Source organism: Glandiceps talaboti, chromosome 18, assembly GCF_964340395.1.
Source record: "Glandiceps talaboti chromosome 18, keGlaTala1.1, whole genome shotgun sequence".
Classification (NCBI taxonomy): Eukaryota; Metazoa; Hemichordata; class Enteropneusta; family Spengelidae; genus Glandiceps; species Glandiceps talaboti.
The window spans coordinates 12,414,739-12,541,763 of NC_135566.1; the positions used below are offsets into that span (position 1 = coordinate 12,414,739).

The following is a 127,025-nucleotide window of genomic DNA, read 5'->3' on the forward strand; positions in this document are numbered from 1 at the left end:
GAACTTTATGGAAATTTCTATTACTCATTTCCCCTGACTTGTTTCACCTTGTATAGTTCATGAGATATGTGAACAAATGTATTATTTATTAATAATGTAATAATATTTATGTAATGTGAAAATATATGTCCACGACCTTTGTTTGAAAGGGTATTGATTGAAGTTATTTTCTCATGACAACATCTCTAAGTTAATTGCATTAAAAGTAAGTACAGGAACGTCGACGATATGACACAGTGACTGATATAATTCTAGAATATTACATGTGTCACGATGGGTGCACCAAGAACATAAGTCTCAGACATTGTGGTTGTGACTCGAAAGTATCTTTATTCTGAGAGTATACACGAGAAAAGTTGCACCGGTGTAAGCATACCGGCCACGTCTGCACCTCTGCCTCAACTACCTTGTCGCGCATACTTATAAGATTATGTGATGAAAGAGAAACGTAAATGATTGGATGTCAGAAATTGAACATGGATGTGATTGGACGGAGAGAAGCTAATCCAGGTGACAAAATAATGAAATGTACATAGAAATCGCGAAATGTACATTCATGAAACACACCAAAGGAACATTGCAGTACGGTATTAAGCACAAAACAAAAGTCATGGACACATTATAAACGAGACAGACACAGGACTATTTTTTATTATATATACAACTGTGACAAAGAAAACAAATCAATCCTCACCAAATGAAAGCAAAAGGAAGATTTGATGCAATATCAATCTGTTATTCTGTCTTCTGGGTGCTATAAATATGAAAATATACCCATGACAACCATCAAACTATGGTGTTTTCATGTCTGACCCATCTATTGTATAAGTTATTATTTCCTAAGGGTTAGGAAGTCAGTAATTCAAAATCCACACAAAGAATCTTTTATTTAGACCAATAAATATACGAACACGAAATGAAAGCATTTGTTTTGATTACATAAATGAGTTTGCGTGATACAGACGCTACCGTCTAAGTGAAATCAAATAAGGTGTATTGACAGCGCAATAGATCGTACTACCTCAGGGTTTTGTTTCCCTTGAAACAAGATAGGCATAACTGCCACCATGCCATTCACAGGCATTTTACAATTAATTTTGCATGTTGTGATTCGTCAGAGAAACATATAAACGCTAATACTGCTACTGTTTTAGTACATCTTAGCTGATTGCTGCGATACTTTATCCATGTTATATCTGTGGTCAAGATGGGTATCTACGAGACTGTAAATGAAACTAACACAAGTCAAAAAAAAATTGATCATGAACTACACTGTGATACAGAGTCGACCGAGGCGTATATTATAATTGCCATTATCACGTTTATCATCGTAGCAGCTATTATTTTCGGCAACATCCTGGTGATTTTATCGGTTCGCCGTTTTCCAGCACTTCAAACTGTCAACAACTATTTCATCTGTAGTCTGGCTTACGCGGATTTGATTGTCATCGTGACTGCAGTTAACAATGCTGGCTTGAGTCTACGGGGAATTCCACGGAAAGGCAGTATTTACTTTTGCCTGCTGCAATCCACAATTTTCCAAATAGGATGCCAAACATCAATAGTGCATCTACTGCTTATTGCTGCGGACCGATACATTACCATCACGTCCCCACTGCTCTACCATGTGAGAATGACACCAAGAAGGGCAAGAGTACTCTTAACGATGATGTGGGCAATACCTGTAATTTGCCTGGCATCTCAATATGTTTGTGTGATTGTAAGTGGTGTCAACGTTCACGATGTCTACTGCAACATGGACGGTATACTGCCACATGAGATTGTGATATTTTGGTTCGCCATCTTCTTTGTAGCACCATTCACTATCATGCTGATCCTTTATTCACACATATTCTGGATTGCGAGGAAACATTCAAGAAGAATAGCCGTCCAGGGTCAGTCGTTTGAAAATACAAGTTACAGAAAAAACATGAAAGCAGCAAAGACCCTTTGTGTAGTACTTAGTGCTTTTGTGCTCTGCTGGTTACCGTTAATTGCATTACTCATTGCAAATTATCTCCCCTGGCCATCATGTGGTACACCTTGGGTGTTCTTCTTTATCCAATCAGTAGCAGTGAGTAACTCTGCACTCAATCCTGCTATTTATGCATATAGGTGTAGTGAATTTAGAGAATCATTTAAGAAATTACTAACATGGAACAATGTTTTTGAAATACAAACACAGAGATCATCGAACGCCACTTCAGCAGCCAATAGAGAACTCCAAGACGTATGACTCGTGTCACGTGGTATAGACTAGTGACCAATAGCGACGTCAATTTACAAAAAGCATGCACTAGTCGTATTCTATTTTCCCTAGGGCACTATTCATTTAGCACGGGGGTCTTTCGGTCTTTGACTATCGAAAAAACAGTAAATCATGTTCTCAATGTCAAAATGAGTGGGGAATGGTTTTGCATCTAGATGAGTTATTTTCTTGGCCGCATCAGAGTTAATTCGCAATATATGAATGCACTCAATCACTTTAACAAAAAAAAGAAGTTTTGAAAGCAATGGTCACATCACTAGCATGCCAACTTGTGATGCTAACCTACGTTTAGCCCCAAAAGTCTAGGTATTGCACTAGCTACCTGCAAAGGTGTGTTTATGTGTCTATATATTTATATTTCATGTTACACTCATCCTTTGGAGCGAGAATCAAATCATTTGATGGAGTAAATGGCCATTTCTTAAAATCTTGTCGAAGTGCTATAATATAGTCAGCTATGAACTCTTCTAATTTTGTTTTCTATAAATGAAATTCTTCATAATTATGTTCAAAATTAATCTTTGTTTTTGATAAAACAATGGTAAATTGAAAAAGCATGTTATAATATACAAAGAATAATGTTACCTTATATGGATCGTATCTAAGTAATTACACAGTGCCATTGACGTCAATAGAAGAAGTTGTATGAAATTTACGAAAGGAACTTATGTCAGGTTTGTCAGAAATGATTGATTCAATCCATTAAGCTGTACCAGTTGAAGATGTCGAACTACATTATAGATTTTGATGCGGTGACGTTAGAAGCTGTTAGCAGATCAAATGATGTAGGTAAATATAGTCAAACGAGTTGATGTAGTTTTATGAGAAACACATCTACTGCTGATATACATTTTCGACTTCTGATAAGCCCAACAACTTCCATGTTTGACGGTCAGGATGAATGTGTCTGAAGCTATCCACACAACAAGCGAAGAAGGCAATAGCACGGATCAAAGGTGTGATTATGATTTCACTGCGGCATACGTTGTTGTTTTGCTTATCACATCTACCATAGTCCTAGCTATCATTGTCGGCAACGTCCTGGTTATTATGTCAGTTCATCGTTTTCCAGTGCTTCAAACTGTCAATAACTATTTCATATGTAGTCTTGCTTATGCCGATTTGCTGGTCGTGTTGGCTGCGGTCTTAAATGCAGGTTTAACACTTGACGTAATTCCAAGACGAGGAAGTATTTACTTCTGCCTTCTACAATCCACGGTGTTTGAAACTGGAACCCTTGCATCGATAATACATCTGCTGGTCATCGCAATAGACAGACACTTGGCTATTTCAACGCCATTGACGTATCACACAACAATGACACCAAGAAGGGCAAAAGGAACCATATTTATAACTTGGTTAATACCTGTAATCTATTTATTATTGCATTACTTGTCTGTTGCCGTAAATAGTGACATCAGTTTTTACGATGTCGTATGTAACAGCGTAGACACACTGCCTTCTTTGTTTGCCATATTCTATGGGGGTCCATTCATCATTATGGCATTCCTCTATCTACATGTATTCTGGATAGCAAGAAAACATTCCAAGAGAATTGCACAACAGGGCAAATTATTTGAAAATGCAACATACAAAAATGATTTGAAAGCAGTCAAGACACTTAGTATAGTGATCGGAGCTTTTGTCGTCTGCTGGTTACCGCCAATTATACTCTTTTCTTCAACTTCGGTCGACTGGCCAATATGTGGGACACCTTGGTTGTTCTTCCTGTCTATATCACTATCAGTGAGTAACTCAGCCCTTAATCCTGCCATTTATGCATGGGTGAGCAAGGAATTTAGAGGGGCGTTTAAGAAATTGCTTGGAAGGAACGAAAAGATGAAAACGCACAGGAGAATTTCATGTCGAACTCCCGTAGTTGATGTAGAACTCTAAGAGTCACAAGCGTGCATTGATATATGTTGAATGGGATGAGGAAAATGAGAACATGACTGTAAGCATTTCCATGTTATGTATTCTTACTAAATCATGATACCTAGAAGAGATAATGGTTGTCGACTTGCAACAAAAGGATATGAGCATGCCTAAGAGGAAACACCATGATTTGAAGATTTGAAGATTTTGAAAAAGAAGAAAGAAAATAACGATTACTATTATTGTATATTTATCTGTCCTTCACTCCTAAAGTCTTTCATTTCAAAATATGATTTCACTATGTCAGATTGCAAAGAAAACACATTTTTTAACAATATGTAGATTTAGTATAATGTTTTATATAAAGTAGAGTCACTCTATGTTAATTCATATATATATATATATATATATATATATATATATATATATATATCCAAATGTATGGTTCCAGATGTTCCGGTGTACAGTGCTCGATACAGTTGTAGAGCTTGTGACCAGATGGCCATACGAAACAAATTTGTAGAGTAGGATCGAATGTAACGAAGTATTCACACACACACACACACTCTGAGTTTCTGTATATAAATAATGCTGTAAACCATATATTGCAAAAGCGGGTATGAATAAAAGTCTGTCCAGTCGTTGGTCCGCTTATGTTGAGCATATTACATAAGTGGAAACAACGACAAAATAATTACACAGACCATACAATTAGAAGAAGGTCGCACACCTAAATCCTGTTTTATCTGTACACAATGCCTAACGGAATGTCCCTCATGTATTCATTTATATCAACACCACGTATTAAGGTTGTCAAATTATCAAACATCTACATGTTTTAGAACCAAGTTTGATTCACAACGTGACCGAGTAATGTGAATACTGTCGAAATATATCAATGTACTATTTAGAAAGTAAAAAATCGTGGTGCCATGATCTTACGTTGTGATCACGGATATATATTGTGATTTCAAATAAAACGAAAAAGTTAAATTTACCAGGAATGCTGCATGACTCATATGTTTAATAATACCTTTTATAATCATTGTCTGCCGCAAATGATTGTAGTTTGAATTTTATGTATACATGATATGTGCTTACAAGAAACTCTCTCGCTAGACTCGTGTAAAAGATGCCAAGTCTGAACACTTTGTGATAAAGTGCCATGTCAATAGATTCAAATTGCAAGTTGGGAAAGAGATACCTAAATAAGGAAATTTTAACTGCGATGCATGGTGAACTATACGTGTATAGCCACATCTGGCGTTTCGTACAGTAACAGACAAGATAAGATAGGAAGATATTACCTTTGAGAACAATTAGTATTTTGAGTTTATTCACAAACTTTTGGAAAATATATATCCAACGTTTGATTCATCATGTCATCAACCATTTACTTTATTGTAATTATGTACACACATTCCATACATTACAGCAGGTTACTTATATCGCTTACATACCAAAATGTCAAAACGAGCCCTTTGGAAATGTTTGAATATATTCAAAGAATTATCTTGAAGCGAGTTGTTGCGTTTTGCCATAAATGCAAGACCATTTAATGATATCGATCTCGAATGTTAATTTGTACATACCAGTTCCCCTTAAATTGAAAGCAGTTATGGATCTTACGCCTACGATTTCCGATAACGTTTTGTTGTGTTTCGTACGAATATAATCATGAAAAGATTCCCTGAGACAAACTAACATTTCGTTTTTACATGTCTTGACATCTATACCCTATTTATTTTGACACTAATTGTTGGCAAAGTTTTTGGATGGACGTCATGTAAAGAAACCATACAAATGGAACTATTTCTTAGGTCAATAAATCTAGGAAATGGAATATCACACAGTGTCGCTATTAATTGAAACCAAATATTAATTGATAATTGTCAAATACATTTCCATTAGCTCTGTGGCCAGAGGATATTGTTTCATTGAAATATGATGAACGTTACCTCCCACCACATTATTTAAGAACATTTCCAATTACGGTTCAACTATAAATTTCAAGGGAATACGAACGCCCGTACTTGTCCTCTCTCAGTGTCCCTTTCCTGATTGCTGCAGTAACCATCGTATGCTATATTTATGGTCAGGATGGACATCTATGAGTCTATTAACGATACTAATACAAACCAAACAAAGTATGATTATGAACCACGGTGTGATACAGACTGGACCGGGGAATACATCATAATTTCAGTCACAACATTTATCATCGTAGCAGCTATAATTTTTGGCAATATCCTGGTGATTCTATCGGTTCACCGTTTTCCAAAACTTCAAACTGTCAACAACTATTTCATCTGTAGTCTGGCTTACGCGGATTTGATTGTCATCGTGACTGCAATCTTCAATGCAGGTTTGAGTCTACGGGGAATTCCACGGAGAGGTAGTATTTACTTCTGTCTGCTGCAGTCCATGTTCTTTCAAATAGGATGTCAAACATCGATAGTACATATACTGCTTATTGCAGTCGATCGCTATCTTGCCATCTCGTCGCCACTGCTGTACCACGTGAGAATGACACCAAGAAGAGCAAAAGTGATCCTACTAACGACGTGGCCAATACCTGCAATTTACCTTTCATCCGAATACGTGTATCTGTTTGTGAGTGGTGTGGATATTCAAAATATCCCCTGCAACATGGAGGGTATATTGCCGTTTGGGTTTGCAATATCTTGGTTCGCCATCTTCTTTGTAGCGCCATTCACTATCATGCTGATCCTTTATTCACACATATTCTGGATTGCGAGGAAACATTCTAGAAAAATTGCCGCCCAGGGTCAGTCGTCTGAAAATACAAATTACAGAAAAAACATGAAAGCAGCAAAGACTCTCTGTGTAGTACTCGGTGCATTTCTTATTTGTTGGTTACCCTTACTCGCCGCAATTATTATAAATCATCTCCCGTGGCCTACGTGTAGCACACCTTGGCTATTCTTCTTTTTGTTATTATTAGCTGTGAGTAACTCAGCACTCAATCCTGCTATTTATGCATACAGGATTATTGAATTTAGAGAATCATTTAAGAAGTTGCTCACGAGGAACAAAAATATTGAAATTCAACATCAGAAGCCTTCGAATGCTTCAGCAGTCGAGAGAACTTCAAGATGTTTGAGAGGCATGCATTTCCCAAGACAGTTATACATATAACAGTTTCTGTATTTCGAACTTCAATACAATTATTTGAAAACAACTTCTAAATGTTTGAATGACATATTTAGTCTAACTTTCTCTCTCACAAAAGATATTAACAGCATGAATACCGAGAAAAATGTGTTGTGAACTGAAAATTACATGATTACATTGATGTTTTTAAAAATAAAAAGTTCTAATTCCTGTACACAGGTATTCTCAATTTGATTGAATTGAGAGAAAACGTCTCCAAAATTATTTCCCATTTTAATTCGATTCTAGTATTTAAAAATAGAGATGACTGTAATACTTTGGTAACTTGAATCCATTTTGTTAGATATTTAGAGAAATTGTGTTATGTATGAATATATATGAATACAAATATGAATTCAGTAACTAGTCTCAATTAGAGAAAAGGGCTTCATCCACACATCCCATAGGTCGGTGAATCCACACTTTTCTTGATACATTTTCGAACTATGAATAAGTAATATGAGTATTTTGCTTTATTAACAAATATATATTGTTATAGTAACACTTTTGAACTGGAGTTAGTCATGTTTTAGAATGTTTTGAATTTATTTCAATAAATCTCATTATGATGTTGCTTTTTAATTTTGTTAGTTTCTTGCTCGATAAATGGATTCATGAATGCTCACAGAATAAGTGATACTGAAGAATTGAAAATACTGTTGGTATTACTGTACTATACGGTAAAAAATGAAACTAATTTTGGCCTACCTCCATAATATTATCGCTTTGTATTTTATGAAGGGGTCTTATTTTCAGCACATAATTCGATTGCTGTATGTGTCTCGAGAAATTTTCAAGCAACAGTGTTGTGCCTGTTGTAGAAGGTTTCTTACATCCTGTAGAAATCTATGATAATGACAGAAATGGTTTAGTACGTTCAAAGTGACACATATATCATTAACTACTTTTTCAATGAAAACCATAGTTATGGAGGGATTTTTATAATATACAGATTAAGGTACGCAAAAATGTTCTAAATTCACTAATATCTTGCCAGAATTAAATATGACTTCTTATTCAATTCGTGTGACATTTATTGTTGATGGTCAGGATGTTGGCGAGGAAGAGCAGTAGAGAATTGAAACAAGAAAGTAAAGAATATAATTAAAGTGTACTTGAAAAGAAGTGATAATGAAAGTAAATAACGAGGAAGGAACAAACACAAAAAAACATTGAGACAGAAGTGAAAGCAAACATGAATACTTGACAAATACATTTATTCTATTAGCTTGCGTCACCCAGGAATATTACTTTACTTGAAACAGGGTTCTTATATCACTAATGACATAAAGTTAAGTGCATTTGCCATTAAGTACGTAATAGAAACCGGATGTGCTTCTTACGGGTAAGAGTACTTAGAATTACCTGATGATTTTGCAAGTGGCCGACTTCGAGCACTTTGATCACATGTGCGAGTCGCGACCTTACCCGACAGGTCAACCTTTCTTTCAAGTATTTATCATAAATGAAAGACACCACAACCTTACCATATCTTTACTGTGAAACATGGTTTTAAAATTGTAGAAGCCGTCCCAAATATGTAACTGAATCGCCTGGTTATTGTCATTCAGATTTCCTAGGTTTAAATCACCATATTGCTGGGTACTAGATTGAGTAAATGAATACTTAGTCTAGAACGTGTCGGGGGGGGGGGGGGGGTAATGGGTACAGGTGGATTCAAATTACAAGCACAAACGCAAACATATTCAAAAACTAGGGGTTAAAAACCGATATTTCAACCTGAAACTAAGGGTCAAATGTCTACATTCTACCAGAAAATAGGAATCAAAAGTCTTGGAAACATCGAGGAAAATATTGAAAATCGACAATTTGGATCGACGTTGTTCAACATGTGGGTTGAGAGGTCAAACATGCGAAGAGGGGTCAAACCTCTACATAACATTATGCTTAAAAAGCAAGAGTCTACATAAGTCGAAAAGGGGGCCCACGGACACCAGCCTTTAATATGGTGGCTGTTAAAATGTGTAATATTGAGTGTAAAATAAATTTTTATTCATTTCCTTGGAAATGGTACATAGATCGTTATATTAAATTGATTGGGGGGTAATTATAAGTAGATTCAATATTGGAGTGTCATAAATCCACAGAAAATATGTATTTTTCAATGAAATCGAATAGGGAAATGAATAAGGTAGGCAACTGGGTGTGTGATATGAATGTTAGTGCGCCACCAGGCGTCAGAAAAGAGAATAACATGATTAGAATACAAGATGGCGTCGAATGGTTAACAAAAGATCGAGAGAAATGGACAAAAGTATTAGTTTTACGAAGTTAACACCCCTTACAACTGAATCAAGTGCCAGGGTTTCACTCCCTCGTGTTTGGTGTGAGCTGTTGCAGAATTTGTCGACATCTTGTGAGCTAACAACTTCGCAGTAGAGAAATATGGGCACAACAGCCAAATTGCGAATAAGGAAATGAATAAGGGATAGGAAACGGGAGCCAACTTCACACACCCCAAAGGTTATCCTATTCACGTTGTGGTCATTACCATTGTTGAATACCATCCCTAGTTATATCGCAATGCAGATAATCCATAACAACGCCAATCAGTTCTCCTGTTATTGGGCAGAGTCCTTGCCGAAACAATATAGGATCAGTGTATTTGTTACGACTTTTATTGGTCCATTTCTTATGATGTCTCTCCTCTACATACGTACATGTATCTTCGTCATTGGCAGACATGAATACCGTAAGATCTTCAGTGGACTTCCTTCTGCTGACAAAGGGATATACAAGAGAGATGTAAAAGCAGTGAAAATGTTGGCAATAATCATCGGTGCCTTTGTCAGTTATTGGTTGCCAGGGTATATATTCTTAACTTTCTCCCCACATGATTGGCCAATATGTGGTATGTCCTGACAGACATTTGTTTTGTTTCCCTCGTGACAAGCAGCTCGCTACTAACGTTTCTCATCTTTTCAGCTGTCATTTCAACTGTCACAATTGCCAATGGTAAAAAGCAGACTGACAAGGATTCGAGTAAATGAAGGAAACTATGATCAACAAGCCGAGAATCAATATTGCTTGCCAAAATGGATAAACGTGATGTCACTGTGATTAACAAAATGACACTGCGACAAAGAAATTGATTTTACCAAAGGCATGTAAAGACATAGAATTATCATCTTACGACACTTTTATTGCAGGTTTGACGTACCTTTACAAATCAAATATCATATATACTTTAATTAGTTGAAGGTGTATGATAATTCAGTTAACATCGTTTCGCTCAAAGTGTTGAGAATCTTATTTTTGGCATTGATTCAAATTTGGCAATGAGAAAAACGGTTATTTACTGATGATAGTGGGTAAACTGATTTTATGACGTACGTCTAGTAAATAGACCAAGTTGAAATGAATACATTTTCGTCACTTTGAATACTCAACTGGTATCGTAATCCAAAGCCGCCACCATCGAAATGAACGGCTCTCAAATATCCAACCGGAGTGGAGAAGCTGGCGTTCAGATATGTGGTGTGGATATGTTACCATCCTATGTTGCTGTTGCCCTGGTAACTTCCATTTTAGTTTTTGCCATACTACTTGGTAACTTGTTGGTGATTGTATCAATATATCGCTTTAATAACCTTCAGACAGTTACAAATTACTTTGTATGCAGTCTGGCATGTGCTGATCTACTTGTTACAATCACAACAGTCACGAACGCAGGATGTGCAGTTGGTCTGATACCGATGTCAGGTAGCATTTACTACTGCATGATGTTGGGTTTGATCGCAACCTGGGGGCGCATTGTCTCACTTTTTCATCTGCTTGTAATTGCTGTGGATCGCTACCTGGCTATTACTTCACCACTGACTTACAATGCAAGGATGACTCCAAAAATAACAAAGAGTATTCTATTCACGCTGTGGTTATTACCACTGTTGAATTCCATCCTTAGTTACTTCACAATGTTGACAATCGATGGCAACGCCAATCAGTTCTCCTGTTATTGGGCAGAGTTCTTGCCGAAACAATATCTAAGGATCAGTGTATTTGTTACTACTTTTATTGGTCCATTTCTTATGATGTCTCTCCTCTACATGCGCATCTTCGTCATTGTCAGACAGCAAAAGCGTAAGATCCTGAGTGGACTTCCTTCTGATGGCAAAGGGACATACAAGAAAGATGTAAAAGCAGTGAAAATGTTGGCAATAATCATCGGTGCATTTGTCATTTGTTGGTTGCCAGTGTATACATTCATAACTTTCTCACCACATGAATGGCCAACATGTGGTATGTCCTGGCAGACATTTATTTTGTTTTCCCTCGCGACAAGCAACTCGGCATTGAATCCTGTAATTTATGCATATAAAAATATAGAGTTTAGAGAAGCGTTTCGGAAATTGTTAAAACACAGACTCTATCTCGTACATGGTATTAATCCCTAACCTAGGTTAAACGTTTACAGCTCCTATAGAGTTATGTGAGCATGCGCAAGAATCGCATAAACATATTAGGGATACAAACAAACTTCTGACAATGCAGTATTAGAGTAGTGATGAGTCACTGAACGTAACGAGAAGATTTCCAATATTCATCAGTTCAAGTTTTATAGGTCGGGTGCATGAATCAGTCAACATTCTGTCAACTTTCACCCCTGAAACTTAATAACGGATGTCGAATATCATAACATTATTGCAACGTAACGGTTAGTATAGCTTTGCAGAACTAGTAATCTTGCAAACATCGATAGTGTTAAAAGAAAAGGAAAAACACCCCTGACTATTTGCTGACTCAAAATATTCTTTTTACTATTTTTACTGCTCTTGATCTCCAATGGTAATTTGAATTGAGTCTGAAAATATTTCTTACGTCATCCATGGCACATTATGAGCAACTAATCCAGAAAGTATATGTTTGCATTATGTGTTAAAATGATAATGATAATTTACATGAATAAAATGTTAATTTCACAGTTTAATGCCTCAGTTTTCATTAATCTGACATTGCCAAATATGACACTTATGACACACATTCATATATACATGTGTAAAGCGGATGTTTACGTACCTAACCCACAGCTCCTCCACTGGTCTATGCCTAAACCTAATACTTTTTTTGCGAATCTTATCAGTTAAAGGAAGATGTATATCAAGTGCCAATTCTATTGTTGCTATTATTTTCTTTTTATACGGTGGTCATAGACACATAGACAAGCTATAGCATTACCTTTTCAGTACAGAAGGTCAAGACAGGGCTATGTCAAAGTGATTCACAGGGTTCAGGTAATTGTCACCTATGGCCCAAGGGTACTGAATTGTATATAACAACATCAAGTTCATGTGATAATGGATAATAACACTCTAATGGCACCATCCATCATCTGCCTGGATTACTATGAATTAAAGCCACCCAGTATTGCAAGTATAAGTGAGCCATTCAAGTCCTGATTGCAAACGTACAAGTGTAGACAAAAGCACTGGCTGATAAACATGAATTCCTCGAAACTTGTTTTTGCAACAAATGGAAGCAGGAACGACACAGAACAGTTGTGTGATACTGAATCGACAGCAGCGTACATGATAGTTTTCCCGATCTCATCTATCTTCATAGCAGCTATCGTTTTCGGTAACGTTTTGGTGATTTTATCTGTTCGTCGTTTTGAAGCACTTCAAACTATTAATAACTATTTCATATGTAGCCTTGCTTGTGCAGACTTATCTACTGTGCTGACTACAGTTTGCAATGCAGGTGTAGCGCTAAACTTGATCCCGAATCGAAGAAGTATTTACTTCTGCCTTTTACAAACAATGGCTTTTACTGTAGGACGTCTTGCATCTATTATCCATCTGCTCATCATTGCTATAGATAGACACATTGCAATCACATCACCATTGACTTATACGACAAGAATGACAACAGGAAAAGCAAAAGTGATGATATTCATAGCTTGGATGATACCACTCATCCCTATCGCAGTAGGTTATTTATATGTGACAGTCAATAACACCGCTAATTTTCAAAATATCTCTTGCACCGAGGATGGTCTTTTGCCTGTTCATGCTTTCAAAATATTCATCGGGGGAATACTTGTTGTGATGTTCATCCTTTATTCCCATATGTTCTGGATTGCGAGAAAACATGCTAGAAGAATTTCTGCGCAAGGCGAGCTGTTCGAAAATGCAAATTGCAAGAAAGATTTGAAGGCAGCAAAAACTGTACTTATAGTGCTTGGTGCATTTGTTGTTTGTTGGTTACCACCAATTGTTATGCTTACATTGTTTCAATGGAAATGGCCAACGTGTGGGAGGGCTTGGTTATTTTTCTTTGGAATAGCATTCTCTAATGCTAACTCTGCAGTAAATCCAGCTATCTATGGCTGCGTACAGAAGCCACGAGTTTAGAGACGCTTTTAAGAAGTTACTGAGGACGAACAGAACAATCTAAAGTTAAGGAGCGAATTGATTTCACAATCAAGCACTATATGTGTAGCTTCTAAGAAATTTCGAAGGATTTACTTAATTACAAAATTAAATGGGGGACACTTTGAAAACTTGAGACTTTCTTTGTTGGATTACAAAAGGATTGTATTTACGTTTTTTGAAAACAATGATACAAAAATTATAAATGTCTGATGAGATGATTACAAACTTGCGGCAGATCATTGTTAGGTAGCACCAAAATATATGTTTGTATTGAAGAATGTTCTATAATTCAATCTGTGGACAATCTTACTAGTATTTCATCTTTATAATGAATTATCTTATTGTTAGCATGTATGATAATATAATTACTCTAGACTATCTTCTTCCTTTAATATCTTAGAAATTTACGACTTTATGGACGAAGATGTGATAGGTTTTTACTTTTTTTTCCTTTAAGGATAAGTTAGCATAAATATATAATAGTGTGAACTTTAATAGTTAACTTTCGAAATATATATTTTCTATTCATGATATCAAGTATGATTTTTGCTTTTTGTGAAATGTGTATTGTATATCATGTTTGTATGTTAAAATTTGTAGAAGCGTAGACCCAAAGTGGGTCTATAAGGCAATAAATTCATTATTCACATGGTATTTGTAACATGCTATAAAGTATAACATTTCTTTTTCTGAGTAAATAAATAGTGTTTGGATACTCGATAATTACGACATTCGGATACTTTTTTTTCCTTTATTTCGTCAAGTTTCCAATATATTGTATTTGGATAATTTGATCATGAAGAGAAATAGAATGTTGGACTGAATTACATTTCGTTATTGCCGTGCAAATTTCCCCATTAATTCACGGCAGAAGCTGTGATTGCAATAACAAACCCAATGGCTTTGTTAGATGTGATTTGACATGTCTTCCTTTATAGTACTATAGCGTATTCTAGCCCATGGCAATCGACCGATTGCATTCGGTTTACCTTAAGAGTTATTTGATGTCTATTATCTGTTATCTGTTCCCACTTTGAAAATAACAAGTCTTTAAGTCAATACATACATTATTCACGAGGTGTTTGTATCACCTTGCAAAGTATATGATTTCTGTTTCTGAGTAAATACATTGTGTTGTGAGTTTTCCAATATATTGTATAAGCAGTAAAACATACAGAGTAATCAAATGTTCGACTGGATTAAATTCACTTCTTCCCGTGAAAATGTCCCCATTCCTACAAGATACAATGTTATGCTTGCAATAGCACACCCATGGCCTTTTAGCTGTGATTTCATATGTCTTCCTTTATAGCATTATAACGTATTCTGACCCATTGTAATCTACCTATTGAAGTCCATGTATTTTATTATACATGTCTTATCTATTATCACCTTTAAAAGGTGAAGCCATTAACAGTTTATCATGTTCATGGTACATACGACACTACTATAACACTGCCTGGGGACGTAAAAGATTATTAGAAGATATATCTTACAGTTGGCACCAATTGGATTTATAAATTTATCACTTTGTTATAAATCTTTAACAATATAAAATTGAATTATGTTTCATCACATCAATCCTGGAAAGCATATTAACAATGTTTTGTCAGCTTGTCAAACAATATCATGAAAAGTAGTGACGGGGCGGGGCGAGAAAGAGATATTTGAGGCGGTTGCAATTCCTGATTTTCCTGCTTAAAATGAAGCAAATCGGCAATTCACGTGAGTGCATATGGCTACTTGTATGATTCTGCCACTTGCAACAAACAGCTCTGCAATTCAATTAAGAATACAAAACGATTGGTACATTTTGACCAAGCTGTAATAACACCGCCGGCAAATATTGCATATCGAAGAAACTAAAAACAAATTAAAATTTACCAATTAAAGGGTGAATTCCATCTCCATTGTACACTGCTGCTTATTATAACTTTATAGACTTTGCCGAAATTGTGAAAATTATGAAATAATCAAACAATATTATGCCTTTCTCCGATGAACTCTATCGATGCATTATTAAACGTTTCCAGTCTTTTCAGTAATGCTGATAGCTCTTTCATGATCAATCTTGCTATATTTGGCAATACATGTCAAGCGATATGGCCATCCACGGGGAGTGTTAAATGAAACCTCATCTATACGAACAAATTAGAGTCTGTATAGTAGCTGTAATTAGACCGGACCCATTTATCTATGTACTTTAATAATGCATTATGTTCACTTCCTGACCTCAACTTCAATGGTTAAGATGAACGTCTCGGAAGTAACTAACATGATAGGAAGAAATGACCGTGTTGAAAATTGTGTAGTGGCTATGATTCCATACTACATAATTGTTACTGTAGTCTCACTGATTACAATGTTTTCCATACTCAGATTAGTGATTACATCAATATATGGCTTTCAGCATCTTCTGAGTCAAAAATCGTTTCATATGCAGCTTAGTATGTGCCGAGATTTACTTGTTATAATGGTCGTAATCATGTACGGAGGATATTTTATAGGTTTGATATCAGTGTACAGCAATATCTACGACTGCATGGTACAAAGTATGATTTCAAAAAATGACTGTCTGTTTTCCTTTCCCATTCGACTTGCAGTAGAGCGCTATCTTGTCATCACGCCACCGTTAACTTACCATTCAAAGATGACCCCTAAGAAAAGCAAAGATCATTAATTTTACATTCTGGTCATTTGTACCGATGCTGGTTGTTGTCTCAACATACTTTGTGCTACCTACCAACCACTCCTGCACTTGGGCACCAGGACGCTGTTCACTGGCGATCATTCAACAAATTTTAAAAGTTTGGATTAATAAAGATTACTATTCCTATTATTATTATCATTATTATTATTATACTTATTATTATTATCATTATTATTATTATTATTATTATTATTATTATTATTATTATTATAATTATTATCATCGTCATCATTATTATTATTATCATTAAAATCCCTAATCAATATAATCATTCGAACAAACGTCAAACACACAGCATGTGTCTTAAATATGCATCACAATATTTTGAAAGGCAGACACTCAATCGTTGTAGAGGAAGATGTTTCTTAAAACCTACAAAGTATTAAACACCATACACTGCCAAATCTTTTGTCTATTTAGCCCAAAGATATATTTGGAAATAATTGCCTGAAATTAAAATAATTTCCATGCATCAAGTCCAATACTGTGTAGTAATAATAATGACACAGGTTAAAAGGTTTGAACGTAATTAATATCAATGGCTGTCATCTCGAATACATTGTAAAGTAATATTGCTGTACACTAACAAACTGTCACTTGCTAATAACAACCCATATATCATTTACATGTCATAATAGTAATGACCAATGATATACACTTTATTTGTCACATTTCTGAAAATGATTATGGTCACAATTACGCACTGCCCTAATGTTTTAGTGTCAAAGCAGGAGGTAACCAGAGTATCAAGGAGAAAATTGCGTCGCGCGCTAAACACCATCAAACCGAACAACGCTCTTCCTATGTTCGGACCTGATTAATTTAATCACACTCTAGTTGTTGGTGGATAGCTAGGTTGGAACCCAGACTGTAGCTGCGGTATTATGCAAGTAAAGTAACTAATCGGACACCCACGACCAACATCGTTTCGTGTATTTTTATTTCAATACGTATCTTAGTCTGGAATGGATAAGATGAACAACTCTGAAGTAAGGAACCTGGCTGGAGGAAACGACAGGGTTGAAAACTGTGATGTGGATATGATCCCAGCCTACGTAGGTGTTGCTGTATTCTCATTGATTATAACACCGTCTATAATCGTTGGTAACTCTTTGGTCATTATATCAATATATCGCTTTAAGCATCTTCAGACAGTCACCAATTATTTCATATGCAGTTTAGCATGTGCTGATTTACTTGTTATATTGGCAGTTATCCTGAATGGAGGATGGGCTACGGGTGTTATATCAACGTCTGGTGATGTATACTACTGCGTATTACAAACTGGAATGCTAGGCAGTGGAGGTCTAGTTTCAATTTTTCATCTCCTTATTATTGCAGTGGATCGCTATATTGCCATCACATCACCATTAACTTATCATTCAAGGATGACGATAAGAAAAGCCAATATCATTATATGTACACTGTGGTCAATACCTTTGCTTGCCTGTATAATGAACTATGTTATACTACATGCACTCTACACAAATGTACAAAACATGTCATGCTATTGGGTGGATTCATTTCCACGATGGTGTTTGGTCATTTTCTTTCTTTCATTCTTTATTAGTCCATTGGTGGTCATGTCTCTCCTCTACATGCACATTTTCTGGATTGTAAGAAAGCATAACCGCACAATTACAAGCCAAGATCAACCTGCCAACACTTCCATTTACAAAAGAGATATGAAAGCAGTGAAAACGTTAACAATAATCCTCAGTGCCTTCATAATCTGCTGGTCGCCATTGTATATATCATTGATACTTGAGCAACAGCAATTGCAAACATGTGGTAATCCCTGGCTGATGTTTTCATTCCTGTCTCTTGCCATAAGTAACTCTGCGATAAATCCCGTAATTTATGCATATAAAAATCTAGAGTTCAGGAATGCCTTTAAGAAATTGTTGAATCGAAGAGATCTTAGTAGAGAACATCCCAAGCCTTAAATTGACATGGTCATTTTCAGTCAAAAACTGGACATTGATTCAGCGTGTAGAGTTACCTGTCTTTGATCCATTTGAAACTCGAAATTATGTCATCATTGTCTTTTAAATGCTTAACTCAGGCTTTTTCCACAGCCTTTAGATTGCCAAACACTTTGGAGCAGATGAGGGATTAAAGTTTGTGAGTACTTGAGAGGTAAAACTAGAAACATTGATAAATGAATTCCCCCATCATTAACCGATATCTGCCATTCAGTTGGATGGCTGTAGAAACTTACAATCTCATTAAACGAAAATTTGACAGACCGTCACGAAATGTTTGAGAACTAGTATGCAAATACCGGCTGACTTTTGTTTTCGTTAGCCGCCGCAAAGGACAACATACACCCATTTGCCAATTTGTCATATACCTTTTATAGTTTAATCCAATTTCTGAAATTGTGAATGCTGTAGGTATTTTAGGGTAAAAGCTGGGAAACAAATTCATCCGGGTAATTTGATGGTTTTGAATCCCAATGTTATGCCTGCCACGCGAAATTTTGAGATTTACCCCACAAATAGCTACTGCAATTTGCAAAAGTTTGGGGCAAAAAATTTGATGAAAATTTGAAATAATTTTTTTTTATAAAACATACCAAATAAGGTTTTCCTACCTTTGATAAACTGAGATACTGTTTGGAGGAAAGTGTCAAGGGGGATTTCAATACTGCTGCCATGTTCAATCGATTAGCCACAGTGACTTTATTTTTTGTTCTGTATTCAGTATTGCATCTAAGTTCTTTTAGAAACATTGTTTCTGTTTCAAAAACTTACCAGTGGTTTCTTTCTATTATCACTCTCTGGTGGAAAGAGACTCGCCAGCATAACAGTGGGTCTGGATAACACCGACTATGTCCAGGGCTAGTTACTAGTATATAATTGCGAATACCGCAAAATGAAAAATCATGCAAATATATTGACGTGTCTATTAGTTACCAACTACTTCTACGTAGTCTGCCGTAAATTGTTGATAAATGTAAACCTAAGAATTAATTTTATCACGTCAATGAACAAGTCTTAAACGTAGGTGTTTGGTGTTGATATATGATGTATACCCTCAGCCGTATTTGGTGTTAGAAAATTAGGCCAGTTTGTGAATCCTCTATCTTTAAGTATTTTAGAATGTCTGCCACTTTTATCAATGTGTTTTTATGACTATCGTCGATTTATTGCTGTACAGTGTTAATGGATTACATTTTATGTGAATAATAAATATTTGAAAATACATAATATGCATTTTATCTTCGAAATGTGTAATTGTACATGTATTTGTGCTGTACATTGTACTGGGTATACACCCCCCCCCCCCCAACACACAGTCTCTAATAAGGATTATATGCATGGTATCATTCTTCTGTTTTGGCCAACGTTTTTCCATAGCTGCCGTATCGCATTTTACACATTTTAATCCTAATCTGAAGTGAGTCTTGAACTATTCCATTAATAACATAAACAATCACACATGGTGTTTTCATCCCTGGAAGCCGTCAAGGTTGTGAAAAGCAAATTGCCCACAATTACACAACATATATCATTCGACAAATAAATCTTCAAAATGATATAAACTGTCGTCATTGGCAATGACATTTGACCAATTTATTCATTAAAGATAGGCCTAATCGAATAGTATTATACTACTTTACTGTAATGGGTAATAAAGATAGACAGAAAACTGATATAATCGTAATAAGTTAATGCAACCCTAAATCAGTTTGTAATATCAAAACATTCATCGTTTCAATAGGTTTTTAACACGTAAATTCACATGATTTTATTCCAACTTAATTGTATGGCCAGTGGGGATTCCACTAAATTCCTGGTTATTGTATTTGAGTGTAAATGTATTTAATAACTGGTAATTACATTTTAACACCTCGTCTATCTCATGTCAAAATGAGACATTAATGGCAAGTGTGATTTCAAATGTACATTTATAGGAACATACACCACATTATTTTGGATGGTCAAGATGAATGCCTTAACGTCTGTCCTTGCAAATAATGGAAGCATTAACGGCACATAACAGTTGTGTGATAATAAATCGACGGCAGCATACATGATAGTGTTCCTGATCTCATCTATCTTCATAGCAGCTATCATTTTCGGAAACGTTTTGGTGATTTTATCTGTTCGTCGTTTTGAAGCACTTCAAACTATTAATAACTATTTCATGTGTAGCCTTGCTTGTGCTGACTGCAGTCGTCAATGCAGGTGTAACTGTGAAAATATTTCCGATGTGAAGTAGCGGTTATGTATGCCTTTTACAGTCTACGGTCTTTGTTATAGGAAGTCTATTATCTATTGTCCATCTTGGTTGTTTTTCTTTTTTTATTACTTACTTTCTGTTAATAATTCAGCTCTAAATCCAGCTATCTACACGTACAAAAGCCACGAATTTAGACTCGCTTTCAGGAAGTCAAAGTTTGTGTTGGTCGTCCATGTTGATGAATCACGTGATATTCCTTAAGAATCACGTTGGCGATATCCCTCTCGCGGGAGATCATGAAAATTTTGTTTATATATTATTTATAAAAATATATAAAGTCATATGAATAGCTTCAGGACACTTTGCTATACCTGCTTTATTGTATTTCACATTATATACAAAAAACGTTGACGTCTTTCAATAAAAGAAAATAACAGGTAATATTGACAACTTTGGCATACTTGATATTGATTTTGGCATTGGATACAGCAAGTCTGTTATGGGCAGTTATAAATATTGAATACTTTGATTCATACAAAAGAAACATGCCAGATAGTTTAGTCAATCGCCTTTTGTGCATCAGTTATCGATTCATATACCATTCATTAATATGTTCCATCGTCATACATTTCATATCAGAATATGTACTAGTCAAGATGAAATGTCTCTGATGTACCTTACCTGTCCATATCAGGAAAGCTGGTGAATTGATTCCAATAAAAGAAATCGAATTAAACAAACACACTTTACTTCTTTTACATTCAATTTGTAGAAAATCGTGATTTCTGAAGGTATACTTTCACTTTAAATCACAAGGCGTCAGTATCTACAAATATTTGCAGTGGTGGTAGCCTGCTTTTATCATCTTTCTTCCATTATAATTAATAATGGTTAAAGCATAATGAACAATTCATGTGATATTGATTTCGCCAATGTGTAAAAATATAGTTGCTATATTGGTACATTGGATTGGTACATTTTGACCAAGCTTTAATAACGATGCCAGCAAATATTGCATATCGAAGAAACTAAAAACAAATTACAATTTACCAATTAAAGCGTAAGCAAAAACACTAGTTCCGAGAGTTGTAGACTGAGGTAGAATTCCACCTCCATTGTACATTTTACACTGCTGCTTATCATAGCTAGCTTTCTGTACTTTGCCGAAATTGTGAAAATTATGAAATGATCAAACATTATCATATACCTATGCCCATATCAATCACTCCTTGTGACGTTTAACGCAAAATATCACTTCTGATACGGGGCTTTAAACGTCATGATATTCACGTTAGACGTCATCAGAAAACACCTCTCTGATTGGACAAAACATGTCGACTCTGAAAATAAACAAACTTAAATAAAATGGCGGCCGATCATCGACGTTGAAGAAAGGGATATCACATCACGTATGTCACAACACTGTGGAATTTTCAAAACAAGGAAATTTTGACGAAAATATCCATACCCAAATAATACTATTTATTATCGTAAATTTATCACAACACTACATTTCACAACGGTAAACGGTATCGCGGGCAAGACTGTGTGTGCCATCCACTGACACTGTATATGGTCCCGGATATACAGTACGCTACCCGTAGGTCACATGTTGCGCTCGCTGTCTACCATCTAGTTTTACTAATATATCAAAGCATTTTCTGAAACTTTTAGAGACATTACTCTAATACCAATATTGTATTTCGAAATATTATTAAACTGTGTATGTGTGTGAAAGTCACCTGATAACAGGTCACGCGACACACGAAGTGCACTACATAGCAAGCCGTGCTCTTTTTATTGTTCGTAATTATCCTTTGAACTCGTGGGCATAGGCATATGATTAATCGGTCATTACCCGATATAACCTCTTCATTCGTCGTATCACCGTTACGTTCGTGATACGATGAACAAAGAGGTAATATCGGGTACTGACCTCACCATTGAATATTATGCATTTCGCCAATGACCTCTATCGATACGTTATTAAACGTTTCCAGTCTTTTAAATAATGCTGACAGCTCTTTCATGATCAATCTTTGTATTTGGCAATACATGTCAAATGATAAGGCTATCTACAGCGGGAGTGTTGAATGAGATCTCATCTATACGAACAAATTAGAGTCTGTCTAGTAGCTGTAAGTAGGCCAGACTCATTTATCTATGTACTTAATAATGCATTAAGGGACATTATGTTCACTTCCTGACCTCAACTCAATGGTTAAGATGAACGTCTCGGAAGTAACTAACATGATAGGATGAAATTACCGTGTTGAAAATTGTGTAGTGGATATGATTCTATACTGCATAATTGTTACTGTAGTCTCACTGATTACAATGTTTTCCATACTCAGATTAGTGATTACATCAATATATGGCTTTCAGCATCTTCTGATTCACAAATTACTTCATATGCAGCTTAGTATGTGCTGATTTACTTGTATGTTATAATTATATATAATCTCCCTGTATTCCGAATGAGTGCTACGTCATCGAGGATGAATGATTCAGGTGATGAGGGATACAGACATAGGGGAATCATGTGTCCGAGATGACGTAGCACAAATGAGGAATACAGGGAGATTATTTATTTATTATATACATAGACCCACTTTTTCCTATTATGATGACAATTTTAAAATAAAATATTTCGAAACTTACGCGTTGTGCATCAATTTAACAAAGTGATGGGGCTACAGTGCTCAGCTGTTCGTTCAGTTTTCAGAATATAGATGCCATTGCGACAGCTGTCGGCTCAGAGTCTTATGCTAAAAACATCAACACTGGCAAGTTATAATGTCGAAAACATTGTGAAATTTTCAAAAACACATTCTCAAAAGTCCTTCAAAAGTTCTATCAATAGTTGAATTTAACGGACAACGATTTCACTGTGTTGTGCAACTATCACAACAAGAAGTTTTTAGATGTTGATGTTAGCATGTCTACGTACGTACGTACCTTAGTGGCTATACGAAAGGCGTGGGCAAAACAGGTGTATTTGTTCACTGTTTGATGATGATGGTCGATGTTGGGCAATCTTTGATTAGCAAGAAAACTATATTTTCAAACAACAACATCGTAACTATACAGGTTGATGATGTTTACAATAATTCAAAGTACTTCCGACCATATTAATATAGTGTGACGTCAAAGTATAGAATATGAAATGTATCGATTTCATATTATTATACTTTGACGTCACACCCTGGGAATATAAGGATCTATGTATATAATAATGGTCATAATCATGCATTGGCAAGTCTTTTGTCTATTTAGCCCATTTCCATGCATCAAGTCGAATACTGTGTAGTAATAATGACACAGGTTAAAAGGTTTGAACGCAATTAATATCAATGGCTGTCACTCCGAATTATTGTAAAGCACTAACAAACTGTCACTTGCTAATAACAACCCATATATCATTTACATGTCATAATAGTAATAACCAATGATATACACTTTATTTGTCAAATTTCTGAAAATGATTATGGTCACAAATACGCACTGCCCTAATGTTTTAGTGTCAAAGCAGGAGGTTACCAGAGTATCACGGAAAAAAATGCGTCGCGTGCTAAACATCGTCAAACTAAACAATGCTCTTCCTATCTTCGGACCTGATTAATTCAATCAAACCTACTTGTTGGTGGATAGCTAGGTTGGAACCCAGACTGTAGCTGCGGTATTAAGCAAGTAAAGTAACTAATTGGACACTCACGACTAACATCGTTACGTGTATTTCTATTTCAATACGTATCTTAGTCTGGAATAGATAATATGAACAACTCTGAAGTAACGAACTTGGCTGGAAGAAACGACAGCGTTGAAAACTGTGATGTGGATATGATCCCAGCCTACGTAGTTGTTGCTGTAGTCTCATTGATTATAATACCATCTATAATCGTTGGTAACTCTTTGGTCATTATATCAATATATCGCTTTAAACATCTTCAGACAGTCACCAATTATTTCATATGCAGTTTAGCATGTGCTGATTTACTTGTTATATTGGCAGTTATCCTGAATGGAGGATGGACCACGGGTCTTATATCAACATCTGGTGATGTAAACTACTGCATTTTACTAACTGGAACGCTATTCAGCGGAAGTGTAGTTTCAATTTTTCATCTCCTTATTATTGCAGTGGATCGCTATATTGCCATCACATCACCATTAACTTATCATTCAAGGATGACGATAAGAAAAGTCAAGATCATTATATGTACGATATGGTCAATGCCTTTGTTTGGCTGTATAATGAACTATGTTATACTACATGCACTCTACACAAATGTACAAAACATGTCATGCTATTGGGTGGATTCATATCCACGGTGGAGTTTGATCATATTTTTTCTTTCATTCTTTATTAGTCCATTGGTGGTCATGTCTCTCCTCTACATGCACATATTCTGGATTGTAAGAAAACATAACCGCACAATTACAAGCCAAGATCAATCTGCCAACACTTCCACTTACAAAAGAGATATGAAAGCAGTGAAAACACTAACAATAATCCTCGGTGCCTTCATAATCTGCTGGTCGCCATTGCATATATGGATGACACTTGCGCAACAGCAATTGCAAACATGTGGTACTACCTGGCTGACATTTTCATTCCTTTCTCTTGGGATAAGTAACTCTGCAATAAATCCTGCAATTTATGCATATAGAAATCTAGAGTTCAGGAATGCCTTTAAGAAATTGATGACGCGAAGAGATCTTAGTAGTGAATGTCCCAAGCCTTAAATTGACATAATTATTTTCCGTCAAAAACTGTAAATTGATTCAGTGGAAATTATGTTCTACACTTATGATCATCAATTATGATTACTCAAGTCGTGGAAAGCATGTAGATTTACCTGTATTCGATCCATTTGAAACTCAAAATTATGTTATCATTGCCTTTTAAATGCTTAACTCAGGCTTTTTGCACAGCCTTTAGATTGCCAAACACTTCAAACAGCAGATGAGGGATTGAAGTTGGTGAGTACTCGCGAGGTAAAACTAGAAACATTGATAACTGAATTCTCACACCATTAACCGACAACTGTCGTTCAGTTGGATGGCTGGAGAAACTTACAGACAATCTCATTAAACGAAAATTTGACAGACTGTCACGAAATGTTTGAAAACTAATATGCAAATACCTGCTGACTTTTGTTTTCGTTAGCCGTCGCAAAGTACAATATACAACTATTTGCCAATTTGTCATATACCTGTAATAGTTCAATTCCAATTTCTGAATTTGTGAATGCTGTAGGTATTTTAGGGTAAAAGCTGGAAAGCAAATTCATCCGGGTAATTTGATGGTTTTGAATCCCAAAATTATACCTATCACGCGAAATTTTGAGATTTACCCCACAAAAAACTGCTGCAATTTGCAAATGTTTCGGGCAAAAATTAGATTAAAAACTTTGATTTAATACAAAATGAGGTTTTCCTACCTTTGATAATTGAGATACTGTTTGGAGGAAACTGTCAAAGGGATTTTCAATACTGCTGCCATGTTCAATCGACAGTGACTTTATGTTTTGTTCTGTATTCAGTATTGTATCTATGTTCTGTAGAACATTGTTTCTGTTTCAAAAACTCACCAGTGGTTTCTCACTATTTCAATTCTCTCTGGTGAAAAGAGACTCGCCAGCATAACTAGGGCAAGTTATATAATTGCAAATACCGCAAAATTATAAATCATGCAAATATATTGATGTGTCTATTAGTTATCAACTACTTCCAAGTAGTCTGCCGTAAATTGTTGATAAATGTAAACCTAAGAATTAATTTTATCACGTCAATGAACAAGTCTTAAACGTAGGTGTTTGGTGTTCACATATGATGTATTCTCTAAGCCGTATTTGGTGTTAGAAGATTAGGCCATTTTGTTCATGCTCTATCTTCAGGTATTTTAGAATGGCCTGCCACTTTTATCAATGTGTTTTCATGACTATCATCGATTTATTGATGTACTGTGTTAGTTGATTACGTTTTATGTGAATAAAGAAATATTTGAAAATACACAGAATGCATTTTATCTTCGATATTTGTAATTGTACACTTATTTCTGCTGTAAATTGTACTGGGTATACACCCCCCAACACAAGTCTCTAATAAGGATTATATGCATGGGATCATTCTTCTGTTTTGGCCAACGTTTTTCCATAGCTGCCGTATCGCATTTTAAACGTTTTAATCCTAATCTGAAGTGAGTCTTGAACTATTCCATTAATGACATAAACAATCACACATGGTGTTTTCATCCCTGGCAGCCGTCAAGGACAAGGTTGTGAATAGCAAATTGTCCACAATTACACAACATATATCATTCGACAAATAAATCTTCAAAATGATATAAACTTTCGTCATTGGCAATGACATTTGACCAATTTATTCATTAAAGATAGGCCTGTGAGGCCATGAGTAATAAAGATAGACAGAAAACTGATATCTGTTGTAATAAGTTAATGGAACCCTAAATCAGTTTGTAATATCAAAACATTCATCGTTTCGATAGGTTTTTAACACGTAAATTATCCTTATTTTATTCCAACTTAATTGTATGGCCAGTGGGGATTCCACTAAATTCCTGGTTATTGTATTTGAGATTTATGTATGTAATAACTGGAAATCACAATTTAACACCTCGTCCATCTCGGTATACACCAATCAGGAGCAATATAAATTGCATGTCAAAATGAGACACATTTATGGCATATAAGTGTGATTTAAAATGTACATTATAGGAACATACACCACATTATTTTGGATGGTCAAGATGAATGCCTTAACGTCTGTCGTTGCAAATAATGGAAGCATTAACGGCACATAACAGTTGTGTGATAATAAATCGACGGCAGCATACATGATAGTGTTCCTGATCTCATCTATCTTCATAGCAGCTATCATTTTCGGAAACGTTTTGGTGATTTTATCTATTCGTCGTTTTGAAGCACTTCAAACTATTAATAACTATTTCATGTGTAGCCTTGCTTGTGCTGACTTATCTACTGTGCTGACTGCAGTCGTCAATGCAGGTGTAACTGTGAAAATAATTCCGATGAGAAGTAGCGGTTATGTATGCCTTTTACAGTCTATGGCCTTTCTTATAGGAAGTATATTATCTATTGTCCATCTTGGTTGTTTTTCTTTTTTTATTTCTTACTTTCTGTTAGTAATTAAGCTCTAAATCCAGCTATCTACACGTACAAAAGCCACGAATTTAGATTCGCTTTCAGGAAGTCAAAGTTTGTGTTGGTCGTCCATGTTGATGAATCACGCGATATTCCTTAAGAATCACGTTGGTGATATCCCTCCCGCGGGAGATCATGAAAATTTTGTTTATATATTATTTTATCTAGGAACTTTAATGTTTAATCTATCAAATTTATAATGGTTCTAACTCTGTTTACAAGGTAAAAAGAAAAAGAAGAAAGGCAACAATACTAAATCAGTTCCGCTATGTAAACACAAGTTGTATATCATACTCTGTGCATATATTCTGTAAATCGGATATACACATCTGAAACTTAGTATAAATAATTTAACTAATTAAAAAAAATATATTAAGTCATATGAATAGCGTCAGGACACTTTGCCATACCTGCTTTATTGCATTTCCTATTATATATAATTAATGTTGACGTCTTTCAATGTAAGAAGATAATATTGACAACTTTAACATACTAGATATTAATTTTGGCATTGTGTAAAGCAAATCTGTTATGGGCAGTTAGAAATATTGAATACTTTCATTCATACAAAAGAAACATGCCAAACAGTTTAATCAATCGCCTTTTGTGCATCAGTTATCGATTCATATACCATTCATTCATATGTTCTAACGTCATACATTTCATGTCGGAATCTGTACTAGTCAAGATGAAATGTCTCTTATGTACCTTACAACTCCATATCAGGAAAGCTGGTGAATTGATTCCAATAAAAGAAATCGAATTAAACAAACACGCTTTACTTGTTTTACATTCAATTTGTAGAAAACCGTGATTTCTGAAGGTAAGCTTTCATTTTAAATCACAAGGTGTCAGTATCTACAAATATTTGCAGTGCTGGTAGCCTGCTTTTATCATTATTCTTCCATTATCATTAATAATGGTAAAAGCATAATGAACAATTCATGTGATATTGATTTCGCCAATGTGTAAAGTATAGTTGCTATATGATGCTGATACTGACAAAACTAGTACTGCCATTGGTTAAAGGTGTGCCTTTTGCGCCCGTTTATAAACAGATTCAACTGTCGTTTGTTTATCATTCACTTCACGTCTTCATCTGCTACAGTTAGGATGACTGTCTTAGATGTACCTAACATTACTCGAAGAAACGACAGCGACGAAAATTGTGATGCGGATATGATTCCGTCCTACATAATAGTTGCTGTAGTCTCGCTGATTATTATGCTTTCCATACTCTTCGGTAACATCTTGGTGATTATATCAATATATCGCTTTCAGCATCTTCAGACAGTCACCAATTACTTCATATGCAGTTTAGCATGTGCTGATTTACTTGTGATAATGACAGTAATCATGAATGGGGGATTGGTTACTGGTATGCTACCAAAGTCTGGTAACATCTACTATTGTTTGACTCAAAATATGATCACGAACAGTGGATGTCTGGTTTCCATATGTCATCTTCTTATCATTGCAGTGGATCGTTATATTGCCATCACATCACCACTAACCTACCATTCACGGATGACAACAAGAAAAGCAAAGATCATTATATCTATACTGTGGGCATTGCCTTTATTGTTTGCTGTGTCGAGATTTATTACGCTTCGCACGACCTATTCAAACATACAACACCTTTCATGCTATTGGGTTGAATCCATTCAACAAAGGCAAAGGATAGCTGTATTCGTTGTATCTTTTATTTGTCCGTTAGTTGTCATGTCTCTCCTCTACATGTACATTTTCTGGATTGTAAGAAAGCAAAACCGAAAGATCTCTAGTGAACACCAATCTGCAAATACACCAGCTTACAAGAGAGACATTAAAGCAGTCAAAACTTTGGCGATAATACTTTGTACGTTTATAATCTGCTGGTCTCCAGTTTATATATTTAGGACTTTCTTGCCACATAAATGGCCAACGTGTGGTACACCTTGGCTGTCGTTTTCATTACTTTCCCTAGCGATAAGTAACTCCGCAATGAATCCTGCAATTTATGCATTTAAAAACACAGAGTTTAGGGATGCATTTAGGAAATTGTTAAAGTGAAGGTAATTAAGCTGTGGTGGTGATATCAAGCTTTAAACTGACTGTTTAAATTCATTGCTTTACAAACCTACTAATTGATTCAATGCAATGTATGTTGTATACTCTTCAACTTTGCAATTCGTACTCGTGCACACTCTATTATACAAAAGATGCAGTTTCATGACGCCGAGACACTGACCTATCCAGGGAATTTATAAAAAATGTAAAGTAAAGAGGCTTTGCACAGTTACTGGACAGTTAACTTTAGAGCTCTGAGTAGATCACTTTATTTCGCATTCGAAGGCCATCGGCTCATAATACAATATTGTTTTACAACAGAAATATAAAGACAAAGCGATGCAACAAGTAAGAAATATAATACAAGAAAAGATATACTCTGCAACTGGTATAAGATCAAAGACAACATGAGTTTACAACATTCAAAACCTTTTGCCAATGTGTTTAATTTAAGTGAGATTTGAAATTATCAAGTTGTAACTGATGTAAAGAAGTTTGCACATATTTTTTCTGACACATTTAAAATGGTTTGAGTGGTTGTCAAGTTTACACATTAGATAAACTATCAACACATCGCACATTTAAAGTTTCTCTTGAGTCAGAACGACTTTTACATTCAATTAAAATACAGATACATGTGCAAATAATGCTTGCAAGATTCCATTGCTCTTAACATTGTTTACATATGTAAAGATGTACACGAATTTGTTTTGTTGTGTAAATAAAACTAAATGTCGTTGGTTCTCTAACACGAGAAAAATATATTCAACAGCACAACTTAAATCCATTTATTGATGGAATTTGAATGTGTCGACTTATTCTCTACTGCAAATATAATAATAGAGTTCTAAATGAACTGCTAGAGTGTAACATGGAATCGTTCTATTAGTTTTTAACCCTCTCTCATTGTCAGCAATTTCTTAAACGACTCCCTGAATTATTTGCATCTCCATGCATAAATAACTGGATTGAGTGCCGAATTGCTAACTACCAAGAACACTGCAACGAAGAACAACCACGGAGTTCCACATGTTGGCCAGGGAGTCCCATTAGAAGCAAACAGAATGATCGGTGGAAACAAACAAATGACAAAAGCGCCAAGCACAATACTTAAAGTCTTCACAGTTTTCAAGTCTTTCTTGTATGTTGTATTTTCGAATAATTGTTCCTGTTGTGCAATTCTCCTTGAATGTTTCCTCGCTATCAAGAATATGTGTAAGTAAAGAATTAAAGTGATCATAAATGGACCTGCAAAGAATATGGCGAACAAGTATTGAAGCAAATTCTGTGGCAGTGCATCGTCAGTCATACAGAAGTAATTATTGTAATCAACGCCACTGTTTACAACTATAATGTAATTCAATGTTACATAAATTACTGGTATTAACCAAATTACAAATATGGTGCCTTTTGGTCCTTCTTGGTGTCATTGCTGCTTGATATGTCAATGGTGATGAAATAGCAAGATGTCTGTCTATTGCAATGACGAGTAAGTGAACCATTGATCCTAAACTTCCAATTTGCAATGCCATGGACTGTAGAAGGCAGAAGTAAATACTTCCCCTGATTGGAATTTGACCGAGAGTCATACCTGCATTGAAGACCGCATTCATCACAACAAGCAAGTCCGCGTAAGCAAGACTACATATGAAATAGTTGTTGGTAGTTTGAAGCACTGGGAAACGATGAACAGACAAAATGACCAGAACATTGCCAAATATGATAGCAGCGATGACAAGAGATGTGGTAGCTACAACAGTAACGTACGCCCCGATGAAATCGTCATCACACAATAATCCAGTGTCGTTTCCTCCTCTTGTTTCTTGGCAGATTCACATGTGTTCATCCTGATCATTAGACATGAATTGTGACGCATACACTCGGTTATAGCGTTGTCGCAACTAAAGTAGAATGTGCATGCATTTGTAACTGGCATCCGAGGGAAATGAAAAATGTCATTATTTAAATGGCTTTAATGCAAACGCCTTCTCCCAACGGTAAACATCTTGATGGACAGAAATATTGGCAATACATCTTAGTTTCATTTTGAAGACATGGTCTAAAAGACATATTACCTTACATTCAATAACAATGTGTTTTTGACATGTTTGTCAGCTCAATTATGTTTTGTCCCGATGTCAATTGTATATCACACTATCTTTCTGTTGATCTAACGAAGTTCAATAGATGAAATATATTTATGACTGACATGTATCCATTGATGAGTTGATTTTTCAATAATTGCATTTGCATACGAGAATGAAAATAAGATGAAGGGAGGTTTAATTATAACCCACAGCTATATCTGGCGGCCATTTATAGTTGTGCGCTTGCAATTAGAATGGTCGAGACGGACATAAAAGAATAACGTTAACGTTGGTTGTCGTACACATGGGGATTACAAGTTGGCATATTTCTCAGCAGTTTTATTCGGGAGGCGCTGAGTCGGGTAGGGGACATCTGTTTTAGATGGAAACATTTTCTCCTCACCCTGGCCCAATAAAGTCTAAACAGGCGGCCATGTTACTGTCTGTTGTACATACATATGCCACACGCGCGTCCAACCTCTTGTGCAAACTTTTTAAAGTGACCATCTGATTGGAATTGAGTATTTAATTTGAATTTTGAATTTTGAATTTATAAAACAATTTTATCATAGCTTCCTATTTGTAACATCAATGTGAAACAATAGTGTGTGTTTGTAACTCGATACATTGGAAAAAGCTTTAAAAAACATACCTCACAATGTAAAAATCGTGTATGTACAAAAACAATTAAGTTTTTGCATTTCTCTATGTTCTTTACTTATTTATTTACCATGTATTTGTTTGTTTGTTTGTCATTTGTTTGTTTGTTTGTTTGTTTGTTTATTTGTTTGTTTGTATCACCGTTCCTGGGCTCCCTGCTAACATACAAGTAATTGATTAAAAAGTCAATGTCGCTAAAATTGTAAAAGGATGTGACGACAAGAACTTAATTAGTCACCAGTTACTGTAAACACAAACTCTACCTGCTTTCATTCAGTTAACTGGTGACAATATTGTGAGTTCAATTTACACTTACGTATCACAAAATATCAGCTTTGTCACTCGATGGAGCAATACCATGGTGCCAGCAATCTTATTTATTTATATGTTTTTGCAAGCAGCTAAATTAATATTAAAGTATTATATGGATTGATATGACAATGTGCGGAGACACACATTAAAACATCATTATCGTCGAATATAGAATGATTCAGATGCACATTCAGATTTACATTCACGTTCAGATTTTATTTGCATTGCAACACCTCCTCCCCTTTGAATATAGATATACAGACGTGTGGTCGTTTAAAGTGTATATAAGACAAATATGTTTAATGTTCAACATTATCATGTAGTCACTGATTCATACAATAGAACATAACTCTAGATCTATAGGTCAACATATAATTAAGTTATGAAGTAAAATAAAACCGTTATAATGATTTCTAGATTTAAAATACATAAAATTAAAATAGATGACGAGGGAGATGTCACTAGAGGGCGTCGATAGGAACGTGTGCTGGCTCACTGCGCTCTGAAACTTTTACACTGTAAATTTGCAGAGTGTGATAACTACAAAGTATATCTGTATCGCCTTGAGGGAAATTTAGGTCATGGGTATCTCAATTGAAGTATGGAGGACAAGAATTGGTACATTCAACCTCTCTACCAGTGCAACAGGCAAAGTGCATTGTGGACTGCATGTCAACGGTAATGGACTGAGTCTAATTCTAAGGTTAGCCCTAATTAGTATGATTTTGATGTCAGACGAGATAACTTGATATTTAAAGGTTTGGAACAAGATGAAAACGAAACCTGGGAACAAACAGAAACAAAGGTGAAATCTCTTATCACAAACAAACTTGGTGTTGATGGTGATACGATTGAATTCAATCGGGTACACCGACTGTCTAATGCTCGCACACGTCCACAACCAATAAATGCCAAGTTTACACGTTTCCAGCAATGGAGGTGTGTTTTCAACGCTGCTAAGAACTTGAAAGTTACGGACTTTAAAATTACAGAAGATTTTAAAAAGAGAGTGAGAGACGTCAGACGTCATCAGACTATATAAAGTGAGTTGATAATTGTGATCTAGTATATACAGCATACAATGAGTAAACAATCTGAAGTATATAAAAGTACAGTAATTGTTCATACATGTAAAATAGGTAATGGGTAAATATCCGTACCAATGAGCTTCAGCTACAAGATAAAATACTTGGTAACAAAAACTTTTGAAACCTTCTTGACCGGCTTTCCGTGCAGTTTATCGATATATAGTGTGTAAATGGAGAAGTACTTACTGGCAGTACTGTTCAATCGTCAGTCTCTTCCATTTAAGACTATACCATTGAATTAGCCGGTCAACTAGTTTCTTCCCAATCCATCTCTTACGAGGTACAGTACCGACTTGGACTGTGTGTCGAATAGAACTCGCAACAAAACATTCATATCTGGTTTCAACGAACGCCAAGCTAACGACTTGGTTGATTTTATTACATGTTCAATCTCCGTCTCCCTCCCTTGTAGATGGGCTAACAACCCAACTTAAATACATTTCAAGTTTACATAAATTCCTATTCTTACAGTATGACGTATACTTATGAAAGACATCACCTGCGGTTCAATATCCAATCACCTTGTCTACATTAGTGATACAAGTTCATATCTCTAAGAACATAAAATAGTTGTGATGAAGTTCTAAGATTAACAAATCACACCATATTAAACTTGCTGATGCTTCAATCGTGCCAGGTACAAATAATTCCGAAAAAGGCAATGTCGAGATGTCGAAGACTTATGTTGTTACATAACAGAATATCAATGTATTGTACAAAGTTTAAATTTATATTAGAGTTCATAATGAAAATTACCAAATATCTTGAATGGAATGAATTTAGCTCTGAGACTCGTAACACTTTCATAAGAATGTAATAGGAGGTTAATATTAAAGTATTCAAATAGTAATAAAATATCCCTTTGCGTTTAGGGCCATTGCACTGCAATAGATGAGTTCCAGTGGTAATGAGTGCAAAGAGCTTTGATAGGTATGAGGAAAGAGCAATATATATAATCAAACATTACTGTTAAACTTGCATTTCCTCAAACCCTGTAAGCAATATCTGCTAAGACTTACATATATATCTGTTACAGTTAAAGCTATATCTGTGTGCGATATTGGTTCTACACATTTCGTTGTTCATTGTCTTGTCAATAACTTAGTGAAAGACTCTCGGAATTCGCGATTTCTCCATGCATAGATAGCAGGATTTAGTGCAGAGTTGCTAACTACTAGTGATGACAGGAAGTAGAGAAACCGAATTATCCAGCACTTCGGTGAATCAATTTGAATGAAATTGGACAAAGCAATAAAAGGTAACCAACATGTGACAAATGCACCAATCACTATTGCAACAGTCTTTGTTGCTTTCAAGGATTTCTTAAATGTCGCTGTTTCCAAAGCCTGTTCTTGAACTGCAATTTGCCTTGACTGCTTCCTTGCGATCCAAAAGATATGTAAGTAAAGTACAAACATTATAATGAACGGCACACCAAAGAATAAAACCTGCCACAAGACTGAAAAATAAGGAGGTAATATTCCATCAAAATTACAAGGCATATCTTGGAGATCAGCATTACTAGTCACAAGAGCGAATACAAATAGAAATGTCATATAAATATTAGGTATTGCCCACATTATAAGGATTGTACATTTTGCTCTTTTTGGAGTCATCCTTACGTGGTATGTCAGTGGTGATGTAATAGCAAGGTGTCTATCTATTGCGATGACAAGCAGGTGAAGAACTGATACTTGGCAACTCTCTTGGAAAACGAGGGTGTGCAGCATGCAGTAGTAAATACTACCATGAAATGGCATCGTTCCAAGAGTTAAGCCTGCATTTTGTATTGCCATTCCAACAGCAATCAAATCAGCACAAGCCAAGCTGCAGATGAAATAATTGTTGACGGTTTTCAGAGCGTCGAAACGGTAAATAGATAAAATCACCAAGGTGTTGCCAAAGATAATAGCCCCTATAATGATAGATGTGGTAATTGTAACTAAAATATACGCCAATGTCAGATTGGTATCACAGATAACATAAGTTTTATCACCACTTCCATTTATCCCAGTCAGAGATTCACGGTTGTTCATCGTAATGTTCACCATCAGCTTGAAATGTAGTATACGCCAGTTAAACGAAGAAGTCACTTACAGCTTCACATCCTATGCAAGTTATTGCCTAAGTGACGAATTAATATACCCCACTGAATTGATGACATGTACATTTCATTATCTACATGTATGTTGAATACATCGATTTATGATATGACATTGATGACTTTAATGCAAACGCCTTCTCCCAGAGGTAAACATCTTGATGGATGGAAGTGTGACAGTATTGACAACAGATCTTGGTTTTACTTTGAAGACATGGTCTAAAAGACAAATTACCTTGCATTCAATAATGTTTTTAGCATCGGTCATCTCGATTATCTTTTATTCCCACTGCCATTCATCTAATGAAGTTCAATAGATGAAATATGACATGTTTAGAGTATCCATTGATGAGTTTTGATTTTTAGTCGTGCGCTTGCAATTAGAATGGTTGAGACGGACAAAAAAAAGAATAACGTTGGTTGCCGTCAACAATGGGGATTACAAGTTGGCATATCCCTAAGCTGAATCGGGCAGGGGACTGCAAATTTCTATTTTAGATGAAAACATTTTCTCCTCATCCTGGCCCCTATACAGTCTAAACATGCGGCCATGTTACTGTCTGTTGTACATACATATGCCACTCGAGTCCAACCTCTTGTGCAAACATTTTAAAGTAACCATCTGATTGGAGTATTTAATTTGAATTTTGAATATATAAAACAATTTTATCATAGCTTCTACTTGTAACATCGATGTGCAACAATATTGACTAAGTGTGTGTTTGTAACTCGATACAATGCAGAAAGCTAAAAAAAACACCCCACAATGTAAAAATCATGTATGTACAAAAAATAAGTTTTTGCAATTCAGTGTTTTTTTATTTATTTATTTACCCATGTATTTGTTTGTTTGTTTGTTTGTTTGTTTGTTTGTTTGTTTGTTTGTTTGTTTGTTTGTATCACGGTTCCTGGGCACATAACGCTATAGGTCAATGTACAATTAAGTTATAAAGTAAAAAATAACCATCATAATGATTTGATGTTATAAGTAACAACAAGTCTAGATTTTAAATTAATAGAATTAAAATATATTGACGAGTAAAACACGAGAACGAAATTTGGTATTCTTGAATATGCGGGGTTTAAGGGACTTGTATAAGAGGAAAGTAATTTTCAAGTTTTGTCACAAGCAGAAGGTAGATGTATCTTTTCTTCAAGAAACCCACAGTACAATAGATAATGAGCGTCAATGAACTTCAGAGTGGGGAGGTCATATTTTGTTTTCCCATGGAACAAATAATAGTTGTGGAACAGCTATTCTCTTACGTAAAGATTTAGATCTTGAGTTAGTAAAGACAGTGAAGGACTCTTCAGGTAGATTTGTATTTGCTGAGATTTGTCATAAAAATTATAATGCTGTACTTGCAAATTGTTATGTTCCGAACAAAGAAAATGAGCAAGTTGATTTTTTGCGCATGGTGACTTCAACCTTTCACAGTAACTTTCCACATAGTAATTTGATAGTAGGAGGTGATATCAATGTTCCGCTTGACCCAATAATTGATAAAAGAGGTGGTTCCATTGACACTCGAAGCTTGAGTAGGGCCGAAATTCATAACTTCCTAGAGAGGTTTAAGCTCATTGATATTTATATACATCTCAATCCAACAAGTTATAGGTTTACATGGAGGAGGGAAAATATTGCGTCACGTTTAGATTACATTTTTATACCTGCTCAATTCCAGAAAAAACGTTAAGTCTTGTGAAATTATTCCAATTGTGAAAACGGATCACAGTGCAATTACAGTAACATTCCAGTTTTCAGCTTCTCAGAATAGGGGTCCAGGGTTCTGGAAGTTTAACTGTAGCTTGTTACAATATATACATTATACAGAGATGATGAGAGCTCTTATTGTAGAAACTTTAGAAATGAATGCTGGTATGGAAAATAGTACACGCTTCGAGTATTTAAAGTATAAGATCAGTCTTATTCTCTAAAAGGAGGGCTAAAGAAAGAAAAGATAAAGAAAGGGATCTTTATTTGGAGTTACATAGATTCGAAGAGAAAATAGATGATACTTTAGATAATGAGGTTCTAAACAAGTACGAACTTCTGAAAAAAGAACTAGAAGTGAATACTGAGGAAAATATACGCGGCTCACCCATCAGATCAAGAGTACAATGGTATCAACAGGGTGAGAAGAGCACGAAATACTTTTTGAATTTAGAAAAAAGAAATCATTCAAAGAAAACAATTGGTGAGCTTAACGTTGATGGTCAGCTGATCACGAACGAAAATGACATTCTTAGTAAAATTGAAGAGTTTTATTTTGTATAGGTCAACACCACCAAATTTAGATTCTGAGGATATGTTTGGGTTCTTTAATTCTCCAAACATTCCAAAGGTATATACAGATAAAATTAATCTTTGTGAGGGTGCCTTGACGAAAGAGGAGATTTATTCTGCCCTTAAGAAAGCCTCCCAAAACAAATCTCCTGGTTCTGACGGCTTGCCGCCAGAATTTTATTTGTTCTTTTGGGAACAAATAGGAGATGCGTTACTGGCCTCTCCTTACTCCGGGTATAGTGGGGGAATGCTATCAAACTCACAGAGGCAAGCTGTTATAACCTTATTACCAAAAGACAACAAAAACCTAACCCACCTTCGTAATTGGAGACCAGTATCTTTATTGAATGCTGATTACAAACTTGCAAGTGGATGTATTGCGAAACGGCTTGCTGATGTTCTTCCTTCCATTATTCATCATGATCAATCAGCATTTATTCCAGGAAGGAAATTAACAGACAATATTCGTTTAATCTCTGATACAATAGAATTTTGCGAAAACAACAGTCATGCTTTAGTGGTTATGTTTATAGACTTTACCAAAGCCTTTGATTCTTTGAGTGGAGATTTCTGTATAGGGCACTTGATCTTTTTCATTTTGGTGATTCTTTCAAAAAATGGGTGTCCATATTTTACAATAATATCCAGAAATGTGTCTTAAATAACGGTCACTCAACTGGGTGGTTTCACCTTGAACGGGGTATAAGACAGGGCTGCCCCCTGTCCACAGCTTTGCTTGTCATAGTTATCGAGCTACTTGCTATAGCTATTAGGTCTTGCGAACGTATCAAGGGTATACAGCTTCCTAATGGTCAGACACAAGTCATTTCCGGATTTGCTGATGACACCACGTTAAATTTGAGAGATCAAAACTCTGTCAAAATTGCTCTTACCATGTTAAATAGTTTCTCTGAATTTTCGGGGCTTGAAGTAAATTTGGAGAAGACTAAATTACTTTTAGCGGGTGGATAGAAGCAAAAATGGGAGGATATGGAAGGGATTGTGCCAACCGATGAGCCAATTAGATATTTGGGTATTTTTGTGGGCCATGGTCACATCAATAATATTTACGTTAATTTCTACAGTAAAGTCAAGAAAATGTCTGATAAACTTGACATCTGGAAATCACGTGATCTGACTATTAAAGGAAAAGTTACCTTAGTGAAAACCTTTGGTGCTTCAAACTTATTGTATGTCATGAATTCTATTTCTGTTCCTTCCAAAGATGTAACTTATGCAAGGTCTCACCTTTTTAATTTTTTATGGAAAGGAAAAAAAACACCACTTTAAGAATATTACCCTAATACCCTGACTGATGGGGATTTACGAATGGTAGACCTCGAAATTTTGAACAAGGCATTTAAACTAGCATGGGCCATACGTATTACCAATACATCTTCTCCATGGGGGATTATACCCCAGATTTATTTTAATAGATTTGGAGGACTTGAGTTATTACTGAGGTGTAAGGACATTTATAGGACATTCTCGTATTTTGGAAAGAGATAAGCAATTACAGTGCTCCTACTGATTTGCAAGAGGCTACCTCAGAAATACTCTGGAACAATAAATATATTTTAGTAGATGGTAAATCCGTCTGCTACAAGAATTGGTTAAATGAAAGGATGCAATATGTAAAAGACTTGTTAGATGAACAGGGTAAATTTCTGACGTATGAAAATTTCATAAACAAATATGGAGTTTCCACTGATTTTGTTACTTACGTAGGTCTTATTCATAATATATCTAAGAGTTGGAAAGATCTTATTCTTGATGGTAGTTATGTATCAGAAACGAATGTTAGAGAACGAATTGCCGTCAGTGTCGGAAAAGGTAAAACAAAGGACTTCTATAAGCTTTTACTGGATAAAAAATTTAGTCGCCCTATTTCGGAGGAGACATTTAGCAGTATGGACTATGTTAAAGCAAACGACAATATTATAGACTGGAAACAAGTCTGGGCTCTACCCTACAAAATTACAAATGAAGAAAAACTTCGTGTTTTCTAATTTAAGGTCCTCCATCGTATTTTGGCCACTAATGTTTATCTCTTCCGAATTAGGATACGAAATAATCACGACTGTAATAGTTGTAATCAACAAGAAACCCTTGAACACCTTTAAAAAAACAAAAAAAAACCCCGAAATTTAATACTCGGCTAGTGTGCATGGAAAATCACACTTGAAGTCAATGAATGTCAATGAAAATCGGACTATATAAAGTGAGTTGATAATTTTGATCTATAGTATATACAGCATATAGTAAGTAGACAACCTGAAGTATATAAAAGTACAGTAATTGTTCATAGATGTAAAATAGAATAATGGGTAAATATCCGTACCAATGAGCTTCAGTGAAAAGATTAAATACTTAGTATTAAAAACTTTTGAAACCTTCTTGACCGGCTTTCCGTGCAGTTTATCGATATATAGTGTGTAAATGGAGAAGTACTTACTGGCAGTACTGCTTCAATCGTCAGTCTCTTCCATTTAAGACTATACCATTGAATTAGCCGGTCAACTAGTTTCTTCCCAATCCATCGCTTACGAGCTACAGTACCGACTTGGACTGTGTGTCGGATAGACCTCACAACAAAACATTCATATCTGGTTTCAACGAACGCCAAGCTAACGACTTGGTTGATTTTTTTACATGTTCAATCTCCGTCTCCCTCCCTTGTAGATGGGCTAACAACCCAACTTAAATACATTTCAAGTTTACATAAATCCCTATTCTTACAGTATGACGTATACTTATGAAAGACATCACCTGCGGTTCAATATCCAATCACCTTGTCTACATTAGTGATACAAGTTCATATCTCTAAGAACATAAAATAGTTGTGATGAAGTTCTAAGATTAACAAATCACACCACATTAAACTTGCTGATGCTTCAATCGTGCCAGGTACAAATAATTACGAAAAAGGCAATGTCGAGATGTCGAAGACTTATGTTGTTATTTAACAGAATATCATTGTATTGTACAAAGTTTCAATTCATATTAGAGTTCATAATGAAAATTACGAAATATCTTGAATGGAATAAATCTAGCTCTGAGACTCGTAATACTTTCATAAGAATGTAATAGGAGGTTAAGAGTATTCAAATTGTAATAGAATATCCCTTTGCGTTCAGGGCTATTGCATTGCTATAGATGAGTTCCAGTGGTGATGAGTGCAAAGAGCTTTGAGAGGTATGTGCAAAGAGAAATATATATAAACAAACATTATTGTTAAACTTGCATTACCTCAAAACCTGTAAGCAAATCTGCTAAGACTTACATATATATCTGCTACAGTTAAAGCTACATCTGTGTGCGATATTTGTTCTATACATTTCGTTGTTCATTGTCTTGTCAATAACTTGGTGAAAGACTCTCGGAATTCGCGATTTCTCCATGCATAGATAGCAGGATTTAGTGCAGAATTGCTAACTACTAGTGATGACTGGAAGTAGAGAAACCAATGTGCCCCGCACTTTGGTGAATCAATTTGAATGAAATTGGACAAAGCAATAAAAGGTAACCAACATATGACAAATGCACCAATCACTATTGCAACAGTCTTTGTTGCTTTCAAGGATTTCTTAAATGTCGTTGTTTCCAAAGCCTGTTCTTGAACTGCAATTTGCCTTGACTGCTTCCTTGCGATCCAGAAGATATGTAAGTAAAGTACAAACATTGTAATGAACCAAAGAACAAAACCTGCCTCAAGACTGGAACATAAGGAGGTAATATTCCATCAACATTACAAGGCATATCTTGGAGATCAGCGCTACTAGTCACAAGAGCAAATACAAATGTCATAAAAATATTAGGTATTGCCCACATGATAAAGATGGTACACTTTGCTCTTTTTGGAGTCATCCTTACGTGGTATGTCAGTGGCGATGTAATAGCAAGGTGTCTATCTATTGCGATGACAAGCAGGTGAAGAACTGATACTTGGCAACCCTCTTGGAAAGCGATGGCTTGCAGCATACAGTAGTAAATACTACCATGATGTGGCATCGTTCCAAGAGTGAAGCCTGCATTTTGTATTGCCATTCCAACAGCAAGGAAATCAGCACAAGCCAAGCTGCAGATGAAATAATTGTTGACGGTTTTCAGAGTGTCGAAACGGTGAATAGATAAGATCACCAAGGTGTTGCCAAAGATAATAGCCCCTATAATGATAGATGTGGTAATTGTTACTATAATATACGTCAGTGTCAGATTGGTATCACAGATAACATAAGTTTTATCACCACTTCCATTTATCCAAGTCCGAGATTCACGGTTGTTCATCGTAAGGTTCATCATCCGCTTGAAATGTATTATACGCCAGTTGAAAGTATAATATTAAACGAAGAAGTCTTTTACAGCTTACCATCCTATGCAAGTTATTGCCCAAGTGACGAATTAATGTACCCCACTCAATTGATGACATGTACACTCATTATCTATGTTGAATACATCGATTTATGATATACATGTATTCATACTATTTTATATTTTATCACATAAATACGTGCATATCTTCTACTGTGTGACGTCAAACAGGGGTGATTTCACCCCTGTTCTACCGAACTATTTTTTCTCCGTACTGTTGAAGTGTTCGTGTCAATCCCACGCTACGATCAAGTTTATCGTAATAATTATTATATGTGCTTTCAAAACGTAAATGCATACATTACGTTAGTAACGTTACATATATCCTTGGATGGCATGAGTTTGATACATAGAAGTCCTTTTATTTGTATTTGATACATTTTATTCTATTTAAAAATCACGTAGATTATCGATGTCACAGTCGGAAAGCTTCCGATTTTCCGTCGAGCTCAGATCTCCGAACTTACACAACCCGAGAAAATATTATTAAAATGACGGCACAAAAGTCGCATTCAGACAATTCTACTTACGTTTAAAACTAAATTCGATATTACATGTACATCGCAAGGTTATAACCGATAATTTTGGTTGAGAAACCACACAACAGTATGATCGATACCGTAAAATGGTAAGCTTGACCTCGCGACAGGTCACGCGATTATGTAATTTGCATAGCCGACGGGCAAATTTTTTTAATACGCGATGAAGAATATAGTGCGATGAAATGATGCAGTATTCGTAAAATACGATTTAAAATTTCAGAAAAATACGGGGAAATACTTAATTATGTGATAAATATATAATTCCATGAAATCAATGTTAGTTTTACGTCATAATGCTCCTCGTATGATTCCGCGGCCTACCGGCTCGAATTTGTATTAGTCCGCGGAATCATACTCGGAGCATTATGACGTAAAACTAACATTGATTTCATGGGATTATATATAAATATCCTCGGGATAACTTAAATAGTTATAACATTTTGTGACATGTATTGATTGATTTGTTTGTCATTGATTTGATTTTCTTAATATCTGAAACCAATCACAATGTCTTGGCATACACATAATAGCGAGTAAACCTGAATTAGAAAGTCGTGTGACTCGACAAACAAATACAAAATTGATACATCTTATATTTGATAATTGTGTTGAAATATTTGTCATAAAGCATCATTTAAATCAACAAAGCAGAAATATGTAAACACACATTGCATTCCTTTTGTTGATAGCTGGGCCAGCTCTGGAACTGTGTAGAATTTTGTTAACTTTAGCCTCAATTTCAACGCCGTATGACTCGATAAACTGTTACTAACACTCTACATTTGTTTGTATTGTACGACAAAAATCTTACCAACAGTGCCAGAGTTTGTTTCCTTGAACAACCTTTGAAGTTCTAAACCAACCGCTGGAGTTTGACATGAATCGTTCCATTAGTTTTTAACCCTCGCTCCTTGTCAGTATTTTTTTAAACGACCCTCTAAATTCCTTGCTTCTCCATGCATAAATAACAGGATTAAGTGCCGAATTACTAACTGCCAGAAATATTATGAAGAAATAGAACCACGGAGTTCCACATGTTGGCCGGGGAGTATCAATTGAAGCGAACAGAATAATGGGTGGAAACCAGCAAACGACAAAAGCGCCAAGCACTATACTTAAAGTCTTCACAGTTTTCAAGTCTTTCTTGTATGTTGTACTTTCGAATAATTGTCCCTGTTGTGCAATTCTCCTGGAATGTTTCCTCGCTATCAAGAATATGTGTAAGGAGAATTAAAGTGATCATAAATGGACCTCCACAGAATATGACGAACAACAGAGATCGCGGCTGTGTATGACCAACTGTACAGGAGACATCTTTGAAATTAATGTCACTGTTTACATAATGTAATTCAATGTTACATAAATTACTGGTATTAACCAAATTACAAATATGGTGCCTTTTGGTCCTTCTTGGTGTCATTGCTGCTTGATATGTCAATGGTGATGGAATAGCAAGATGTCTGTCTATTACAATGATGAGTAAGTGGACTATTGATCCTAAGCCTCCACTTTGCGTAGCCATGGATTGTAGAAGGCAGAAGTAAATACTTCCCCTGATTGGAATTTGACCGAGAGTTATACCTGCATTGAAGACCGCATTCATCACAACAAACAAGTCCGTGCAAGCAAGACTACATATGAAATAGTTGTTGGTAGTTTGAAGCACTAGAAAACGATGAACAGACACAATGACCAGAACATTGCGAAATATGATAACACTATGATGAGAGATGTGGTAGCTGCAAAAGTAACATACGCCCCGATGAAATCGTCATCACTCAATAGTTCGGCTATCTTTCTATTCACTCTATCTTTCTATTTATCTAATGAAGTTCAATAGATAACATATATGTATGATTGCCATGTTTAGAGTATCCATTGATGAGTTGGTTTTTTTCAATTTGTATGAGAGAATGAAAATAAAATAAAAAGAAGTTTAATTATAATCTACAACTATATCTGGTCATTTATAGTTGTGCGCTTGCAATTAGAATGGTTTAGACGGAAATCAAGAATACTGTTGGTTGTCATACACATGGGGATTTCAAGTGGGATATCTTTCAGCAGTTTTATTCGGGAGGCCATACCTTTTTGAGAGTGCTGAGTGGGGGTAGGGGGCTGCAAATTTTTATTTTAGATAAAAGCACTTTCTCCTCACCCCTTATAAACTCTCAAATGGCGGCCATGTTACTAGTACCTGTTGTACATACATATGTCACTCGAGTGTCCAACCACATACTGCTAACCTTTTAAAGTGGCCAACATTGACTAAGTATGTGTTTGTAACTCGAAAGTGGTTTCAATTTACACTTGCCTATTACAAAATATCTCACCCGATGGAGCAATACCACAATGTCAGCAACATTTTTTTATTGATATGTTTTGCGGAGACATCATTATTGTTGAATATAAATTCAAATCCAGATACATATTCAGATTCAGGTTCAGATTTTATTTCCATTTGACACCTCCGTCCCATTCAATATAGATATACAGATGTGAATTCGTTTAAAGTTTATATAAGACAAACATGTATAATGTTCAACATATCATGTAGTCATTAATTAATACAATAGAACATAACGCTATAGGTCACCACTATGAATTTAAATGTAACCATCATAATGATTTGATGTTATAAGTAACAACATGTCTAGATTTAAAATTTACAGAATTAAAATAGATTGACGAATAAAACACGACATGTATTAAGAACGAAATTTAATACTCGGCTAAAGTGCATGGAAAATCACACTTGAAGTCAATGAATGTCAATGAAAATCGGACTATATAAAGTGAGTTGATAATTTTGATCTATAGTATATACAGCATATAGTAAGTAGACAACCTGAAGTATATAAAAGTACAGTAATTGTTCATAGATGTAAAATAGAATAATGGGTAAATATCCGTACCAATAAGCTTCAGCTACAAGATAAAATACTTACTAACAAACACTTCATAAGAATGTAATAGTTAAGGAGTATTCAAATTGGAAAAAATATGCCCTTGGAAGTTTAGAGCCATTGCGCCGCTATAGCTGAGTGCAAAGAGCTTTGAGAGGTATGTGCAAGGAGAATAAACAAACATTATTGTTGAACTTGCATTACCTCAAAGCATGTAAGCAATATCTGCTAAGACTTGCATATATATCTGCTACAGTTAAAGCTACATCTGTGTGCGATATTGGTCCTATACATTTCGTTGTTCATTGTCTTCTCAATAACTTAGTGAAAGACTCTCGGAATTCGCGATTTCTCCATGCATATATAGCAGGATTTAGTGCAGAATTGCTAACTACTAGTAATGACAGGAAGTAGAGAAACCGAATTGTCCAGCACTTCGGTGAAGCAATTTCAATGAAATTTGTCCAAGTAATAAAAGGTAACCAACATATGACAAATGCACCAATCACTATTGCAACGGTCTTTGTTGCTTTCAAGGATTTCTTAAATGTCGTTGTTTCCAAAGCCTGTTCTTGAACTGCAATTTGCCTTGACTGCTTCCTTGCGATCCAGAAGATGTGTAAGTAAAGTACAAACATTATAATGAACGGCACACCAAAGAATAAAACCTGCCACAAGACTGAAAAATAAAGAGGTAATATTCCATCTAAATTACATGGCATATCTTGGAGATCAGCGTTACTATTCACAAGAGTGAATACAAATAGAAATGTCATATAAATATTAGGTATTGCCCACATTGTAAGGATTGTACATTTTGCTCTTTTTGGAGTCATCCTTACGTGGTATGCCAATGGTGATGAAATAGCAAGGTGTCTATCTATTGCGATGACAAACAGGTGAAGAACTGATACTTGGCAACCCTCTTGGAAAGCGAGGGCGTGCAGCATGCAGTAGAAAATACTACCATGAAATGGCATCGTTCCAAGAGTTAAGCCTGCATTTTGTATTGCCATTCCAACAGCAATCAAATCAGCACAAGCCAAGCTGCAGATGAAATAATTGTTGACGGTTTTCAGAGCGTCGAAACGGTGAATAGATAAAATCACCAAGGTGTTGCCAAAGATAATAGCCCCTATAATGATAGATGTGGTAATTGTAACTATAACAAACGTCAATGTCAGATTGGTATCACAGATAACATAAGTTTTATCATCGCTTCCATTTATCCAAGTCAGAGGTTCACTGTTGTTCATCGTAATGTTCATCATCAGCTTGAAATGTAGTATACGCCAGTTAACCGAGGAAGTCTCTTATAGCTTCCCACCCTATGTAAGTTATTACCTAAGTGACAAATTAATGTACGCCACTCAATTGATGACATGTACATTTCATTATCTATGTTGAATAAAGCGATATATGATATATATGTATTCATAGTTTTATATTATATCATCGGGATAACTTAAATAGTATTTCATAACATTTTGTGACAGGTATTGATTGATTTCCCTTTCATTGATTTGATTTTCTTAATATCTGAAACCAATCAAAATGTCTTGACATAGTGATTAAACCTGAATTAGAAAGTCGTGTGACTCGACAAACAAATACAAAATTGCGACATCTTATGATTGATAACTGTGTTGAAATATTTGTCATAAAGCATAGTTTAAATCAACAACAACGTGGAAATATGTTAACATATACTACTTTCCCTTTGTGGATTGCTGGGTCAGCTCTGGAACTGTATAGAATTTTGTTAACTTTAACCTGAATTTGAACGCGGTATGACTCGATAAACTCTTACTAACACTTTACTTTTGTTTGTGTTGTACGACAAAAATCTTACCAACAGTGCCAGAGTTTGTTTCGTTGAGCAACCTTTGAAGCTTTGAACCTTTGGAGTATGACGTGGAATTGATCCATTAGTTTTTAACCCTCCCTCCTTGTCAGTAATTTCTTAAACGACCCTCTAAATTCCTTGCTTCTCCATGCATAAATAACAGGATTAAGTGCCGAATTACTAACTGCCAGAAATATTATGAAGAAATAGAACCACGGAGTTCCACATGTTGGCCAGGGAGTATCAATCGAAGCAAACAGAATAATGGGTGGAAACCAACAAACGACAAAAGCGCCAAGCACAATACTTAGAGTCTTCACAGTTTTCAAGTCTTTCTTGTATGTTGTATTTTCGAATAATTGTTCCTGTTGTGCAATTCTCCTGGAATGTTTCCTCGCTATCAAGAATATGTGTAAGTAAAGAATTAAAATGATGATAAATGGACCTGTATGGAATATGGCGAACAACAGAGTTCGCGGCAGTGTATGATTAATTGAACAGGAGACATCTTTAAAATTAATGCCACTGCTTAAATCTATAGAGTAATTCAATGTTAAATAAATTACTGGTATTAACCAAATTACAAATATGGCGCCTTTGGTCCTTCTTGGTGTCATTGCTGCTTGATATGCCAATGGTGATGAAATAGCACGATGCCTATCTATTGCAATGACGAGTAAGTGAACTATTGATCCTAAACTTCCAATTTGTGTAACCAGGGATCCCATAAGACAGAAGTAAATACTTCCTCTTAGTGGAATTTGGTGGAGAGCCATTCCTGCATTGAAGACCGCAGTCATCACGACAGACAGGTCCGCACAAGCAAGACTACATATGAAATAGTTGTTGGTAGTTTGAAGCACTGGAAAACGATGAACAGACAAAATGACCAGAACATTGCCGAATATGATAGCAGCTACGATGAGAGATGTGGTAACTATAACAGTAACGTATGCTCCGATGAAATCGTCATCGCACAGTAGTTCAGTGTTGTTTCCTCTTCCTTTTTCTTGTGCAGATTCTGATGTATTCATCCTGACGAGTCGACATATGTTTGATATATATACGCTCAGTTAAAACAGTCTTATATCAACGTGTACTTATATGTATCTGATGACAGAGGAGTATGACAAATCTGTATTGCTCTATCGGATTTAATACAACACTGCTCTCCCTAAAGTACACAATTTGATGGACAGAAATGTGACAATGTTGACAATAGTTTGATTTTGTAGATATGGTCTGAAAGGAAAATTATCTTGCATTTAATAAAAACTGCAGTTAATTAACACTACCTTGTCAATGGTCCAAATAAGTTGAATCGGTGAAAATATAGTCATCCATTGACAAATTTTAATTAATTTGACACACACACACACACACACACACACACACACACACACACACACGCAGTCCTCAAGCAGGCTTCCTCATACTCAAATGTTAGCAAACGATGTCAACTATGTCTCTGAGAAAAATATGTTATTATAACCGCTGATAAATCAACCACCTTGAATAGCAGATCTGAACTAATTAGTAAATGCAGACACGCTAACAAGTTCTTACTTAATAATACGTAACCTTTGTTTACATACAAGTTTGTGTACACACAGCCGTCAATGAACACACCTAAGTACTGTACATAAACTCAGACCACGTTAGTAGTCTGAGACATAAAGCAGCATGTAAAGTCAACGACTGCAATATTACGCCTGAAGATCCTTCTGGTGAAACGGTCCGTAGCGTAAATCCATAATGTAATATCATACTCGTAATCTTTCATTTTATGTATATGACAACAAGGGTGTTTCTGTATCGAATTGTATATGGAAAATAACAAGAAGGGAAGTTTAATGATAACCTAAAGCAATATTGGCATAAATTGCTATTGATTAGTGCGATTAGAGAAAGCATTTAGAGTGATTACAGTCAAATTAAAAGGTGATCCCGGTAGTGCCGGTTGTCGTATACAGGCTTCTAATGTATATATTATCAAGTGAACATAACTTTCAGGTGATACATAGATTCTTTCTTTCAGCAACAATATCACTTTGGTTTAAGAGTGATAACGTCTTCTCAGTAAATCAAAATCAGTGAAAAGGTCAGAGCCACTGAAACATTATTTTTTTTATGAAACGTAAAGTTTACATAAGCACTGATTAGACCAATACAACTGTCATTTATGGTTCCTTTGTTCCTACAATTGATTAATATTCATACCACAACAGCTTACGTTATCTCTCATACCCCATGCGCCATGCTGTCGGGTAATAACGTAGCTGAAGCACAGATGAAATGACTCCACCTACACAAAGTACTCAGGTTCACCAACCTAGTTTCCAGATCCAAATTATATGGACTTCGAAGCTTGTATTCTCATTAATTATCAAATGGCTGATTTCAATAAAAATATACACAAGTATTAAGCTATACACGTATGTCTATATCAATGCATATACCAAACTATGTGATATTTGAAGTGTGCATTCCTAATTACTGAAAACCGCTAATTAGTCCAAGTATGTGGTTGTTTCGACTTCTAAGTGAGATATTGGTATATTAACTTTCATACTTCAATTTCTTTTCAATAACTTTATGAAAGACTCTCGAAAGTCACGGTTTCTCCATGCATAGATAGCTGGATTTACTGCAGAGTTGCTAACTGCTAGTGAGAACACGATATAATACAGCCAAGGTGTTCCACATTCAGCCGAAGGCAATTGAACAATAGGAGCCATTATAGCGAATGGTATCCAACAGATGGCAAATGCACCAATCACTATAGCAAAGGTCTTTGTTGCTTTTAAGGCTTTCTTAAACGTCGCTGTTTCGAAGGTTATATGTTGTTGTACTGCAATTTGCCTTGAATGCCTTTTTGCGATCCAGAAGATATGTAAGTATAGGATAAACATAATGATGAAGGGCGTTATGAAAAATGACATAGCCCAGAACATTGAAAATTCAGGGGGTAATATCCCTCGCATGTCGCACTGAATGTCTTGAAAATCAATGTCATTTGTAGCTTGAATACATGGATAGAGAACTGTTAGATATAAAAGAGGTATTATCCAAATTGAAAAGATGGTCCATTTTGCTCTTCTTGGTGTCATCTTTACCGGATATGTAAGTGGTGATGTAATAGCAAGGTGTCTATCTATTGCGATGACAAGCAGGTGAATAATTGATACCTGGCAACCCTCTAAAAAAGAAGCTGCTTGTAATATGCAGTAGTAAATGTTGCCATAATTTGGAATCGTTCCAAGAACCATACCTGCATTACTAACTGCACTGAGAGTCGCAAGCAAATCAGCACAAGCCAAGCTGCATATAAAATAATTGTTGATGGTTTTCAGAGCTTGGAAGCGACGAACAGATAAAATCACCAATGTGTTGCCAAAAATGATAGCCCCTATAATGAGAGATGTGGTAATTGTAACTATAATGTGTGCCACTGTCCCATTGGAATCACAGATAACATCAGTTGCATTGTCAGTTCCATTTGGTCCATTCGAGGATTCAGAAGTGTTCATCATCAGCATGATCACCGGATATAAGATTATTACATGTCCTATTAGTTGCAAGTGTGATATCTGAATGATTAAAAATAGTGGTAGGGTTTCTTTTCACTTACGAATGATTTGCATAAGTGTCAGATTAGTTCATCGAATGACATTGATGACATGTGCAAATACATTAAAATACTATTTCTTAAAGGAACGACTAACTGTAACGATATACCCTCGAGACAAACATGTCTCATATTTCAAGACAGTTGCTAATTGATTTCGCTGTCACTAACTTCCTCATTAGTATGTGTCTAGGAGACAATGACGGTTTTTATCATTTAAAAAGGTCATTTCTCCAGTAGTTTATTTTGACACAAACAAACAAACAAACAAACACGCGCGCACGCACGCACGCACGCATGCATGCGTACATACATACATACATACATACATACATACATACATACATACATACATACATACATACATACATACATACATACATATTTAGAAATGTTCGGGTTTTGACCTGGCATTTCTGTGTCTCGCCAATTTTTCCTTTGAAAAAGAATATTTATTCGAAACGTCGGATTTAACAGCTATATATACGGACTGGTTTATTAGTTCCTTATGCATTTCTTTCTACATACATACATACATACATACATACATACATACATACATACATACATACATACATACATGCATACATGCATGCATGCATGCATGCAGGCAGGCAGGCAGGCAGGCAGGCAGGCAGACAGACAGACAGACAGACAGACAGACAGACAGACAGACAGACAGACAGACAGATAATGACAAACATATCTCATAAGTATCACAACAAGTTACCCTGGTGTGTGTGTGTGTGTGTTTATAACACACTTTGTGTTAAGAAAGGATTCATAAAAGTCGTTTTGACAGATGGTATAGAAGATTCAGTCAGAGAAATGATTTCATACGTATGTTGATATTTATTTGCGCCGATTCATAACTTCTACCATAGGAGAGGTGTATATCTCGTATCAAGAAAGCGCACTGTAAACTTTCAATAACATAATAAAGGAATACGTTTGCATTATCTGGCCTTTATTCTTCCTTTATTCTATCATGTGGACTTTGTCTTTCACTTCCATGTCATTCATCAAACTGTATCAAATACACATCTATTGATCCTAACAGACAAATGGACTGGTAACACAAACAACTTTGCAAATATAATACCAATCACTGTCAAAACATGTCTAACTCTGAAACACCCTGGGGTTGTTTTACCTTTTATATTTATCGATACAATACAGCGTAAAAAGTCTTAGGGTCATGGTAAAATTGATTCCATCATAACTGTCATGTGCAATAATTAAAATGTCATAAGTTATTGATATTAAGAGAAGGGTTGTCTAAACTATACGTCTATATCAAACCCGATACGTTATTAGCTTATAAAGTGTACCATATACTCACACAATAACCTGGATAAATCGATTTGCCAGAAGATTACTTTCTTGATTTACATAGAAGCTTCCAACTAAAATGTCAAACTTTTCAAAGTGAAAGAGAAAATGACTAAATATACATACAGAGTATCACTAAAGAGTAGAAACTTTCACTAAGGTATCGCCCAGGCCAGTCAAAGTTCGGGAGAAAACACCCCTTTGAAATGACAAGGAATGTTTCGAGGATCACTAGCAGTTTTAATTTTTTCCACCCAAAGAAATATTAGACAACACCTCCTGAAATGCTAAAATAAGTTTGCAATCCACAGTGTGGACATTTGTAGAAACCATGAGGGACATTACACTGAAAATAAATCGCTGTTTGTTGTAAATCTGATGTAAGTTAAAGGGCGCATCACATGTATGGCCTGGCGGATTGATATGACTTCACTTCTGCACGTTCATATCGAGCTTTTGCAGTCACGCATACGCATCATTCAAGACGTCGCTTGAAACACACAAATAGAGCTAGCACTGCACAGAACGAAGATTTAAAAAACATGCAACATAAAATTATTGTTAACAAGGTTTGCCATTTAATAACATGGATGATAATTTGACTATGATATTTCGGGAAAAATACGCTGTACCGTGTACGGTTGAGTACCTGCCATCATGAATAGCATGCATTACACCATGGTCGATGAAACAACAAAATTATGTAATCAAAAAACATCAACATCGTGAATTCGGGCGTAAAACAGGTCTTTGTAACATTAAAGTTGTAAAAAATCACAAATTATTTCAGTCGCTTACTATCGTCCGATTCTATTTACTAACAGACGCTTCCTCCTCTTGTTTTAGGCGTTCGGAGATCTTTGAAATTATATACAGCAAGCGTACAGTTGTTCACATTCGTACGATCTAGCGGGCCTGGGTACGAATAACCCAAGTCGGAGTACTCCACACATGCACTCACGAGTCATGGGGTACTGTCATACTACACCCTCCCCCCCCCCCCCCACACACACACCTCCTTTTTATTACATTATGATAAAACTAGAGAGAGGAAAATGCATTACCAATACTCTCTCAGACTCACGGATTCGTCTTTGCCATATCCCATAAGTTAATTCTAATCGCTCAACTCTCTATAGTTTAACTAATGAAATGACTTTTCAATATACAAATAAAAGAACACACCGTTCTTTTACTATTTTTACAACATTAATGAATTACTTGCCAAAATGAAAAAAGAATTAACATAACTAAAACAGATAATTTCGTCGGTGTAATTTGAATGTCAGAATGACATCTATTTTGTGTTTGGTATATTCTTGGAAATGCCCACCATAATCCTCGCTACCTACAATGCCATGTTACCATATCCTAGGCGATAAAGAGGGAACACTGACAGCATAAAGGTATAATAATTTATGTATAGTGTGTGGAAAGGATTCCTTAGCGTCGACCAAGAATCGAATGAACAGTATTTGTCGTCTGTGGCGAGGTGGTAAAATTCTTTTTCAGGACCTTAGAATCAACGACCTTGGTCTGCTACTTAAAAAATTATTGTGCGGTACATTTAAATAGTTCTAGCATACTCTGCAGGGTTTCATATTTTGAGCTCAAATGCACCGCTAACTTCGTGTTTGGCAGTCACAATTTGTGATAGAAACTTGAGTTATATCTTACGTACATGTGAGGTATTTGGTCGTCAATTTCATAGTTCACTTTCTTGTCAATAACTTTATGAAAGACTCTCGAAATTCGCGGTTTCTCCATGCATAGATAGCTGGATTTACTGCAGAGTTGCTAACTGCTAGGGAGAACACAATATAAAACAGCCAAGGTGTTCCACATTCTGCTGAAAATTTTGGAACAAAAGAAACCATAGTAGCTAATGGTATCCAACAGATGGCAAATGCACCAATCACTATAGCAAGGGTCTTTGTTGCTTTTAAGGCTTTCTTAAATGTCGCTGTTTCGAAGGTATGTTGTTGTACTGCAATTTGCCTTGAATGTTTTTTTGCGATCCAGAAGATATGTAAGTATAGGATAAACATAATGATGAATGGCGATATGAAAAATGACACAGCCCAGAACATTGTAAATTCAGGAGGTATTATCCCCCGCATGTCACAATGAATGTTTTGACCAATGTCATTGGTAGCTTGAATACATGGATACAGAACTGTTAGATATATAACAGGTATTATCCAAATTACAAAGATGGTCCATTTTGCTCTTCTTAGTGTCATCTTTACTGGATATGTAAGTGGTGATGTAATAGCAAGGTGTCTATCTATTGCGATGACAAGCAGGTGAATAATTGATATTTGGCAACCCTCTTGGAAAGCGATAGCTTGCAGCATGCAGTAGTAAATGTTGCCGTGATATGGAATCCTTCCAAGAGCCATACCTGCATTATTAACTGCAGTGAGAATCGCAACCAAATCAGCACAAGCCAAGCTGCATATAAAGTAATTGTTGATGGTTTTCAGAGCTTGAAAGCGATAAATAGATAAAATCACCAAGGCGTTGCCAAAAATGATAGTTGATATAATGGCAGTTGTTGTAATTGTAACTATAATGTATGCCAGTGTCCTATTAGGATCATACATAACATCAGTTCCATTACCACTTCCATTTACTCCAATCAGAGATTCAGAGGTGTTCATTATCAGTTTCATCATCAGACTTTAGTGACTTAGGTTTTCATCATCAGCATGATCATCGGATATAAGATTTATTCTTCGGCAAGGTGGAGCCAAATTCTACAGAGTTACTGACAGGCGGCGATTGCAGCGCTTGACCAATCAGTAGTTGGGGAAGCCGGATATAACAGTTTATATACCCTAGTAACTGTAACTGTGATATCTGAATGATTGGAAAATAGTGGCAGGGTTTCCTGTCCCTTACGAATGATTTGCATAAGTGTCAGATTAGTTCTTCCAATAAAATTGATGAGATAGGCAAATACATTGAAACACTTTCTAAAACGAAAGTGTAATGCATTGTAATGACGTACCCTGGACACAAACATGACGTATACATCAAGACTGTTGGAAATTGACATTTATGTCATTAATTTCCTCATTCGTTTTTGTGTTGGAGACAATGGCGTTCTTTTATCGTCCGGTGTATGTATTTAAATATATGCGATAGATAATTGAGTTAAATCGTACGTACATGTGAGATATTGGTCGTACTTCACTTTCTTTTCAATAACTTTATGAAAGACTCTCGAAAGTCACGGTTTCTCCATGCATAGATAACTGGATTTACTGCAGAGTTGCTAACTGCTATTGAGAACACGATATAAAACAGCCAAGGTGTTTCACATTCTGCTGTAGGAATTGAAACGATGGAAACCATAGTAGCGAATGGTATCCAACAGATGGCAAATGCACCAATCACTATAGCAAGGGTCTTTGTTGCTTTTAAGGCTTTCTTAAATGACACTGTTTCGAAGGCATGTTGTTGTACTGCAATTTGCCTTGAATGCTTTTTTGCGATCCAGAAGATATGTAAGTATAGGATAAACATAATGATGAACGGCGCTATGAAAAATGACACAGCCCAGAACATTGTAAATTCGGGAGGTAATATCCCTTGCATGTCGCAATAAATGTCTTGAAAATCAATGTCCTTGGTAGCTTGAATACATGGATAGAGAACTGTTAGATATAGAACGGGTATTATCCAAATTACAAAGATGGTCCATTTTGCTCTTCTTGGTGTCATCTTTACTGGATATGTAAGTGGTGATGTAATAGCAAGGTGTCTATCTATTGCGATGACAAGCAGGTGAATAATTGATACTTGGCAACCCTCTAGAAAAGAAGCTGCTTGTAATATGCAGTAGTAAATGTTGCCATAATTTGGAATCGTTCCAAGAGCCATACCTGCATTACTAACTGCACTGAGAGTCGCAAGCAAATCAGCACAAGCCAAGCTACATATAAAATGATTGTTGGTGGTTTTCAGAGCTTGGAAGCGATGAACTGATAAAATCACCAAGGCGTTGCCAAAAATGATAGCCCCTATAATGAAAGATGTGGTAATTGTAACCATAATGTACGCCACTGTCCCATTGGCATCACAGATAACATCAGTTGCATTGTCAGTTCCATTTGGTCCATTCGAGGATTCAGAGGTGTTCATCATCAGATCACCGGATATAAGATTATTATATATGTCCCATTAGTTGCAAGTGTGATATCTGAATGATTGAAAAATGGTGGTAGGGTTTCCTTTCACTTACGAGTGATTTCCATAAGTGTCAAATTAGTTCATCCAATGAAATTGATGAGATATACAAACACATTAAAACACTATTTCTTGAATGAACGTGTGCGACTAAATGTAATGATATACCTTCGAGACAAACATATCTCATATTTCAAGACAGCTGCTAATTGATTTCGCTGTCACCAACTTCCTCATTCGTATGTGTGTAGGAGACACTGACGTTTCATATCATCGATAAAAGGTCATTTCTCCAGTAATATATTTTGAAACGAACAAAAAAAATATACATACATACATACATACATACATACATACATACATACATACGTACGTACGTACGTACGTACGTACGTACATACAGACAGACAGACAGACAGACAGACAGACAGACAGACAGACAGACCTTATAAACATCACAAGTTACCCTGATGTACGTGTATGTTTCTAACAACCTTTGTGTTAGGAAAGGACTCACAGATTAGAAAAATTGTTTTGACAGACGGATGAGAAGATTCAGTCAGCGAGAAATGATTTCATATGTATGTTGATAATTACCTGCGCCCATTCATAACTTCTACCATAGGAGAGGTGTATTTCTCGTATCAATAAAGTGCACTGTAAAGTTTCAATAAATAAATAAATATAAATAATAAAGGAATACGTTTGCATTATGTGACCTTTAGTCTTCCTTTCTTAATTCTATCAAACTGTATCAAATATATATATCTATTGATCCTAACAGACAAAAGGACTGGTAACACAAACAACTTTGCAAATATAATACCAATCACTGTCAAAACATGCCTAACTCTGAAACACCCTTGGGTTGTTTCACATTTTATACTTATCTATACAATACAGCGTAAAAGTCCTAGGGTCATGGTAAAATTGATTCCATCATAACTGTCATGTGCAATAATTAAAATGTCATAAGTTATTGATATTAAGAGAAGGGTTGTCTAAACTATACGTCTATATCAAACCCGATACGTTATTAGCTTATAAAGTGTACCATATACTCACACAATAACCTGAATAAAACGATTTGCCAGAGGATTAGTTTCTTGATTTACATAGAAGCCTCCAGCTAAAATATCAAACTTTATAAAGTGAAAGAGAAAATGACTAAATATACATACAGAGTTTCGCTAAAGAGTAGAAACTTCCACTGAAGTATCGGCCAGGCCAGTCAAAGTTCGGGAGAAAATGACAAGGAATGTTTCGAGGATCACTAGCAGTTTTAATTTGTTCCACCCAAAGAAATATTTGACAACACCTCCTGAAATGCTAAAATAAGTTTGCAATCCACAGTGTGGGCATTTTTGGAGACAGTGATGGCCATTACACTGAAAATAAACAGCTGTTTGTTGTAAATCTGATGTAAATTAAAGGGCGCATCACATGTATACGTGTATACGTATGGCCTGGCGGATTGATATAACTTCATTTCTGCACGTTCATATCTCGAGCTTTTGCACTCACGTATACGCATCATTCAAGTCGCAGGCAACACACAAATAGAGCTAGCACTGCACAGAACGAAGATTTATTAAAACGTGCAACACAAAATTATTGTTAACAAGGTTTGCCATTTAATAACATGGATGATAATTTCACTGTGCAACAGATATTTCGGGAAACACGTTGTACTGTATACGGTTGAGTACCTGCCATCATGAATAGCATGTATTACACCATGATCGATTCAACAAGAGAAATATGTAATCAAAAGATATCTCGACATCGTGAATTTGGGCGTGAAACAGGTCTTTGTAACATTAAAGTTGTAAAAAATCACAAATTCTAAACTCATTATTTCAGTCGCTTACTATTATCCGATTCTATTCATTAATAGACCCTTCATCTTCTTGTTTTAGGTGTTTGAAGATCTTCGAAATTATATACAGCAAGCCCACAGTTGTTCACATTTGTACGATCTAGCTGGCCTGGGTACGAATAACCCAAATCGGAGTACTCCACACATGCACTCACGAGTCATGTTACCGCTTTTCATTTTTATTACATATCTTTTTCAGTACATATATTGTATGATAAAACTAGAGATAAGAAAATGAAAAGGCATTACCAATACTCTCAGACTCACCGATTCGTCTTTTCCATATCCCATAATTTAATTCTAATCAGTCAACTCTCTATAGTTTAACTAATGAAATGATTTTTCAATATACAAATAAAAGAACACACCGTTCTTTTACTATTTTTACAACATTAATGAATTACTTAATTTCGTCGGTCTAATTTGAATGACGTCTATTTTGTGTTTGGTGTATTCTTAGAAATGCCCACCATAATCCTCGCTACCTACAATGCCATGTTACCATATCCTAGGCGATAAAGAGGGAACACTGACAGCATAAAGATATAATGATTCATGTATAGTGCGTGGAAGGGTTGCCTTAGCGTCGACCAAGAATCGAATGAACAGTATTTGTTGTCTGTGGCTATGTGGTAAAAATCTTTTTCAGGAGCTTAGAATCAACGACCTTGGTCTGCTGCTTAATAGATTATTGTGAGGTACATGTAAACAGATGTAGCATACTCTTGAGGGTTTCATATTTTGAGCTTAAAGTCATTCTCAAATGTCTCGCTAACTTCGTGTTTGGCAGTCACAATTTTTGATAGAAACTTGAGTTATATCTTACGTACATGTGAGGTATTTGGTCGTCAACTTCATAGTTCACTTTCTTGTCAATAACTTTATGAAAGACTCTCGAAAGTCACGGTTTCTCCATGCATAGATAACTGGATTTACTGCAGAGTTGCTAACTGCTATTGAGAACACGATATAAAACAGCCAAGGTGTGCCACATTCTGCTGTAGGAATTGAAACGATGGAAACCATAGTAGCGAATGGTATCCAACATATGGCAAATGCACCAATCACTATAGCAAGGGTCTTTGTTGCTTTTAAGGCTTTCTTAAATGTCGCTGTTTCGAAGGTATGTTGTTGTACTGCAATTTGCCTTGAATGTTTTTTTGCGATGCAGAAGATATGTAAATATATAATAAACATAATGATGAAGGGTGCTACGAAAAACATCACCGCCCAGACAGTTATAAATTCGGGAGGTATTATCCCTCGCATGTCACACTGAACGTCTTCAAAATCAATGTCATTGATAGCTTGAATACAAGGAAACACAACTGTTAGATACAGAACGGGTATTATCCAAATTAAAAAGATGGTCCATTTTGCTCTTCTTGGTGTCATCTTTACTAGATATGTAAGTGGTGATGTAATAGCTAGGTGTCTATCTATTGCGATGACAAGCAGGTGAATAATTGATATTTGGCAACCCTGTTGGAAAACGGTAGCGAGCAACATGCAGTAGTAAATGCTTCCGTAATTTGGAATCGTTCCAAGAGCCATGCCTGCATTACTAACTGCACTGAGAGTCGCGAACAAATCAGCACAAGCCAAGCTGCATATAAAGTAATTGTTGATGGTTTTCAGAGCTTGAAAGCGATAAATAGATAAAATCACCAATGCGTTGCCAAAAATGATAGTTGATATAATGGCAGTTGTTGTAATTGTAACTATAATGTATGCCAGTGTCCTATTGGGATCACACATAACATCAGTTCCATTACCACTTCCATTTATTCCAATCAGTGATTCAGAGGTGTTCATCGTCAGTTTCATCATCAGACTGAAGTGACTGAGGTGTTCATCGTCAGCATGATCACCGGACATAAGATTGTATCCTTCGGCAAGGTCGAGCCAAAGTGTACTAGGCGGCGATTACGGTGCTTAACCAATCAGCGGTTGGGGAATCAAGATCATATATCCTAGTAATTGTACATTTGATATCTGAGTGATTGAAAAATAGTGGGAGGGTTTCCTTTCATTTTCGAATGATTTCCATAAATACCATATAAGTTCATCCAGTGAAATTGATGAGATGTGCAAATATATTAAAAGGCTCTCTGGAACAATGTGTAAGACTAAATGTAATGATATACCCTCGAGACAAACATATCTCATATTTCAAGACAGTTGTTAATTGATTTTGCTGTCACTAACTTCACCATTCGTCTGTGTGTAGGAGACATTGACATTATTTTATCATCTCAAAAGTCATTTTTCCACCACTCTATTTTGACATGAAATACATACATACATACATACATACATACATACATACATACCCACACACACACACACACACCGACAGACAGACAGACAGACAGACAGACAGACAGACAGACAGACAGACAGACAGACAGACAGACAGACAGACAGACAGACAAACAGACAGACAGACAGACAGACAGACAGACAAACAGACAGACAGACAGACAGACAGACAGACAGACAGACAGACAGACAGACAGACAGACAGACAGACAGACAGACAGACAGACAGATCTCATAAACATCAGAACAAGTGATCAGATTGAGTAATGGCAATAAATCTGATGTCGTTCTACATCCTCTAAAATTTACTGTTAACATTATATATCTATATATATTATGTACCAGTGATTACTTGAACCGGTTCGCGCTCATACTAATCCTAAGGCCCGGATATTGGTCTGGTGGAGCGAGGCTGTAAGGCAAAATAGACAGACTTTTAAGACTGTAATTTCACTCGATATGCTCGTGATGGTACCACAGAGAACACCACAGGCATTCCTGCAAATACTCCGAGTACGCCACGCTTGCACTCAAGAGTCATGGGGTACTGTCATAATACCCCGTCCTCATTTTTATTACATATCTTTTTCAGTACATATATTTCATGATAAAACTAGAGATAAGAAAATGAAAAGGCAGTGCCAATACTTTCTCAGAGTCACCGATTCGTCTCTGCCATATCCCATAATTCGAATCGCTTAACTCACTTTCTATCTGAGTTTGGAAATGCCCACCATAATCCTCCTTACACGCAATACCAGTTACGCATATCCTAGACGATAAAGAGGGAACACTGACAGCATAAATGTATAATAATCCATGTCTAGTGCGTGGAAGGTATGTCTTAGCTCCGACCAAGAATCGAATGAACAGTATGTTCATCATGTGGTTGATAAGTGGTAAATTTCTTTTCCAGGAGCTTACAATCAACGACCTTGGTCTGCCGATTACTAAATTTTATTGCGAGGTACATTGTACGTAAACACTTATAGGTGGCACTTTAGCATATTCTTTGGTGGTTCATATTTTGAGTGTAAAGTCATTCTGAAATGAGTTTTGCAGTCTAAATATACCATAGATACGTGAATTAAATCTTACGTACATGTGAGATATTGGTTGTCAGTTTCCAATTTCGTACTTCACTTTCTTGTCAATAACTTTATGAAAGACTCTCGAAATTCCCGGTTTCTCCATGCATAGATAACTGGATTTACTGCAGAGTTGCTAACGGCTAGTGAGGACAAAATATAAAACAGCCAAGCTGTTCCACATTCAGCCGAATGATTTGTAACAATAAAAACCACAGCAGCGAATGGTATCCAACAGATGGCAAATGCACCAATCACTATAGCAAGGGTCTTTGTTGCTTTTAAGGCTTTCTTAAATGTCGCTGTTTCGAAGGCATGTTGTTGTACTGCAATTTGCCTTGAATGCTTTTTTGCGATCCAGAAGATATGTAAGTATAGGATAAACATAATGATGAACGGCGCTATGAACAATAACACCACCCACAACATTGAAACTTCGGGAGGTATTATCCCTTGCATGTCGCACTGAATGTTTTGAAAATCAATGTCACTGGTAGCTTGAATACATGTATACAGAGCTGTTACATATATAACAGGTATTATCCAAATTAAAAAGATGATCCATTTTGCTCTTCTTGGTGTCATCTTTACTGGATATGTAAGTGGTGATGTAATAGCAAGGTGTCTATCTATAGCGATGACAAGCAGGTGAATAATTGATACTTGACAACCTTCGTAGAAAGCGATAGCTTGCACCATGCAGTAGTAAATGTTGCCGTAATTTGGAATCGTTCCAAGAGTCATACCTGCATTATTAACTGCACTGAGAATCGCAACCAAATCAGCACAAGCCAAGCTGCATATAAAGTAATTGTTGATCGTTTTCAGAGCTTGGAAGCGATAAATAGATAAAATCACCAAGGCGTTGCCAAAAATGATAGTCGATATAATGGCAGTTGTGGTAATTGTAACTATAATGTATGCCAGTGTCCCATTGGGATCACAGATAACATCAGTTCCATTACCACTTCCATTTACTCCAATCAGATATTCAGAGGTGTTCATCATCAGACTGATGTGACTGAGGTGTTCATCATGATTTTCATCATCAGAGTGAAGTGACTGAAGTGTTTATCATCAGCATGATCACCAGATATAAGATTTATACTTTGGCAAGGAGGAGCCAAAATCTACAGAATTATTGACAGACGGCGATTGCGACACTTGACGAATCAGGAGTTGGAGAAACCGGATATACGATTTTATATATCCTAGTAGTTGCAAGTGTGATATCTGAATGATTGAAAAATAGTGGTAAGGTTTCCTTTCACTTACGAATGATTTGCATAAGTGTCAGATTAGTTCATCCAGTGAAATTGATGAGATGTGCTAATACATTAAAAGACTTGCTGGATTAAAGAATGAGACTAAATGTAATGATATACCCTCGAGACAAACATGACTCATATTTCAAGACAGTTCGAAATTCACCGCGCTGTCCTCATTCGCCTTTGTTTTGGAGATAAAGACGTTCTTTTATCGTCAGGTGTATGTATTGAAAAGGTGTTTTGACGTTTGACGTTTCGGACATTCAGTCTGACTAAGAATGTCTGCTTACATTGATCTCATTTCATAAAATCTACCACAGTAAAAGTATAGTTTTCGTTTCCAGAAAGTGCACTGTAAAGTTTCTATAACACAAATAATAAAGGAATATGTTTCCATTACAGCTAAAATGATGCTTGGCTTGGTATTTCACTCATGTAACATGACATTTAATACACACTGTCAGACAGCTTAAGTTTCTAATGCAAAAGAAACAATTACATTGGCGCCGTGCACAGTGATGATGTAGAAGTTGTCAAGTTGAAATGTTGATGATCAGTTAGAAAGTAAAGAATTGCAGCCATTAAATTCATCGAGTCCATGTAATCTTTTTATTAGAAGCCTGTTTTTACTGCACTTTGAAAGAATATTACTACTTATCAGTGTTAAATGTGATTGGGCAAGGGATCCTGCTTTGTTTAGTGTGTTTCTGTTAATGTAGTCTAGAGTTGAAATATGTCGAGCTCTATGTCAAGAACGTGTCCTATAAGTGAAACACCAAGCTATCTATATCTGGCCTTTGTTTTTGCTTTATTCTATCATGTGAGCTTTCGCTTTCTCTTCCATGTAATTGATCAAACTGACAGGTGTAAAATACATTATCTATTGATCATAACAGACAAATAGACTGGTAACACAAACAACTTTGCAAATATAATGCCAATCACTGTCAAAACATGTCCAACTCTGAAACATCCTGAGGTTATTTTTCCTTTCACAATTATCTTCCCAATACAGCGTAAACGTCCTAGGGTCACGGTAAAATTGATTCCATGATAACTGATATGTGCAATAATTAAAATATCACAACTTGTTGATATAAATCAAAGGGTTGTGAAAACTCTACATCTGTATCAAATCTGACATGCTTGTCGATTCTGTATTAACTTACAAAGTGTATCATATACTCGATCAATAACCTGAATACAACGATTCCCCCGAGGATTAGTTTTTTTGGATACAGAAGCTGTCAATTAAAATGTCAAACTTTACAATAATTAAAATATCACAAATTGTTGATTTAATTTTAATTAAACTATCACAACTTATAAACGAAAGGGGTGTGCAAACTATACCTCTATATCAAATCTGACAAGCTGCCAATTGAAATGTCAAACTTTACAAAAATGGTTGAATGTACGTAACATAGTTTCACCAAACAGTATAAACTTCCACTAAATTATATAAGTTATGAAATATTGGTTTAAAACTGTTACAGTGCCACAGATTTAAAGAAAGTAATTGTATGTGCAATGTCACGGTTTTGAGTTATATCTTACGTACATGTGAGACATTTGGTCGTCAATTTCACAGTTCACTTTCTTGTCAATAACTTTATGAAAGACTCTCGAAATTCGCGGTTTCTCCATGCATAGATAGCTGGATTTACTGCAGAGTTGCTAACTGTCAGTGATACCACGATATAATACGGCCAAGGAGTCCCACACTCTGCCGAAGGTAATGAACCAATAGACATCATAGTAGCTAATGGTATCCAACAGATGGCAAATGCACCAATCACTATAGCAAGGGTCTTTGTTGCTTTTAAGGCTTTCTTAAATGTCGCTGTTTCGAAGGTATGTTGTTGTACTGCAATTTGCCTTGAATGTGTTTTTGCGATCCAGAAGATATGTAAGTATAGGAAAAATATAATGATGAATGGCGCTATGAAAAATGACACCACCCAGAGAGTTGTAAATTCGGGAAGTAATACCCCTCGCATGTCACAATGAATGTTTTGATCAATGTCATTTTTTGCTTGAATACAGAGATATATAGCTGTTAGAGATATAACAGGTATTATCCAAATTACAAAGATTGTCCATTTTGCTCTTCTTAGTGTCATCTTTACTGGATATGTAAGTGGTGATGTAATAGCAAGGTGTCTAACGATTGCGATGACAAGCAGGTGAATAATTGATACTTGGCAACCTCCTTGGAAAGCGATAGCTAGCAACATGCAGTAGTAAATGGTTCCATAATTTGTAATCGTTCCAAGAGCCATACCTGCATTTATGACTGCACTGAGAATCGCCACCAAATCAGCACAAGCCAAACTGCATATAAAGTAATTGTTGATGGTTTTCAGAGTTTGAAAACGATAAATAGATAAAATCACCAATGCGTTGCCAAAAATGATAGTCGATATAATGGCAGTTGTGGTAATTATAACTATAACATGCGCCAGTGTCCTCGTGGGATCACACATAACATCAGTTTCATTACCACTTCCATTGACTCCAATCAGAGATTCAGAGGTGTTCATCGTCAGTTTCATCATCATCATCATCATCATCATCATCAGACTGAAGTGACTGAGGTGTTCATCATCAGAATGATCGCCGTATAACAGATTTTATACTTCGGTAAGGTGGTGCCAAATTCTACATAGTTACTGACAGGCGGCGATTGCGGGGCTTGACCAATCAGCGGTTGAGGAAACGGATATATATATACGACTTTATATATATATCCTAGTAATTGCAAGTATGATATCTGAATGATTGAAAAATAGTGATAGGGTTTCCTTTCACTTACGAATGAGTTGTGATAGTGTCAGATTAGTTCATCCAATCAATGATTAGACGTGCAAAATGCAAATAGCCATTAAAACACTATTGCTGGAACAAAAAATAAGACTAAATGTAATGATACACTCTCGAGACAAACATGTATCAGTTGGAAATTGACCGCGCTGTCCTCATTCGTCGTTGTTTTGGACATAATGACGTTCTTTTATCGTCGGGTGTATTGGAAATGTCTTTTGACGTTTAAGGATGTTCAGTCTGACCAAGATGGTCTGCTTATATTGATCTTTATCTGCGTTTATTTCATAAATTCTACCGAAGGAAAAGTATACTTTTCGTACCAAGAAAGCGCACTGTAAAGATTCAATAACATAATAAAGGAATATCTTTGCATTATCTGGCCTTTATTCTTCCTTTATTCTATCATGTGGACTTTGTCTTTCACTTCCATGTCATTCATCAAACTGTATCAAATACACATCTATTGATCCTAACAGACAAATATACTGGTAACACAAACAACTTTGCAAATATAATACCAATCACTGTCAAAACATGTCTAACTCTGAAACACCCTTGGGTTGTTTCACATTTTATAATTATCTATACAATACAGCGTAAACGTCCTAGGGTCATGGTAAAATTGATTCCATCATAACTGATATTTGCAATAATTAAAATATCACAACTTGTTGATATAAATCAAAAGGTTGTGCGAACTATACCTCTATATCAAATCTGACATGCTTGTCGATTCTTTATTAACTTACAAAGTGTATCATATACTCGATCAATAACCTGAATAAAACGATTTCCCCGAGGATTATTTTTTTTATTAACACAAAAGCTGCCAATTAAAATGTCAAACTTTACCTGATGAAAGAGAAAATGATTGAATGTACATAACATAGTTTCACCACAGAGTATTAACTTCCACTAAATTATATAAGTTATTATATATTGGTTTAAAACTGTTCCAGTGCCACAAATTTAAAAGAAAGTAATTGTATGTACAATGTCACGGTTTTGATCAAGCATTGGCAGAAACTACAAACAATCTGAATGAGACTTAACCATGAATATCATGTGGTATTTGTCAAACAATAGGATAGGATATGATATGATATGATATGTGCTTTATATATATATATATATATATATATATATATATATATATATATATATATATATATATATATATATATATATATATATATCAGAAGGAAATATATATATATATATATAAAGCACATATCAAGACGTAGAGCAGCCAACGTGTCCCATATATGGGCATAGCAACGTCAATTAAAATTGGGAAACCAAAGAAAGGTACCCAACAAATGATAAAGCACACACACACACACACACACACACACACACACACACACACACACACACACATATATATATATATATATATATATATATATATATATATATATATATATATATATATATATATATATATATATATAAAGTGAAATGTAGATTGTACACAAAGACTATGCTTCCTCGAAAACGATTATCAAGTCCAATTTTCGATAAAATTTCTAAATACTTTTCACAATGAAATAAAGATGTGTTCACGATACTAACCAACTTGAATACTCTGTATATTTCCTTCTGATATTTATCTAAAAATGACCATCCGCCTTAATTACAGATGACCTTCTAATACTCTACATATCATCGCGGTACAGCGTGTATATATGGTGACTATGTTACAGGCCAATTTTTTACGACCAACGAGGTACAGAAAGTCTTTAGGCTACAATATCCACATCAAACAGTCAAAACACTTTAAACCTCTCTTTGTTCTAAATTTATAATTTGTGTATGAGATATTGGCCCATTTACTTCCATACGAATTTCTCTCATTGTCAACAACTTAATGAAAGACTCTCGGAATTCACGGTTCCGCCATGCGTAGATAGCTGGATTTAGGGCAGAATTGCTATTCGCAAGAAATATCAAGACGTAGAGCAGCCAACGTGTCCCATATATGGGCATAGTAACGTCAATTAAAATTGGCAAACCAAAGAAAGGTACCCAACAAATGATAAATGTACCGATCACCATACCAAGAGTCTTGGCAGCTTTCAAGTTCTTCTTAAATGTCGTACATTGTAAAGAGTGGTCTTGTGCTGCAATTCGACTCGAATGTTTCCTTGCGATCAAGAAGATATGTAAGTATAGCACTAATATTATGGCGAATGGAATTATGAAGAAGATAATAAACCAGGCCAGCGTAAATATAGGATGTACTATACCCAGTATGTTGCAAGGAATATTTCGCAAATCCACATCGCTGTCTATATGAGCATATACAACTAGCAATGCAAGATAAACAACAGGTAATGTCCAAATAACGAAGATGATCCATTTTGCTCTTCTTGTTGTCATCTTTACCGGATATGTAAGTGATGATGTAATAGCAAGGTGTCTATCTATTGCGATGACAAGCAGGTGAAGAATTGATACTTGGCAACCCTCTTGAAAAGCGATGACTTGCAGCATGCAGTAGTAAATACTACCATGATACGGAATTGTTCCAAGAGTTAAACCAGCATTGTAGACTGCAGTCACCACAACAATCAAATCAGCAAATGCCAAGCTGCAGATGAAATAATTGTTGACGTTTTTCAGAGCATGGAAGCGATGAACGGATAAAATCACCAAGGTGTTGCCAAACATGATAGCCCCTATGATGATAGACGTTGTAACTGAAATTATAATGTACGTCACTGCCCCATTGGTATCAGAAGAAACATCAGTTGCATTGTCACTTCCGTATGCTCTGATAAAAGATTCAGAGGTGTTCATCTTCAGCGAGATCACCGGACATACGATTTTTAGAATCCTTATGGTGGTAAGTGACAGAAAAGTAGTGTTGGAGTTTACTTTCACTTACGAATAATCTGTAGCAGTGTCAGATGTTTTGGTGATCTAAGGTTCATCCAATCGAATTGGTTCGATATGCAAGTACATTAAAGAAAATTCATATACGACGAAGTGCATTCATTTTATATCAATGATTGTGCCCTCGAGGCAAACATTTGTCACAATTTCAAAATATTATTCATCGATTTCAATGTCATTAATTTTGTCAGTTGTCTATTTACAAAACGGTAAAAATTGACGTGGGTGGACAGGCAAGCAGACAGACAGACAGACAGGCAGACAGACAGACAGACAGACAGACAGACAGACAGACAGACAGACAGACAGACAAATAAATAGGCAGGCAGGTACACACACATCATAAAAAGTAACCCTGGTGTTTGTGTAATATAATATGTAACTTTATTGCCATTTGCATAAAAATGCATGAACATTCTTAAAAAATGGTGAATAAATTGAAAACTAAAGATTGGAAAGAAAACAACAATTAAAAATAAAACATGGAAAGAAAATGCAATTGAAATGTAAAAAACAAGCGATAAAATTACTACATACACTTTAAATGATACTGGTAATTAAACAAATAAATACTGTACAATGTCTTGTCATACGCAGGAACTGGCTTGATTTTAATAATTTATAATTTAACACATCAAACGTTTTAATACATATGATGCTAAAAAGATACAAATGCTGAAACAAATAACATGAAACTAAAACACATGGTGGAAGATCCTAGGAATGTATGAAATAGCCTTGAGTGTAATGAAAGGTCTCAAAGAATAGAATTGAAGGTTTTTGAGACAGACGTCGACGAAGATTCAGTGACTTCCTTGAAGTTTAGAAAAAGTGGATTCTATATGATGATGCATATAGGAGGTCATTTCATAAATTCGAAAGGTATATTTTTGCTATTGTCGATATAGACCGAGCTGTAAAATTTAATTATAAATAGTGGAATATATATTACCGCTCCTTTTTTCATCCATAGTGACTTCCTCTGTCTCTCATATTCCATTCATCAAATTGTATTCGAATGTATTGATCCTAACTGACAAATAGACAAGTGACATAATGTAGATTAATGGCGAACATGGCTAGCTAACTCTGAAGCACTCTAAGGTATTTTACTTTTTAAATTATCTGTACACTATGATACAGCAATAGTTTTCAATGGTTTGATGTGACAACAACACAAAGACAACGCCTTGGATTTGATTGGTTTAGCAATTAGGAAAATATCTATAACAGGCAATATACAATGTCTCTAACACTATACATCTATGGGTAAACAAGGTTGTCAAGCATCGTTCAAATCGACCAATCTGCATCATTTGATACATCTATCATATGATCGTGTTGCAACAAGTCATTGTTGAAGAGAATTTTATTTTTCACTCATATCATTCTTTATTATAGAAAATGTTATATGATATAACTAAAAAGAGCCAAGAATCTACAAATATTCAAGTTACAATTCGAGGGATTATTCTTTAAGTGCGCGTCATCAATTTGTGCTGTACAGTCGTGATACTTTTTCTGTTTAAAATATACATCAGAGAAAATTGGCCAAAGATGACTTAATTGTATCATACATTGGGGAAATAAGTAAACGTCCCTGGATCATTGGAGAATCGATTCCTTCATAACTGACATATGCATTAATCATAAAAATGTCATGACTTGATATCACTGGAGAAGTCAAAGAATAGTTCGAATTACACATCTAAATCAAATATGACATGCTTGTCGATATTTTAATAACATTTAGTGTATAACGTTCATAACATGCCCTTAATGAAACAGTTTGTCTGAAGATTAATTTTAGATTGACAAAAAGTTTTCAATTGATATACAAAACTTTGTGTAGAGAAAGTCAAAATAATTGAATGGACATCAAAAAGTTTCACTAAAGTGCAGTAGTGATTAACTGCCACTGAAGTATATAGGATATTAAATGTATCAAATGCTTATCACCAGGTAAACATCACATTTCCAGGGTCTGAACTTCATATATGATGAAGATGATCCTTAATGGAAGAAGAAGAAGAAGAAGAAGAAGAAGAAGAAGAAGAAGAAGAAGAAGAAGAAGAAGAAGAAGAAGAAGAAGAAGAAGAAGAAGAAGAAGAAGAAGAAGAAGAAGAAGAAGAATGGTATACACACTTTACAGTGTCATAGATTAAAAGAATAATTACATGTATAATCTCATGGTTTTGGGCAAGCACTGATATTAGATTCAATGAGTGAAATATATGCCCCCAAAAATGTGACATATTGAACTTTGTATGTTATAACATCATGGAAATGACACAAATGTTGTAATAAAAATATTGGTAAATCTTGGTTTTTAAAACAACTTCGGTAATGTTAATGATAACGCATTCCTAACTTACAAATGCGCAGTGCATTTTGTAAATTTGATTTGTACATAATGTCTTCAACGTCTATGGTGAAAGTAATACCTTAAGTTGTCGTGTTTTGTATGATAATTACGAAACTCCGCCGATGTCACTCTTTTGTATTATTTTAAAAAAAAATAACGGTTATGTCCTTGGATGTGTGTGTGTGTGTGTGTGTGTGTGTGTGTGTGTGTGTGTGTGTGTGTGTGTGTGTGTGTGTGTGTGTGTGTGTACAGTATTAGTATTTTTTTTAGTTATTATGGCGGATGGAACTGTAAAGAAGATAATAAGCCAGACCAGCATAAATATACGATGTACTATACCCAGTATGGTAGAATATTTCGCAAATCCACATCGCTGGCTACATGAGCATATACTAATTAGCAATGCAAGATACACAGCAGGTAATGTTCAAATAGCAAAGATGATCCAGTTTGCTCTTCTTGGTGTCACCTTTGGCGGATATGTAAGTGGTGATGTAATAGCAAGGTGTCTATCTATTGCGATGACAAGCAGGTGAAGAAATGATACTTGGCAACCCTCTTAGAAAGCGAGGGCTTGCAGCATACAGTAGTAAACACTACCGTGATGTGGCATCGTTCCAAGAGTGAAGCCTGCATTGTAGACTGCAGACACAACTGCAATCAAATCAGCACAAGCCAAGCTACATATAAAATGATTGTTGACGGTTATCAGAGCCTGGACGAGATGAACTAATAAAAATCACCAAGGTGTTACCAAAAATGATAAACCCTATAATGATAGCTGTGGTAATTGTAACTATAACGTGCGCGCGTCACTGTCCCATTGAAATCATTGATAACATTAGATTCATTACCTTTGATCTAATCAAAGTTTCGGAGGTGTTCATCTTCAGCATGGTCACCAGACAGAAGATTTTAATACTCCCTATAGTTGAATTTGCGATATCCAAATAACAGCAACGTAGAGGTAGACTTTCCTTTCACTTACGAATGTTTTGCATACATAAGAGTCAGATTAGTTAATCCAATCAAAGTGATGAGATGTGCAAATTGTAAATATTTGGAACTAAGCAAATAGCGCCCTCAATGTTCAAACGTATATATGATGGACTTTATGGGTGGACTTACGATCGTCATTCTTTTGTTTGTGTACGTTTGATTGCATCTTTCATTTACTTAATATTGCAACGCAATCTACCAGTGCTATCAATTGCAGTATTAGTTGTCAAGAGCGCCCTCCCAGTTCAAACCTATTAACAGTTCTGGCACAAGTCAATTCAGCTGCAATTTGAACTTGGATAGCTTTTCTTTGATGGTAACTTTTGTCTCAGACAACCAAACAAGTGTTGACTGGGGTATAATCTTTAATAGTTAAACTCTTGCCAAATGTCTTTGTCATCATATCAAGAACAACTGGTAACATGCATCTTAAACTGTAAGATGTATCATGTTGTTCAGCCCTCTCAGACCTCTACACCAGTAAGTGATAGCTGATAGCATGGCATGAGTGTCATATCTTACAGACTACATAGCTGATAGCATGGCATGAATGTCATATCTTACAGACTAGTAGAACAGACGTGAGTGGTAGCTGATAGCATGGCATGAATGTCATATCTTGCAGACTAGTAGTACAGACGTGAGTGATAGCTGATAGCATGGCATGAATGTCATATCTTACAGACTAGTAGAACAGACATGAGTGGTAGCTGATAGCATGGCATGAATGTCATATCTTGCAGACTAGTAGTACAGACGTGAGTGATAGCTGATAGCATGGCATGAATGTCATATCTTACAGACTAGTAGTACAGATGTGAATGATAGCTGATAGCATGGCATGAATGTCATATCTTACAGACTAGTAGTACACATGTGAATGATAGCTGATAGCATGGCATGAATGTCATATCTTACAGACTAGTAGTACACATGTGAATGATAGCTGATAGCATGGCATGATATGAATGTCATATCTTACAGACTGGTAGAACAGACGTGAGTGGTAGCTGATAGCATGGCATGAATGTCATATCTTACAGACTTGAAGCATGTACACTAAGTGGAAATACAGTCGTGGGTCATATCTTGCTAAATGTCTTGAGCTTTCAAAAACAACTGGAAGCAGCTAGCTAGCTAGGTTAGGCCGAGACCTCCAATTTGTCGGCTACATTTCTTTGCACTCACACTATTCAAATACCTGGGCTCCACAATACACACAGCAGAATGAATACCAAGACAGCGATACATGATTTATACCACATATATTAAACATTTATTATTCTGAGAAAGCAAAAAAAATGTCTACAGCAGAATAAAGATACCTGAGTTCCAGTAAAACTCAGACTACCACCAAAGGAAGTCAAAAGATCGAAAGAAAATTCAATATTTGCGGAAAAAAAAATCTCTTGAAATTTAAGTAGGATTACACCTGATTTGGTTGCAGCAGCTGAAAATGTGAGTGTAAAATACATAATTTTCGGTTTTGGTGAAACAGACGCTATGAGTAATTAACAAAGGTATGACATTGCTGAGGTGATAACTAGAACAATCACAGTAAATGGCGCCCTCTAGTGGGGTAAATCCGTGTACATGTTATTTATAGTTTTTGGAGTTGAGTTTGGTCAAACTGTCAGTTTGGGTAATTCTTTTCTGAATTGAAACGATGGTACATGTTAAACAGGTACTGATATTAATTCTCCCTTTCTGTTTCATGTATGGTGGTGACTTGTAGAAGCATACCATTTTTGTAAATTTTCAATTTCACTGGTACCCTACTTCACCATTTGAAGTGATGATTGTTTAGGAGTTTTATAGGTTAACACATGGTAAATGCTTTTATCATGCATCTCCGAGTTCTAGAAAGTTATCTAAATATCCGAAATTGACACCAGAGGGCGCCATTTATAAACAAAAATATGACTTTGTTAGTTTGGTGACCACCTCCAACCATTACAATCTGGTAGTGGCATCACTTTCACTGGTTCCAATGTCTTTCAACATCTTTCGAGTCTTAAATATTGACTTTTTTTTATTTTTATGTTGCATGATGTGTTAATTCTTGTGATAGCAATATACTGCTTTTTATCGAAGAAATAGTATGGCACTTACAAATCATGTATATATTCCAACAAACCACACATTTTTTGCACTCTTTACAACTTCCTATGCCCGGATACATAATTTTCATAATGTCCTGATTCACAACAAACCATGTGTGTCATATGATTAATTGAGTGCCACTTGAAAGAAAAAAGGAGTTCTATATTCTGCCTGTGAGGGCGCAGTACCTATGTGATAGCAGAATGTAATTAAAAGTTTTTAACATGATCATTTGGACAAAACCACCAACAAATTTTGAAATATTTTACATTTCTACCCAATTTTCGACACTTATTGTACTCTATATACTTTATAATATCACTCTGAAAACAGAAAGTCACAAAAACTTCTATTTTTTTAGTAAACTATACGCACGCAAAGCAACCAATTTTGTACAAAAAATTTACACCTAATAAAAAAAAACCCACTACACCAACAAGTAATGAATGGTATAGTACTGTTTACCCAGGAAGCAGTTAACCTCTTTATGACCAGGGGGTGTCATTCCTAAGGTCAAAACTTCTGAAAGTTCGTTATGTTCTACACACCCGTATAGTACAATGTAAAGAGTGTATACATGCTGACAGTGACACCCCTGTAGTGAGAAGTTTTTTTGTTTTAGCCCAATAAGCACACCGTTGGCTAGTAAGCTGGCTGACATCACAGAACACACAAAAACTGTTCACTTCTAAACAGGGTAGAAGTTGTCTGTAAACTGAAAATATAAGGTGGGTGATATTTCATCATGTTTACATCATTACAACTTGCTCCTGTTATGTCTCTACAGATAAGTTCAAAGCACAAAAAAAATTTTTCCTTATTACGTAAATTGAAGTCCTCAAGTAAGTTGAATATTTCACCCTGTGAAAAAAATAAATTTGGCTAGTATCATGAAAAGATAGGTTTTCAAACTGTGTCACGTTTTTGACATTGAGTAGTTGTTTTTTTCTCTCTCTGGTTTATCTCTCAGTTTGGCATGACTAAGACCTGAGCTGTGATATAAGATTGCATTTCATAATCTCTAGGCATCTCAAGACTTCAAAGAAATTACAATTTCTCCACATTTAACCTTCTCAAGTTGCTTAAAGTTCACTTGAGGGGTTGCAGCTATGATTCCCTGCTTCAGTATGAGAAATGTTCACCTATGCCCTATTGTCTCATTGACTGACCTTTGATTCCAGAATTCACCTTTGACCTTTGACATCATAATTTATACTTTGATCTATGTATTATGCACATTCTCTCTCTCTCTTTCTGTCAACACTACAGTTTACTATACACAGAGGTGAAATAAAAATAACTAGAATTTGAAAAAAATTTTGTCTTGACTCATACCTGCAGCATCTCTCACAACAGATGAAACTGTACACAAAGTGAAAAGTGGTTTTGCTGGCCATCTCTGGTCATTGTCAATGTCTAGGGGGACTGTGACACGATCACATCATTCAAGAGTACATAGAAAGCAGATTCCCCATTTCTCTTAAACTTAGTGTTGAACACTTGCAGCAGATCAAAAGCGTCTTCAATTTAAAATGACGTCCTATCATTGTCACCAGTGTGCCCTCTATGTCAATTTGCCATACTACGAATGGACTCATGGGTACTTCTTGTGACACATCACAATGTTGTATCCTTATACATTACCATGTGGTGACTCGCAAGAAAACCCAGGGTTTTTTTGATCTCGACCAACTGCAAAAGTACTTTATTACAGGACACACTGGTTACAGGCTTTATTTTTACATTATTAAAACTGTGCCTATCCAAAAATCTTCAGTCACTTAAAGTATTTTCAGACATCATGAAAAAAAAAAGGACGTAAGCCACTCCAAAAATGATAACAACAGAAAAGAGAAACAGAGAATTTTATTTTCATGGCCTTTGGGGTTTGGGTTCACATCACAACTTTACAAAGTTATACTGACTTGGTGTGGCTTGGGTGGGAATCGTCTTCAGTAATTGACGAGGTAACAACTGGGCAAAAACACACAAAACTGACAGACATTCTAAATATACAACATTGTAATATATATATACACCATATCTACAACACAACTTCTTTCCGTTGCCTCTGTTTTTTCAATCCGTCCATTCTTTTCTTCCTCTCCACAACCTTATTGCCCATGGTTTGTGTGAGTGCAGGCAAACTGACATGTTCTCTTGTTTGGAACGCTGCTTCTGGTAACTTCCTTGATTGGCCTTTGAGAGCAATTTTTGGCAATTTCCCTGATCTGAAATATTTCAATAAATGAGATAAAAAAAAATAAATAAATAATGCGAAATAAAAAATAACATGTGACATATACTAGGATATATCATTTCAATTTAGTTGCCCAAAATGAGAAAAATATTGGACATAGAAATTATATTTATGAATATTAAAATTTGTCACACTGTTATCATGATGCCAATACAGTAAATTTTACATGACATATTCCAAGATTGAGTGAAATTGTGCCCAAAGCACTACACAATTATTACACAGAATTGTTACAAGCCATTATACTTCACTAACTTCCGTGTCAGCATACAATACCACCAATACTTAAAGATTAAATCACAGATTTAATCCTACACAAAGCAATTTCTATCCTACCAGGTCCCCATCTTTACAGTGAGTTATATGTGTACACAACAATGGTTCAAATCTAGACTCAGGACTTTGGTTAATCAGAAACAAATGGCTGTGGCAAGGCTAGAACCAACACTTGTAAATCAGTCACTCTAACCATGACTCCACAACCAGCAATATACAGATTATGGGCCAGTCACTCTAACCATTCATCCATCATGACTCCACAACCTGCAATGTACAGATTACAAGCCAGTCACTCTAACCATTCAACCATCATGACTCCACAACCAGCAATGTACAGATTATGACTCAGCCCCTCTAACCATTCAACATCAGGACTTTTAATACATATACAAAATGTACATGTATAAATGTTATGGTACAAACTAGAACAACACATTATAAGAAAAGTTTCCAAAATATTTTGCTTACCCATGTGGGTCTTCTTGCTCTCCTTCCTCAGCTACGTATGCTTTAGCTAGTAGATATGCATCAGGTGTCCACTTGTGTGAATATAAGACATCTTTCAAATCGGCTTTTAATCTCATTAGCTGTAATGTTAACACACAAATAGAGATGATTAAAATGAAGACACTGCAAATCTCACTTTTAGATATGGTCAGTGATTGTACTGCAGTACATACACATAATATACAGTTGTCAATATGCACTGTGGACCAAGCTTGAAAATATAACAATTCATACAGCTTCAGACCTACAAGTTGTAGAAGTACTTTTTGGTCATGCATAAGTACGACAAGGACATTATGTAAACTAGTGAGGTTTAAGCTACAATTGCCATAACTGTAGCATTTTTGGAGACTTTTTGGAAGAAGAAATATATTTGCATAAATTAGCATAAATTAAGTGGTCAACATAGATGACATCGACACAGAAATGCCGGTGTATAAACCCATACCCTCTGTCTTGTGTCACCTAACTAGGGGTTTAAAGATGGTCAAATACGGTACTTCACTATCAACAACACCAAGACTAAAGCAGTATTACAGAATGATCTCCCCAAACAATTGTTCCCATCACTGTTATTGCTCCTTTAAAGTATCTAAAAAATTGAATAAAACTAGAATTGAACTTACCTCATGTGATTGTTTATCATTTTGTCTTTGTAAATGCCTAATAATCATTTCACATTCTTCTAGGGTGGGTGGTCTAGGAGCTCCTTCTTTAGGTCTGACCTGTAAAGGATCTGTGCTAGGATTCAACGCCTCGACGGCTATCTGTAGCTGTGAGTGTGGACTGGTTTGTTGGGAAACCTCAGTACTGGCTGGTCTGAAAATTTAAAACAGAATGGTTGCCTTATAATATTGACAGACTCAGTGCCTAAAGTATCATTTATGTATTAAGTATTGTTACTATTAGATGTTTCTTATGTTTGATGGAGTCAGCTGATACATTGAGCGATGAAGTGGTTATCAAAATTTACATGTTATTTACAGTGCACCTTGTTATGCAAATATAAAATTTAAGTTTTTAAGTGAAACGTGGTCAGCAAAGATACATGGGTTATCAACATTTCTATATCAATTAGACTGCACAGAGAATCCAATGTTCTGTATAATTTTTGCCTCGTTTTGAGATACATCATGTATGAAATTTGCATATTATTCAAAAATGCACCTTGTATGGTTATTGGTTAACTTCTGTATAATTTTCAGACAGATTACATGATATCATTATCATGATCATAACAATAATTGTAACCCAAAATGGTACATGCTCCTCCATTTTATGTAGATTTAAGTATATATTTCCAAACTAATAATGTGATTGGCTGCTTGCCAGATGAGAACGAAACCATTGCAAATATGTTGTGCAACTCACAACATAAACAAAGAAATTCAGCTGATTCTATCAATATGTATCAATTTTTTAGCCTTAGTGAAAAAAAATTCAGACAGAAAATGTATTGAAATAACATAACCCATCACCATTGAACATGGACACACACACACTAGAACCAACTATTACTTTTTCAAACGGACAGTGAACAAGATTTGCTACGGCACAATTTAACATAGTTTGTAGAGATTTGATTACTTTATGTCTGGGTTAATTGGGTGTTGAGTCCCAGTGTTTATAGTAAACTTAGTAATAATGAGATATACAGCCACAGAAAGCAGAACGTTTAATATAGATTACAAAGAGAAGTTTGATACCATTTTAAATTACCATAGATTACATTAAATTATCATAGATTATGAAAGCTGGTAGCTGACAAGTTATAAGCCATGAGGAGCTGTTCATTAAAAACAGATCTGACTGTGTAGACTGGTTTACATGTACAAAGATGAAGAGAATGAGACAAGGAGATACAATGACACACACCATTACCCTATCAACCCCACATCTCCAAAGTGGTGTCATCCATCAGGTAGCAACCAACAGGAATGTGCCAAAATGTACAGACAGTGGGGTTGACCAGGATAAAGGTACATGCAAATACAAACACGGCAAAAAATAAAATCCGTGCAGGTTAAAAGCATAACACGATGGAGCTACAATGCTACTGGCTAAGCAATGATAGAGATGTACATACATATATACACATGTACATGTATGGTGGTAGTGACCATGATGTGGAAAAAAACAAAAAAATGCTGGTTTCCATGGTGATGACACAGCAAGAAGTGATGACACTGCAGCCTTGTGAACTCCACACTGTGCATGCTTACCTCTTGTTAAGAGTTTGTTCGACAAGTTGTTGGAGATACGCGTTTCTACTACGGGCGTCTCTTAATGCATACCTCAAATTTTCAACTTCTTCTTCAAGGAACATTTTCTTTAGTTCATCCAACTTTTGTGCTGAAAAATAAAAAGTAAATATTCATCATAATTTTACTTTATGATATGATATTCCACAAAGAATGAAAAATGTCTGCGAAATCAAGATCTGGCATGTATCAAAGTTGATTCTATTATCTTTAAGCTGAGTTTATAAATTTTTTACTCTGGTGAAAACACTTACATAGAAACTTTATTAAACTATTCTTGTATACTGTTACATTGATGCATGCCTTCTATGACATTACAACTTTATTCTGGCATTGTTAAAACAGTCGATGTATAGCAGGGATTTTCTTGACATTTTTAATGGGCATGACAAATTACATCATCAGATCACTGATACGTTATATCTTTATACCTAGTGTGAGTTCAGTCAGTTACAAGTTATGGTTAAGTGTTCTTCAGAATGTAGAATATGGTGTGCAGCTTTTAAGAATATGCGACAAAAATTCTGCCTAAAAATGTATAAACACAGGTTGTGCCCCTTTAACAATTAAGAAGTAAACTACATGTATTTAGAAGCTTTCAACTTATAAGTGGCTCTACAGTCTAATCCTGCCAGTAGAGTGTAGGCCACTCTACACAGGAATGCTGGAAAGTAGAAAATACTGTATATGTGCAACTACAAGAGATAAAGTCATGGAGATTCTAGAATTGCCATCGGGACATTCCTCACCCTTGCCCTTAAATGTATAATCAACTTTTTTTCTAATACCTTTCAGCCATAAGCACTGACATGGAGTCTATACTGCACACCACTATGTTTCCACAAAAGTTTTTAGAACCATTAATGACAAGAGCCTGAAACCTTTGGCATATTCTAGATTGTACTTTTCTGCAGATTTTACAGCATAACTGTCTGTAGAAGGGACTCGCAGTAAAAATGCCTCAAGAACTTGGGTAGATTTCAACTCCTCGAAAACACCTTTATGAAAACATTGTACTGTGTAATATTTGAAGCGCATTCTACATGCGTGTACATTCCAACATATAGTGTTTGTATCCCACCACAGGTAGAATCTAGCACAGATAAACCTCTCCATGTAAACAATGTGACATTTGTTCGCAATCTACACCCAGCAGACTACAAGCTTTACATGTGAAGTTTCCGACACCCCTATATAATATTGTATGGTCAGCATGAACATTGTACCTGGTATCCTCACAATGGCTTTTGTTAGTTGTGATGAATGGGTCTCACAATGACCAAGCAAATACACCCCCTCAACAAATTGGTGATCAATTTTCCAATATCTGAGATAAACGTATCTCTCAATTTGGAGTATTTAAAAGCAAAGAGTACAACTTGACCTTCCACCCCTGACCTCTGACCTAAGAATACATTATGACGACATATCATCCATCATCATTTCTCAACTCTTCAAGCATCTACAAAATTTAGCGTTCAGACACACGTAGCAATTTGACATTATGAACTCTCATTAACAACACAATTTGATGATTAATAAATTTTCACACTTTGACAATGTTAAAACCTATCCACAAATGTTGTCTATTTGCTTCAGTTTTCATTTTAAAATTTGTACATTAAAAATAGACGTCCGCTGTTTTCTACTTTGTTGGACTGGGGCCATTTTATCTTGGTCTAGGGACTATCTGCGGCTTTGTTTGAATCTCTTCATACAGAGAGATCTTGAGATTTGAAACCATGGATAGCCACTAGACTAATTCTATCTTTACAAGGTTTTATCAGAGACTTGCAAGTCTGCATGGACTCCACAATGTACTGGCACAACATTTAGAAGGCGATTTTTTTTTAATGTAACCTTTTCAACAGTAAACCATACAAGTTTCAAATTTAACTTCTCAAGTGTTCCTCTGGAATCTGTGACATAATCACACAGTAGCATGGACTTTAGATGATTTACAAATATTACTGCACAAGGTCAGAGTTTAAATGAGTAAAGTCGTTTTATTGACCAATTTCAGGAGTTCTTTGCCTTGCCTGTCGATTTTCCAAGCTCATAAAACAAACTATAACTTATTGACAGTGTCTGACAACATGTTTGTAAAACTGGCAATCTATTGTGTCACATTTGACATTCTGCCAGCGTTGTTCAACTTTAATGTCACAAGACAAGTCTGTGGCCATTGTATGGAGTCTGTTTTCATTACAAACAGTGACAATTTATTGCCAAAGATATTAGAGTTTTATTATCGTGAAATGAAGAAACTTCACTTTAACTTTCCCAAGGTCACAGTTTAGCTTAGAAACTATGCTATCTGACAGTCTAGAATCTAGGCTATTTGACTGTAAGATACGTCGTCGTGTTGTTCAGCACTATCAGACGTGAGTGCTGGCTGATAGCGTGGCACGAATGTTGTATTTTACAGACTATCTCAACACACAGTTAGAAGAGAACAATCACTAGATTAGAAATGAAGCCAACAAGGAGTCACTAGACTAATGTAACTGTAACCTGGTTCGAAAATTCAAAAGACAACTGGGGAGTTCTTTATTTGGTTGACTAGTTCCAACATTTATAGCCATGCTTTCACCTGCCCTAACTTATTGAGACTTACTCATATCTTTGATACACAGGATAAAAGTGGTTTTCAGCATTTTTTTTGCTTCACACAAAAACTCATCAAAAATGCATTCAAGCACTCCATGTCTCATTTAGCTGTAACACCAATTTGGGTCTTTGAATATATTCTATCAGGATTTTTTGCACAAGAATGAACATGTATACTGGTCACTATAAAACAGCGTTGAACTGTTCTAAAAGAAAAACATGGTCCCTGGTAAACCACCACAGGGGAACTTCACAAATCTAACTTTATAGTGAATGAAACAACCAGAAGTACCTAAATAGAGACCACAATAGCAATGTGTGGGCAATGAACACTTTCAGAGAGAACAAAATTTGCAATGGTTAAAGCTACTTCTATGTAAGAACAGGAAACCTTTGTGTAACTTCTCAAAAAAAACATTGAAACACCTGCAAGGTGTATTTGTCAAAGTATAATTGTAATCAGCATACTAAAACCCCCTAGAGGGTAATAATATGGAAACCCCATCATGCTTGTAGCGACAAAGGCAAGCTTGAACACTCAGGGTTTCAACACTAGGGCACTAGAAAGCGGTTTTGTGGCAGCCATTCAACAAATATCCAAATTTCTTTGGACAAATAAAGATTTTTTTTTTAAAACACTTTTTTACTTCCCCTCTCTTTCTCTGACACACACACACACACACACACACACACACACACACACACACACACACACATGCACACACACATATTAAATTTTTAACACATAAACATGGATGCACATGTACACATATGCACATAACCATCCAGTAATGTGTTCACGGTTAATGTTACTGTACCTCCATCTTGTCACAGGATCTCTAGTCAAAACATCAGTGACTTTACTAATTTTGGGGACTGCTTTACTATCTACAACTTCTACACAGTTTGTACACAAACACACACAATGACACACACGGACACACAGTGACACACACACACACACACACACACACACACACACACACACACACACACACACACTGACAAATATACACCAAATGGAAGACTTTGAAAGTTTCTCCTACACAGTAGACACAAACTATCAAAAAACCAAACAAATGCAGTGCAGTGCAAACTTGCAGTCTTTAATTTAGTCTGTCTGGGTAAACAATACCCCACCATGGCAACACCCTGTGTAACAAAGCATCGGGTAATGTAATACTCTGGACAGAAGTAGCGACGTTCACCTTTCAAAAGCTATTAACAACTTACTGTTGAAAAAGTCTGTTATGAACAAAAGAGCTTTGAGCTCCTTTCATTTTTTTACAATGTGTGACAAAAACTGGCAGAGTGGTACTACAGTAGACCATTTAAAAGCCTTAATTAGCGACTGAAATCTTTCAGAGCCTGGGAAAAAATATCCGGTTACAAGGACATGGACCTACCATACACAGTAAGAGTGTTTGTAGATTTGGTGTGAAACCTCAAATAAACACTTTCAAGCGTTCTTTGAACTTACTAAACCGACCAAATATACTGTGGGTAGTCAACTGTTTGTTGTATCAAAAGAGCGGGTATCTATATGTTTCTCAGGGAACCTAGATTGACAAAGGCAACTATGAGGTCTGCTTTTTTGGCTGTGGCAGAGATATACTAACATTAGTTCATCCTATACCCACACTAGCTATTGTTACGTTGCATTGACTCACACCCGAGTTCACAGGGAGAATCCCTTGGGAGAATCGAATGAAGTGACTGACAACATAAAGGTTTGCCTTCACCTTTTCAGACCCTAGTATGTGTGTCAGGAGAAGCTGTCCACCAAATATCTAGTTTGTATGTTAAAGATGTGTGTATGCCTCAGTGTAATGTGACAAACCGATCCACTGACTAACATAAACATGGTTTGCTGTCAAATTTTTTGATCCTATGAATCAGGAAAATCGGGTCAACAAATTCAACAAAAATCTACGCAGTCAAACTTCTAAGGTGTGTGTATTCCTTCAGAACAATTTGATACCATACATTATGCCATGCACAAGTTAAACAAAAATATATGGAATTTATTCCCTGGTTGTTTTTACATCACAACAACAACAACAACAACAACACACATCTACATCACTGGTTCTGCTGTATTTGAAACACGAGTCAAAACCTTTAAAACTGCCATTACTTTCCCTGATTTTTTTTTTATATTACTGGCGCTGGTATAATTGTTATTCCAAAATATTTTTCTTTATTCAGCCATGGGAAATATGAGTGACCTAAAGGGTCTTTATCACTACGTGTTGCTAGACGAGTAGTGACAACCGTTGGGTCACAAGTATTTTCCAGCTGAATGAAGAAAAATATTGGGGAATAACATCTTATTACATTTGAGCTGTGAACTGACCCCAATGACAGTTAACAAAATTACATCTGATGAATCTCTCTGTGAAGCGTTACCATTCAAATTTCTATTCAAATCCAGTCACATTAAATTTATTCCAGTACACAGGTCAATGAATAGTTTGTAATTTGTAAACCACAGTCAATAAAAGTTGTACTATCTCACATACAGAAATTATAGAATACATGACTAGATAAAAGCTTAACAAGGAAACCTAATAATTTTCTGTATAGGCCCAAAAATTTGGAAATTGTTGAATGCTTTGGAAATGGTTGAATGGTCACTGCAGAGCAGCACCCCGGTACCCTACATGTCTACTGTTAAAGTGAGAGGAAACCGAAGTACCCCGAGAAAACCTGTGTTGTTATGTATAGGGTCAAACAATAAGTCCAATATTTATGACACTTACCTTGTGAATGAAGACTACCACTACTACAACTATCAGCTTCTCTGGATTTTATTGAAACTTCACTTAGTTCTATGGGGAAAAATCGGACAGAATACATGTAACTATTAGTTCAGGTTTACAAGAAATAAGTAACTATGTACCAGGGTACTTGAACCATTGTACTAGAGTATACAGACACTCCAGTGTAAGAAACTAGACTGTGTGGAATAGGGATGGAAGTACAAATACTATGTATGATGCATGTAGTGGTTGTGAAAGTGAGGTAGGAGCAGCCCAAACAATTCATTTCATGTTTCTTTCGCTATATAGCATACTGAAATTAATGATATATACATGTACAATTGTACTTGTAGGTGTGTGTGTGTGTACGCATGCACGCATCCATGTGTGTGTGAGTGTGTGTGTGTGTGTGTGTGTGTGTGTGTATGTGTGTATGCATGCACGCATCCATGTGTGTGTGAGTGTGTGTGTGTGTGTGTGTGTGTGTGTGTGTGTGTGTGTGTATGTGTGTATGCATGCATGCGTATGTATGTGTACATGTGTGTGTATGCATGTGTGTGTATGAATGCATGCATGTGTGTGTCTGTGTCTGTGTCTATGTGCTGTCTGTGTCTATGTCTGTGTGTTAGTGTGTGTATGCATGCATGCATGGTAGGGTGTGTGTGCGTAAGGGGTGCCATACATACATTTGTACATGCTTATTACATATCTATATAATTTTCTCAAATTCAAATCAAGAGGCCAGTATGATCAAGTGTGAAAAAGCAAACTCTTTCTGATGTCAACATAGGAAATCTAATGCTACAACATCTATGAGATATAATACATGTATCTCTGAGAAACATTTGACAGCACTGAATACACACAACAGTATGGGGGATATTTAGGCTATTCTGAATCAACAACAAATTGTAGGAGAACAGAATGGAATGAATATCAAATACTACATGTACCAAATATATAAATAATATATAAACACAAGGCACATAGTTTGTGAAATACATACAGATAACAACTGGATTTTTAGAACATAGATGTACATGCAGTTTCACAGCAACAGAAAATAAGGAATCTAAGCTTGCACATTAACAATTGAAAGGTTTACTGTACGAGACTTCAACCACCATTTGAATACAATCTCAGACAGTCCAAAAAACCTAACTGTAAACTAAATCACTTTCACAGGCAAATTAAATGGCATGCATGTATTCAATCTATGATTGATTTTTCCATCTAATTATCAGAGTTTTCTATGTGTGATGTACTTGCATTCTAGTCATAAACAGTTCTAGTGAATGGCTGTCTATTTTGCTGCACTCAGCTAGACCAAGTCACTGTACAGAAACAGTGGGCATGTATCCATGCTGACACAGCTGTGTATGTGTGCATGCATGCATATGATGTGTGTTACACTGATAAAACCCTGACTAAGATTTCATTTTTGTACAGTTCAGATTGCTTTCACTGAAATGGTAGCCCAGAGACTTTACTTGTCACATTCTCACAATCACAGGATACTGTTTGGTTAATTTCAAGGGTAGCTTGTGATTGCGAAGTCTCTGAGCTACTTTTAATATAAAGGGAATGGGGTTCAAGTACAGTTCTTGAGACTCGGCTCTCTGACCTGATGTACTGGATTTTCTAGCAAACGACATTTTCAAGCCAGATAACCAAGTCTCTCAGCTAGTAGAGTTCAAATACAACTTACACTTCACAACACCAGACAGCAATAAACTAACATGCATGTATTTAATTGTCAGGGTTTCAAAGTTTAAGATAATATTTTAACTCACCTTTCTTAGGACTTAACCCTTTGGCCATTACCAGTTTAAAATGTAAATCTATTGAGAAAAAAAGTGAAAACCAATAAAAATCAGTCAGAGTCCTACATATATCTGAATGTTGATTACAGCCTTAGGAGGAGCTGTTGTTACTGGAACAACATTTGCTTTTTTTTTTTTTTTTTTTTTTTTACATATATTGATGTTGCTGTACACTAGTATAATTGTCTGGTGATTAATTGCCCACAAATTCATAATTTGTTAAAAAGTAATCATACCTGTTTTAAATTATTCATAATTCATTTCTGGGGTTTCAGCCATGTATGATAATTAATTTAATACTAACATAAATACTAGTAATTATATGCTAATTTATGGATTTATGTCATACAATTTACATATATATGTATTGATGCATCAGTGAATATAATGATCAAGCTACCTGTCACTGCCAGATGGCTGAGGAGAGGAGTCAGTCACTAACAGAAATATAATATTCAAATAAAATACAAAGATATTTGCAAACTCTCGTTTCGAAAATTATTGACTGCATAACATTCACACATCAATATATTGTTTTATCTGCGAGAATGAATCATCATGGACTCTTGAGTTCATACTTGGTAATGAAAATTTAAACTCATGAGGATTCACTTTCAAGAAATTTTTTTGACTGTGCATAGAAATTTTCATTACTTTGTTTTATCCATTTTTGAATGCATAAATGTAAGTATAATTTGTTTATTGTTTGCACATCTATCAGATTTGTCACATGTAAGAGCTACTTATGTTTTCTAGTAATTTCATCAAATTGATAGACAACAGACTTCCATTTTTTTTTTTTTTTTTTTTTTTTTGGGGGGGGGGAACTGTTATCACCTACAACTACAGTGCACCTTTAGACTTCACAGTCAGATTTTTTACATTCTTTTGGAAATTAATTTTACTATTTATTTATTTATTAATTATGTTTTTTGTATTTAACTTTTGACAATAGTCAGGCAGTCCATACAGGTGACGAACACCTATAAATGTGGACCTCGGTACTTGACATCGCTGACAATTTTTTTATAAACCAACAACAGTACTCTACTCAACATTCAAGATCTTGCTGTTTGCGATGATATGTTGTTACCCATGACTATCAAAAATACATCAATGTCTTTGGACTTGAACAATGGCTATAGCCTAAATCCTTGTCAATTTACCATCTACGATGACGTCAACTAGGTAACCTACTTCAGCATTGCATGGACACGGTCACAGTCAACTACAATCCATTGTTCAACATCACAGATACTGTTAGTTTGTGGTTGCCAATATTATCAAGAGCACAAATATTTCTGATCCTATAAATTCGTAGATATGAAGAAGACTCCTCTAGCCATGAATTAGTAGGTGTAATCATAGACCCTCCACCAATGTGGGTGGAGGGTCTATGGTGTAATTCATCCTCTATCGAATAACTACACAAATAGAAGCTTCATCTACAGTAAATATTTATTTTGGAATATTTAATTTCAAGTAATTTCATGCCACTATCTAGTAATTACCTGTTAGCATTAATAACATTAATTAAATGCTCCTGAAGGAGATTATTTTGATGCATTTCAGTCTGATAAAGCAATGCTGCTGATTATGCAGATATGGAATTCTTAGCTGGGGGTGAAAATAGCATGGACTAGAATTTGATTTGAGGTGTTACATTATTGAGAGGCAGTGACACAGAAATTTGCCCACTGGTGCAATTACAGTGTTACACACAAATGAAGCCTTTAGGTTCCTCCATTAAGTGTTCTCAACGACATAGATAATTTGTCTGGGTGATTCAATACAGTAAAATACAAAAGTGCACCCAGTGTAGCTGCCTTTCCCTAGGGCTATTTTACAATGACATGTATGTGTATATTTTCATTCTTACAGTGATGAACACCTAATTGCGAATGTACATGTAGACTGGTTGCAATGAGCTATTTGTTTGTTGTGTGGCAATTGATCTATGTCTGTGACCGTTTATACAACCTCCTGGACTTGTACAATTTACATTTTGTAAGTGCGGTGACATAGTTCCTTTGCAAATGTCACGGCTTACGTATGCATCACATGGCTTTGGCTGATCATTGTTTTAGAGTTATACTAGAGGACATCTTTTTTATATCATCTCCCCAACAATGCTACAAAATTTCCCTCAGTAAATTTCAATATTGTTTTTTTTATAATTTCTAAGTATAAATAAAGAAAATGTTCAATGTATATTATTAATTTTCATCTTAATTCTAATTTTCATGGTTATTTTCACTTCTAATCTCTCTTTATTTCACATTTTTATATTTTTATGCCGTAGTTCTGTACTGCTGATGTGATGATAAAATAATATTCAAATGACAGTATTAGACTTAGAGCTGCTAACTTGTTTTAATCATAACAGTTGGAGAGAGAACATCTATATTTTAATCAAAATGACATATGCCTTCAACTACCATTTCAACAGTAAGCAGTGTCTTAGCTTACATATGTCATTCAATATGTTGTTTTCGAAATACACTGTAAATTAATTTATTGAAAAAATGAGTTGTCATTGGTAACCTAAATGTACCTTCTGAAAAAATAACACCTTTTTTCACAATATTTTCCTAAATTTTCCTTGTTAATAATGTAAGCCCTTTTTTCAGTAAATATTGACTTTTTATACAATTTTTTCTTAAATTTTCCTTGCTACAAAATAACTCATTTTTCACCATTTTTCCTAAATTTGCCTTGTTACAAATGTACGCCCTTTTTTTCAGTAAAAATTGACTTTTTTGATAATTTTTTTCAAAATAAAAAAATACCGAAATGGTTTCATTGAAAAATTCCAATCATACTTTATATGGCTCTCTTTTTCCTATATTCCTTTGTAATATGTATAAACCAATGAACCCTCTGTTCCTGATCAACTTCATTTGCATAAAAACAATGGATTTAAAAAAAGAACAATAGACATAATGAAAGCACACAACAGTGTTAGACAGATCACAGACAGTGGAGAGGAAATTTCTTCTCCACTGTATGGATAGCTTGACTTTGATGCATGTCTGTAAAATACATCTTTTTGTACTGTTTGCATCAACATTTTCTTTTGTTATTCTACAATTATAAATTTTGTGAAATAAAAATGTTGGCTCTGGCACATTCACCAAAGCACAGCCTTCTGTACTGTCATTTTTGTTTTAAATATCTATATTTTTGCGTTAACATATTTGTGATTTGGTTTGTAATTTGTATGTGAATATTTCACTTATTGTCTTTATATAAAAATTAACTACAAACTTTACACTGTAACAGTTGCAACTGCCAGTCATTTCACGTTTTTGTAACCATTATATTTACTATTTATTTTTTTATTTCGGGGCAGGATTATTGACTGTAAACATGAAAGACTTTTGTCTGTTCTGAAATTTGAATGAATACTAAATTAAAACCATAAATTATGTGATGTTTTTTTTATGTGGCCATTCCAAACAACCCCTTGGACTTCAGCACTCCTGAGTAGTCGTGGGTTGTCCATGGTTATATTTTATATAGTTACCAATTCCATCAATTTAGGAACATGGTGTATAGATACATTGTAATTTGTACAGAAATTCATGTATATGCCTTTGACACTAAACACATATTTTTTTACCTTTGTTATCCCTTTTCAACACATCAATTTCTTCATGTAGACTCCTAAGTATATCTTGATGTTGTTGCTTCAAAAATGCTAAGCTTTTCTCTAAGTGATGCAGTCTCTGCAATGGGTCCATATCTGTGGAGTCTGACAGATCGGAGCAATCTTCACCGAACCCATTGTCTTTCTTCCCCGGTGGAGCAGGCAGTACCTGCAAGCGGTCCTTCATAAACGGTCGCGGGTATCTCGCTTTGTCGAGTGCTCCGACCCGCGACCAATGTGGCAGATTCTGCATCGGGGGCAGAGAATAGCTTGAGGACGACATCGGCGAGTCTAGTATTTCAGACGTCATTAGTTACTGTGTAAGACGGGTAGCGGGTAGTATGTCTGCTTGGATAATAATATTTATCGCTAAAGCGCCATTCGAAGCGATTAATTACGGTTCGTGTTGCAAGAAAAATAAACTATTGTCAGATCGGTCACAATACGATGTCATATAAGCATTCCTCAATATAATATTTGGCAAGGGCGAGGTGAACTAAATATTTCGTCTGTGTTGATAATGTTTGAAAACGATACAAACGAGGACACTGCCTTTCCGGTACGTCCAACGAAAATAATACCCTCGATCAGATCAAAACTCTCCTAAAGCCTAAACAATATAGGTTATTAATGGTATCATATAATAGTCCTCGTATGGAATCGTTGGGATACAATTACGAATATGAAACACTATAAACGCATGAAATCCATCCCCATATACTTCTCCAACTTCACACAAGATGGCTGCTCTCTGTGTATCCACAACAAAAACCAAATATACGATCTGCAGCTTCGACGATCGGACGCAATATTATATCTTTTCTGGCAATCAAATTGTCAGATAACGACAGTTATTAATCCGTTATTTCAATTCCCGTCTCAGAAAGGCCCTCCGATCCCAGATCTTTCCTAAATATCACCACAATCAGTTCGTCATAGATCGTTCTTCCTACTCCACAGATGGTATTCAGCTTCAAATGGTATGTGTTCTCACATGCAAATGAACCCGTTGTTGCCATGTGACGAGATTTGCATATATCTGACGCCGAAAGTTGTTTGGTGTGAGGGCGCTATACTAAGCGACTTGGTGCGAATGCTGTAATCGAGATGATCGATACGGCGTACCGTACCGTACCGTAAAGCTCCTCGTCCCATGTTACTTGTTGGTCAACATATATATAGCTAGACTGTGGTGGTGATTGTTCGTGAATAACAAACACTGAATTGACACTTTTTAGTTTTATTCAGGTGAAATTGAAGGTGAGTGAAGAATGTACTTCAACAGACACGAGAAGTACAGTTTGAATTATGAAGCGCAACATATTTCGCCGGACTAGCTGATTGATTAATTGATTGATTGATTGGTTGGTTGATTGATTGATTGATTGATTGTTTGTTGTTTGTTTGTTTGTTTGTTTGTTTGTTTGTTTGTTTGTTTGTTCGATTGATCCATACATTTCCATTTACTGACTGACATGATATATTCATTCATGCATTACTTGTCTATGTAACTTTTTGTATCTATTATTTTTTCTGCCTACTATTCATCTATTTACTATATTTACTTCAGTCACGTTTCACTTTCAGCGCCCTATCATCACCCAGCGCCTTATCATCACCCATGGTTTTGCATAATCTTCGCTATATGTATATATATTGGGCTTTGTTGGCTCATAATCGATGACGGAAGAAGATACATTACATGAAAATTCAAAGTAGGAAATCCATATTCTTTTATGACATAAAAGCTTCAACAACATTGTAAGAGAAAATATCAATAACTAACAGTGACGCAACCCGGGGACGCAACTTAACTGAGAATCCAAGATATTTTACTGATAGTAACCCACTTTTAGCACAGCATATTGTATACGTAACGTTATCATGGTTACTGAAGAAATAGAATTATGCAAGCGACCACGACGATTCAGTATGTGCGTTGTGTTCTGTTATTTTGTTGTTGCTATTGTTGTTTTGTTCGTATTGGATATTATGATATGTATACATTTAGTATTCCATCATCAGAAAAAAGACAGTTTCTAAGATTATTAATCTTTCTCCTTAACTTTGTAATGATGACGCGCCTACTTATAGTAATTTACATTGTATCTGACATAGGGGCGTGTAGTACAGTATTTCTTAGATTGTTGTTTTCCTTGTCTTCAGTCTCAATATGACAACGTTTTGACTTGAATATATTTTTCCCCGCCTCTATGGAACTATAGAGTGTACAGTGATACATTTGGGCTGGCAGGATTCGTGTTCTGTTTTCCTTAATTAAGGAAACACCCATCTAAGAAACAATACGTGTCCCCATGGTATCTAATGGCTACACGGCATCGTGAGGACATTTGAGTTCAGTGGCATGATGAAACCTCGCGAGACTTCGTCACGAGATTAAACTTTCAACTTTTGCAAAGATGGCGGATGGTTTGAAAGGAGTTCTTCTGCTGTTATCATACAATTTTTGCAGCTGATCGTCTAGCCAAGCACATTTTAACTCCATATTGTAGGCGTAAGTTGTTTTGTTTATTTTTCTACATTATATCAAAACTGTTGCAACGGATTTGTCCGTGCAACTATATAATAATGGAGTATTTTGTACTGTCTTCTGTTTCTGTTGTGACAGGAACGTACCTGTGATGACCAAAATGTAAACATGTTGGAGCATGCATACATTCACTTAGAAAGATCGCTACGACCATAATGACGGTAGAAATATTTTCAAAACTACGAACCGTTATCTTTATGGAATATAAAGTGATTGAATGGTTCGTTGTAAATGTTTTGTTTCTCCGCCACTCCAAAGTTTTCAGAGCGAGAACATACGTATTGTAATTTGTATATTGTACTTTGTACTAGCCCTGGAAATACGCGCTCCGATGGTTCCGACACAGAGTGGGAGATAAGTTACGTGTCTGAACCCTTGGAGCGCATATTTCCATAGCGCTAATTGTATTGTAGCCCCTTCAACTTCAAGGTTTGAAGTTGGAAGAATGTTCAGTTCACCATATACCCTCTATGACTCGTCAGTTCACTTAGGTCGAATATTCGGAGATAACATCTCAGGCTTGAATATGAATAATCGGCAAGAATGTGGAACACTGGATGACTGTGCAAAAGATACACTCAAAATGTATTTTCACCATTTCCGTTGTTGTACTTTTCTGCTAAAACAAAATACTTGTTACTCACAGCATGGATACATCCATGCTCACAGTTACCACACCTGCCTTCCTAAATCAATGAAAATTAAATCCAGGCATACCAGTCAATGTCGTCTTTTAGTGAAAGTGTACTAATTCCATTGAAAATATAGTATTCCACATACAAGTAGTGCTACATGTAAGTGTATCAAAGCTAGGGAGTTTCCAGTTAGAATTAAGCAAGGGATACAAAATTACAATAGGGTAATGGGTTAGACCCCCATGACAAATTCACAAAAATTGAAAATCAATCAGCCCTTCGGTAACAAATGTTTGATATTTACCATGCATGTAGTAAATATTTTCTAGAGAGTGAAGAAGTGCTTTCACAAAGCTTTGCATTGAAAAGTTTAAGAGCATGAGATGACTTTTCTTTCACTTTCATTTCAGATCTATGACATACACATACATGTAATCACAAAATGGCAAGTGAAGTATTCATGCCACGAACTCAACTTGACTTTGGTGTACCAAAGCAAAATATGTACCAAACATACCAACAAGGACCGATTCACAAATCTCCTGTTGGAAACATGGAAGGAATTGTACCAAGACGCTCACAGTATCATCAGAATCAGCTACAATTCAACTTGGATTCACAAAGCGATCCTGCAAACTTAGCCACCAAGTTCTTAAAACCAGGAGCCATCATCGTAGAAAAACTAGGCTCGCCACAGAAAAAGGATAGCAAACCAAGATTTTCACAGCCAGTGAACTTTTCAGTTGTTTCAGAAGACAAATTATCTCTAGCTATGAGATTAGCTAAAAGAGATCTGAAGAAAAAACTCTTAGGACAGGGGTTTACTATTGCCCAGTATCCAGAAACAGAACTTCCAAAAAAGACCAAAGTCACATACAGTAAGGAATACAAACAGAAACTGAAACAGAGAAAGGAAAGAGAGAAAATGAAAAGTGCTGGTGTTAGAATAGAGGAGCGATACAGACAGAGTGATGTCAAGACATCAGAAACACAGACACCGAGGTCAAAGGTTAAAGACAGACATTTGAAGGCAAGTAAAGGCAAGGGTCTTGCCCCAGAAGGAACTGTCTTGGTACACATGAAAGATCCAAGGAGAGGAGAGATGATGTTACAGACAGGGGATGCTGACAGTCCAGCTACCAAACAAGCTAAAGAAATAAGAAGATTGAGAAAAGAGTTGCGGTTTTACATAGATAGGATTGAAGATCTTTCAAGGAGAGGTGAGATTTTTAAGAATTATTTTTCTATGAACTTTTCTTGCCTCATGTTGATGATATGCAACAAAATATGCTATGATCTGTTGGCTGGTAGGACTGCGTAACATATAGTAACTTACAGATGATACATGTATCTATGTCTATACTAAATACTTGCTTTCATCTGTTTGATTCATCAGAAAAATCAGACCAGGAACAAAAACTGAGATTTGAGGATTTAGATGATGAAGAAGACCCAAGAAGGAAAGCTAGAGAGTTAGAACAAGCTGGTAGAAATGCTCGTCTACTGTATGCCCTTCAACAACAAGTAAGAATTCTTTATCTTGTTATTTCTGTTTATGTATCCCAATGTAGTAAGAGTGTCTGCCACTGATATGTGAAAATGATTTGAGTTAAAAAGAGGTTTCAGTAAACCACTATTATCCATAGGGATTTCACCAAACTAACTCTATCAACCGCAGAGGTACAGCTAAAAAGAAACGATATTCAGCAAATTTGACACTGACAACATCATTTTAGTAATGAAATGCCGAGTTTTCTGAACTCATTGGAATAAACTTTCAAACAAGAAGAAAGACACAAAAACGCAATCACCTAAAGATTTGAAATGAAAATTAATTTAGAAAAGAAGTAACAGTTGAGATCTTCAGTTTATACACGTTCATTGCGTAATTTTGAACATTTGTTTTACACTGTAGGTTCGGAATATTCAAGATGACCTAGACAAAGCAGGACCTGATAGCATAACACATACCAAGAAGGTAAGAACTCTACCAAAGACTTGGGCTAACACTTGACACACTCTTTCAGTATGATATAAAGATCAAATTGAATTTTTTGTATGTGTGTTAGAAAGTGTCAAACCCTGCAATAGGAACTATAAATAATAGCTTCAGCACATTTGAATTGTAATTCTGTACACCAGGAAAGTGTGGATTCCAGGATCTAAGTCTTAATTATACCATGCACTAGCCAAGTTGTACACATTCAAACAGAAAATATGAAATTTATATCCTGGTCATTCTAGTATGACAGTATATGTCTACGTTATTGGTTTTGCTCAAATTATGAGTCAAAACTGTTTAGAATTGTCATTATTTTCCTCATTTTACCTATATTAAGCTTGCACAGACCTGTATATGAGTACTAAAATTTTAACCAGTACACACAACATATATTTAATAAGCTGAGAGCTTTTCACTACAAATAGTCAGTCGTGTTCACTCACGATAGATGGTGCTGTTTTTGTTGTGGCATGATCAAGGAGGAAGCTCCTGTAGATTTTAGGGAGAAAGTACCATCACAGGTATAATTTGTTATTCTCCAGTATTTCCTTCACTCAGAAGGAAAATATTCGTGCCAAAAGAGTTTTGTTGTGACTCATCTTTGAATCGTAGTTACAATGCCCTTAGGTCACACATACTTTCCTTGGCAAAAGAGGAAGACATCAGAAAACTTATGTTATTGTAACTTCTGTAGCTTAGAAAATGTTTCCGTTATAGAATATGAGTATCATTTCTTAACATTCTGTCCTCGTCATGATGAGAACTGAGAAGATGGTTTTACAAAAACCCTTCATATAATAAATTTATATCTCTGGTAAGCTCACAAAATGTCACAAAGTTAAATGAGCTGGCATGTTTCATTTATAATTCTTTCAAAATGAGAACCTAAATTTCATACAGTGCTTCCACTACCTTTTCTGAGGTTTATTTTGTGCTGTATAAGATCTTTGGGCCTGTAGCCTTTATTGCAAATAAACTATCTATCTACATTCCTTGGCTGAATGAAGCAAAATATGAACAATTTCTAACCATCCACTTATTTTTCCATGGTTACAGAGTCATACACTTCACAAACTAGCAGCAGCTCATAGAGGAGCAGTGAGAGCTCTACAGACTTTTATTCATCATATGCCAAATGAACCAAACAGTCAGAGTGGTCTACATAGAGTCTATACTGAACTCTCAACATTGATCAAACAATTGTCTATGGTCTGTGCTCAACTTGAGATTGGTGAATCTGGAGTTCCAGATATGGTTTTGAAGATGCCATCAGTACAGGTACAGTAGTATATTTTTAATTATGCACTGAACTGATCTTGTAGATGTCCTCAACCAATCTTAATTCATTTGTTATAATGAAATAGACATCTTATTGTTCATTGTATACTGCAACAAGCAACACTGAAGTAAAGCACTTTCTCTGTGTGTTACACTCATTTATAGCATTCATATCAAGTGTAAAAGTATACTGTTTCATTTGCTAATACAACAAGTAACACTGAAGTAACGCTTTACTTTGGTGTTGTGGGTTGTATTAGCAAATGAAACAGTGTACTATTACACTTGATATGGATGCTGTAAACATTGTGGTACATACAGAAAATGCTTTACTTTGGTGTTATGGGTTGTATTAGCAAATGAAACGGTATACTATTACACTTGATATGGTTGCTATGAATGATTGTGGTACATACAGAAAATGCTTTACTTTGGTGTTATGCATTGTAATCAATTACGGATCAGATATGGGTTTGCAGATTCAATGGCATAGATAGCACTAGACTTAGAGTGTACACAAAACATTTTCCAAGTAGTCGTAGTGTGTTTGACATCGTGAAATAACTTGGCATAGATTCTCAAATCTTCTCAAATCTTCTCAAATCTCAAATTTTAAATCTATTAATCATATGCTGAGGGTTCTGTTATAGCAAAGGAGTTATATGCCAAAGTGGCTCTAGATTGAAGTGAAGTAAATACAAAGACTAATAAACAACATTACACTATATCATGGCATCACATTACTTTTGTTCTCCCAACAGAGAGAACATGAGTTATTCAGCAGACAGCTTAGATCACCACCAAGAAAGAAAGAACTTCTGTATTCCCCAGGAGATACCAGACAACATACAAGGAGACAGCTACTAGGGGATTTCCATAGTGACTTTGATGAGAAGCCCACCAGAGAACTGTGGGAGGGAAGGAACCAATGGCTTCAAGAGAAAGCTAGGGATGCTAAAAAGAAAAAGAGTAAGTGACGATTGTCACTCTTGAGTATTTTTTGTACCAGGAATAGCACCCTCTAGTGGTAAGAGTACTTGTTCTTGATGAGCCCACACTAACTTATTGCTAGAATGACCTGAAGGTTTGAAGTCAGAGTTCGTCACATTTCAATTCATTCATTGTCCAGTACATGATGAATATGTTCATTAATGAATAATACATGTCTTACTGCCACTACTTTACTAAATGACAGATGTAATGATGTACATTTTTATACGGCACTTTCCCAGAACTTGACGTAAGCATCGTACAATTATTATACCTGGTTCAAACCTCTTTGCAGCATACAATGAAATTAGAACAGTTTACAATCAAAAGAATACTTTGTTAAGTATATCAACTAAATGTATTATATATTTAGTATGGTTGTCAGTGGCTGTACATTATCTTACATGTGTCTTACCACTGCAGTTTGAGTTGTTCAATTAAATTCAACTGGTCGCTACGTAAGAAGGGTGTTATGCAGTTTAACTATACCAACCAATGCAGGCTTTTCCCATTTCCTCCTACTTCAACACAAAGAACACAACGGTACTGTTCATTGGCTACCATATCAACAAATTTCTGAATTATTTGGACCAAAAATAATGATTATTTATATTCTTAAAGAAATAGTTTGCACTTGCTTCTCTCCCAAATGATAAACTGTAATTGTTAAAAAAAAAAAAAAAAACAGATAACAGTAGCTGTTTTTATGATGTAATGTTTATCTAACCTATCAATGACTTGGTTTGTTTTGTCCAGAAAAGTCCCAAAGGTCTAAGTCAGCCCCTGTTGTGCAGGAAATTGTACCTTCAAGGGGTGAGAAACCAGGTCAGAGAACTGTGGAAAGATTACGACAGAGTGTCAGGCAAAGAGGTAGGTTGTAACATCAGACAGTTGCTTGTCTCTGATAACTTAGATCTGTGTGAATCTCGGGCTCTAGCAATGAATCAACCTAAATGTTTAGCCCACCAATTTCACCAGTTTCACCAGTTTCCAGTAAGAGATAAAAGTTAAGGTGCTGATCAGTTTGAATACTCTTGAGAATAATTTTTTTGTGTTACCTGTAGGGTTTTGTGATTCTAATAGTAGTATATTTCACAGATGAAGCACAACACATGAGACTGCATGTATGTCATAAAACACTCATTTTTAATTGGGTTCATGCAATGAGCATTTGGCAGATTGTCGGGAGTTGGCTTCATGTGAATTAGGTTTGATAAGTGAGTGGGTGAAAGTTCATTCTAGTATGGTTCAGTGTCAATATACAGTGTAGTAGGACTCTCAATTCTGAATTCTGTTTCACACTTGATAGCATCATCTATGGATAGCCCAGACAGAGATGTAGCACTTAGGGCAGGTATTGCAGCATTACTGAGAGCAGCAAAGGACTCGGAGAGAAGACCACCACCACAGCCGAGGACAACACAACCAAAACAAGCCATTTCTCAAACACGACGTCCTCCTCAAACTGCCAAACCAGTACCACTGTTTCCTCCACAACCAAACAAAACCAGTTTATTACTGCCATCCAAACTCAAGGTGAGAATAGCTAGTATTCATATGAGTGTACCTGAAAATCATTCTCAGTGGAGTTGACTTGTGTGAGTGACAACTCTTAATTTCTAACTATAAATATATCATTGATCAAGTGCGGTCATACAAGATAACGTGGTGGTGGTGGTGGTGGTGGTGGTGGTGGTGGTGGTGGGGTAAGAAGCCGTTATCTTCTGAGCCCTTTGCTGATAAAATGAAAGTTTTGTTTCTAATGAACTTAGTTGATGTATACAATTGTATCACAAGAATTCTGAAACCACAGAACCAATCATTGTTGTGTTCAAGGGGAATGGTTTACCTTTACTTTCTCTGGCCATCAATCAAGAGACATCAACAGTGGTCAGCCCTCTTCTGAAAATTTATAGAATGAGTATTGCAGTGAGTAGTGTGAGAACTAGTCTTAGATGCAAGCCATTTTGTACCCATTTATAGCCAAGAGACTTAGCTTTCTGGCTTAACAGTGTTGTTTGCCAGTTGTTGAACCATATTGCCAAGTCTCTTGGCTAACTCATTGTCTGTGATGACTAGTAAGAACACAGTAGCTTCAGTGTACATTTCTAAGTAGCTGACTAAAATCTATCTTTCTGTCTTTTTTTCTTATTATTCAGGGTCAACGTAAAAAGGTTGCCAAAGTAACTGTGCCAGAGATTGATTACCCACGCTTTGCAGAATCCACCGTGGCTTCACAGCTTAAAATACAACCAGTACACATTGAACCAAAACCGTCATATGATAAGAAACCTGTATGGTCACCCCCTGGCAGTCCAGACTCAAAGAAAAGACTAGCAGCTGGTGTAGGGGAGATGAGTCTGTTGGGTGATCTTGAAATGACTCCTAGGATTAGGAGTCCTAGACATGCCTGGACAGAAAGGGATCTCATCAGACCTGTAAGTATAATTCAAATTCTCTTCTTCTTTTTTTTTAACAAGGCCAAAAACAAATCATTTGGTTTCAGTAACCACCCCAACCTACTTTTTTTGTGCCACCTTAAACTTTTTTTAAGTAATTCGAAAAAATTTATCAAAAAATTGAAAAAATTTTGCAGTCACACAAGAAATATTGAGATTTGAAGACGTCATTGCCTCGTTTTATCAAAATTTTATGAGAAGTCTCTTTTGACCACTGTAAATATAAAGAGAACATTTGAATAGATCCTCAATTTAAAAAAAAAATATTTAAGAAAAGTCCTTCCTACCCACCCTATTTTGAAATTGGGTGTTATCGGAACCACAGTTTGTTTTGTTGGTTGTTGTTTTTTTGGGGTTTTTTGTTTGTGTGTGTTTTTTTGTTTGTTTGTTTGTTTGTTTGTTTGTTTGTTTTTTGGTGGGTTTTTTTTTTTTTTTTTGTTTTTGTTTTTTTTTTTTTTTTTTTTTTTGGGGGGGGGGGTTGGCCTTATTGCAATCAATGTAAATAAATATTACAGCTATGAAATGAAGTTACAGTAAATCTATTAATTCTAAAGTTATGTGTAAATGAGTACACTGATCTTACAACTATAAACTATGCCAACCCATAATAGTTCAGAATACATGATATGAACACAGTCGCAGTCCCCGTCACATAGGGACTTAGCCTAGAATCAAGTGGTGCCAGGATTTTGGCTATCACCTCTTCACATACTACCTATAGCCTAGAATCAAGTGGTGCCAGGATTTTGGCTATCACCTCTTCACATACTACCTAACATAACCCATAGATGTATTAGTGAGTTCACTAATACATCCATGCATAACCCTAATGTATGTGTAATCAAACCTAAAATTAGATACAGTGACATTCATGATATACTAGTCTAGTAGTAGTATCATGTGTACATGGTTACATTTGGTACTGTTCCATTCTCCTCATTGTTCTAATCACATGGTGATGCTATTGACATCGCAGTAGGTAAATTTAAAATCCCAAATAAGAATTTGTGCCAGCTTTCTAGCCAGTGCCTCATTAAAGTAGAAAAAGACATGTTTGTGTTATTCTAGGCGTGATAAGAAGAGGTGATAACCAAAATCCCCACATGACTTAATTTTAGGCTAACAGGAACTGTCATGTAAATAACTTGGTGTACATGTTTCTTTTGCATCATAATTTTCTTTGGCTCAGTGCATCTTATTTGTTTGTACCCACAGCACTACAGACAGGGAGATGGAACAAAATTATCAGCAACTGAACAAGCAATAAAGAGCAAATTGCAACCTCTCTTAGACCAGGCAGAGGTAGGTGGCTTTTGAATTGAAGAGCGCCCTCAAGTGGCAGTAAACGTGAATCTATACAATTATCACTTGGAGATTATCATACATAGACAGTGGAAAGGAACAAGGCTATCTTTTCCATTGTCTGAGATCAAAACTTCAATATCAGACATTTTTAACATTATATGTATATGTTTTAAACATCATCTAGAGAGAGGAAATCAATTTTTAAGATTTTATTTTAATGTAAAATTCACAACAGCAGTCGTAGTCGAGTAATGTTTGATGTCAATTTTGTAAAAGTTTTACAAGCTTCAGAGGAAAGTATTGACACTTGAATATGCCATATTTTAGTTATCGGACAGATAAAAGTTTGCATAGTTTATCCGCTAGGAAAAGCTTTTGGACCAGACTCGAGGGCCATGTAGTTTAGTTATATAAAAAATCATTATTTCCCATGGTTCACAATAGCCTGGTTACTGCGCTGTTGAGATACATCGTTAGCTGATTGTACCTCCTAGTAATTATGAGGGCTAATTAGGATATATGATCAGCTAACAATGTATCTCAACAGCGCAGTAAACACACAAGGTTCACAACAAAACTTGGCTGCATTTTCAAACAGTCAAAACAATCTACTAACATTGTTTCTGGTGACATCATTTTTAATAACTCGTGAATTTGTTGTAGTGCCGACAAGTAATTTTTGAGCTCACTTTCCTCATGTGGGGCGCCCTCTTGTGACAATTCTTGGAAATGGTTGCTAGAGGGGGTAACCAGAATATCACATACGAATTGGCAAGAAAACGGTTAGAATTAATCTACTGACAAAATGAGGCTCAGACATGTCTTTTAGAAACTTTGGTACCATCCTACATTTATATGTAAGCCCTGACTTGTATGCCATCATTACCACTCTGTTATTCAGTATTTTCACTTTTTAGTATAAAGCATCAAGTATAATGTGTAAAGCATGTAATGCAACTGTTTTAACAAAAACAGATAAATTCTGTCCTGCAAATTTATTCTGAAAGTGTTTTCAGATACACACGTAACCTTGACGCTGAAAACGACTCATCAATTACTTACTGCATATATTTGTTGATGACAATTAGATGTTGTATCTCCATCACTATGGGTTTCCGTGCACAGCATCTGCAAGCAAGGTCACATAATTACCCTATCACCATAGTTACCTAATTACCATAGTTACGGATAATGAATGTAATTTCAGCAGTGACTATAGTATGACACAGCTGGCCCAACATACATAGTGTTTATCCCAACCTGATTTCAAACACAAACAAAATGAAGGAAAGACTGTTCACTAATTCGCATACATGCATGCAACAATGTTTTCGTTACTGCTTAGTCTGTATGTTACACTGGATGTGGCACCCTCATGCACACAGGTCAACCCCTTTCACTGCATATAGCTGAGAGGCATGGCACAACACATTGTACCTTTATACAGGGGTATTGCACTGCAGGGTCAAAATAGAAATATGTGCATACCCAGTAATAATCACTGGTACAGATGTAAGAATTAAAAGTACATGGCCAAATAGTTGTATTCAGCCCATAATATGGTATATCTTTGATGACTGTGTACATGGGTCAGGTGACCTTTTTGGGTAATTGCAGTAACAGAGAAAAATCAATACTTTATCACAATACTTGTGTATGTGTGTGGTAATATGTTTCAAGGATAAACTTATCAATGATGCATATCAACTTGTTAGAATCTGAATGCCTTGAGTTTTAACTACTTTATTTTGTTTCTGGTTTTTGAAATACACAGGAAATAGCTGACAAGTATCGTGAGTTACAACGCAGTACTCAGCAGTCCCTGAGATACAAGCTGTCTGAGAGGTCGGCTGAGCATGTAAGTCATCCATGACCTTTGACCCTTCCAATGATCTCAAAAACAACATACACAATGTAGCCATTGCCCAATAGATTTCATTGTTCAGTTGAAAGAAAGCAGATGTCCTGATCACATATCTTGCATCTTAAAAGTTCCATAGGCTGAAACTGAACAGTATACCAGTATTTACATAAGATTAATATTGGCGTATTTGAGGATTTATGACCTGAAACTTGTTAAAAATACATTTTCTGGGACTGTTTTCTCAGAATCAAGTTTGGATTCACCTTGGGTCTGAATGAATAAACTGTTACGATATCAAACAACTTTATAAACTACAATATAATCTCTCTTGTTATTTTAAGACAAAAATGAAATTTTAAGATATGTTTAGGGAAATGAACACCTTGAACTTTTGTTGGTAGAAGGTGATAATAGTATAGCTTTTGTTTTGTGTTTGTTGTTGATTTGGGGTATTACCCACAACTAACAGAAACCTGAAATTAAATAACAAACTCAAATAGTAACAGCTCAGTTCTAGCCTGGAATCCGGGATTTTGAATTCTGATTTCCTCATCTCATGATTGGGGGAAATAACAAATTCAAAACCCCATCCACATGTATTCCAGGCTACTGTCGGTCCCCACTTCAATAAATACATCCACAGACAAGTTACTTGTCTGTGATACATCTAACTCCATTATGAAATCTCTCCCTTTGTTATCCAGTGGCTTTGTGGTTACCATTGGATATGGTAATTATGTTTACACTGCACAGTTCCACTCTCCTCTTGAGGCTAACTAACAACATGGTGATACTAATGACATCTCAGCTGAAACAGTAAACTTAAAACCCACAAAACAATTTGAGCCCTTTTTTCATATTTAATATTTTTCAAAAAATGAAAACATGTCAACTAAAATAAAATAAATTCCTGATCTACCTACTCTTATTTTCTGAGGCCATGTTATCGGAAACACACAATTATTGTTTTTTCCAGCCTAATTTGGGATATTATTACTAAATTTGAAAATTCAGCATGAATCAATTATTGGTTTCTCTTGTCCTTTACAGGCAACAGCAAATGCAGAATTACTGAGTGAAATGATTCTAGAAGATGTCCTGACTGATACAGCTAAAGAATTCCAGAGAATTGAGAATGAGAAGGACATGGATAGGAGAGTTATTGCTATACAGGATGCACCTACAGTTGAAAATTTACTACAGAGAATTGAACTAATGGAGGTATGACAAACCATAAACCGTGTAGGCGCTATGATCAAACTCTGAGTACTTTCTTTAAAGGTTGCACAAGCTCAGTTTATATGTGTTTAGGCATAGTTTATGATGCATATTATTTATAAGCTATGCCATTGCAGGGGTGAACAAATCCACTGGTCCTGGGTCCGGGACTAGCGATTTTTTGGGTGGACCACACAAATTTTACCTTGTTTGGTACATTGGACCAGTACCTTACTGTTAAATACTATGTTAAAAAGTCATCTGAATATACAGATTCATAGGCAAGATTTAGTGTTTCACATTAGTGGGACCTGGGACCACTAATTCTTCAGCAGGACCACTTGAATTTTTGAGGCACTGGTCCGGGGACCACCAGTTCACAAAATGATTTGTTCACCCCTGCATTGACATAATCCACCATATTGGCTAGGATTAGGATGTGATACAGTAATTTAAATCTATAAAGCTTTAGTCTCATTTTGCTTCTAAAAGCATCAACAAATAATGTTTTTGTTTTCCTTGAAATGCTTGAACACTGGAAGTCAATATCGTGTGTATGTGTAAATTCTTACTTTCCTTGCAGTCACACTATCTCCTTGGCAATCATCTGATGTCTTTGAATGATGTATTTAATTCTATCTGTTTGCCTTTGTCTATTTATAGTCCATGTCAACATTTATATTTGGAGTCTTTTAACAGCTAACAAAGCAAGAGATGAGATGCGATGATGGGGGTACCTGTTGTCAGTGCTGCCTATGTGACAGACCATATGTTATATTTTAGACCTATTGTGACAAAAAAATCTATACCACATTTTAGACCATCTCTTGGAAGGACCCATCTGACAGAATAGTATATGCACACAATCAAGTCAGTGCTATATAAAATCCAAAACTAATGATACTCTCTTCAGAGTCTGGTCACACAAGATATGTTTGCCTTGCTGGAATCAGAAAGTGTTTTGTAAACAGGGAAGGCTTCAAGAGAGTAATTCAAAGTATATCTCATTTTAAACAAAAAATATTGAGAATATAGTATAGTAAACCCAATTTTAGACTCTTTCACTTCAAATATATGTGCTCAAATTCAGACCAGTGGGCTGAAAACTTATCCTCATGGGTGGTATATTGGCCAATATGGGAAGTGCTGAGGTACTGGTATATGATGGTAGTCTACCTAGTGTAATGATTATATAGTCGTATTGGTTACCCTCTTGCGGCCTTCAAAAAATGTATCAATTCCAACAACATTTACTTATTGGAAAATAACAGTTTTTGTTCATCTGTATAGTGTCAGACATCGACAGTTCATTGTTGTCTGTGTGCTGTACAACACCTTTTTCTCTATTATGGTCATACAGGCTATTCATACTAATATCATTGACATTTGCAGAGATTTTAATGAGGTGTTAGTGTGGGAATATAGTGTGAAAATATAGGAAAAATAACTGATAGGGGGACTCATTAAAGTTCAACCATGCTTAAAGAAAAGGAAAATACTACTGTAAGTTTTGATGTGAATAGTATACCCATTCTCATATGTCAGGAAATTAAAGGTGACACCTTTCAAGCCGACCCTCCCCATATTCTTATGTATGGTTCTTGCCCCCCCCCCCCCTGAAATGGTGCTTAACGTAAACAATACAATGCATTGCAATACAATACAATACAATACAATACAATACAATATAATACAATACAATACAATATAATACAATACAATATAATATAATATAATACAATATAATAGAATAAAACTTTATTGATCCTTATCAGGACATTTCAGTGTCTGCCAGTAACATCAATTAAATGAGTAAATAAAGACAATAAAATTGAGTACATAAAACGCAAGACTTTTACAATCAAAATACGTACATAATCAGGATAAAAGAATGAAAACAACTCGAAAAGCATGGGTTTTAAAAAAGAGTGGACACACAGCTAAACATGTATGGCTAAAGTCGATGTCTGTCTGTCTGTTGGTTGTGTAATTTAGTTGCTGCTGGGATGAATGATTGCTTATAGTGTATGACTAGACTTGATACGGTAATTTAGTGGTGTCAAGGCTAAGAAAGAAAACAGAAAGACTGAGTTACGACAATCTTTCGCTTTATTTTTATTGTGATTTACCAAAAATTCCTAATGATTTGAAACATCCTATGATTTTGTCAGACTGAGGAAGATATGATAAGACATCGATGGAACAGAGTCGAGTACCAGGATGCTGAGAGACCATCTTCATTGAGATGCCAGGAACCAACCAGGGACTTCACCTCTCAACCACAACCTATACACATCACATCACTTAGGAATAGGGATGCGGTTGTCATAGGAACAGATGATGAAGACATCCTTGATGTTGCACCTGCCGATGGAGAGGAAATAGAAAGGTTAGGAATTAGTATGATTTATCTTGTTTCGTTGGTTGTCTTGGACACACTCACAGTCAAAGTCTGTAGTTAAAAACCTGCATTAGCTGCAACTAGGACATTTTTTTCATCAAATAACCAAAGATATATTCACGAAAAAAAGGTCAATTGTCTATAAAAAAAATATTGTAGCTGTTAATTATTGGTCAACATTATCTGTAGGTAGTGTAATGGCAAGTATAAATCTTGAGCAAAAGCTTCGTTTTGAAATTGTCGCCATGCTAACTGCACTAGTTGTAACTGAACTATCATTTTTCGATCAGACAACCACAATATATACACTGACAATTGTTAAAATACCAGTAATTAAACATTGTACATGGTAAACAGTGGTCCGAATATTATCCATAAGCAATACAGAAACAGGTTGAAATTGTGATCACTAATGAGGGTGCTGATTTTTGGGTGCGGACCCAAAAATCAACTTGATTTGATTTATCGTGTACACAGCTTCAAAAAATATGTTTACCCACAGGTGATGCAGTACTGTTCACAGTGTACAATATTAGAGTAATTATTGCACCTAACAAAAAAAAATTCTTTTTTAAAAACATTCCATTTGCATTAAGTATTATGTAATCATTGAAAATACTTGTTAGAAGTGCATTACAGGTCCGTTTTGAATTCAAAGCTAGTTACATTGTCTTAGCTATTGCAATAAAATGACAATTAGACAGAGCTCTAATAAGTAATATGAGTTATGGCTAGTGCACATACCATTACACATAGCCTCTATCCCACTGACTAGTCATGTTCTAACTAGCATCCCACGGCAACCATTGTGCTTTTAAAGGTACATGTAGGCTTGGGATAGTGGAACCATGGCAAGCCCATAGGCTACATAGCTTCAAACCAACATAAACAATAATGTAATGGGTGCCCATGCAAATCAAGATGAGAAACTGCTGTTTAAAAAAACTGGTTGGTTTTTCATTGTCCATGCATGGTGAAGGTCTGTTATGTGTCTAGCAAGCCTTGTGGTCAATGTTGACAAATGTAAACAGTGATAATATTGACTTAACCATTGTAGTGGTTACATTGTGTAATGTTACACAGCAAGTCAATCTACAGTATCAATACAGTCTATATATATATAATATACTTTGCCCAGACATGATTTATAGAACACTTAAAGTGGAGGTGTGATACACTGTCTTTGTATGAAATAGTCAATTTTTTTTTTGAAAAACTATTTGTGATGATGCCTACAAAATTTAAATATGATCAGATGATTATGAATTATGTTTGCTTGTTGCAATTATTATTTTTTAGGTCCATGTATAAGACAAAATAACATCATCTTTCCCTTTTTTCAAGAAAATATTTTGTGTACTAGTACCTTCCTTTTTATACAAAAAGCATTGGTACCCTTGGTGTTTTTAGATGGGGGAAGGGGGGGGGGGGGGGGGGGTCATCGTAAATCACAGGCCTTTTTGTGGCACTGACCAAGACGTACCACCAATGTGAGAAAAATGTGCTCTGGTATCTGTATTAGAACAAAAAGGGGTCATAGTTCACATCAAAGCAATTTACAAAAATAAACCGACTCCACACAAAGTATTTAAAGTTAATTTCACTCTAAACTTTGTTGTTTTGGGTCTTGAAAGAATAGCATTCGATGCCAAAACAGTCATGACCTAACAAAATCACAAGTTACTAAAAATAACATTTTTAACTCAAAGGACTGGTATTCCGTTGTCAAAACAATATGACTGCCGAAAATCACAAGTTACTGAAACTTTATTCTGTCTACACTTGTTGTTTTAGGACTGGAATGAATGGTATTCCACACTATACTTCCATGCAGTATAGTCGAGCTGGTGTTGACCCAGTCAGACAGCCAGGAGGGATGATACAGAAAACTGCCACAGGGGCTGTCTCAGTAGGGGATGGAGACAGAGATCGTGTTCGTGTCTTCCTTCCACAAGAAACAATGCAAAATATCAGAGACTACAGAGAAAAGTTTGATCAGCATTTAAAGAGAACCTCAACTCAGGCATATGGTAACTTTGACCCTTGGAAACTAGTGGGAGAGTAAGTTTTAACTGATTTTCTAAGCTATCATTGGCTGTATTTTGACATACAGCTGACTGAACACATATGTCACCTTTCTTTAACCACCCCAATCCTGCCATGGCCATCGTCGTTTACGTAGACTTGATCTGAAGAACTTAAAGGAAAAGTCCAGTCAGACTTATTTCTACCTTTAGTACACTTGTATTGATTACTGCTATCAACTTAAAGGAAAAGTCCAGTCAGACGTAATGCTGCCTTTAGTACATGTGTATTAAATACTGCTATCAACCGACATATTATTTTGGGTGATAAAATAGCACCTCAGTAACTTACTTAATTTTGAAATCGTGTAAAGAAACCCTACTGCATTTCAGCCCTTTTGGGATTTCCTGCAAGGGTTTATGGGAAAACCTTTTGTAATGACATCATTTTACCCAAACTGCTTTGTCTTGACAAATACAATGACTTTCAATGCAAAAAGATTATGATCAAAATGATGTCTACAGTGTACAGTTTGACAGAATTGCTTGGACCATGATTGTTGAAAAAAAAAAGTTATTTCATTTGTTTGTTTGTTTGTTTGTTTACAGCCTTGCTGATGAAATAGTGGATGAATTGATGGGTACAGTAGCCTTGGAACTTGATGATGTTGTTGATTCTTATGTGGAAGATATCTATAAGACAGAGTTTACTGGAGAAAGAAAATAAACTTTGGTTCTCAATGTAAGGATTCGGAGTCTGTATCTAAAACGTAAAACTTACAATTCATGATATCTCTAGCCCCCCTTGTCTATCTACAGTGCTGCCTTCATTTTTGATATAGAACTAAACCTTTAACATTAGTACCTTCACAGATTTTACCATAGTACATATACAGTCTGTAAGATACAACGTGTGTGCCATGCTATCAGTTATTACTTACGTCTGTACTACTACTACTAGTCTGTAAGATATGACATGTGTGCCATGCTATCAGTTATTACTTACGTCTGTACTACTATTCTGTAAGATATGACATTCGTGCCACAGTATCAGCTGCTACTTAAAGCTGTACTACTCTATGGGTCTGTGCCTGCAAGATCCAAAGTTTAGAAGTCTGATAGTGCTAAACAACATGACATACATATCTTCCAGTCTATAAGGTCACGTGTACTGAATAGTGGGTTACTCTGTTGACAAAGGCTGAAGTGTGCAGTCGAAAATTTTCCTGTAAAAAAATGTTCAAGTTGTGTTTGGAACAAAAGTTAAATTGAATACTGTCTTCCAGTCTAGTTTTAGTACAAATACGGTGGAATTTCTGCAGTCTGATCCACTCTTCATATAATTTATCAGTACAGATATTACTATTGGCAAACCAAGTAGTAGAGTTTTGTTGATTTTTTCATGTGAAGCCAAGGTCACAGAATGGCAGGGGGTGCTCAGCATTCAGTTCTCTCTGCTATTGCTTAGAACAGAAAAATGAAAATGAAAGATAGGGTAGGGTAGGAAAGAGGCTCACATTTAGATGAACATTTTAGACTAATAATATCAGGTTCTATACTCAGGTATTAACAATCATATTTAATTTCTAACATTCAAAATATTTAATGTTTCACTTATGTCTATTCTGTTTATTTTGCAAGTTCCGGATGTATACTCACCTAGTGCTCTTAGTTTTGAAATTACAGTTTCATTTCCAGACACTTTTAGTAATGTATTGTGTCTTAACTTGTAAAGCGTGTCTAACTAATAAGTATGTCTATGTTGCAAATTCCTGATGTATATCCATGTAGTGGCCATAGTTTTGAAATTTCAAATTTCATTTTCAGACACTTGATAATGTATTGTGTCTAACCTATTAAAAATAAATAGTGTAAAACCAAACATGATTTTCATGAATTCTTGTATTGCCAATGTGAAAATATTGTACCCAGAGATTTTATAGTCCAAAATAAGACAATTGACTTCAACATTGTCGTGTTATGTTACAATGTATTAAAACTTTATATTCACACAGTTTTATTCAGGAAATTCCACTGTCAGACAAATACTTCATACTCCTACCAATAATACATTAACCATAAGTGAGCTGTATAGTCAGAATTCATCATGACAGTGAAACTCTTTTATCACATTTCTTCTAAAAATAGTTGTAATGACCAGCATATAAAATCTTGCATAAATTAGTTATCTATTCTTGATACAGCACAGATGTAGATGTACAGTATAGTAATCAGCCTAAGACAGACAATACCCACTAAAAATGACAATTGATTGAGAATAATGGAGTCCTATAGTATCTACTTCAATGGTACCAGTATAGTTTCAATTGCTCTACAAATGTCCTTGGATACATCAGACAATACATACAAATTTGCATAAAAATCATGGCTATTAAAGACGAGGGTTTCTCAGAGAGTCACGTATTTTCCCATCAAAAGCTTACATGATTCACATCAGGGTTGTGGGTAGTATGTCTCTCATTACAGCTTATTCCATGAATTTAATTCTGATAGAATGGGAATTTTAGTCTCTGTGTTATCACTCTTTAACTACTACATTAAAATTTCATGATGCATCTGCATGGGGCATTGTTTAGAGGTATGGTAAACATTTCACTCGGAGAGTTTTTCAAGTTATATGCTTGAAACAGGAGAAGTACTTCACTGTAATCCCAATGTATTATATGCAATGTCAACTTGCATCCACAGGTTTTGGGTTCCCTTGACCACTGAGGGATGTAGCTAATTTTAGTCGTACAAGGTATAATTTGAAAAGTAGATGGTAAGTCCTATGAGGTGAAACCCATGAATCTGCCCCAAAATGGATATATAGTGGTTAAAACAAAGAATTTCATTCTTGTAAAAATGGCAGAAATTGTGGAGTAGCCATTTGTTTTTGCTAGAATACTGGCCCTTATCTACAGCCATTACATGTAGGCTGAAAGATCTATTGTTTCTGCAAAAAAAAAAAAAAAAAAGTGTTTCCGATAGCCCAACCGACCCTAGTTTAAACCCCCAAACCTAAACAGATTTTGGCATACAAAAAGGTAAAATGGTAACAATTTACTTCTATTTCCGTGCACATCTTCATTCCTTTGCCTCATCTGTGGTCACTTTTTTGGAAAAAAATTGTATTCCAAAGAAAAACAAGGTCAGTATACAGCCTGCACAACATGTTCGCCTATTCAACTTGTGTTTTCATTTACTTCTTTTACACCTAATCAAACTCTCACATAAGTATTGTGACCGACGAGTATCTTATCTTTGGGTCCAAGTAATGTTTACAAGATTAAAAGTACAATAAATTACAATTCTGACCTACCTACCCTATTTTCTCTGAAGTCATGTTATTGGAAACAAACTTTTTTTTTATTTTGCCTTATGTAACTACAAGCTTTGGCAACAACAATGGATCTTTTAGTCTAGGGGATACTAAAAACCCACTTTGAATTAGGATTACCAGGTAAGATAAACAGTTGTCTGACAGACTTATCGGAAAAGTTAGCCCAGAACAAAAAGAATAAAGTTATGTAATCATCATGGCTCCACTGATAAGTTAACACTAATATCAAAACATGGGATTGAAACCCAGGCTGTTAAAAGTCAAAAGGCAAAAATTGCTTATTTGTGTAAAATATCTATATACCATGCACAATTTGATGAGTATATGGTACAGCTGAAATCTATCTCACATTGTTTTACTTTACCAGCTTGTTCTGCAGAATTATATATTCATATATCCTCCAATATTTTTCTTCAGTCAGCTGAAAAATGCTTGTGATAAAAAAGCTATCAACTCATGGTAACAAAACCCCAATTCACTCCCATTGATCTTAGATGAATAAAACAATATCTAAATATTTCGTGTAAGGAGTGATTCAATACTGCAGTACTTAAATATGAAGTTATATGATAGAACCCCATGACGTGCGAGTGCAAGTGTGGCGTACGTGGGATATTTGCACGGGTGCTTCCAGTGGTCGCTGTGAAAGTGCAGCAGAAAACGCTGCAAGCATGAGTGCAAATACCTCTGGGTATCCACACTTGCACTCACATGGCATGAGGTTGTTATTATTACATATGTTTATTCGAAACAACAAATTTCCGTAAAAATGACAATATGCAATCACGAGCTTTTGTGTAGAATGAATGGTCTTGTCCTTGTGCATATCATTTGCACACAGGTATGCAATAATGTCTTCAGTATTGCAAATACCACTAGTATGCGCGCACACCGGTGCAAATAATCTCTGGTACTTATATCAATAATTATGAAATAGTAAGAACATATAACATTAATGGTGAAATATTACATACAAGTTTTTTTTTTGGTTCCTTGAAATTAATTGTAATAACTTTTAAGTTCTAAATCTGCCAATGAAATGTAAAGTTAAAGTTAAGTTATATAATTGTGTAAAAAAATTGATATCTTAATTTCATCATTAAGTTTTGTACATAACTAGTGATTTCAAATCGTGCAGATTTCTTTTTAGATTTCAATAAATTCATTTTCTAGAAATTTGTTTCGTTTTTGAATGTTTTGGAAGAAATAATGAAGTTATGTATGTACATGTACGTACACACACACACTAACATACATACATACATACATACATACATACATACATACATACATACATACATACATACATACATACATACATACATACATACATACATACATACATACATACATACATACATACACATGAATACATACATACATACATACATACATACATACATACATACATACATACAAACACACACACACACACATACATACACACATACACACATACATACATACATACATACATACATACATACATACATACATACATACACACATTTTGCCTTACCTATAGCTGTTGCACTAAGAAAGCATGGAAACATGACTACATGGTGAACTAAAAACTTCAATCAGAGACAATCAGACATGTGGAGGCTTATAAAATTATGATAATGACTTGCAGCACATTTGAGGTACACTGACTTTAAGTCTTTAGTTGAAGTCCTCAGACTCGGGTCCCTTTTTTCTTTTTGACATTTTAAAAATATTTTAACAAGGGTCTTTTTTTTTCTAAATTCTAGTAGAGAAAGAAAATTGAGAATCCACTTTTTAGAAAATGGAATTAAATTATGAGAGGGTCACATTTTACGCAACAAACAGGGCTTGATTTCGCCAGCCCTCCCCCCTTGTTACTACTGACAGCTCCCTTAGACCTAATATTTTAACTGTCGGAGCCTCGTCAGAGACAAGTGTACCTGGGAACTTGACATTTGTAGCTCGTTTCCACAATTCTAATACTTCACCTAGATTGACATTGAATCACTGCTTAACTACATATACATGTATTACCTACCATACTAGTTCCAAAATGTATGTACACGTCAAGTAAATGTGAGTGGACGTTTAATGGAAACGTTACTGTATAGGAACTAGACTATGTAAATACTCTTGAAACTTGCATTACGTATGTAAGTACTCTCTCTCTCTCTCTCTCTCTCTCTCTCTCTCTCTCTCTCTCTCTCTCTCTCTCTCTCTCTCTCTCTCTCTCTCTCTCTCTCTCTCTCTCTCTCTCTCTCTCTCTCTCTCTCATATACACATCATATTATAACCCCCCGACGTAAATAATGATGGCTCCCTAAGTCAAACATCTGCGCGATGTACACAACAGTCGCTCAGCTACCCACTGCACACACACATTCAACAACGTGCATCCAGTGTTTGTACACGTGACTTACGGTATTGTATATAATTAATAGTCAACGACGCGACGTGGGAATGTCGCACTTCAGCGTTTCACTGAATAGATCAAATATCAAATTATTAAAACTTTACATATGATATAGAATATGATTATCAAAAGACTATACACCAGGAATTCCAAACCGTTTGTCGTTTTTGCATATGCTTCCAACATCGTCAATTTAGAACTCCAGTAAAACACACAAACTCCAGACTTTGTTATCAATGCTATGATGATATTATCATTATTATTATTATTATTATTATTATTATTATTATTATTATTATCATATGTAGCCAACACTATGGTTTCCAACAATATTAAAGTTAAAATATTTTTTAATTGATCTTATTTTTTTTACGTACAAATACATCAAACAGTTGATTTAATACCAAATACTGTGGAGGCACATTATTATAAACACCGAACCAATTGAGAAAATTTGACCTTCGGTTTTACAAAATAACACAACGTAAACGCTATTTCAGAAAGTTTGATAACAATGTACACGTGTAGCCGCCACATGACAAGGTCATTCACCCCAGATTATGTATAAGTTATGCTAATTAGCTTAGCTGTTCCCGCACCAGACACCACATGAGCAGAGACACAATGCAATAGTACTAATGGAGATGCGACGCCATGCGACGCTAAGCATGCTGAGGACGAATCCATATGCTTCAGTGCGCAGCTGGCAAAGACCTGAATGAGGTGACTACTACACATCCCTCCCACATTATTCTAGACATGAATACAGACAGGAAAGAAACACCTTGTCTGTGGCATGAACGAAATGACAAGTTTCCACACACAAAGATAACAGGATAAATGAATTGAATTTTCTTTTCTTTTCAAAATAAAATAATATTGACATAATATACATTGGTCATTGCAGAATTTTGAGTATTGGTGTGTCATATTCTTGAACGTTTCAAATTTATTTTTTCTTTGACTTGATCACATCGATGAAATATCTAACAAAATATTTTTAAATGAACACTAAATACTGTGTTGCTGTTAAAGTCCACCTCTTCTCTCGCCGTATCATGGGTATATATTATTATATGTGATGTATGTCTATATAAATGAAGGAAGTGAGCGAAGTCAACACATCAATTTTACTATCATTCGTGATGGTGGTATCTGGACATAGGCATGTCTACACACGTGCAGACACGTATACCCACTGGCAGTCCCCTATGTTGAGTGGTTGAGTCTGATTATATAATATGTCTCGCCCTGATTCGGCTGTACGCACTACAACTGTTATATTTGCAACATGGCGAGAAAGGGTAGAAAACGTGCAGCCGCTCCAAAAGTCGTCGAACCCCCTCCCCCAGCCGTTGAGGACGAAGTGGAGGAACTCCCAACAAAAAAGACAAAACCAGAAGATGAAGTAACCGAGGAGGAACCACAAACTGTCAGTAATGGTGATGAAGAAAAGGGGGTCACGGAAGAAGGAAACGATGAGGCTCAGGCTGTTGAGGAAAATGCTGATGTAATCGATGAACCAGTGAGTGAGGAACACGCAAATGGAGATGAGAAAGAGGTTGCTGATGAAGAAACGAAAGCACCAAATGGCTTAGAGGAGACACCAGATGAGGCAGAATGCACTGAGGAAAGCCCCGAGGATGGAGATGAACACAATGGAGAGGAAGAACAAAAATGTGAAGATGAAACGAAAGATGCAAACGGAGATGAAACAAACGGAGATGAAGCAGAGACGAAAGAGACAGAAGATGAGACAATCAAAACAAACGGTGATGGAGACGAAGAGCAAGCCGGGGATGATGCAGAGGAACAAGCAGAGGAACCTGAGCAAGAAGTGCCAACAAAACCCGAACCAGTCACCGAAAAAAGAAAGCGTGGAGGGCGAACAAAAAAATCTGAAACGCTGGCAAGCGATGAAAATGCAGATGAGAACACTGGTCGGAGACGATCGAGTCGACTTGCGAAGACAGTAGAGGAAATTGCGCCAGCAAAAGGAAAGCGGTCGACTCGTACCACCACAACAAATGCAAAGAAACAAGCGGCGGTCCAAAATGGCTCAGCACCTACTCGTGGAAGAAAGCGCAGACTTCAGGTTGAGATTGAACCATGGTAAGTGACTTATCCGGTCGTTCACCTTTCCAGTATCCGGGGTCGATCCACTCTTGTTCATTTGTACCATCACCACAACAACAAGAGTTCAATACCAGCGTGACTTGATCCGGTCGTTCACCTTTCCATCACCCGGGGTACCCACTCTCTGAAAGTATTTGTTCATTTGTATGTCAGCCTTACTATTTGCTATCTCAAAAGAACGGAGTGAAATAACGATCATAGAGTGCAAATCAAAACTTTACATGTATATAGCTGCTACGATGCTATGTTCATTCCGAAATCTACTTTTTTTAATGACGCCTCACATGATCAAGTTATCCTGGTATATTAAGAGTTTATCCCCTGTCTGTAATAACAATGCGTGACTTGTGCGTTGAGATATTTTCGAAAACAGAAACGTCTGCATTTGGTGCTGGACGGAAATGTACAAATATTTTTACAAATATAAAGAAATGAAGATGTTACAAGAGTTTGGAACATGTACAAGACACTTAAAAAGATACTAAAAATATACTGTGCAAGCAGGCACATGTTTGTAGTGGAATCAGACTGGTTCATACCGGTTGGTACTGGATCTGACTGCCTCTCTCTGAGCTCCGTTTGTTGATCAAATTGATGATGTGACATACGTACATTGCTATACCCTGGCTATACTACAATATGTTTGCTCAGCTATTGATATGTAAATTACTTGAACCCCAGACACAATATATGAAATAATAGTGATGTAGAGGTAGTGACCTTGGTACATGAAGTATTTTTTTTATAGCGACAGTTACTGCTTGAAAAAATCATGAGAGAAATTATCTTCTATCTTCATATTTTTTTTGGAATTATGTGAACTTGATTTTTGTTGTTTACATTTGATATCCAAGTTGTTATTTGGAATGGTTAAATTTAAATATTATTGTGAAACATGTATTCAGCAGTTCTAACAAATTGTGTTTTTACAATAAAATTAAAGCTACTGCAGTAATCTTTTAAATTTTTGACCTCATGAATTTTTTTTTCATTCAAATTTTTTTTATGGGAAGGTGGGGGGGGGGTTGTCAAGGATTTTTGGCAAACATGTCCTGTATAACAATGCGATTGCTAGCATTAAAGGACCCCCTAAAGAATAATGGAATGATCCAAACTGTTTAGTGGTTATGTTTCTTGGCATCACCTTTGATCTCCTTAGATGAAGCATAGATCCTACACAAAAGGGGTCTTTACATGGTAGGGGCTATAGGTAAAGGCATTACATCAAGTGATTTTGGACTTTTGTGATGTAAAACAAATTTTATTGAAACTTCTATCAAGGTTGCAATTCCTGCATTCACCATATCATTTCATAGGAGTAGCATTTGAGCATGTTTATTTTAGGCAAGGCTAAGTGTGTTCTGAGTTAAGGAAATGTAATGCCCACACTCCTCAGGGTGGGCAGTATATCTATTCATCACTTCCATTGTTCCATACTACCACAAGGGGGCGCTATTTATTCAAACTTGCCTTCGGACTAAAATTGTATTCTTGTATTGTATACGCCAATGGGTGAATGTATGTATAGATAAATTGATTTATTGAACTTCTTGTTTGTTTTTTATCTTGCAGTAAGTAAAAAAAAATTATCCTTCAATCAATAGAAGCATTGAACAAGATGAAAACTGAAGTGAAGGCGGCTATTTTTTGACATTTTGACTTCATCATGGATGCATAGCTTGATTTTATTTGCGAGAACAATATAGTGTTGATTCTGTAGAAAAGAAAATTCACTTGTTTTTTTGTCATTTGTTGTTATATCTGTTGTAAGTACTTTTTATTTGTTATAAAATCAGGTTTGTACTTGTATACCAGTGTATTGTTCACTTTAGTGTTGATATTTATTCTTACCCAGCATTTTGGCTCTAAGCGAATTTTTAGCCATTTGTCTGTTTTAACATATTTGTAGAAATTTTTTTTCTCACTATTTTACATGTAATTATTAACATTCTGAATGAGATAGTCTTTCTTTATGTGTGGGGTGTCAGTGGAGGTGATTCTTTCAAATTTTGGTGATTATTCCAAAAAAAAAGTTAGTAGTAGTAGTAAATGTTTCATTTAATGATTGTGAAATCTTTTGTATTCATCAAAATTTTCACAAAACATACAGTTGTTTGCAGGTGTGACAAAATTGAGTTGTTGTTATATGATGATTGTGATTTATGGATTATAAGTGTGTGCTTGAGTGTTTCATATTTTTGAACAGTACAATAGATATAGGTCGAGATTTCATCCTGTGTAATTTTGTAAAAAGTGAAACATTTCACTCGGAAATCTCTATCAGACTACAGGATTACCAGCGTTATAGTTTATACATTTCTAAGGATTCCTCTTCAGGGCATTTCTCACCGTGCCTCCAACCTGAGATTCTTTGAAGTCTCTTAAGATACCATATGGAAAAGTCTTTTGCATAAAATCCTACGATGAATACATTTCCAATAACTGACAGATGACTGATAGTTTAGCATAGAACACAAAAACTTACATGTCATCTGAAAAAACAAGAAGACTCAGGAACTGAAAAAAGTATTTTCACTGAATTGAGAAATTAAACTTTTGTAGTATTTTCTCTTTTTTTTGTTAGATTTCATAAACAGTTGGTGTATTTTTGCAGGGAAAAGTAATAACTGTGAGAAGTGAAATTTAGAAAGTTAGAAAAAAAAGTGAAACAGGAAAAAAATTTTTTTAATTTTGTCTCGTAAAATGTATTACTGTATCTTTGATATCGTACCATTGGAATATAAAGTAACAGCTTATATATCCAGATACATACTTAAAACTACCCCCCCCCCCCCCGTTTTAAATTTAATCATTATATATATATATATGAATGACAATGATAGATGAATTTGAAAATTAAAATTATAAATTTATAGACATCTTTGATTTGTAGACATGTACACATTGATAAGGACATTGATGTCAACTAAGCTTGTTAATGGCGTTAGTTGTAACCCATTATCTGTTGTATTCCACTGCAGTGTGAGAATAAAGGCGTTCCCATGACTACCATCATAAACAGGCTGTCAACATTCCATTGAATTGTACCTTTTATTTGCATGTTCATCTTTGTACACTTTCTATAAATGTTAGTCCAATAAAATATAGTTTGTCATTTCATCAGTGTGTCCCAGTTGTTATTCTCAGTATACGTATCAGACTGGATGCTAGCTGTTTTAATACTTGCCACAATGTGTATAGTGGGAGTGGCCAGTTAGTTTCCCCCAAATCACAATTTTCAACAACCAAAGACAGTATTGGGTCAGTTAAAAAAAAAAAAAGATTTCTGAGATCAAATTATGTTTCAGTACCTACTGAATATGTGTGTATTCGTATAGGGAGTAGGAATGGATAGAATTACATACTCTGCCAAAGAGGGCGCCATAACTATTAGATTAGCACTCATGCAAACGCCACAGTACTGTCCTACAGATGGAAGGGTAAATGGCTTATCAGTGTGACATGAACTCTTCCTCTTAGATATCGGAAAATATACTTATATGAAATGGCTGAAGATTATGAATGGGTTCTGACTCAAAGGTGATAATTTCTCTCTCTCTCTCTCTCTCTCTCTCTCTCTCTCTCTCTCTCTCTCTCTCTCTCTCTCTCTCTCTCTCTCTCTCTCTCTCTCTCTCTCTCTCTCTCTCTCTCTCTCTCTCTCTCTCTCTCTCTCTCTCTATGGCAATTTGAAATTGTAATACGGCATATGTTCTTAGTTCACCTTACGATATGTCTAGTTCAGGACATACTTTTTCCTATTACATGTGTATCTAACTTTTCCTCCATAAAGTTACGTTGATTGCGAATTCTGTGGCATGGCATTTACTTGTAATTAAATGTTCTCTCGGCTCACTTATTCTGGTAAATATGATGACAAGACACATGATGTTTATATTACCAGATCTAGATATAGATGTGGTGAACTTGAGACGCTGTGTATGCCACGGATACGGGTGTCGTGAACTTGAGACGCTGTGTATGCTAGGGGTACGGGTGTCGGAATTGACATTCTGCTCCACAAATTTGTCGCAAAAATATTTGATGATATCATCAAATACAGAATAAAAAGTAAATCGGCTTGTCATACGCACGCCGATGATGATATATATATATATATTGTCATATGTATTTTACGTCAACACAAAATGGCACCTTTTAACCTGAGATTTGGGGCTATCAAATACTGGTCACTGTCTATCTTCGACCGCAATTGTTATTACGTTACTAGTTTTCCATTTTTTCCCGCAATTAAGTAACATATTCTGCTTTTACGACAGGTACCGCCAGCTATCCTCGAATTTTAAGGGAAATAATAGACTGAGACATTATTCTATGGATAAGCTTACACACATCTAGTCTGTAAGGTACGCCGTGACGGTGCGCCCTCAAACATCGGCCAACCCCTAACACGTGTGAGAGGAGGCCGGTGAGGGCGAAACGTCACGACGTATCTTACAGTCTAACACACATCTTATATTGGCAAAGTTAGATTATTCCACAGACAACAGTGCAAGCATAGTTATGACTTCAACTTGAAACATGTGAATTTAAAATGTTTATTTAAAAGTATTATAAACAGAACGTCCTTACCTAACTAGCTACACGTGGGCTGTTGGCATGAAGTTGGGAGGGGGGGGGGGGGGGTCGATCACCTAACCCAAACCTGATCTGTATCATGTGCATTGAACTGCACTTCCTAATAACATATTTTCAAATTTAAAACATAAATATTGTGCAATATATGTGTGGAATTTACCTTTTTACACGAAATTCTTACACGACTCGGATACGGTTTACATTCTTTGGTCCACTATTTAAACATTACATATATTGTATATATCGAATGTCTATCATGAAATGGCAAACGTGCAGCAGTGAAACATTTGGTGAAACTATCGCATTTCATCTGATCTTGTTTTGTGTTATTATTTCCTTGCCCCTGATATAGGCCTAGAGAATAAACAAAAGATAAATAACACATAGAGAGAATTAAATTATGTTTGATTAGATTAGATTAGATTATATTAGGTTAGATTAGACTGTATTATATTAAAGTTATTTCTAATATATATTGCATGAAATTATATTATTATATTAATAGCATAGCATAACAGCATATACTATAGCATATACCATATAGCATAGCATAGCATAGCATATAGCATAGCATAGCATATGGCATAGCATATGATAGTTTATAGCATAGCATAGCATATGTATAGCATAGTATAACATAGCATAGCATAGCATAGCATATATATATCATATAGCATAACATAGCATGGCATATAGCATAAAGCATATAGCATATAGCATATAGCATAAAACACACAGACATGAAATAACAGCTAAAAGGTTACAGAACAGAAACACTATTTTAATGGTTCAACTTGATGCAATACACGACAGGACTGTTTTCCATACGTTTTATTCTACACTCGAATGTGATCTTTGTTTTATATCGGGTTTAATAACCATGTGAATGGCTATCAGGAACAAGGTGACGAAGTTTGTCGTCAGCTCGGTATTGTTATTTTAGAAGAAAGGCTTAGTTAAGAATAGCTTGCTCGTAAGGTACATATGGTGTAACACTATGCGCTATGCCAGTGTGCAAGGCTCTTTTCTGAACACGTTCCAATGATAATATCACACTTGCCAAGCTATACATGAAAATTCTAGGCAAGATCTAATCAACGAGATGTAAATTCGTTTAAAAAATGTTCTCAACAAACGACTCCATAATCTTTGAGATGGTATTTACCAGAGAGACAGGTCTAAAGTCGCTCAGTGAGCCCGGGTTGCTGACTTTTGGTAGGAGAGCGATGTTGGCTTCCTTCATTAAAGATGTCCTTATATTAAGCGGAGTGGCGAATTCCTCAGCAAACTCCTTAAGAAATTTATTGGAGATTTCGTCAGGGCCACCTTTCTTATTTGTGGTTATAGACTTTTAGTTGTTTAACAAGACCATTGAATGTTACAGTAGGGAGGTCGTGTCCTCTCGGCGGATTTCTTTTTAGTTGAGTACGGCCGGTTAGCTTGTTGACTGTATTCCACCATTGCTTGGCATCACCTGGTAAATTTATGTTTTCTATCTTCCGACTATTTTCGATGGTAGGCTTTACTCTGTTTCTCCAGAATTTGTAGAGCAGGGTCTTTCCACTACCGAAAGCGTTTTGTCTCTTCGTTATCATTACTTGATTTCCATTGTCGTAAATGGCTTGTCGAATAGACTCTGTTTTTCCTTAGTGGGAAGAACTGATTTATTGCACATAATAATTCTTCACATGAATTGTTATTGTGAACTTCACTCCAGTCGTGACCAACTAACTATCTACCATCTCGGCGCATGGAATAGTCTTTCATTGGGCGGGTTGTTATTGAGTGCGATGGTACTTTTATAAGGCCTTTCGTGATGACATAACAACTGTAGAATGATTGGAGTTGGCAACTGGTGCAGTCCCCAATATTACTTAAAGTCAGATCTAACGCCGTATTTTTCCGTGTTGGAGACTTAACAATTGCAAGTTGCTTCAAATGGCAAGCGCTCAGCATATTACTGACACTTGTACGATTACAATCGCTTATGACGGTGACTCCGGTATATGGAAATTTTGCTCTGACTTTTGTCCAATGTGCGGGTAAAGTGAAGTTTCATTTGACTTTTATCGTTGCCCAGGTGGGTTCAAATGCATCCGATTAGCAGTTGTGAAATATATATTAGACTGTACGTGGTGGCGCTTTGTGCAGCACCCTCAACACGTCGCTCCTGTTTTATCATATTTTTATCTCGTGTATTTTTTGCACATTTGAGTTTTATCACCACCAAGGTTTGTCTAAAGTGTTAGTGAAACTATTGGACTGGATTACTGTTTAAGAATTCGTCAATACCAAGGAGCTTTTAAAGAAAGAAGTTCGTCTCCAAGAAGATTCAAATCACTGATAGTTGACTTTGAACTTTGAACACCTGGCAGAACGGCATCGCTTGTTTACAACATATGGTAGAACCTTTTATGCAAAGTTCTTCCAACAAAGAGAGGGTGTGCTTCTGGCAGAAACAAGCGAAGACAAATTCCTGTGATACTGACAGTCGTCCCCTGTATGTTCAACAAAATTCTCAAAGGTGTCGTCAAAGACAGTTGGTTGAAATACAATGTAAACCGGCAAAAAAAACCCAGGGCATTGCTAAATATACTACTGACCAATCCGAGATCTCTCATTAGAGAAGTTGATGAGTTGCAGTCAGTATGCAAAATTAATAACATCCAGGTTGCGGCGGTAAGAGAAACTTGGTTCAACACAAAAATCACTGATGACATTGCCTCCATAGGGGTACAAAGTGTATTGTAAAGATCGTATTGGAAAACGAGGTGGCGGAGTATGCCTATAACTTATAAGTGAGTACCTGAAGTCAAAACCTTTGAATAGTGAGCTTCTTGCCGATGGAAACGATATTGAGTCTGTATGTGTACTGGCTTCCAAGATCTATTTCATAAATTCAGCATAGCATATCATAGCATAGCATAGCATAGCGTAATAGTAGTGTGGCATAGCATAGCATAGCATAGCATAGCATAGCACAGCACAGCACAGCACAGCACAGCACAGCACAGTACAGTACAGTACAGTACAGTACAGTACAGTACAATATAGTATAGTATAGTGTAGCGTAGTATAGTATAGCATAGCATATGTGGTGACGTGTGGTGTGGCGAGGTGTGGTGTATGGTATAGTATCGTACAGTATAGTATATTATACTATATGTTATATCACATTATATCACATTAGATCACATTACATTACATTACATTACATTACATTACATTACATTACATTACATTACATTACATTACATTACATTACATTACATTAGACCAGATTTGATCTTGATATCCCAACCCCGCCTCTATCATAGCTTTCACTTCAGATTTCCTCCCGATCTCGCCTCTATCATACCTTTCACTTGAGACTTCCTGTCCTGTTTAGCGAGAAGTAAAGCGACATCGATATAATTTGAAATGAAGTCTTCCAATCGATGATGTCAGATACCGCCACTTCGGAGAACAAATGAGAAGCTATGATTAAAACACATGGTAAGAAATCACCGTATAGTATGTGTGATTTATTTAGTACATATCGTTAGTAGAATCATGAGAGGTATATGTACATGAAGTTCTCGCAAGCTGGAGCACGTAGTTTTGCTGAAGCAACGAAATGTGAACATTCTCGCAAAAACACCCCCACACATTTCTGCGAAATATGAATAGATACCCGCGAATACGTTTCTGGCGGTGTCGTAAAGAGGCCTTTGGATTATGTAACGTTGTATGTATGTATGTATGTATGTATGTATGTATGTATGTATGTATGTATATATATATATCATAGTTCTGGATCTGTGCTCACAAAGAACGTTGTCCTCCGATATATGGGCACTATATTGCGTGTGCTTACATCAGTAAGAAGAATAGTGAGATTCTCTTACACATAAAATACAGCAAGACTCGATGGATCTATGTCGTAGTTCGTCTGTTAATGAAGACTTGGATAATACTGTACGTGTTTCAATAATATTGTGTTTATTACTAGTTTTAATTTTTTAAAAATAAATATAAGTAGCATCTCAAAACATTTGAAGATTATGAGGTGTTTTTATATATTTAAATCCCCCATCCAAGGCATTGATACCAGTCTAGGCACAGACGAAAATGATAGCTTTAATATAACGGTTAGAAACGAAGTCTGGAAAAAAATAATGGAAAGATATATAATGTTCTACCGTGACTCTACTTATGCCAAGATACGGGTGACAGAAATGTCGATAAGTCATTATCAGTAACTGTTATTCCAGATTTTACATACTTCGTCTTTTTCAAATTGTCTCTCAGACGCGATCACTATTATAACGATCGATCGAAAAACTTATACAGACAATGACCCTTAATCACTATCATGACCATGATGCCAATCCAAACAATACTAAAGTTGTGAGCCAAATAACAGTTCTCCGCGGACGCAATAGAAAATCATACGGTGTGTTTTGGCCGGTGCCGTAAAGAGGCCTGCATTTTTTACGTTGAAACTTGTCAACTAAATATAATTAACGTTTCTGAAGATATTTAACATTTCGGTCGAAAAGCGGTTTTGTGCTAGTTTAATGTTCATTTTATGTAAGTATCCTTTTTTTCATTGATGACCTCAAACGCCAACGACCTCTCACACATATTATGTAGGTGGAATGACGTAGCTACTAAGAATGCCAACACAGCATGGCATCATGTATCTTTGTATATATGGTATGTGCAATAGCCGTAACGTGTGGTATG

General features: G+C 35.8%; 16 protein-coding genes across 17 annotated transcripts; 6 read left to right on the top strand and 10 right to left on the bottom strand.

Annotated features, from left to right (window-relative positions):
* Positions 1-1,207: 1,207 nt before the first annotated feature.
* Positions 1,208-2,236, top strand: LOC144449680 (adrenocorticotropic hormone receptor-like). Its single transcript, XM_078140254.1, has one exon. It carries the CDS (start codon positions 1,208-1,210, stop codon positions 2,234-2,236), a length of 1,029 nt encoding a protein of 342 aa, XP_077996380.1.
* Positions 2,237-3,166: 930 nt separating this feature from the next.
* LOC144449681 (beta-1 adrenergic receptor-like) lies at positions 3,167-4,165 on the top strand. Its single transcript, XM_078140255.1, has one exon. It carries the CDS (start codon positions 3,167-3,169, stop codon positions 4,163-4,165), a length of 999 nt encoding a protein of 332 aa, XP_077996381.1.
* A 6,020-nt stretch (positions 4,166-10,185) lies between these two features.
* On the top strand, positions 10,186-11,733 carry LOC144449682 (adenosine receptor A2a-like). Its single transcript, XM_078140257.1, has 2 exons — positions 10,186-10,321; positions 10,748-11,733. The coding sequence occupies exons 1-2, from the start codon at positions 10,186-10,188 to the stop codon at positions 11,731-11,733; spliced, it is 1,122 nt and encodes a 373-aa protein (XP_077996383.1).
* Positions 11,734-28,908: 17,175 nt separating this feature from the next.
* LOC144449684 (beta-2 adrenergic receptor-like) lies at positions 28,909-29,847 on the top strand. Its single transcript, XM_078140258.1, has one exon. It carries the CDS (start codon positions 28,909-28,911, stop codon positions 29,845-29,847), a length of 939 nt encoding a protein of 312 aa, XP_077996384.1.
* Positions 29,848-35,073: 5,226 nt separating this feature from the next.
* Positions 35,074-36,027, bottom strand: LOC144449685 (trace amine-associated receptor 5-like). The gene has a single exon (XM_078140259.1). The coding sequence runs from the start codon at positions 36,025-36,027 to the stop codon at positions 35,074-35,076; it is 954 nt and encodes a 317-aa protein (XP_077996385.1).
* A 5,928-nt stretch (positions 36,028-41,955) lies between these two features.
* Positions 41,956-42,666, bottom strand: LOC144449686 (beta-2 adrenergic receptor-like). The gene has a single exon (XM_078140260.1). It carries the CDS (start codon positions 42,664-42,666, stop codon positions 41,956-41,958), a length of 711 nt encoding a protein of 236 aa, XP_077996386.1.
* A 3,834-nt stretch (positions 42,667-46,500) lies between these two features.
* On the bottom strand, positions 46,501-47,454 carry LOC144449687 (trace amine-associated receptor 5-like). Its single transcript, XM_078140262.1, has one exon. It carries the CDS (start codon positions 47,452-47,454, stop codon positions 46,501-46,503), a length of 954 nt encoding a protein of 317 aa, XP_077996388.1.
* A 3,163-nt stretch (positions 47,455-50,617) lies between these two features.
* On the bottom strand, positions 50,618-51,583 carry LOC144449688 (octopamine receptor beta-2R-like). Its single transcript, XM_078140263.1, has one exon. It carries the CDS (start codon positions 51,581-51,583, stop codon positions 50,618-50,620), a length of 966 nt encoding a protein of 321 aa, XP_077996389.1.
* A 3,133-nt stretch (positions 51,584-54,716) lies between these two features.
* On the bottom strand, positions 54,717-55,667 carry LOC144449689 (adenosine receptor A2a-like). Its single transcript, XM_078140264.1, has one exon. It carries the CDS (start codon positions 55,665-55,667, stop codon positions 54,717-54,719), a length of 951 nt encoding a protein of 316 aa, XP_077996390.1.
* A 532-nt stretch (positions 55,668-56,199) lies between these two features.
* On the bottom strand, positions 56,200-57,153 carry LOC144449690 (adenosine receptor A2b-like). Its single transcript, XM_078140265.1, has one exon. It carries the CDS (start codon positions 57,151-57,153, stop codon positions 56,200-56,202), a length of 954 nt encoding a protein of 317 aa, XP_077996391.1.
* A 2,785-nt stretch (positions 57,154-59,938) lies between these two features.
* LOC144449691 (adenosine receptor A2b-like) lies at positions 59,939-60,955 on the bottom strand. The gene has a single exon (XM_078140266.1). The coding sequence runs from the start codon at positions 60,953-60,955 to the stop codon at positions 59,939-59,941; it is 1,017 nt and encodes a 338-aa protein (XP_077996392.1).
* Positions 60,956-65,347: 4,392 nt separating this feature from the next.
* On the bottom strand, positions 65,348-66,298 carry LOC144449692 (adenosine receptor A2b-like). The gene has a single exon (XM_078140267.1). It carries the CDS (start codon positions 66,296-66,298, stop codon positions 65,348-65,350), a length of 951 nt encoding a protein of 316 aa, XP_077996393.1.
* A 2,062-nt stretch (positions 66,299-68,360) lies between these two features.
* Positions 68,361-69,383, bottom strand: LOC144449693 (adenosine receptor A2b-like). Its single transcript, XM_078140269.1, has one exon. The coding sequence runs from the start codon at positions 69,381-69,383 to the stop codon at positions 68,361-68,363; it is 1,023 nt and encodes a 340-aa protein (XP_077996395.1).
* Positions 69,384-74,153: 4,770 nt separating this feature from the next.
* LOC144449153 (coiled-coil domain-containing protein 74B-like) lies at positions 74,154-92,058 on the bottom strand. 2 transcript variants are annotated; one of them, XM_078139623.1, is made up of 7 exons: positions 91,071-92,058; positions 87,419-87,466; positions 85,626-85,694; positions 80,287-80,344; positions 78,619-78,811; positions 77,954-78,072; positions 74,154-77,177 (listed from the first exon to the last, which is right to left on the bottom strand). In XM_078139623.1, exons 1-7 carry the CDS (start codon positions 91,405-91,407, stop codon positions 76,991-76,993), a joined length of 1,011 nt encoding a protein of 336 aa, XP_077995749.1. In that variant the 5' UTR covers positions 91,408-92,058; the 3' UTR covers positions 74,154-76,990. The 2 variants fall into 2 exon arrangements, with proteins under 2 accessions (XP_077995749.1, XP_077995748.1); XM_078139622.1 differs by having other exon boundaries at positions 80,215-80,344.
* Positions 92,059-93,522: 1,464 nt separating this feature from the next.
* Positions 93,523-110,668, top strand: LOC144449575 (protein moonraker-like). Its single transcript, XM_078140137.1, has 16 exons — positions 93,523-93,612; positions 94,694-95,503; positions 95,622-95,630; positions 95,689-95,807; positions 96,199-96,261; positions 97,342-97,557; positions 98,325-98,532; positions 99,310-99,423; positions 99,863-100,089; positions 100,713-100,991; positions 102,228-102,314; positions 104,092-104,175; positions 105,232-105,402; positions 107,571-107,788; positions 109,595-109,861; positions 110,434-110,668. Exons 2-16 carry the CDS (start codon positions 94,726-94,728, stop codon positions 110,549-110,551), a joined length of 2,958 nt encoding a protein of 985 aa, XP_077996263.1. The 5' UTR covers positions 93,523-93,612; positions 94,694-94,725; the 3' UTR covers positions 110,552-110,668.
* Positions 110,669-116,856: 6,188 nt separating this feature from the next.
* LOC144449694 (uncharacterized) lies at positions 116,857-119,384 on the top strand. Its single transcript, XM_078140270.1, has 2 exons — positions 116,857-117,677; positions 119,274-119,384. The coding sequence occupies exons 1-2, from the start codon at positions 116,857-116,859 to the stop codon at positions 119,278-119,280; spliced, it is 828 nt and encodes a 275-aa protein (XP_077996396.1). The 3' UTR covers positions 119,281-119,384.
* Positions 119,385-127,025: the final 7,641 nt, after the last annotated feature.

Coding starts and splice junctions, on each gene's coding strand:
- LOC144449692 (XM_078140267.1), bottom strand. CDS start 66,298: ATGAACACCTCTGAATCTCTGATTGGAGTCAATGGAAGTGGTAATGAA.
- LOC144449690 (XM_078140265.1), bottom strand. CDS start 57,153: ATGAACACCTCTGAATCCTCGAATGGACCAAATGGAACTGACAATGCA.
- LOC144449693 (XM_078140269.1), bottom strand. CDS start 69,383: ATGAACACCTCTGAATCTTTTATCAGAGCATACGGAAGTGACAATGCA.
- LOC144449694 (XM_078140270.1), top strand. CDS start 116,857: ATGGCGAGAAAGGGTAGAAAACGTGCAGCCGCTCCAAAAGTCGTCGAA.
- LOC144449685 (XM_078140259.1), bottom strand. CDS start 36,027: ATGAACAACCGTGAATCTCTGACTGGGATAAATGGAAGTGGTGATAAA.
- LOC144449688 (XM_078140263.1), bottom strand. CDS start 51,583: ATGCTGATGATGAACACTTCTGAATCCTCGAATGGACCAAATGGAACT.
- LOC144449153 (XM_078139622.1), bottom strand. CDS start 91,407: ATGACGTCTGAAATACTAGACTCGCCGATGTCGTCCTCAAGCTATTCT. Junction 80,345..85,625: donor TGGTAGTCTTCATTCACAAG/GTAAGTGTCATA, acceptor TTTATTTTTCAG/CACAAAAGTTGGATGAACTA. Junction 78,812..80,214: donor GAACAAACTCTTAACAAGAG/GTAAGCATGCAC, acceptor TTAAATTTTCAG/ACCAGCCAGTACTGAGGTTT.
- LOC144449686 (XM_078140260.1), bottom strand. CDS start 42,666: ATGAACAACCGTGAATCTCGGACTTGGATAAATGGAAGTGGTGATAAA.
- LOC144449681 (XM_078140255.1), top strand. CDS start 3,167: ATGAATGTGTCTGAAGCTATCCACACAACAAGCGAAGAAGGCAATAGC.
- LOC144449680 (XM_078140254.1), top strand. CDS start 1,208: ATGGGTATCTACGAGACTGTAAATGAAACTAACACAAGTCAAAAAAAA.
- LOC144449687 (XM_078140262.1), bottom strand. CDS start 47,454: ATGAACAACAGTGAACCTCTGACTTGGATAAATGGAAGCGATGATAAA.
- LOC144449684 (XM_078140258.1), top strand. CDS start 28,909: ATGACTGTCTTAGATGTACCTAACATTACTCGAAGAAACGACAGCGAC.
- LOC144449575 (XM_078140137.1), top strand. CDS start 94,726: ATGGCAAGTGAAGTATTCATGCCACGAACTCAACTTGACTTTGGTGTA. Junction 96,262..97,341: donor GCATAACACATACCAAGAAG/GTAAGAACTCTA, acceptor CCATGGTTACAG/AGTCATACACTTCACAAACT. Junction 107,789..109,594: donor GATGGAGAGGAAATAGAAAG/GTTAGGAATTAG, acceptor TTGTTGTTTTAG/GACTGGAATGAATGGTATTC.
- LOC144449691 (XM_078140266.1), bottom strand. CDS start 60,955: ATGTCCGGTGATCATGCTGACGATGAACACCTCAGTCACTTCAGTCTG.
- LOC144449682 (XM_078140257.1), top strand. CDS start 10,186: ATGTGGTATGTCCTGACAGACATTTGTTTTGTTTCCCTCGTGACAAGC. Junction 10,322..10,747: donor GCAGACTGACAAGGATTCGA/GTAAATGAAGGA, acceptor CGTAATCCAAAG/CCGCCACCATCGAAATGAAC.
- LOC144449689 (XM_078140264.1), bottom strand. CDS start 55,667: ATGAACACCTCTGAATCTCTGATTGGAGTAAATGGAAGTGGTAATGGA.